This window comes from Panthera tigris, chromosome X (assembly GCF_018350195.1).
Source record: "Panthera tigris isolate Pti1 chromosome X, P.tigris_Pti1_mat1.1, whole genome shotgun sequence".
Lineage (NCBI taxonomy): Eukaryota > Metazoa > Chordata > Mammalia > Carnivora > Felidae > Panthera > Panthera tigris.
In genome coordinates, this window is record NC_056677.1 from 93,139,160 (window position 1) to 93,248,707 (window position 109,548).

The 109,548-nt window shown below is 38.9% G+C and overlaps 1 pseudogene; it reads left to right on the plus strand.

Annotated features, from left to right (window-relative positions):
• The first annotated feature begins 46,303 nt into the window (after positions 1–46,303).
• Positions 46,304–101,592, plus strand: LOC122235285 (annotated as a pseudogene).
• The last annotated feature ends 7,956 nt before the right edge of the window (positions 101,593–109,548 follow it).

Genomic DNA, 109,548 nt, shown 5'->3' on the forward strand with positions numbered 1-109,548 from the left:
TGATAGGGATATTATGGAGAGGAATCGGCATTAAATGATTTTATATTTCTTCCTTGCCTTGTGAGTTTCTGATTCCACAGTTCAAATTCAATGGTAAGTACAACCTATGCAGATGAACGTTCATTTCTCAGATGGTGTCTTTGTAAGTGGAGGGGAGGTCATGAACTCATCTCCTTTCTTCTCTTCAATAGCCCTTTCTTCCAGGGCCATCTGAGAAGACTTACCCAGTAAAAACAGTTCAGAAACTAACACCTTTAAAGTTCTCAAAGAATTTGAATAGATTGAAATTGCCTGAGGGAACGTGTTTTCTGAATGGTTTCTGATCACCCATTCAAAGAAAAGAGAAGGAATCCTTCAAATGACTATTATATGCAAAGGACCTGGAAGTCACCTTTGGGAACTGACAGGAGGGTCAGGTGTCCCATGGCCCCTGCTGGATCTCAGGAGTTTTTTTTTTTTTTTCCAACTAGTTAGAGAGTGTGAACAAAGCGCAAAATGTATCCATACAGAGGCAATATTTTTCATCGCTCTGCTTTATTGCATTTAATAACTTCTTGCCATGTAAAACAAGGAAACAAACAAAATCAGGGTTATTCCAGAGTTTGTAGGATACTTGCCTCCCTACGAAGAGAAAGGTCTACGTGCATTGAGAACCTGCTGGTTTGTTTGCCACACTGCTTCAGTCACTTTTGCAGCCTCTCCTTTTCCAAAAGCCAAATGTTAGGGTAGGAAGGCTGTCCTAGAGTTGTGTTTATGCTATACAACAGTTTCTAGTTCTCAGATTCTAAACCCCAACCCCCCCACCCCCGTCATTAAGCAGATTCCAAGGGCTGAGAAAATCAAGAAGTAAAAGACCTGAACAAAGGAAGCAAGCCTGACCACCAAGCCGAAAAGAGGGGGGGTGAGAGCAGTCTGCGGCATCTTAGGTATTTTCGGTCGTGCCCAATGCCCTTAGGAATCAGAATCGAATTAGGAAACTGTCCATAAAAAATGTGACGTCAGAATTGAGAAAACAATTATTTTAATGTTTATTGTTTTGAGAGTCAGAGTGTGAGCGGGGGAGGGGCAGAGAGAGAGAGAGGGAGACACAGAGTCCAAAGCAGGCGCCAGGCTCTGAGCTGTCAGCACAGAGCCTAAACGTGGGACTCGAACCCCTGAACTGGGACGTCACGCCCGAGAGCCGGAGTCGGAGGCTTCATCGACTGAGCCACCCAGGCGCCCCCAGGCCTGAAAATTTTTTAAACACGGGTGATGTGGGGGGCATGATTTTAGACTGTACACAACCAGACTTGGATGTCTGAATTGGATCACACACGGGGAAAATATAACGTACAAGGGGAAGTAAAATTTGTTTTGTACTTAAAGTTTTACAGGACATGAAACTGATTAGCTCTTTCTTTATGGAAAGTAGAAAATGAGAAAATCAAGGTAATGATCATTAGTGAAATGTGATACACAGGGTGTTCTGTCACCAGCCAAACTACAGGTGATTAATCATTAAGGCAATCACTTCTTCACTATTTTTAGGAATCTCAGATCTTTCCATTATAAATGCACAATAACGAAAGCATCTCTTTAGACGTAGCTGAATGTTAAATGGGTTATGAGCCAAAGGAAATACAAATCAGCTGACGTTTTAAGTTAACTGTCATTTCCACATAAAAAAACTATTGGCTATTAGATATGGAATATGGCAAATGAGAGAAAGCTGTGCAAATCTGTACGTAAATGACTTGTGTATGCTCAAAATTTAAACTCACGAAGTTTTTGTTTTTAAAAGGGAAGCTCTAAGGGGCACCTGGGTGGCTCAGTGGGCTAAGTGATTTCAGCTCAGGTCACAATCTCACAGCTCATGAGTTCAAGCCCCGCATCAGGCTCCTTGCCGACGGCTCAGAGCCTGGAGCCTGCTTGGCGTTCTGTGTCTCCCTCTCCCACTCTCTCTCTCTCTCAAAAATAAACGCTAAAAAAAAATTTTAAAATAAATAAATAAACGGGAAGATTTACTTAAAGTAGAGAAACGAAATACGTGGGAATCATCAGGGACTCCAAACCAAGAAGGAAAAAAATTTGTTATTGCTAGCCATCAGGGACAACGTTAGACAAAGAATTTTGATGTTGCCTAGACGTTAAACATTAAAACTTTTAATTCTTGAAATAGTTTCATAAAACCTTTGAAAATGTTACTGATAAAATGTAGGTGTTTCGCTAGTTCCACACATATGTTTTAAACATAAGTGGTAATCGAGGGCTCCTAATTTCTATATGTGACTATCCAGGCAAAAGGTAAAAAAAAAAAAAAAAAATCATACATTATCAGATATTTCTCTTGTTTCTTTCATGGTTTTGTTATAGTGGGGGGTGCGGAATATGGGGACCATCTAGTGGCCAATGCAATATTGTCCCCCCACCTTTGGCTTTGAAACAAATAATTGGTTTTCCAGAATTGTATTCTACATGGTTAGGGTTAGGATTTCTGTTACCACGGAAATCTCTCAGTGAGTTTTCTCTATTGAACTATTTGGATGTTTTGCTTTATTATTTGGTAACTAGTCTCAGGGGTGGGAATAATGACAAACACCTTAAATGTCAAAAGAGCTTTAGTTACTCAGTTCAGTATTTCAGCAATTTCATTAGCAAAGGTGGTTAGCTTTTACGGTTGTTTTTTTTTTTTTTTGAAAAATTTTTAATATTTATTTATTTTTGGGAGAGACAGAGAGAGCACGAGCTGGGGAGGGGCGGAGAGAGAGAGACACACAGAATCCGAAGCAGGCTCCACGCTCTGAGCTGTCCGCACGGAGCCCGACGCGGGCCTCGAGCTCATGAACCGTGAGATCATGGCCTGAGCTGAAGTGGGAGGCTTAACCGACTGAGCCACCCAGGCGCCCCATATTTTTAAGGAATCATTTTTGAGTAGGAGTTTAAAATTGCTTATACTACCAGTCCCGCTGACACAGTGAATCCATTGAGAAGCTAGACTGGGATTCAGCACTTACTCACCTGGACTGCTGATTTTTTACTGACGATATCTCCCTCTGATTGGTTAGTGCTCATTCTCTATCTCTTGACTATAATCTTGAGGAGTGGCTCTCAATTAACTCTGTGTTTAGGAATGTGCCTAATTTCTATAATCAATCAGGCAAATTGCCTCACTGGAATCCCGCTGTGAATTTAGAAAACATAGTTATTTTGGCCTTCCTTTCTAACCCCCAGAAATGACTAATGTTATCGGTCTCTTGTGTATCCTCCTTGAAATGGCAATGAGGATAAAAGCGTAATGTTTTATTACACAAAGAATGTTACTTTCTTCACTGAATATACATTTGAAGATACTTTCCCGCATACACATATGCAGTAGGATTCTTCTTTTTGAATTGCTGCAAAATACTCTGTTGCATTTCCAGTCTTCAGTTAGTACCCCCCAAATCACCGAAATGGCATTCTCTATGTTTTTCCGTGCTCCCTCCGGTCTGACAGTCATTCTTAGAAGTGGAAATACCACTGGGTAACTTCAAATGTTGACATTCAAATCCAATTTTCAAACTGACGGTACGAAAATATTTGAACGTAGTTGTGCTACCATGTGGACATCAGGTAGGTTCTGGAATGTGCCTGATATTGTGAATCACACACGTGGTAGGGTACTTAGAGACACGTAGAGATGGGAGGTTGATTGCGAACTGTCAAACCATCAAACTCTTAAGGAAGCCTGTATTTAAAGCTTAGTTAAGTGAGAATCTGGGGAAGGCAGTGAACCAGGCAGACTGGAGCTAATGTCCATGTTGATATTTTGTCCTGTGCTTTAATATTTTTAGGAAGCATACTGCCTGGGTATCTATGCTTTTTTAACATTTTTTTTCAACGTTTTTTATTTATTTTTGGGACAGAGAGAGACAGAGCATGAACGGGGGAGGGGCAGAGAGAGAGGGAGACACAGAATCGGAAACAGGCTCCAGGCTCCGGGCCATCAGCCCAGAGCCTGATGCGGGGCTCGAACTCACGGACCGCGAGATCGTGACCTGGCTGAAGTCGGACGCTTAACCGACTGTGCCACCCAGGCGCCCCTGGATATATATGCTTTAAAAATGTTTTTGGCAACATAACAATTTCCATGTAATCTTCAAGTGAGAATTCGTTCCTGATATTCCAATGTTATTTACAGTATTGAATTTCAGTGGAATGATAGTTTTAAATGACTAAATTTAATTTTCAGGATCTGTGAGCCAAAGATAACCTTTGAAAATACTAGTTTATTATTATTATTATATTATCATCCTCCTCCTCATCATCACCATCATTATATCATACTTTTCTAAGCTGGGAAAAGCCTTTTCATTTATTGCATACTAGCTTATACAGCCTTTTTTCAAAAGCACATGCAGAAGTCAACTATAAAAATTAACGATTTTACTATACTTTGCATTTTCCCTAGTGATCCATTCAAGTGAAATATGCTTGGGGGCACCCGGGTGGCTCAATCGGTTAATCATCTGACTTCGGCTCAGGTCATGATCTCACTGTTCGTGAGTTCAAGCCCGGCGTCGGGCTCTGTGGTGGCAGCTTGGAGCCCGGAGCCTGCTTCGGATTCTGTGCCTCCCTCTCTCTCTGTCCCTCCAAGCTCGCGCTCTGTCTCTCTTTCAAAAATAAGTAAACATTTAAAAGTTTTTTTTAAAAAGTGAAATATGCTTGATGTAGAACTTATAAACTAGTATGAAAGTAAGCATGTCTGTTTTAATCACTACTGTATACTAAGCACTAATTCAACACTTAGAATATATTTGAATTTAGTAAATAACTTGCTCAATTAATACTTCAGATCACATCATAGTAGCATTAATGGAATATCCAAATTCTTGTGTTTTAATTTCATTGTGAGAATATGCTTATTATATGTTCAAATCACGGACCATTTACACCCACCAGAACATCCACCAGCTCAATTTAAATATGATCAAATTAGTCCAATATGCAGTTGGCAGTACTTTTTAACTGATGGATAATGCAGAGGGAATTTTATCAAATTATTTTTCGATATCCCTTTTCCTGTCCAAATCAAGTGCTTCCTTTACTGTGTAATGTATAATAAATGTGTGCTGAGATACTACTATGAATAAGTTATCAGAAGATGGTTTAAAATGGCTATATTTAATATGAATGGTTATTATTTTTTTAATATGAAATTTATTGTCAAATTGGTTTCCATACAACACCCAGGGCTCATCCCAACAGGTGCCCTCCTCAATGCCTATCACCCACTTTCCCCTCTTCCCCACACCCCCATCAACCCTCAGTTTATTCTCAGTTTTTCAGAGTCTCTTATGATTTGCCTCCCTCCCTCTCTAACTTTTCTTTTCCCTTCCCCTCCCCCATGGTCTTTTGTTAAGTTTCTCAGGATCCACATAAGAGTGAAAACATATGCTATCTGTCTTTCTCTGTATGACTTATTTTATTTAGCATAACACTCTCCAGATCCATCCACGTTGCTACAAAAGGCCATATTTCATTCTTTCTCATTGCCATGTAGTACTCCATTGTGTATATAAACCACAATTTCTTTATCCATTCATCAGTTGATGGACATTGTGTATATAAACCACAATTTCTTTATCCATTCATCAGTTGATGGACATTTAGGCTCTTTCCATAATTTGGCTATTGTTGAAAGTGCTGCTATAAACCTTGGGGTACAAGTGCCCCTATGCAATAGCACTCCTGTGTCCCTTGGGTAAATTCCTCGCAGTGCTATTGCTGGGTCACAGGGTGATCTATTTTTATTTTTTTGAGGAACCTCCAAAGGCAAGGGAATTAAAAGCAAAAATGAACTAGTGGGACCTCATCAAGATAAAAAGCTTCTGCACAGCAAAGGAAACAATCAACAAAACTAAAAGGCAACTGACGGAGTGGGAAAAGATATTTGCAAATGACATATCAGACAAAGGGCTAGTATCCAAAATCTATAAAGAGCTCACCAAACTCCACACCCGAAAAACAAATAATCCAGTGAAGAAATGGGCAGAAGACATGAATAGACACTTCTCTAAAGAAGACATCCAGATGGCCAACAGGCACATGAAAAGATGCTCAACGTCCCTCCTCATCAGGGAAATATAAATCAAAACCACACTGAGATACCACCTCACGCCGGTCAGAGTGGCTAAAGTGAACAAATCGGGAGACTATAGATGCTGGAGAGGATGTGGAGAAACGGGAACCCTCTTGCACTGTTGGTGGGAATGCAAACTGGTGCAGCCACTCTGGAAAACAGTGTGGAGGTTCCTCAGAAAATTAAAAATGTTGATTATTTTTGAGCATTTGCTCTCTGCCACCCAGTAGGTAATTGATTTAAAACATATGCTGTTTTAGGGGCACCTGGGTGGCTCAGTCGGTTGAGCATCCAACTTCAGCTCAGGTCAAGATCTCGTGGTTCATGAGTTCGAGCCCCGCGTCGGGCTCTGTGCTGACAGCTCGGAGCCTGGCGCCCACTTCCGATTCTGTGTCTCCCTCTCTCTCGGCCCCTCCCCTGCTCATGCTCTGTATCTATCTCTCAAAAATAAGTAAACATTAAAAAAAAGATACGCTTTTTAACATGAAAATACCATTAGTCCTCATACCATTTAATACTCAACACAACTGTATGAGATGTGCTATTATCCCCATTTGTAAGGATGAAGTGACTGAGGCTTACAGAGGTTAAACATCATTGCCAATGTCAGACAGCACAGTAGTCAAAATTAAAACACAGGTCCGTCCATCTTTCAAAGACTGTTCCTAATTAGTATGCAATTCCATTTTACCTTATTACCACACACACACACACACACACACACACAGAAAGAGAGAGAGAGAGAAGCACAGAAACAGAGAATTTTGCTTTAAAGATTCAAACCACTATAGTAGGAAATCTTACAAATGTAAAGAACATAGGGGTTATTTAAAGCCTTTCTACTTTATTTGACAATAATAGTTATCATTTATTGAGCATTTACTATCAGTCTGACAGTATTTTAAGGTGTTTTTATATGTATTATTTAATTTTACTCTCATGAAAACTCTATAAAGTAGATATTATTATTTTTTTCTCCCAAGTTTAGGGTTGAGGAAACTGAGGACCAGAGGTTGAATACTTTGGCCAAGGTCACACAACTACTAATTGGCTGAGTCGCGACACTTAAACACTATTATTTGTCTTGATTTTGAAAAATTGTCTTAACAATGACCTCCTAAGACCTTCTGAAAGTGAGATTTATAATAGCTAGAAGTACCTGTCAAGTTAGAATGAGCTACCTCTGTACTGATTGGCAACACTCTTAAAAAGAAAGGAAGGAAATTAGCCTGGCACAGCAGAACGTGTGAAGGGAGAGGTACTATTGGACAGAAGCCAACATATTCCTCCTGTTAGAACCTTTGAGTGAGGAGAAATGAAGAGCCAGGTCAGCTATTTGTTCTCTGGTAAGGAAAAATAAAAATGGAAATAGCACGTGCTTGTCTCAGAAAGGGAGCTGAGGGCGGGTACAGTCGGTGAAGTGTCTGACTTCGGTTCAGATCGTGATCTCACAGCTCGTGAGTTCGAGCCCCGTGTTGGGCTCTGTGCTGACAGCTCAGAGCCTGGAGCCTGCTTCGGATTCTGTGTCTCCCTCTCTTTCTGCCCCTCCCCTGCTTGCGTGCTCTGTCTCTGTCTCTCTGTCTCTCTGTCTCTCTCTCTCAAAAATAAAGAAACATAAAAAAAAAAAGAAAGAAAGGTAGCTTAGGGATCTTAAATGATAAGAATGACTTGCTTTAATTTGCTGATCAGTAAATTATTTATTCATCCATTCTTTTGTCAAGTATTTATTGTGCCAGGCATTGTGGGGATACCATCCCATCCCATACTTAGTGAAAAAGTAATTCTGCTTACCACGTTACAACTTTCAAGGGTAGAACTCACTTTCAGATGAATTTGCCCTATTGTATTTTTAGAATTAGGCTATAAAGTAAGTTGAACAGTCTTTAAATCACCATTTCACAGAGGAAGAAACTGATGAAGAGAACTAATGAAGTTGAATGCCTGTCCCAGTTTACTAAGCTAATAAACATCAGAATCTGGCCTCAAATTTGCATCTTTTGTTTCCAGTTAGAGTATTTTCTCCACTACCCCAGGTCAAAACTTTTTAAAACATTAACTACGTCAGACAAAGGTACTCTGGTAGGTTTGGGGGATGCAAAGTAGTCTAAGACAGGGGATCTACTCCCATGAAATTTTCAATGTAACTGGAGAAACTAAATGTCCACTTGTAAAGGTAAAGCAACGTAATGGTTTATGATTTCTAACTAATGAGTGATACAAGGAATGTAGGATCAGAAGAATTTAGAGAAGGAAAAGGTCACTTGGGCTTGAAATGGTTTGGGGAAAGCGATAGGATTGAGCCCGGCTTTGAAGTAAAGGCAAAGATACAGGGAAAACAGGGAGACCGAGGGAAAACGGGGACATAACCAGACAGGAGGAACAATGGGAAGAAATATGGAAATGGAAAGGTGCATTGCATTTTTTTGTAGGATGCGATTTAGGTCCATTTAGGCTGATGACATATTAAGAGCAAAATTTAAGCAAAGGGGAAATCATGCTTCAAGAATTAAGAATTTTTTGCTACAAAATTGCTCTAAACCTAGTTCAGCAGACAACAAAGGAATTAACATTGAATCATAGCAACTCGAGCTTTCTTCCCCATGCAGATAGAATTTTAAATATTATTTTATGGTCATCTTTCCATGTTTAAAGGTGGTGTCTGGAATTACTTGGTGTTGGCACTTTGATCTGATAAATCCCCTTGAAGCTTACTCTAGGGGAGAGGCTACTAAGCCTTTTGCTCTATCACTCAGTCAATTATCTACCATACACTAGTTGGTAAACCTACCAAATTGAGTAAGTCATTGACCCTGTCCTTGAAGAGTAGAATCTTTATGTCTCACTTCCTTATTTACCTTCCATTCTCAACATATGGCAACCTGCAAAAAGCTAACGCAGGCATTGGAATCCAATTATAATATCACTCTCTCCCCTGGTCTCACTCCGTAGTTCGTGGAAAGCTTCTCATCTATTTTTTAAAAAATGAGAAATTTTCGGGCGTGGAGGAGGGCACCTGTTGCGATGAGCACTGGGTGTTGTATGAAAACCAATTTGACAATCAATTTCATATTAAATAAATAAATAAATAAATATAAAAAAACAAAAAAATGAGAATTTTTTTTTAAAAAGTCTCACTAAATTTGGAGTGTAGTTTTTGAGGCAAAGTGTGCTAAGGAATTCCAGGACTTAATTTGGTTGTCACACACAATATGGCACATCGAACAATAAAGAACATGACACAATTTGTGTCTGCTTTAGCAAAGGTTGACGCTAGTTTGGGTGAGAGAAGATTCAGTTGAAAATTATCAGTGGATTAAAACAATATGAGCGTATTTCTCACTTCCGTGAAATCCATTTGGTAGTGGTGAAAACATCTGCTTGGGATTCGGGCCCTCAAAAGCACTCTCGTTGTCAACGTGTGGCTCCTAGTGTCACCCTAGAACTCAAATCTAGTTCGTGGATCGGGGAGGAGAGTGTATTATTGCAGAGGAAGTTTTTATGAATCATGACTGTATCTAGAAATAACAAAAATTACTCAACTCTATTTCCATTAGCCAGAAGTTAGTCCCTTGCCCCTATCTAATTCCTTGGCAGCCTGAAAAATGTGGTCTCTGACTGGGTAGTCGCTATCCAGCCATTGGTCTACGGTATGGTGAGGGAGCCAGAATCTTTGGGGATAGCTAGCCATTGGGCCAGTGTCCAATTTCTTCTGGAACAATCTCTCCTATGGCATTCTAATTGGCGCTATTTATTTTCACTAGAACCATTTGCTTAGGAGTGATGAGGAGAGATGATGAAAGTTTACACAAACTTTCAAGAGACATGATTTCTGGTCATGGCCTTTATATGAAGTTTTCCAAATATGCCATATGTGGAACAGGCAATAAAACATGAGATTTACTCTATGACACAAGACATTCTCTATAAAAAGTTATATTCGAGGGGTAGATAATTTATTAGCGGCTCGTAAAAGGATTCCATTCAATGACTTTCTCCGTTGCTGCAAAAATCCATATCCACTTTAGAATAAGGTCAATTGTGTAATCTTTATAGCTTGAAGAGTTAGGTCATAGAGAACATCTCGTCAGAATATCCAGTGGAGAAGGCATGACATAACCTGAATGGAGGTTCACCACAATCACTTTTTATGGTTTCTTCAGATGTCTAGTCATTGACACTAAGCAAACTCCCACAGTGAAAAAATGAACTTCTTCATCAATCATGCTAGCCCATGCTGGAAATGATACTATTTTTGAATGAGAAGTAATTCATGCCTATGTGGGTTAGACTGTGTCCACCTAAAATTCCTATGTTGAAGTCCTAACCCCCCCAGTACCTCAGACTGTGACTTTATTTAGAAATATGGTTGTTGCAGACATAAGTAGTTAAAATGATGTCACTAGGGTGGGTCCTAATCCAGTGTAACTGGTGTCCTTATAAAATGGGAAAATTTGGACAGAGACATGCATATCGAATGACATACGAAAGCAGAGATAAAGTGTGATGCTTCCAAAAACTAAGAAATGCTAAAAATTGTGGGGTGCCTGGGTGGTTCAGTCAGTAAGCATCTGACTTCGGCTCGGGTCATGATCTCACAGTTTGTGAGTTCGAGCCCTGCATCGGCCTCTGTGCTGACAGCTCAGAGCCTGGAGCCTGCTTTGCATTCTGGGTTTCCCTCTCGCTCTGCCCTCCCCCGCTTACGCTCCACCTCTCTCTCTCTGGAAAATAAATAAACATTAAAAACATTAAAAAAAAAAGAAATGCCAAAAATTGCTAGCAAACCACCGGCAGCCAGGGGAGAGGCATAGAACAGATTTTCTCTCACAGCCTTCAGAAGGAACCAACCCACCCAATACCTTGATCTTGGACTTAGCCTCTAGAACTACCGATCAATACATTTCTGTTGTTTAAGCCACCAAGTTGGTGATACTTTGTTACAGCAGCCCCAGCAAACCAACGCAGGGCCTCAGTATTCTAAGATATTCTATGGCCAGTGGTCCTACAAGGCAATTACCTTAAAGTGTCAATGGTGAAGAGAGTGGTACATGGTTACTATAATTGGAAACTTAGCACGGACTGAAAGGCAATAGCTGCTGACATTCTTAAGGAAAAACTGTAGTCGTAGGAAGGCTTGAAGCTTTTGCTCTGTATGTATTGGAGGGTGAGATGGGATGGGGAAGTTGCTGGGTGGAGACAACACTACGGCAGGGGCAGCAGGGCCCTAGAACCGGATCTTGAATATGGCGGATCCCTCCTAAGATAGTGGCATTAGGTGTTCTGGCAGTAGAATTTTCCCATTGTTTGCTCAGAAACCAGATGCATTAATACAGCGCAGAGCCTCCTACGGCATCACCTGAGAAAATACACGCTCAGGTAGCATTTTAAAAGCAAGCAATTAACTTCCGTTCTTGAGTCTGTATATGAATATCAAGGAATATCAAGGAATATCCATATTACTTTCATTGTGTTTCTAGTGACATGATGGGATCAACTTAGTTTTTTCTATTGCATATTTGGAATGCTTTAAATTTGCTGGGCAGATGTGTTTTCAGTATGCTCCAATGATTTTTTTTGAAGCAGAAAACTAGCTGCGTATAGTTCTTGAATAATGTAATTCTTTGGGATGTGAAAAGAGATGTTTCTGTCTCATTCACTGTCAGCTATCAAATTGAAAGAATTTACAGGGGCACCTGGGCAGCTCAGTTGGTTGAGTATCCGACTCTTGATTTCGGCTCAGGTCATGATCTCGCGGTTCATGAGTTCAAGCCCCATGTCTGGCTCCAAGCTGACAGTGTGGAGCCTCCTTGGGATTCTCTCTCTCTCTCTCTCTCTCTCAAAATGAATAAATAAAACTTAAAGAATTTACAGAAAAAAGAATACTTGAGATTTTGTTTAAGACTTGTTGAAATTTGTAGGCTTTCAGTGAATACTTATGGCACTATAGTATCCCTGTCCTCTCAAGTTATTTTTCTCAACATTCAGTTTTTTGACAGTAGATTGCTAAAGACATGTACAAATTCTCCATTTGTGCCATCTGCTGGGGAATATACCCACACATGTTCTATATAAAGATACTTGCATTTCAGAAATTCAAAAATCTATTAATTTCCATTTGCTTTCACTGGTTCACACATTAGCAGTTGTACCTTAAAAGCTTGAGTGATCGTTAAAATTGTCTTTTTTCTTTTAACTTTTCCCTTTGAAATACAGTCAGAATTACCGAAATATAAAAAACAAATGATTTCTATATATTCTTCATTCGGATCCCCTACATGCTAAAATTTTACCTTACCACATTTGCTGTCTCTGTCTTTCTCTCCTCTGTCATATGTATATGAATTTTATCCAGGACTATTTAAGAAAAGGTTGGGGATACAACTCCATCTATCTCTAAATATGTCAATATGCATTTCCTTGAAATGTGTGTTCCATTCCATAAGCATAGATCCTTATCACAATGAGGAACTTAAAAATGATGAAATAATATTGTGTAATTTTCAGTCCCATGTAATTTTGCCTATTACCACAGTAATGTTCTTCACTGGGAAAGAAAAACAAATCTGGTCGAGGAATCTTTTCTGGATTCACACATTGCATTTCATTTTCATATCACTTTAATCTACATTCATCAGAGACTTTTAAAAAGTCTTTGTTTTTCTTTCTTGACATTTTTGGATAGTAGTGGCCACTTATTTTATCAAATGTCCCTCAGTTTAGGTTTGCCTGATGTTTCCTTTTTGATTAGATTCAATTTACACATTTTTGACGGGCATATCACACAATGAATATTGGTTCTTTTCATCACATAGGATGAGGTCCATGGTGGCGATTAGTCCCATTACTGGCGATGTTAACTTTGATCATTTGGTTAAAAGAGTGTCTTCCAGGTTCCTCCACCTATAAATTTACTAGTTTTCCCTTTGCAATTAATATGTATTTTTTGGAGAGATGCCTTGAGACTAATTAAATATCTTATTCCCCATCTTATTGCTGTTGTAGTTGCCACATGGTGATGTTCTAATTTGTTCCTTTCTTTTTTAATAGTTGGGATTCTAGTGTAAAGATGAGTTTTCCTTTCTCCCCTGTTTATTTTTATTCATTTACATATATAGTAATATAGACTTACGTTTTTACATTTTAATCTATGGATTATTGTCTGTTACTGCATTATTTATTGTGATTCTTAAATTCTTCCTGATTTGGCAAGTGTTACCCCTTCAAGCTGACTTCTGTGTCCTTTTAACATGTCTTAATCATTATTGGAGCATTTCCTCATTTTCTGTCATAAATTCTTATAGGCTTATCTTGTACTTTCCCTGCTTCAAGACTTCCTAAGGAACCCGCTTCCTGTTAGTGGAAAATTGTATTCAGAAACCGAGATCTGGGTGCTAGATGAACTCAATGATTACCACTATATAGGTTCTATATATACATATATACAAATATAGAATATAAATATAATATACTTATGTATATATTATATGTATTATATTTATATCTTTATTTATATTATAATTATGTATTATATTTATAATCTATGTATTATATTTATAATCTATATTTACATTATGCATGTATATATGTATATGATAATATAGGCATATTACAAATATATATGTATAAATATGTACATGTATTTAGATAAATATACATATGTCTTATATTATCTTTTCTAGGATATGTATGTATGTGTATATATATATATATAACCTAGATTATATATGTATATACATATATATATATATATATATAAATATATATTAAAGCTGATACTTTCAAATCCAGTACACAACACAGGGTTTATCCTTGCTTTCCTGTTTCCATATTTTTAATTCATCTCCAACAGCAGAAAACCTGATTCTAATTATCCACAATATATTTACTTATTTGATCAGTCCTGCAATATACATGCTGTAATTTCAAAATTGCTAACTCAATCCACTGGGAAAACAAGTTAACCGATTAAAGTGCACACCATTTGTTTATAGTTCTAATTATCTTTATTCCAAGGGCCTGTGATCAAAATCCTTTGCTCAAAAGTACTTTGAGTTAGCATCAATGCAATGTGATATTATTTAATTGAAATACATTTGGGTTCATTTGTTTTATTTGTATTTCATTTTTTTGCCACCTTCCTATCCATTGCCCTTTGTTAAGCTAAATATACTAAGATCTCTAACATATGGAGTGCCTGGAGGGCTCAGTTGGTGGAGCAGGTGCCTCTTGATCTTGGGGGTGTGAGTTCAAGCCCCATGTCGGGTATAGAGATTACTTAAAAAATAAAATCTTTTATTAAAAAATATGGTACTGACACAAAACAGGCACAGAGATCAATGGGCCAGAACAGAGAACCCAGAAATGGACCCACAAATGTATGGCCAACTAATTTTCAATAAAGCAGGAAAGAATACCCAATGGAAAAAAAAAAGAGTCTCTTCAGCAAATGGTTTTTGGAAAACTGGACAGCAACATGCAGCAGAATGAATCTGGATCACTTTTTACACTATACACAAAAATAAATTCAAAATAGATGAAACACCTAAACATAAGACAAGAAACCATCAAGATCCTAGAGGAGAAAACAAGCAGCAACCTCTTTGACCTCAGTCACAGCAACTTCTTACTAGACATGTTTCCAGAGGCAAGGGAAAAAAAGCAAAAATAAAAACTCCTGCACAGTAAAGGAAACAATGAACAAAACTAAAAGGCAACCGACCGAATGGGAGAAGATATTTGCAAATGATATATCAGATAAAGGGTTAGTATCCAAAATCTATAAAGAACTGATCAAACGCAACACCCAAAAAACAAATAATCCAGTAAAGAAATGAACAGAAGACATGAACAGACACTTTTCCAAAGAAGACATCCAGATGGCTAACAGACACGTAAAAAGATGCTCAACATCACTTATCATCAGGGAAAAACAAATTAAAATCACAATGAAATACCAACTCATGCCTCTCAGAATGGGTAAAATTAACAACTCCGGAAACAACAGACATTGGTGGGGATGCAGAGAAAGGGGAACCCTTTTGCACTGCTGGTGGCAATGCAAACTTTTGCAGCCACTGTGGAAAACAGTATGGAGGTTCCTCAAAAAACTAAAAATAGAACTACCCTACAACCCAGAAATTCCACTACTAGGTATTTTTCCAAAGGATACAAAAATGTTGATTCAAAGGGACACATGCATCCCAATGTTTATAGCAGTACTATTGACAATACCCAAAGTATGGAAAGAGCCCAAATGTTACCAACTGTGAATGGATAAAGAAGATGTGAGATACACACACACACACACACACACACACACACACATATATATGATGGAATATTACTCAGCAATCAAAAAGAAAGAAATCTTGCCTTTTGCAACAATGTGGAAGGGATGACAGTGTATTATGCTAAGAGAAATAGGTCAGAGAAAAGCAGATATCATATGATTTCACTCATATGTGGAATTTAAGATAGAAAACAGATGAACAAAAGGAAAGGGAAGCAAAAATAATACAAAAAGAGAGGGAGGGGCGCCTGGGTGGCTCAGTCAGTTGAGCGTCTGACTTCAGCTCAGGTCATGATCTCACAGCTCATGAGTTCGAGCCCCGTGTTGGTCTCTGTGCTGATAGCTCAGAGCCTGGAGCCTGCTTCATATTCTGTGTCTCCCTCTCTCTCTGCCCCAACCCACTTGCATTCTGTCTCTGTCTCTCTCAAAAATAAATAAACATTAAAAAAAAAAACAGAGAGAGACAAACCATAGGATACTCTTAAATACAGAGAACAAATTAAGGGCTGCTGGCAGGGTGTTGGGTTGGGGGAAGGGCTAAAGGAGTGATGGGCATTAAGGAGGGCACTTGTTGGGATGAGGCCCTGGTGTTATATGTGAGTGATGAATCACTACATTCTACTCCTGAAACCATTACTACACTATATGTTAACTAACTTGGATTTAAAATGAAAATTAGGGGCGCCTGGGTGGCTCAGTCGGTTAAGCATCCGACTTCGGCTCAGGTCATGATCTCGCGGTCCGTGAGTTCGAGCCCCGTGTCGGGCTCTGTGCTGACAGCTGTTTCAGATTCTGTGTCTCCCTCTCTCTATGACCCTCCCCCATTCATGCTCTGTCTCTCTCTGTCTCAAAAATAAATAAACGTTAAAAAAAATTAAAAAAAATAAATTAAAATTAAAATTAAAAAGTAATATACTAACTATATTAAAATAATCCAATAGTATTTACAAATTTTTACATTACTCAAAGTCATTTTACTCACCACATCTATTATAATTTTAATTATTTGCCTTTGGATTTGATCCCCTAAAATCTTTAGTAGTATTTTGTGTCATTGTATTTTGCATAGATGTTTAGCTCTAAATGTTATCAAATGTAGTGTTTATTTTTTTCCAAATGAATAAAACTTCCATTATTATGCTTGTAAAGTTTCCTGGATAACCTTAGTCTGAATGCTACGTATTGTTTTGCCAAATGTAGAAACCTGTATATTTTGCACTCAGCAAAAGTGTAGTAATATTTTTCACATCTCCCTATTTTTAATGGTCTTTAAAATTTTAGTTATTTCAACGTGAATTTAAATTTTGAGTGCCTAGGGCTATTATTAATATAGTTTTTACTTTCTTCGAGTTTAACAAACTTGACACAATGCTGCCAATCTTTGGTGCTCCTGTTTTGCAGGTGTTTTTATTGTTGTTGTTTTCTATCTTAAGATTTTGGAGCATTGAAAAAATTATGGAATTATTTCAGGTAAAATAAATAACCAGAGTCAAGTGATTTTTGTCATTAGAAACAGTGTGTGTAGACTAAGTATCATAAAACTTCAAACCATGTAGTTTTTCAACAAGAATATCCACCATTTAATATTTAAATTATATTCCTATGTGCCTGGATTGGCAGAAAATGCATTTAGTTAATAACTGAGAGTTATTTCTATTTTATAGTTTTACAAATATTATTTGGTTAACATGGGTATTGAAGATAAAGTAAATCCTCAGTCTACATTATTTGTGTTGTTTCTCCGCTATGTTCTCCTGTGGCTAGAAATTTCTAAATTTTATTTTTAATTTTTCCATCTATGTTTTTCAAAAATGGGGTTAATCATCCAAATAATTTTATTTAATATTCTTGTTTAATGGCTTTATATTTTGTGTTCTCTCATGCTGGTAATTTCATTGATTTTCTTTTTGACATCCGAGATAGATGATATGTTAGCTTATAATTCTCTATTATGTAATATTAAAAATGTATATAATTCTGCTAAATTTGAACACTAGTTTGTTTTCGTGCTGAGAAAATGTCCGTAACAATGAAATACATTTACTAAACGTAACTATAGGTCATTATAATTAATGATAAATTCATATTGCTTATATTTAATAATTCATGTCATAATGGAATTATTTGTGGAGTTTAATTGATAATGCAACATTACAGAAGAGCAAAAACAAACACAAAAGCTAAAACAGAACAAATAAAAACTCAACAGAGTATATGAACTATGCAACATGAAATGCCTAACCAGAATCAAATCTGGTTTTCTAAAATACTCACCAGTTTTTTTTATTAGATATCTTTAATAACACGTTAAACATTGAGTTACTTCTTATAAAAAAATCAGTATTTCTACTAAATAAAATCCATGTCATTAAGCAGAGAGAATTTAATCTAAAGAATTATTAATGAAATATCAACTTGTTAAATAGGTAACAGAGAAGGTAGACATGTTTGGTAATTCTTGAATTTCCCTTTAATACCATAAGCTCATCAAAGAGACCGTATTCCTTCTCTGCAATTATAGCATGGTACCTACACAAAGCAGTATTTGACCAATGCCAGCAGGGTTCTCCTTAATATCATTGCCCTTCCTCAGAGCCTACAATGAAACCTAATTTCTGATCACAAACGGAAGACATCTCTGTCATTACTTATTATACTTCTTTGCCAATGATCTGCAAACCTTCATTCCAATCCAGACCGCTCTAGATCTGTATGCCATTTTATGGTGATTTCCATCTGAATATTCTATAGGTACTACAAACTCACATTTTTTTTCTAATAAGAGAAGGCATGAGAATGGCATCTCCCCCTACCCCATCCTTTCTGCTTAAAGTCATGTATATTCTTTTCAAGTATATGTAGACAATTTAAGGATTCGTGGCAACATGTTAGCGTATAACATCAGTCTTTGGAGTGGGGGAGAGGGGAAAATGGGTGATGGGCATTGAGGAGGGCACTTGTTGGGATGAGCACTGGGTGTTGTATGTAAGCAATGAACCATGGGAATCTACCCCCAAAACCAAGAGCACGCTGTATACACTGTATGTTAGCCAACTTGACAATAAATTATATTAAAAAAAAAAAGAGTTACAGCATTAAAGTCCTTATGAGACCCTCAAACATTGCTTGTGGGAATTTTAAGTTTTGAGAGCCAATGGCTCTCAAGTGCTTTTAACTGTGATCTATAGTAATAAATCTTTTATATTGTCACTCAATGTACACGTATATGTATATGAAACAAACATTTTACAATATAATCCTTGCCCTAACTATGTATATTGTACACTATTTTCTAATCTAATTGATTTCATTTTTTAAAATGCTAGAAAACTAAAGGAAAGAAATTGTAAAAAAAAAAAAGAAAGAAAATCAATCTTAACAAATTTCAAGGAATTTGTATTACACCATGTTTTCTGAACATTCCAAGTAAAGTAGATATCAATACCAAAAATAAAATTCAACAGGATTTTCACATGAGCTGTTGTATGCGGTATTAAAAAGAGCTAGCAGTTCCCGATTTAATTTTTGCCTATTTTGGTTACTGTTTGCATGATCTATAGTTTTTTCACCTTTTGATTTTCAGTCTCTTCGTGTCTTTGAATCTAATGTGTGTCCCCTACAGGGGCACTTGGGTGGCTCAGTAGGTTGAGCATCCGGCTCCTGATTTCCGCTCAAGCCATGATCTCATAGTTCATGGGTTCAAGACCTGCATGGGGCTCTGCACTGGCAGCGTGAAGCCTGCTTGGGATTCTCTGTCTCCCTGTCTCTCTGTCTCAAAATACATAAATAACCTTAAATAAATCAAGTATGTCTCCTATAGACTACATACAGTCAGATTATATGTTTGATTTTTAAGATCTATTCTGTCAATTTCTGCCTTGCAATGTTTAATTCATTGTAACTTAATGTAATGTCTGATAAGATGGGATTTAAGTCCACCATTCTGCTGTTTTCTATTTGTCTTATGTCCTTCTTGCTGGTTTATTACTTCATTACTGTGTTCTTTTGTGCTAGATAGTTTCCATTACTTCATTACTGTGTTCTTTTGTGCTAGATAGTTTCCATTGTATCACTTACATTTTTTCTATATATTTTGAATGATTCGGTGATTGAAGGGTTATGCTGAGAATCACAATTAACAACTTAATCTCGGTCTAATACCAATTTACTCCTCATAGAAATTTGGTTACAACATATTTCCATTCTCTTGCCCTTCTCTGTATTGCTATTGTCATACACATTGTCTTTATACAGGATGAGCCCATCAACAAGGTTTTGGGTAAACCTTGGTAACCTCCCCCCTTTTTTTGCTGTTTTATTATCTTTTAATTCCAAAGGCTGTACGATGTCATATTTTCTTGTTTGTTGGTATAATAGCTTTATTAGTTGGAATCAAGGGAAGATCACGTATTCTAAACCATCATGATGATGTAATAGTTAGCTCTTGTATGTGGCTGGAAATCAGTAATTTGTTTCCTTTGTACCTGCTGGCTCTTTTCTAAGCTTTACAGCATCTGCCTCAAATCTGTTTGAAACTTTGTTAGGTATCCTGTTTTTCCATCTCTCACAGTTACATTCCCATGACTTGCGAGAGGCTCTCTTGGACCCCGATCCCTGCTGCCTGGCCATCGTACTTTCCCTTCAGGGCGTTTCATCCTGTCCTGTCACTTCGTATACCATAGGGATGCTCTCCTTTTCACCATGCTTTGACCTGTCTCTATTTCTGGTGGGCCAGACAGTAAGCTGGGGAAGGAGAGACCACTCAGGTGACATCGTCATTATCCTGCTGGCCTTGCAATAAATCCTTCCTTCGGAAGAAGTCACAGGGGCCAGTGGACTAACCTCTTCAAAGAGGCATTCTACCTCATACATTTCATCTTCAACTTCCTCTTCCAACTCACAGTCTTGTGAATCCTTGGGAAGTAAAGCGTTCAAGGCAGCATTTTTCTTCAGTAAACACACTCTATTACCACTTGAGGGTCTTCTCCCTGCCTTTCACAGTCCAATTATTGTTGCTATTATTGTCTGATGTACTTGCATTTTAAATCAGGAGAATTGCAAACAAAAATACATTTTTGCTGCATTTTGGAGTTCATCTTCCTTGGCATTCGTTGAGCTTAGTGGATATGTAGATTGGTTTTCCATCAAATCTGGGAAAGTTTCAACCATTATTTCTTCAAATATTAATTCTGCACTTTTCTGCCTCTCCTGTCCCTTTTTTTTTTTTTTTTTTTTTTTTGCATATGTAAGTACGACTGAAGATGGCTCCCAGGTCCCGGAGTCTCTGTTCAGTTCTCTCTGACTTTTTGTTGTTGTTCCTCAGACTGAAGATTCCCAATCGACCTGTCTTCAAACAGGCTGTTGCTTTCTTCTGTCCCTTCAAATATGCTGTTGAGCCCCACTAGTCAATATTTCATCTGAGTTACTGCAATTTAGCTTCCAGAATTTCTACTTGATACTTTTAAAAAATAATTTCTCAGTCTTTGTTGATATTTGGTGAGGGGTTGTGGTCATGCTTTCCTTTAGCTCTTTAGACATGCTTTCTTTTAATTCTTTCAGCCTATTTGTAATACCTGATTTCAAGTCTTTTCCTAGTCAGTCAGATGTCCTGACCACCTCAGGACTAGTTTCCACTGACAATTTTTTTCCGGCCTGGACCATACTTTCCTGTTTTGTTTTGTTTTGTTTGTATATCTTGCAACATTTTTGTTGTTGTTGAAAACTGAATTTCAGGTAATATAATGTGACAACTCTAGAAGTCAGTTACCTTTCTCCAGGGTTTGTTGTTACTACTGTTGTTACTGTTGTTGTTTGTTGTTACATCCCTGTTGCTGTTTGTCTGTTTAGTGACTTTTCTAGACCCATTTGTTACAGCATGCATTCCATCTCTTCTCCAGCCACTGAATTCTGCTTGTTTAGCTTTATGATCAGCTAATAATCACTCAGAGATCTGCAAATGCCTTGAAAAATTATTCTTTCAACTTTTCCTGAGGGGCTCTGTGTTTGTGTTTGTGTATAGGTCAGCCCAGATAAGAGATCGAGGCCTTCTCTCTCTTTTTTTTTAATTCTACAAGTTTTTATTTAAATTCCAGTTAGTTAACATACAGTGCAATATTAGTTTCAGGTGTAGAATGTCGTGATTTATCACTTGTATACAACACCTGGTGTTTATCACAAGTGCCCTCCTTGGTACCCATCACCTATTTAACCCATTCCCCCCACCTACTTCCCTACAGTAACCATCAGTTTGTTCTCTAGAGGAAGAGTCTGTCTCTTGATCTACCTCTCTTTCCCCCCACCATGTTCATTTGTTGTGTTTCTTAAATTCCACATATGAGCGAAATTAAATATTTGTCTTTCTCTGGCTTATTTTGCTTAGCACAATACTCTCTAGCTGCATCCATGTCATTGCATATGGCAGGATTTCATTCTTTTTTATGGCTGAGTGATATTCTATTGTGTATATATACCAATTCTTTATCCATTTATCAATAGTTGTGTATTTGGGCTCTTTCCATAATTTGGCTATTATTGATAACATTCCTATAAACATCAAGGTGCATGTGTCCCTTTGAATCAGTATTTTTGTATCATTTGGATAAATGCCTCGTAGTGCAATTGCTGGGTCATAGGGTAGTTCTAGTTTTAACTTTTTGAGGAACCTCCATACTGTTTTCCAGAGTGGCTGTACCAGTTTGCATTCCCGCCAACAGTTTCTTTACATCCTCATCAATACCTGTCGTTTCCTGTGTTGTTCATTTCAGCCATTCTGTCAGGTGTGACATGATATCTCATTGTAGTTTTGATTTGTATTTCCCTGATGATGAGTAATGTTGAGCATCTTTTCATGATTCTGTTAGCCATCTGGCTGTCTTCTTTGGAAAAATGTCTATTTATGTCTTCTGCCCACTTTTAAACTGGATTATTTGTTTTTTTGGGTGTTGAGTTTTATGAGTACTTTATGTATTTTGGATACTAACCTTTCATCTGGTATGTCATTTGCAAATGTCTTCTCCTATTCAGTAGGTTGTCTTTTAATTTTGTTGATTGTTTCCTTTCCTATGGGGACACTTTTTATCATGATGAAGTCCCAATAGTTTATTTTTGTTTTTGTTTCCCTTGCCTCAGGAGACAAATCTGGTAAGAAATTGCTAAGGGTGATGTCAAAGAGACTACTACCTGTATTTTCCTCTAGGACTTTAATGGTTCCTGAGATCTGGGCCTTCTTAATTCTTTCATGGGCATCCCCACCTCTCTGCATATGCACTTACACTTCTAATTCCCCAGTAATGTGCCACAGCTTTTTAAAGCTTCCTATGGACGTCTCTTCCCCAGATCTTCTTTTTAAATTTTTGGCCAGCCTAATCCCACTTGCATTTATATCTTAGGCAAATAAAATGGTAAATAGTTCCCTGGGGATAAATTTTTTTCCTATGGATTGAGCTGAAGCTGGGAGGTCACGTCGAATAATAACACCCAGTGAATGAGGTTTTTCCAGGGAGTTTCCAGTCAGGTCAAATAGGGAACATGGTCTGGAGATGAGACTTTTTGAAAAAATCCAAATCTAGTCTACTTCCTCACATGGATGTGGGCCTGCTGGTTCTCACAGCTGCCATATTTGTGAGGCTACCCATTTTCAAGGCTATCATAGAAATGCAAAGAAAGGGGTGGATAGATGTAGGTTAAGGTAAATACCCCAAACTCTGATGTACTTACCAAGATTCAGCCGTTTTTCTTTTTTCTTTCTAGCTTTATTTTTTGAATTTAAATCCAAGTTAGTTAACATGTAGCGTAATAGAAATTTCCGGAATAGGATTTAGTGATTCATCACTTACATATGACACCCAGTGCTCATCCCAACAAGTGTCCTCCTTAATGCCCCTCAATCCTTTATCCCTTCACCCAACCCAACACTCTGCCAGCAACCCTTAATTTGTTCTCTGTATTTAAGAGTCTCGTAAGGTTTGTCTCCCTCTCTGTTTTTATATTATTTTTGCTTCACTTCTGTTCATATGTTTTGTATCTTAAATTCCACATTGATTGCAATCATATGATATTTGTTTTTCTCTGACTGACTTATTTCACTTAGCGTAATACACTCGTGTCCCTTCCACGTTATTGCAAATGGCAAGATTTCATTCTTTTTGATCACTGAGTAATATTCCATTACACACACACACACACACACACACACACCATATTCTTTATCCATTCATCAGTTGGTGGACATTTGGGATCTTTCCATACCTTGGCTATTGTCGACAGTGCTGCTATAAACATCGGGGTGCATGTGCACCTTCAAATCAGCACTCCTGTATCCCTTGGATAAATACCTGGTAGTGCAATTGCTGGGTCATAGGGTAGTTCTATTTTTAATTTTTTGAGGAACCTCCATACTGTTTTCCAGAGCAGCTGCACCAGTTTGCATTCCCACTAACAGTGCAAAAGAGATCCTTTTTCTCCACATCCTTGTCAACATCTGTTGTTTCCTGAGTTGTTCATTTTAGCCATTGTGTCAGGTGTGAGGTAATATCTCCTTGTGGTTTTGATTTGTATTGCCCTGATGATGAGTGATGTTGAGCATCTTTTCATGTGTCTGTTAGCCATCTGGCTGTCTTCTTTGGAAAAGTGTCTATTCATGTCTTCTGCCCATTTCTTCATTAGATTATTTGTTTTTTGGCTGTTGAGTTTGATAAGTCCTTTATAAATTTTGTATACTAATCCCATATCTGATATGTCATTTGCAAATATCCTCTCTCATTCCATCGGTTACCTTTTAGTTTTGCTGATTGCTTCCTTCACTGTGAAGAAACTTTTTATATTGCTGAGGTCCCAATACTTCATTTTTGCTTTTGTTTCCCTCTCCTCCAGAGCCATGTCAAGTAAGAAGTTGCTGTGGTCAAGGTCAAAGAGATTATTGCCTGTTTTTCCTCTAGGATTTTGATGGCTTCCTGCCTTATGTTTAGGTCTTTTGTCTATTTTGAGTTTATTTTTGTGTATGGTGTAAGAAAGTGTCCAGGTTCATTCTTCTGCATGTCACTGTCCAGTTTCTGCAACACCATTTGCTGAAGGGACTGTCTTTTGTTCATAGGATGTTCTTTCCTGCTTTGTCAAAGATTAGTTGGCCATACATTTGTGGGTCCGTTTCAGGATTCTCTATTCTGTTCCAGCACCAGTAACATACTGTCTTCAGCAGTTTTTCTTTAATGCTCCTTGCATTTCTTGTATTTGGTTAGTTTCCAGAGTTTAGAAAAAGTTCATTTTGACCATTTTCCACTGTTTTTGTTACTTTTGTGGAAGGGTATATTAACTAAGGTCTTCTCTACCTTTCTCCAAAAGATGCATTTTTCACCACTTCCTTATACTTTTCTTTCTTTGGCTAACCCAGGGCTGTTGTTTAAGTTTTCTTTTAGAAACCACTTCTTCCAGGATGCCTAGAAGGAGCCTGGTCCCCTGTGCCCTATAGTAACATCCTATATCCAATTGTTCTTTAACAATAAGTAAACAGTCAGTTATAATACGATGTGATATTCCTTCCATGAGACTGTGACCTACCTTCTTGGGAATAGAACAGTATTTCTCTTGAACTCAAACATATAGAACATAAAGATAATGTGCAGTAAATGTAGGGGCACGGGATTTATTCTGAAGTTTTTAAAGTCAACAGGTAAAAGATGCAAAAGGAAACTTGAAAGTGGGAACAGATTGAATACACTTTCTAAAAACAGTTCCCTCAAGAAAAACTCCCATTTTCACTTATCCTTGTTACTAAATTAATTGCTGCTCTTAATCCTTTTCTAATCTATGCATAAGGTTCTCAACTGGCCCTAAGGCATTTGCTTCATTAGCATATGAGTCATTTTGGAGCATAATAAACATCCCCGAAGTCTTTTCTCTCATCTCTTGACAATTGTCACTTCTACACAGGCGTGTTTTTCCATAGACAAACACAATAAATTCGTCTCTAATTCACTTTGTTGAACCAAGACAGGCAAAGCAGAAAAGGAGGAGAAATCTGAAAGATGCAGCAGGACGGTTTCATTCTACAGCCTTCTCTATGACAACATAAAAAAGGTTAAAGAGAAATTCAAGTAAAATACTCCTACAACAATGTTTCAGAAACTCAACTTTGGGATGACAGCCCATCTCCGAGCTCATCTCTGGACCAGACAGCGAAGTAAAATGTAGTAATTGGTCTGCCCCATATCAGCATAGAAAGCAACCTCCCAGTTTTGTGTTCTCTGCCTTAAGATGCCGGTGCTGTTGGTCGTTACTGAGAATGAGACTTGGAACAACTACTTGACAAAAGGAAATTGAACAAATGTGCAGAGGAAAGGAGGAGGGATGACAAGGACTAGCCAAGGAAGATGGGAAATGATGATTCGAGAAGGCAAGTGGGGAGTGATAATTGGTCTATAAAGTTTATGAGGAAAGGCAGAAACACCAGCTACGTGTTGAATTAGAACAACAAAAATTTCTCGTCCATGTTTTGGCACAGACTGCGAGGTTCGGCAGAGTCTTTGAGCTGGGACGTGTGACTTATAAATCAAAGTAAATCCAACTGCTTTGGATTGTTTAGATTTTTTTTTTTGTCGTTGTTATTCTGGACTTCACTCTGCTTTTCTACTTTTATTTTCTTTTTATACGATTGTCTAAAACACCTGCGATTGAGAACATAGTTTTATATAGCATTTAGTTAAAAGTGAGACCAGTGGAGGCATCAAATACATAGAAAATAGTTTTCAAAATTTTTTTTAGAGTGTATTTCTTTATTTTGAGAGAGGGAGAGAGAGCGGAGAGAATGTGAGCGAGGAAGGGGCAGGCTGAGAGGGAGAGAGAGCATGAGGGGGTGGGTGGGGGGAGGCACAAAGAGAGAGGAAGAGAGAGAGAGTCCCAGGCAGGCTCCACATTCTCAGCACAGAGCATGATGCCGGGCTCGAACTCACGCGCTGCAAGATCACGATCTGAAGCCCAAATCAAGAGTCGGACACCTGACCGACTGAGCCACCCAGGCACCCCAGTTTGCGTAATTTAAGAAAACTGTGACCTACTGCAGCCAAAAGCGTTTCATTAGGGACCATCAAGGTTAGGTTCCCAGTCAGGATGCCGTGTAAATAGCCAGGTGGTACTGACTTAGCCAACAAGCCATGCCATGGCTCGGTGCTTACGCTTCTCTCTTTTTCTAGAATACCTTTCTCCAACCTTGAATACCTGACTGATTCCTAACACATTCCTTAATAGGGAGCCCAATACCTCATAGTCTGTTTTCTTCCTCTGAAGCGTGGAGGGTACGCTTACGTCTTCTGGAGCCAGACTGCCTGCCCACTCTACCAGTTCAAATCTTTGAGCTCTTGGGCAAATCACTAAAGCTCTCCGGGCCTCAGTCTCCTCATCTGGAAGATGAACATGATATTGGCCTCTACCACCTAATGTACTTGTGGAGATTTAATAAACAATTATGCAAAGCCTTTAGACATTGCTAATGCCATATCAGTTGTTCGAAGAGTGTATGATTTTATGACCTATCCCCCCACAGTTCATTGATGCTTTGTGTCCACGCTGTGCCTTCTTTGCAGTAGTTGCCGGAACGTCTGTTCTCTGGGACGAAAACTGGGAGCTTAAGGGCAGAGACCATATTTGGGGGATCGTTGTATCCCCAGCGTTTAGCACAGGACCAGGCACAGCGTGTGTATTTAAAATGCCATTTGATTGCTCTCTGTCTCTCTCCCTCTCTCTCTCTGATGACTCTACTTTCTCCTCCGGGCCTGTATTTCCCAGAATTCCTACAGGATGTGTTTTTATCTGCATTCATTTCCTACGTTTTGATTGTCCACACTCTGCTGATGACGCTCTAATTTACTCACCAGCCACATATTCCCACCCGCGCTCTATCCACATGCTGGCTTTCTGCTGTTGCCAGGATTAGCTGCCTTTGGAAACGCTGTCACCACCTCGAATACACCCTGTTCCCAAATTCAACTATGCATCTTCCCTCTCAAACTATCTCTCTTCCTGCCAACACTGTGATTGAATTGCCTGGGCAAAATCGCTTTCATCATAGTACATTATCTTGTGGTGGTTTTTCTTTTTTCTTTTTATGCTGTTGGAGTTCAAAATGCGAGAGATCAGAGCTTTATATTTCTGAATAACAAATGTGAACACAAATGAGCACAGTAAATTATAGATAATTATCCTACAGAATCCAAGAAAGAAAGGGAGTAGTATTGATTGAAAATATAATCACTCTCTGTGCCTACCTACGTTTGTTGCAGTCCACCTACAATGTTCCATTTCCGCATGTTCCGGCTCCTTTTCTCTTTTGTTGTTTTTGCCCTTTTCCTCTCATATTCTGTCACAGTCTTCGTCTCATCTCCTCAGTCTACCCTCTTTATGTATATATTTATTTATTCTGTGTAGCGAAGATAGTTGGGGTGCAGGTGTAGGGGTGCACTTTCAAAGAATACAGAGTAGGCAAAGGCCATCGCACAGTGCCTTCGCGGGGGTGCAGAATGTTCTGCCTCGAGGAAATAAGAAAGCTGGTGGCGATCGCGTATTGAAAATACTCTGACGCGATTTCTCATGCCCAGCTTCTTCCCCGACCATCACCTGTAGCCTATTCAGAAGGAGCAAAACTGATTTGCCAGATTCCTTTTCTGCAACACAATTCAGTAAGCTAAATAACATGGATGTAGTTACTGGTAAGAATGGTGTGGAGAGTAGTTATTCCATTGGATTCTGAAGGTTAGCAACAACACAGCACTATTTAACTGTAAATAGAATCCCGGAAAGTCTTAGGTATTTCCTATTTCTGTATTTATTTATTTACTTACTTATGTATTTATGTATTTAGCCGCGAGAGAGGGAGACACAGAATCCGAAGCAGGCTCCAGGCTCTGAGCTGTCAGCACAGAACCCGTTGCGGGGCTCAAACCCATGAACAATGAGATCATGACCTGAGCCGAAGTTGGAGGCTTAACCCGACGGGGCCACCCAGGCACACCAAGAGGAGGCAGTATTCAGTGTATCCGCCTTTCAGGAGACAGATGAAGACAGGGGAGAAGAGTTCCAGAAAAGTAAGATCAGGTATAGAAAATCAGCTGAGGCAAAACTCAAATGAAAGAGAGAAGCCTTTAACAAACCAATCAAGTAGCGTGGAAAATATGCGAAAATGGTTGATTTTTAAAGGCTTGCAAGCATAAAAATCTAGTACTGATGTAAAATAATCTAGATACTTCACGTGTCTAGAAATGTATGCTGAGGGTGTTAATGAACCTCATTAAATATACCCTGTTTCTTAGCATCGAAGAGAGTCTGATGTGCCTGGAGAAAGCATCAGAGAGCAGTGGGGTCCGATCGCCCCTATATAGTGTCTCTTTCCCCACCACTCCTCTTAATTTTTTTCTGCTTCCCCATGGCTCCACACTAAACTGACAAGCCTTTCTCTTTTCTCTTGTACACATTCAGCTAATCTCACTAGGTAACTTGCAGGGGGCTTTTGAGAGAGGTTTTTGCTCTGGATGGAAGGGGCCTGTGGCAGAGCACCGACTGTGAGTTGGAGAGAGGTCAGAAAACAACACTTGCCCACATCCTGTGGCCTTTACACCGTCACGGAACCTGGTGCAAATGTACACGCGCACGCTCGCATTTAAGAGCCAAAATACTTATAGAGCATGTACCCTCATTCTCCAATCATCTGACATCCTTCTTTTTCAGAAACAGTATGAAAACACAATTCATCAGAAGAAAAAAAATCTCTCTCTGTGAATAATGTTCAGCCCATGCAGGCATAGCACCTGTTGATGTAGTATTACGTGCTTTCTACTGATAGAGTTTTCCTAACTGTTGTCACGCCCTTGGGCACCCCAGATGCTTTCTTCTCTTTTTGGTGGTATGGGGGCCAGTTCAGAAACATGCTCAGCTGTGGGCACCATTTGATGTCCCTTTACACGTATCCTGTTGTGTATTTAGTGTGTGTTTCACATATGCACACGTGAATATATTTCCATGTTGACTAGGAGTTAGTAGGTGTTTTAGAGGTCAAGGTTATTTGACATTTAGACATTTTCCTAGCAATTCGAACAAAGTAACTTCCAGAGCATGTTCGTTATTTGAGATTACTTTGGTGTTACAGAAATACTATTGAGACCTTAGGGGGGTTTTCTTCCCCAAAGGTTATTAATTTATTTCATAGGATGAGAAGCAACCACCAGACAGATTAAAATCATAACCATTTTCCAAGACTGCATTTTTGACAGATGCTCTAATAAGAGGGACAGAACTGATAATGCAGGTGGTAAGGAATCATCCCCCTGAATGCTGGTAAGGTTATGAAGGCTGCAGTTTTCAAAGAGCTAGTCTGGAGGATAGATGTCAATTGTGTCTGCAACACAGAGCCCTTCTACATTGTAGATTAAAGACTCCTTTATCAGCGGTGACGTGGAGATCTGAAATGAAATATAGATCCAATTAATTTCATATTCCTGTGTCAGTGATGTTCTTTTCTCCTTTCATGAGGAAACTCGCCATTTGGGTTCTATAGAGTTTTATGTGAAGTTTCCGTGGCGATACCCTTATCTTCGTAAAACAAAGGCCTTGGCTGGGCCTTTAGTTGGATCAGCTGTGAAGGAGGATTTGAGGATTTGAAGCGTCTTGTGTCAGGCTGAAAATAGCACTCTTTTTCCACTTGTAAAGTGATCCCTGGACCAGCAGAATTTTTCAGCCAGAATTTTTCAGCCTTCTCTAATTCCGTTAGCCCATCCTGATAGGTGTGTTTCCACAGACTGAGAGGAATCTATTATGTGCCGGAAGTTTTCAGAGGAAAATTTCCTTTGTTTTCCTTTCTTATCCCTTAAAGGTTCTTTCAGTTCTGTTTCAGAGTTCAGCATGATCTTTTAAAATGAGGAACTATAGGTTCAATCTCTCGCTTTGCCATTAATTTGTGCGATTTTGAGCAAGTCAGTTAACCTCCCAGATTAAAACTGTCCGTGTTGCTACCTTAGGTTAATATTTCCTGTTGCTATTGAAAATGATGAGATGATGATGATGTTGATGATGATGCTTTGTTTTTGTGAGGGTGAACTATTAACAACAATTTTCCGAACGTCATTCCCTTGAGCACAGGAGTAGCTCCTTCCATGAGATCAAGAGGAAGGAGGAATGGCATGTAACCTGAGCCAGAAAAGAATCGATCATTCCTTGAGCTTGTGTTAATCATTTCTGCTTTGTACCTCTGCCAAGAGTAAAGGGGGTCCCTTCAGAAACCAGTATACAGTGGAAGGTGTAATGGGTGATAATTTGGGTAAGGACGATGTAGTGATCTTCAGTGTGGCTATGGAGCACAGATGCTCCCCAGGAGTTTAGGGTCAGATACTTAGGACCCAGAATATTGCAATCAGTTGTGCCCTATGCTCACATTATTACTAACTATGCTTAATCCAAAGTTTCTAAAAGGTTTACATTTAGAGGTAAGGTAAATTAGACAGAAGACGATCCCAGGGCGCCTGGGTGGCTCAGTCGGTTAAGCATCCATCCGACTCTTGATTTCAGCTCAGGTCATAATCTCACGGTTCATGGGATTGAATCCCACATTGGGTTCTGCACTGCATCAGCACAGAGCCTGCTTGGGATTCTCTCTCTCCCTCTCTCTCTCTGCCCCTATCCCACTCAGCTCGCTTGCTCTCTCTCTCTCTCTCTCTCTCTCTCCCTCTCTCAAAAATAAATAAATAAAAATTTAAAAAAAGAAGATAATCCCAACAGCAATGTCACTCAAGCCTGCACTATGATGTGTTCTTGTGATGGGAGAAAAAGATGTGTTATCTACCCAACATCACATGTATTTTCTGTTTATATTCTGTCTCTCCAACCCAAAGGTAAAATCCATGAACTCTAGTGAGATCCAGAATATGACACTCAAGATATGAGACTTTGGCATAAGGGTTATTTTGAGTTGAAGGTAACTGCGGGGAAAAAAAAAAAACAGACACATGAAGAACTTTCTGGCCTCCCCTATCTATCTAAAAGCAGGGCATAAATTTCCTTTGTGAAGATGTTGCCCTCTCCCATGCCAAGGAGAAGAGAGCAACTCTTAATACCAGCGATGGAGATAGCACTGAGATGAGCCTGAACAAATCTTACTAAATACCCCTCCCCTACCATTCATTTCCCCCCATATATTTACCTTCCCACACTGACTACTCCTAGAAGCTCAGACTAGCTTTTCTTTGTCTACTTACTTCTTCACGTTTTACTGCCCTTTGCTCAAAAGGTATGTCAACCCTGAAGTCTAACCACTTCTTTGGATCTTTTTTACTTTTGGGTGTATGTAAAGCCCCGGTGCAGGTGAAATAAAATTTTGCCTTTTTCTCTATTCATCTGTATTTTATAAGCTTAATTTGCAAGTCCCGACCATGAACCTAAGAGGGCAGAAAAAAAGTTTTCCATCCCCTAGGGTTCAAGGAGTAATTACCCAGATCCTGAAGGTTATCTTTTTTCTATGCCACAGCCTATGTAAACTACCGTTTCTCATGTAAACCAATGGGGAATTTCAAATAATGGGGGTACTTTATTCCTTGCCATTTGGAAAGAAGAAGGCATTATCAAAACCTGATTACCTCCTGGGGGTATAGCTCCCATACGGGTGCTGGTTGTCTCATATGAGTAAAGTTAGTATAGAATGATAAGTATAGAAAAATATGGTATTAGCTATCATTTAAGTACTTTATAGATACTTTTTGAATCTGTGGTGTTTCATCCTCAGTGGGGTAGATAAGATTACTAGATCCTATTTTACAAATGAGGGAACAGGCACAAAAGGTCACGTAACTCACCCTAGAGCCAAGATTAGCCTCTGAACTTGAACCTAAGAAGCCTGGCTACAGTATATATGTACTTTCCCACCACACTGCTACATACTGTGTGCAGACACTTAGCTATAGTAACATGATTGAGGCAAAAATTGGTTCAAAAAGGGAGTCAGGGAGGGGCACCTGGGTGGCTCAGTCAGCTAAGGACCGATTCTTGATTTTGGCTCAGGTCATGATCTCACAGTTAATGGGATCAAGCCCTGTGTCAGGCTCCACAGCAGGCAAGGAGCCTGTTGGGGATTCTCCCCCCCACCCCACCCCTCACCCCTGCTTGTAATCTCTCTCTCTCTCTCTCTCTCTCTCAAAATAAATAGATAAAAACTTAAAAACAAAGGGAGTCATTGAAGATGTCAGTTTCTGAGATCAAAAGCAAGTAAGAGTCCTTAAGGGCACTGTTAGAGAGTCGATCTTATCCCCCTGCTCTTCAGTAAACAATGGGGGCCCGATGGTAGAAAAAAGAAAACAAAACCAGTAAGAACTCACTACTCTCTAAATATTTTTAGAACAATTCTTTTATGCCATCTATACTTTCAGCAATGGCTAGATATGGGGTAAAGATGCATTATGTTTTATGGGCAGCTGGGGGAGAAGGATCTTCATGACAAGATAAATGGCGAACAACATAGAGGAAAAAAAGAGATGAATGAAAACCTGTAAATGAAGAAAAATAAGTGAATAGGCCCATGATGAGTAATTGGCCTATAGAAGTTTCCAGAGGAAACCGAATAGCAACGGAGAGGAAGCCCCCAGAGCTGCCCCAGTGGGCACTTACGGACTTTTAGTGTTGGTGGACATGAACGAATTTTCAACAGAACAAACTCACATTCAGCTTAACTTAATATCTTATAGCAATTTGATATGAAGGAATAGAACTGTCAGGTAGAACAGGACTCTGCTTCTCTCTCCCTTTTGTCTTCTCCCCTATATGGAATACCTAAATATTATCTAAATTTTAATTGATGAATCCGAATTTAGGATAAGAAGAGTTTATTAGGTTTTCTATTTAATTGCACTCCTATGATAAGGATGTACTTGCCAGAGGGACAAAATATTTTATCTTTGGACCAGGGCACTCCGAATACTGCTCGCTTGAGATTATCTTTGCTTGTCTTAGTGACGTTTTTGTTACGTTTTACAGGTCAACTCTCCTGATGTTTTTTTTTTTTTTTTCTGAAATTCCATTATATTTTAAAAGACATTTAAATAATAAGAAAATAATGGTATATATTTACCCAACATGGTTACCATTTCCAATGCTCTTTATTCTTTTTGTGTAAATGCGTATATCCACCTGGTAAGTTTGTTTCTGGCCTAAGACCTTCTTTTAACATTTCTTGTAGGAAGGGCCTGATGGCAATTAATTATTTCGTTGTTTTCCTTCTCAAAACGTCTTTATTTTGCCTTTCCTATTAAAAGATATTTCCACTGGGTTATAAAAGTCCAGGCCAACTTTTTTTTTTAGCACCTTAAAAAAGCTGCCCTACTGTCTTCTCGTTGTCTTGTTTCTAATGAGAGACCTGGTATCCTCCTTTTCTCTGCTGCTCTGTATATAGGTTGCTTGTAAGAGTTTCTCTTGGCCACTACTCTTAAGCAATTCGATTTGATATGATTTAGTGTGGCTTCCTCTATTTCTTTGCATTTTCATTGTTTCAAGTTTATTTACTTTGAGAGAGAGAGAGAAAGTGTGCATGCACAGGAGGGGCAGAGAGAAGGAGAGAGAGAATCCCAACAGGCTCTGCACCGTCAGCAGGGCTCAAACTCACAACACGTGAGATCATGACCTGAGCCGAAATCAAGAGCCGGACGCTGAACCAACCGAGCCACCCAGGCGCCGCGCTGTCATCTTTTATTGTGATAAGAACATGTCACACACAATCTGCTCTCTTGACAAATTTTGAAGTGCACAGTGTGGCAATCTTGACCAATTCCTTTCTTTAGGTGTAATACTAATTGCCCTCGAGCCCCTGTCCAGGCTTACAAATCCTGGCGCCATTCTCTTTTTTTCAGTGGCCCGAACGACTTTCTACTCTCCTTGTTTTAAAACTCCAATCCCAGGGCTCCTGGGTGGCTCAGTCGGTTGAGCGGCCGACTTCGGCTCAGGTCGTGATCTCGCCGGCCGTGAGTTCAAGCCCCGTGTCGGGCTCTGTGCTGACAGCTCAGAGCCTGGAGCCTGTTTCAGATTCTGTGTCTCCCTCTCTCTGGCCCTCCCCCCCCCCCATTCATGCTCTGTCTCTCTCTGTCTCAAAAATAAATAAACATTAAAAAGTTTTTTTTTAAATAAAAAATAAATAAAACTTCAATCTCAGAGGACAGTCATGTTTCCCTTGTTTCCACATATCCGGTGGTTAAGAGATACTGTAACTCTACCCACCTATGCAATCCTCATGTCAGTTGCTGTCTAGTTCATTTTGCTCTAGCAATAGCCTTCCTTTAGATACTCGAGGACAGTGAGCACTCTCCCATCTCAGAACTTTCACACACGTTGTGGCCTTTTCCTGGAACAATTTTCCTCCTATTCACCAAGAAACTAATTCCCGCTTCAGGCGCAGGATGCATCTTTTTTTGAAAAAAATGTTTTATCCATTTTTCAGAGAGAGTGTCTGTGCATGTGAGTGGGGGAGGGGCAGAGAGAAACGGGGACAGAGGAGGATCCGAAGTGCGCTCTGGGTTGGCAGCAGAGAGACCTACAGGGGGCTCGAACCCAAGAACCATGAGATCATGACCTGGGCCGAAGTCAGACACTCAACCGACTGAGCCACCCAGGCGCCCCAGCTCAGGATGCATCATAAAAATAACTTTCTTTGGGGAGTGATTCCTATACTACGTTAAGCCTCCCCGCTTCCTATTTCTCCTTATAAAATACTGGTTTCATAGACTTTGTCAGAATATGTAACTCTCTATTTATTCAAGTTTTTACTTAGTATTATCTTTCCCCACTTAATGGTGTAAGAGCAAATGCAAACATAAATGACTTAAATTTCTCCCTATTGAAAAGAAGGGAAGAGATTCTCCTTTGCCTTTTTCTTTCAGAATTTCTTTCCCAGTCCTCTTCAAATATATGTAAATCTTTTTAATGACTAAACAAAACTTTTGCCAATGTCATCCCTCAGGAATATTTCCTTGAGGACCCGAGAGTCATCTTGTTGAAATGTAATCATCAAATAATATAAGGCCCTATCTCCCAGTGTCCTAGGATGATGTAGACCTAAGTTTAGCTGTCACCTGACTCCAAAGGGCAAAACCTACCTTCAATCCTAAAGAGAGGAGAAAATTAGCAATGTGGTCATGAGAACATGAAATTCTTTTCAAGTTTATTTATTTTGAGAGAGAGAAAGAGAGCACCAGTGGTGCAGGGGCAGAGAGAGAGAGAGAGAGAGAGAGAGGGAATCCCAAGCAGGCTCTGTGCTGTCAGAGATGTGGGGCTTGAACCCACAAACTGTGAGATCATGACCTGAGCTGAGATCAAGGGTCATCTGCTTAAGGCGTACCTGGGTGGCTCAGCGGGTTAAGCATCAGGCTTGGGCTCAGGTCACGATCTCACAGTTCGTGGGTTTGGGCCCCACGTCGGGCTCTGTGCCGACAGCTCTGACCCTGAAGCCTGCTTCAGATTCTGTGTCTCCCTGTCCCTCTGCCCCTCACCTTATCATGCTCTGTGTCTCTGTCTCTCAAAAATAAACATTAAAAAAATTAAAAAAAAAAAGAATCAGACGCTTAACTGACAGAGCCACCCAGGTGCCCTGATATCATGAATCTAGTGTGTTGTATCTATTTAGCTATATAAAAGAGTGGTATTTCTTCTTGTCTTAACGACGTCTTTAGCGCATTACCTATAATGTGCATTGCATTCTTATTGTGCATTACTCTTATTCAATAATGAAGTCTTTTTCTTTGCTACTTTTGTAGAGAGGTTTTCCGGGCTGGGAAGAGATTTTGTTTATAATGATATTTCCCCAATAATGGTGAGCTCCACGAGAACAGTAATCAGGTCCGTTTTGTTTATCACTGTATTATTCTCAGTGCACACGCAGTGACCTGGATATAGGTCAAATAATTGTTTAATGAAAGAATGAATGAAGAACCTAGCAGGAGACTCCATTTTTCTACTCACTTTCCCTACAGGGCTATTATGTGGCCCAAATGGAGTCAGACCAACCTAACCGGGAGCTTTAATCCCATCAGTATTTTGTAGTGTGATAAAACACATGTTGCTTAAGCTCCCTGAACTTGAATTTTCTTACCTGTAGGATAGGGATAATAATAGCACCTATCTCAGAAGACCATCGTGAGCATAAACTGGCAGAAATATGCAACATGGTGCCTACCTGTAATAAGGAATGACAAATTCAGCCGGTAACAGTTCATTACGATCGTTTACCCCAAATATATAAACATTTTTGTTGGGACCCAAGCATCACAATGATAAGGACAACTGTGGTTCGGAAGAGGTATGAACAATTGCCTTTAACATCTTATCAGAAAATTTGGTAATTCTACCACCCCGTCCTCAGATTTATGTGGGCTTTTTTGTTAGGTTGACATTATGGGACTGCACCTGTTACCCCAAGCATTCTCCCTACCTTTCCTCGCTGATGCATAACTGATTCTTCACTCAGCCAGCAATTCAGAGTATATGTGTGAGATATGTCAGGGTGCCTGTAAGCCAGAGGTAAGCAAATTATAAACATAACATTCTAAGACTCTGGCATTTTTCCATTTTCTCTCCTGATCAGTTGGTATCTTCTCTCTGTGGATCATTTGTTCAAACAGGTGAGCCCAATCGGGTTACTTGTGGATTTGCAGTGTTTTTAAATTTTCTTTAAGAGACGTATCCTAATTCATGCTATGATTTCATTCTCTCTCCCTACATCTCACATCCCCATACTTCACTCTGAACCCCCTTAAAGAGATACAACGTGGTCAGCACAAAGACCATTAGCTGTCATGATTTTAAATATTTTAGAAAAGAGGGTTACAAACGATGTGTGTGCGCGCGTGTGTGCATGTGAGTGAGCACACACAGGAACGGCCACACACATGTAGAGTGAGAAATAGAAAAAAAGAGTTATTCATGAAAGATCACTGGGTCAAGATTAAGAAAGCTGGCTTTCTCTGCTGGGGCTGCCAATGTGTCATTATGTGAAGTCAGGCTAATGATTTAATTTCTTAGTTCATCTGCCCTTCATTATTAAAATTGGAACGGATGGTGCCTTTCTGCACTTGACCACAGTACTAGGCACAAATAGATCACTCGATTGTTATAGATCATGGATTCGTCCCTAGGAAAGTTATATGTGAAAATGAGGAGGGTATTTTCAATCCCTAGGATCAATGTTTTCAATGCATTTAATGTAATATGCTAATGTGATAATGTAATCCTAGACCTCATTATACTCCTGTTCTCAGAATTCAACCTTTTCAAACACTTTAGTAAGGAAACCACTAAGAATGGGAATCATGCTCTTTTTTACATTTAAGTACGTCAGTTTATTATGGAAACGCTGTACTCAGAAGTCAGCTTAGGAAACCTGTGCAGAGAAAATGGGATGCTGAGATGCTTTTATGCTCGGCTGTAGGAACATATCTCACAGTGAGATAAAGTAATAACAGTGATTTCCTTGTGTGACTCATAAGCTCATTCTGGTGGCAGTTGCCAGAAGAATTCCACACGTTGCTAGAATAACGACATCTTTTCTGTAACTATATTTGCCGAACTCCAAATCACAACACATGATTCAGCTGAGTATTTTTCTGATTTCTAAATATCTGTAAAACGTCTTAAAAATTATTCCGATTAAGTACTGTCACATTCTACCTTGAGTGAATCACCTTTATTGAGAAAAATCAAATTATGGGTCATCTGGATTACCTGCCCTGGACAGTTTGGAGCCCATAGTTATCAAGTATAAAGCCAAGATGATTACTTTGAAGAAGACAAAATTCACTGAAATGTAATAAGGCCGTGTGCCTATTTAAACACTAGTCGTACTCTTTTACACTCATACCTTGTCTTAATATACGTAAGATGCCCTAAAATGAGAATAATCACAAAATGACTGAATCTGTTGTTTTTCTTCTTTCTTGGCAGAGTTAATTGATTGCCACAGCAGGTAATAATTCCTTGTTCCTCTGTATTTAAAAAAAAAAAAGGTAGTTATTAATAGACTACGGTACAGTTGTTATTCAACCACACCTCTGTACTTGGGATAAAATGGCTTGGTGTACATCTATTATTGGGCATAATAGTGTTCTTTGTACTAAACTTGCACAAAGGATCAATCCAATATTTTCAGGAAATAGGTGTACTGACTTCCCCTTGACATTTACTTAGCGATAGGAGACCGTTATCCCTGTGACAATACTTTTTTTTAAAACTATCATTATCTTTAAAGAAAATAAAAACGTCTGCAGCCCTTTTAACTATCTTGTTGTAGAAATAACAGTTCAGCTTTTCTCTTGGTCCTATCAGCATATATAAGATAGTTTCCTTCTAAGTTCTAGCTTCTCCATATGTCCTTGAGGCCCCCCATGTGAACTCCTATAGATTTCTCATTTTCAACAAGTTAGAAGTCACCATTGCCAATTGTGTTTGTTCCTTTCTCTAACTATATACTAGCCTCAAGCCTGAGGAAGGGAGAGCGGGGATGGCCGACAACATTTTTTAAAAGTTTATTATTTATTTTTGAGAGAGCAAAAGAGAGAGAGAGAGGGAGGGAGAGCAGGGGAGGGGCCAAGAGAGAGGAAGACACAGAATCAGAAGTAGGTTCCAGGCTCCGAGCTGTCAACGCAGTGCCCGATGCAGGGCTCGAACTCACTTAGTGTGAGATCATGACCTTGGGCCCAAGTCGGATACCCAACCGACTGAGCCACCCAGGCATGCCAGATATTATCTTCTAGAGTCTTAAGGTTAAAGAAACTTAACATCCAAAGAAACTTTTATATCCAAAAGGGAAGTGCCTAAGAAAACAGTTGGCTATGGATAGTGGAGGGGGCAAAATCACATTAGCATTTAATTCTCTGTTATTACTTTCAGCCAAAATAGAATTGAGGCCTTGGAAGTATTACCAGAAGAATGAAATAGGAAACATCTCTTATTAGCATACAAACTTAATTTTATTCTGATATCACAACATTGTCAATCAAATTGGAAACTCAATTCTCACCTAGTGAGTAGAAATGAACATTAATATTTTTTTTTCTCAAAACACTTTCTTCTGTAACATTGGAAAACACCAAGTGGAACTCTTTTCAGTGCTTTTTGCTAAGTCATTCTGTCCTCTTCCAATGCTGTCCATCGAAGAGCATTGCCGAGAACCTCTCCAAAGACAAGGATGCATTGAGACAGGGTTGCCATTTTAGCCCAAGACCATTTGAAAATGCAAACCAAACAAAAGATGGGCTTGATGTGTTTGGTGGTCATTGGGGGCTTTCAGTGCAGTTCCTACCTGCACAATATCCACTAACTCCATCAGCTTTTTTGGTCCAAAGTATTGTTCTAGTATTTTTATGTTTATTTTTGAGAGAGAGAGCATGAATGGGGGAGAGGGAGAGACACAGAATCTGAAGCAGGCTCCAGGCTCTGAGCTGTCAGCACAGAACCCGACGTGGGGCTTGAACTCACAAACCTCGAGATCATGACCTGAGCTGAAGTTGGCCTCTCAACTGACTGAGCCACCCAGGGGCCCCATATTGTTCCAGCGTATTTAAACAATCACATGTATATGATAGTTTGTCTCCACCCCCCTGGAGCCTAATCTTCTGTGGTTGCTTCCCGGTTTGCAAGAAGCCAGAAATGGTTGATAGGTAACACTGAATAGAAGAAGACTATTCGTAAATAGAATTGATTGCTATATAAATACCGTACTTACACTAAATACTGTACTTAAACACTAAGTCCTTGATAGAAAAGATCCTCAGTTGGCTTAGCGTTTTTACCCCCGAGGCTGCGTACCTGAGTATAAAAATGTTTTTGTAAAGTCAAATAATTTTATAATCCTCCCTAGACACATCCAGAGAGTTCCAAATTAATGGGCAGATGACACTGTAGTGTCATCAAAAGAACATGGGCTTTTCATTCAGACAGATGGCCTTTGGGAAGTTTTTTTAACTTGCCCGGGCATCAGTTTCTTTAAGTGGAAAATGCACATCGCTGCTAATTCAACGGGTTGCAGAGAAGATTAAAATAAGAAGTGTTTGCAAAACATCCAACACGGTGCATGGAGTATACTAATTCAAGAAAGATGTTCATCGTATGAAAACCTAACTTCCAGAACATTTGAAAATGCACTTTAAAAAATTACATTCTTGGGGCGCCTGGGTGGCTCAGTCAGTTAAGTGTCCGACCTCAGCCCAGGTCATGATCTCGCAGTTCGTGAGTTTGAGCTTTGGGCTCTGTGCTGACAGTTCAGAGCCTGGAGCCCGCTTCGGATTCTGTGTCTGCCTCTCTCTCTGCCCCTCCCCAACTTGTGCTATGTCTCTCTCTCTCTCTCTCTCTCTCTCAAAGGTAAATAAACATTAAATTTCTTTTTGAATCACAATCTTTATTTTCTACATGTTTTCAAGCTAGAAACTGCACTTGATATTAATAATAACCTTGTTAGAAAGGACGTGTGCTTATTATATTCTCATCGTACAAAAGAAAAGTCACAGAACGCAAGAGGTATGCAACTCACCCTACGTTACCCAGTTAGCAGGTGGCAGACACGGGGTAAAATGTGGTTCTTTTTTTCTTTTTCTCTAAGTCTACTGCTGTCTCAATGATGCAGAATAGTCATGACTTTGGAGGAATTAAAATACAAGCGTAAAAGGGGGAAACATGTGACTGGGAAACATGTAAATAAGTTGTTATTTATAATCACCGTGTAATTTCTACAGCGAGTTGATCCTAAGGTCGGCCCTTTGTTACTGGAGTTACATTATAAGCTAAAAGAATAAGAAAGAGTGGAATTTCTCTACATAGGAAAAGGAGGGATCGTTGGAGGTGTGGAGTGCTTGATTTGGGAAGCCAAAGCCAGCAAAGTAGACGGGCTAAAAGCCAGGCCTGGGGGAAACGGGGGCACTGATGGTTGAAGGAGAACTTTAGAGGAACAACAGAGGTACTTCACCGATATTTTCTTATAATTTTCCTTCAGGGTGTGACGTAAACCTAACCCCCATTCCCAGAACAAAATCATCACCAAAATCTCATTGTTTTAATACTGCTAGTAGAGGGGCGCCTGGGTGCGTCAGTTGGTTAAGCATCTGACTCTTGATTTCAGGTCAGGCCATGATCTCATGGCCAGGAGATCGAGCCCCACATCAGACTCAACACTGGGCATGGAGCCTGCTTAAGATTCCCTCTCTCCCTCTCCCTCCGCCCCTTTCCTGCTCTCCCAGGTGTGCACTCTCTCCCTTTCTGAGAAAAACAAACAAACAAACAACACTGCTGGTAGAGTGGATTTTCTTTGTCAGGGAATAGAAAATGACAGGATGTATTACCGGTTAGCTTGAATCGTTTCTGTCTTCACCCAATGACAGTCATATCTGGGTTACAAAAGAGGAAATTGTCGTCTTTTAATCTTTACAGACAATTAAGGGCCCTTCTTAATGGTCTTTGTGTGTGTTATAGCAGACGCCATAAATTCCAATATGGCCGTGCAGATGGTATAAGGGAGGAAGGCAAGCTCAGTGGTGAGTGCGTGCCTCTTGTAAAGGGGACTGCCTCAGCTCAGACCCGACAGATGGCTGCAGTGCAGGAATGAGTATTGCCAGAACTTCTGATTTTGAAAAGAAAAAAAGATACAAAACAACTGCTGGTCTGAAATATTATGTGGACTTTTGTGACTTTAAAACATCTACCATATTTTAAAAACTAAATGAAATAAACAAGCAAACGGCAAACACTGTGTTGGCCAAACAAAGCGATCGACAAGCTGGATATGCCTCGGAACCACCTGTTTACAACTTCTGCCAATATTCTTATTCTTCCACATGCTACGAGTTAAATTTGACAAGCACTCTCACATATGCATCCCAAACACCTCAGGCTGGGGTTTTAATAAGTAATCGCATGACCTTGAGCGAGTGTGTTTTCTCTGTACTTCAGTTTCTTCATCTACAAAGTGGGAAAAATCATTGTCCTTACCTCAGAGGACCGTGGTAAGGGTTAAATGTATTAATGCAGTGTTCTCTTCATTCACTTCCCATCATCTTTTTAAAATTTTTTTATGTTTATTTATTTCTTTTGAGAGAGAGAGACAGAAAGGGAGAGAGAGAGAGAGAGAGGGAGTGAGCTAGGGAAGGGCAGAGAGGGAGAGAGAGAATCCCAAGCAGGCTCCACGCTGACATTGCAAAGCCTGACGCAGGGCTCTGTCTCAAGAACTATGAGATCATGACCTAAGCCGCAATCGAGAGTCGGATACTTAACTGACTGAGTCACCCAGGCGCCCCTCAATCATCTTCTTTTACAATCACTCAAAGTCTGTATTTAGGTCCAGTTAATCTCTAACCGATAGTGCCGTGGCTCACCAATGGCGACATTGCTCAAGAAGGAAGTCTTCTCCTCCTTGAGAAGGAACATATATATATGTTTTTTGTATTTTTGTTTTTATTGTTTTTTTTTTTTTTTTTTTTTTTTTTTAATTTTAGTCCCTAGCCCTAGTCAATAAGTTACATTTAGGGCCTATGTCACGTTTCTCCAAGTTGCCCTAAGACCACAGGTGCGTTTCTAACTGAACTCTCGTAGGATGTTCCTTGCGAACAGTCCTACTACATAATGCTGGCAAAGCAGGCTCTTTCTGAGCACTGTTTTAATCTCACTGCTTTTGTCCTAAAAATTTCTATATTCGTTCTTCATCTACTACTTAAGACCGTGCCACTTTTGTTGTTTTCAAATTTTTTTTAGCTTCCAAAAATAAATATTTATGAAAATTCAAGTAATATGAAAACTAGAAGATGATTTGTTTATATCAGTGAAATCCTGCCAACTAGATAAAGCTATCACATTTTTACATGCTGTTCCACAATCTGCTTTTTTTTCATGCATCATTGTGTTGTGGACATTTTCTCTAGTCAATGAATTTTATTCACTAAATAAAGTAGCATCATATGTAAACAGCTTTCTAACATTCTCTTATGTGGAAATATCATGATTTATTTAACCAAACCTCTATGGATGGGCATTTGCATTTGTATTTTTTTTTTCATTTATAAGCAATTCAAAGACTACTATTTTTATACATATTTTTCCTTTTTCCAATAATTTTATGAAGATATATTCTTAGTAGGGGTATTTCTTTAGTATATATACACATATAAAAATTTCTATACTCATTGACAGATAACTTTCTGGAAAATTGTACTATTTTGAAACTTTAAGAGACCAAGAATGAGTGTTCATTTTCCTACATGTTTACCAACATTGGGTATTTTAGTTTTCTTTTATTCTTTCATCTTTGCCAGGCTCAGAAAGATAAATGATGTCTCATTGTTGGTTCTTATATTTTTGTTTGTTTGTTTGTTTGTTTGCATTTCTTCTTTGGTCAAATTGCATTCATACATTTATTGACAGATTTTTGTTTTTGTTATGAATTGTCTGTTGCTGCTTTTTACAAACATTTCTATCAGAACATTCATTCCTATTATTAACTTACGATGACTCGTTTTAAAAATTTTTTAATGTCTATTTTTGAGAGAGAGAGAGAGACAGAGAGAGCGTGAGCAGGGGAGGGGCAGAGAGCAAGGGAGACACAGAATGTGAAGCAGGCTCTGGGCTCTGAGCTGTCAGCACAGAGCCCGATGCAGGGCTCGAACTCACAAGCCATGAGATCATGACCTGAACCAAAGTCAGACACTTAACCGACTGAGCCACCCAGGCGCCCCATGAGGACATTTTTTTAAAAGTCACTCTTTGACAGAAACATTACAAATATTTATGCAGATATTTCCCTCTATGTCAATTTTCCACCAATTTCTATGAAGCACGTTGCTGAGGAACAGTGATAGTAATTAGTAAAAGCATCACGTAGCCTTTACTATGTGCCAGGCTCTCTTCTAAGTTAATTACGTGGATTAGCTCACGTGATCCTGTCTACAAACCTATTATTATTATTATTATTATTCCTATTTTCAGATGTGGAAACTGAGATACATAGAAGTTATGTACTTGACCAAGCTGGTGGTTCTGCTGGGATTTGAAACACTGTAGCCTGGCTATGCTCTATGTCCTTAATTGCTGTGAAAGATAAATAAAGCCAGATACTACTTAAAGTGGTAAGGGTAGATTTTATTGAGTAATACTACCACAATAGGGGAAAGAGTTCAGCATGAACCAAATTCAACTTCAATTTGTGCAAAAGTGACTGAATAAAAGCCAAACACAACAGAGTACACATATTGTATTCTTCAATTTATAAAAAAAAAATTATTTGATTTTTATAGAAAATTTTTAGACAGGCAAAATTAATAAGAGATGTTGGAAGTTGAGATAATGCTTACATCTGGAGAGCTGATCGGTAAAAGAGGGAATTCTGGGATGCTAGTAATAGTCTTTCTTAATCTGGGTGACTTTATAACTATGTTCATTGTGTATAAAATTCAATAAATTATATAGACTTATGATTTGTGTACTTATATGTACATATACATGTGTAAACACATATATACATGTGTATGTATACCCGTGTGTGTGTGTATATATATATATATATATGATTTACAAAATTTTTCTGATATTATTTTTATTTTTAGCCTCTGTATTATTGAAAATCTAAGAAAAGCCCAATCATTTTTTCCCTTAGTAGATAACCACAGCACTTTTATTTATTTTTTCTCTTTTTTACATTTTAAATTTATTTACCTAAATTCAGATTAGTTAATGTGAGAAGTAAGGGAGATGATTCACTTTCAGCAATGCTAAATAAAACTGTGCTGTCCAGTTAACTGCAGGTTTACAACCTACTAGAAATATGTAACCCCCCCCCCCACACACACACACGGTGGAGTCCCAAACCCTTAGACACTTCACTTCCTGGTTCTTCTTCCCCTCTCCATTTCACAGGCTTTTTGTGGAGGGGCTTTGCAATGAGCATGTGCCATAGAGTAGAGAGGAGGGACTGGAAGTCTCTGCATCACCTCAGGAAGGTACATTTGTTCCAATCAGACTACTTTTTACCTTACATGGGTATAGGCGACATCCGGGTAAGGCTGTAACCTCTGTGGTACTCAGCCAATGAGGAATCAGGGGAGGGTCTTCATGCTAGGAGATAAATTGCCTGCTGTAACTGCCCCGGGTGTGCCTGTCCATCAGACATCTGCTCTTGCAAGAACGTTGACTAAAGCCTTGCTTCACTTTGCTCCCAGTCTCCGCGTCCCTCCTTTGATTGGGCCAGTGGACTTATTTCTCACAGGTAACATACAGTGTAGTATTGCTTTCAGGAATACAACCCGGTGATTCATCACTCACGTACAGCATCCGGTGCTCATCCCAATAAGTGCCCTCCTTAACGCCCATCTCCCATTTAACCCATCCCCCAACCCACCTCCCCTCTAGCAACCCTCGGTTCATTCTCTGTATTTAAGAGTCTCTTATGGTTTGCTTCCCTCTCTGTTTTTATCTTATTCTTCCTTCCTTCCCCTGTGTTCATCTGTTGTGTTTCTTAAATTCTACATGTGAGTCAAATCGTGTATCTGTATTTCTCTGCCTGACTTATTTTGCTTAGCATAATACACTCTAGCTCCATCCACGTTGTTGCAAATGGCAAGATTTCATTCTTTTTAATCGCCAAGTAGTATTCCATTGTGTGTGTGTGTGTGTGTGTGTGTGTGTGTGTGTGTATCACCTCTTCTTAATCCATTCATCAGTCGGTGAATTTAGTTGCCTACATGTTAGCCAATCCCCTTTTACTTCTTATTGGCCATCAGAGTCCACGGTTAATAGAGCATGGGAATGTCAGGTCCTCACTTCCCTAGACCCCCCTACAGCTTTGGTGTAGTGATATGTATGGCCTTGTTCTGGCTTAAAAGACGCGAGGAGAATTTTGCTAGATCTGTCACAGAGACCCCACCGGAACTGCTGCCACCATGGATGCTCAGGAGGATCTGGTGTCCAGGTGAAGCTGGCCAAACGGGCTTAATGATAGATTGAAATGGCAGAATGAATGAAGAAAGTCGCAGGGACGAATGTCGAGATGATAGTCAAAGGAAGAAGCCTCCTACCTACTGCATATAAAAATGTCATTGGAGTAGGCTAGAAGATCTTCCTGGAGAATCAGCAGCAGCACTGAGCAGATAGAAGAAAACATGGAAGGAGTAGATAAACTAAAAACAATTCAGGCATCTTGGCAAGTGGTTGCGACTGAGCTGGGGCCAATGTTTTCTGACAGTTTGGATGCACCCTGGGCAAACACTTCATTCCAGCAGCTAACACTGGCGAGTCCAAGGTTTTCTCACTATAAGATGAAAGGGGGCTATCACAGTGGCTTTAAGGCTGCTAAGGATACTGCAACGTTAGAACTTTGACCGTGGTCCCTCATCCGCTGAGATCTTGCTCTCAAAGTTTCCATACTCTACTGTGACTTTCTTAATTCCTCTGACCATGCCTGCAGGTTAGCCAAAGTGGCTTTTGATGATACAATTACAGAAATGGATACACAGAGTGAAAGAAGCTCTGGGGACTCTATCCTCAGGATGCGGTTGTTACATTCTAATCTGATACTATGGACTTCAGACGTGCAGGGTGATGGTTAAAGAGCAGAATAAGGAAGGTCTGCAGGGTCGCCTGCGTGGCTCCGTCGGTTAAGCGTCCGACTGCGGCGCTGGTCGTGATCTCGCGGTGCGTTGAGTTCGAGCCCTGTGTGGGCTCTGTGCTGACGGCGCGGAGCCTGGGGCCTGCTTCGGATTCTGGGTTTCCCTCGCTCTCTGCCCCTCCCCCACTCACGCTCTAGCTCAAAGATAAATAAAAACATAAAAAAAATTTAAAAAAAATTTCTGCAGGAGGTAGAAGACGGAAGGCAGTGAGACCTAAAAGCCATCAAGAGAAACCACCTCTGACCACCCTACTCCTTTCCATTACCCCACCCCGCCCTTGGCAATTCCTCCAGAGTCACTAAGGAACACCAAATCTGACTTTTATAGTTGGTCTCAGAATTGAGGTTTCTGCCCTGTTGGTTTTTGGGTTGTTTTTTTGTTTTTTTTTTTTTTTACATTGTTCAAAAGTTCTTGAAGGCAAGAATGCATTTCTTTTAGATTCATTTAAGACACTAACAGGACTGCACAGAAGCCTTGTCAGCATTACCATATTATCTCCTGCCAAATGTGGCAAGACCACCATTGGAAATAGAAATCACAGGGGTGAATGGGTGGCCCAGTTGGCCACGCACGCGAGTCTTGGTTTTGGCTCAGGCCATGGTCTCGCAGTCGGGGGGATCGAGCCCCCCCGCGTCCGGCTCTGTGCCGAGAGCACGGAGCCTGCTTGGGATTCTCTGTCTCCCTCTCTCTCTGCCCCTCCCCCCACTCCCTCCCGCAATAAATAAATAAACTTAAAAAAAGAAATAGAAATTAGGTCAAAAGCCATTAGACTTCTAAGTGATGCAAGCATCTACGAGACGGGTTCATCATATTATGGAGGTGTAGGTGGTATCCTTTTCCTGCCTCTCAAACAGGCTACCGTTGAAGGTGGTATGGAAAAGTCTTCATGGGCATTATATTATTTGTTTCTTCCCCTTCCCCTTCCCCCAGGGACCCTCCCCCACTTCACTCCCTCAACTTTTTTTTTCTTTTCATTATATGTAACTTGAAGCTCATTTGTACTTTTGGATATCCGTCTGGAGCCACAGATACAGAATCTGTACTGGTCTTATTTAACCACTGCGTGGGATTAACGTTAAAGTTAAATAAAGCAAATCTTAATTAAAAATGCCCAATGTTGGGATGCCTGGGTGGCTCAGTCGGTTAAGCGTTGGGCCCTTGGTTTCAGCTCAGGTCAAGATCTCACAGTTCTTGGGTTCGAGCCCCGCATTGGGCTCGGCACATTCGGTGCAGAGCCTGTTTGGGATTCTCTCTCTCTCCCTCTCTGTCTCTCTCTGTCTCTCTCTCTGCCCTTCCTCCACTTGCTCTCTCTCCCAAAGTAAATAAATACACTTTAAAGAAATAAATTATTTTAAAAATGCCAAATATTATTACACCTCCTTCCATTGTACTTCTAAATCAAAACTTCTAGTCAAATAAACTGGATAGATAGATGATAGATGATAGATAGACAGACAGACAATCAGGAGAAAGCATCTACCCTCTATTTCTGCTTTTGGGTGTAGCTGTGTAAGGGCTTGATGAGATATGACACAATAGCCGTGTGACCAGGAGAGAAAAAACTGGAGAGAAAAGCCTTCATGCGAAGGATGGCGATGTGAAAAGATACAAAGGTCCCAGATCCTTGTGGACATCACTGAGCCACTGTGCCAACTCTGGAAGAACCTCCTTCGGATCTCTTCTGATGTGGGGAAAGTAAAAACGAAACAAAGTAAAACAAACCAACACAAATTGAAGCACCTATTTTTAACCCAGTTTAAACCACTCATCCTTGGACTTGTTGCCAAGAATGTCTTCAGGAGACAGTGATCTTCTTCTTCTAGCTGGGTATCTACACTAGTCCTTCTCCACCTCCAAAGTGAAATAATGAGGAATCCCTCTGTATTGTGTCGTCATTATATACTCTTCTTGGAAGAGTGAAACCTTCGCTTATGCAGACTTAGGACTTCTGTCGTTTCTGGCAGATTTTCTTTTCTATTTGTCAGTATTTTGTCAATATTTTGTTGTCCCTTTTATCAGGCATTGCAGCTATCCTGATTTGGAATCCCCATTTTATGAGTATCTATCCATAAGGGGTTTTCTTCTATATCCTTCTTTGGCATTCACCAGTTTTTTGGCCCATAAAAAAATCAGCAATCTTCTACTTTAATTACATTTTAACATTAGATGACATTATTATATTTCCCCTATTTCCTGGCTGACATAATATTTTTAACTGCCCATCCAATTTGAGAAACAGCAGTGAGGTTTTTTTGTTCTTTCTTATCCTTGCAGTCCCATCAAATTACACTGTTCTCTCTATAGTTGGTACTTAGTGTATATTTTTTCATTTATTCAAAATAATTTATATCTGCATGATATTCCTCCAAGCTGTGTTATATGATTAGAATGCGGTCTTAATTTCAATGATACTTTAATTTTTTACCCTTTTTATGACCCCCCCCCCTCCCGGGAAGGGGTGATAGTATAAACCTGAATTTATGCCACTTTCTCTCTTAAAGCCTATATCACTCTCTTCTTTGGTTATTTTATGGTCATAATTTGCCTTTTGTCCATAAAGAAAGTAGTTTTCTTGGCTACCACCTCAAATAGGTATTCCCGTCTTTGTTTTACCATCTTTACTTTAGCTCTAAGAAGGAAAAAAAACTAAAGATGTAACCTAAAAAAAGGAATATGAATTATTTAGTCGTGTGATATATCTTTCTTGTGAAACTTCCCCAATACTCTCTACGACGTTGAAATTGCTAGTTTTACAATTTCATATGAGAATAGAAACTTGTGTTCTGGTCCGTTTGTGTGTTTCTGTCTTTGGGCACATCACTGAACGATTTATGGGGTGATATTCAGTAAGCCAATATGATTGAAACTCATAACCAAAATGAACATGTTGTTTATTTCACACAGGCACCTTATGAGACCATACACTTACTCTAACTTTATTGATATTCCTGTAAGTCTGGCTGCACTACAATTTTGGTAGCTGCCATTGGAGTCAGTTGATGTCTCACACAAGAAAATAACTTTCATTATCTTATAATTAGACTTCACTTTCGATCCTAAACAGGAATGTGAAATTTGTTTTGTAACCTCTTTTTCTAGACTTGACTTCTGAAGGCAATTTACACCTTCATGTTCTGTACTCCTACTTCTGCTAGTTTTTTCCCCCCTGCCATCTAGGGCAGTGTTTTTTAAAAAGATAAGTGCTTTAATCATAACAGCAAACAATTACTGTAAATCACAAATATAAATTTTTAATGTTAAAAAACGTTTATTTCTGCATTAATGGTGTCTTGATGCAGCATAATAAGTGTGTTCCTTGAACAGTTGGAGAACGGTGTTTTTTGTCTCGTTTTGTTTTGTTTTGTTTTGCATTCCAGCTGACAAATACCGAAGAAAGTTTGCATCAAGGGAGAAGTTTTCACATTTGTGTCATAAATTGCACATTTTTATGTTCCTTCTGAAATATACTTGAAATGTAAGCCAACATCCAGAATACTGAATTTTTCACTGTGCTTAATGAAGTCTGCCTGCCTTCTTCTTTTCTTCCTTCCTTCCTTCCCTCCTTCCTTCCCTCCTTCCTTCCTTCCCTCCTTCCTTCCTTCCCTCCTTCCTTCCTTCCCTCCTTCCCTCCTTCCTTCCTTCCTTTCTTCCTTCCTTCCCTCCTTCCTTCCTTCCTTCTTTCCCTCCTTCCTTCCTTCCCTCCTTCCCTCCTCCTCTCCTTCCTTCCTTCCTTTCTTCCTTCCCTCTTTCTTTCCTTCCTTCTCACCTTTTCTAGGATGTCAGTAAATACATTGTGGATATTTCTTGGAAATAACAAGAAATTGTTATTTCCAAGCAATAACAATTCCTTCCTTCCCTCCCTCCTTCCTTCATTCCCTCCCTCCTTCCTTCCCTCCTTCCTTTCCTCCTTCCTTCCCTCCTTCCTTTCCTCCTTCCTTCCCTCCTTTCTTCCTTCCTTCCTTCCTTCCTTCCTTCCTTCCTTCCCTCTTTCCTTCCTTCCTTCTCACCTTTTTTAGGATGTCAGTAAATACATTGTGGATATTTCTTGGAAACAACAGATGGTTATGCGGTCATAAATTAATCTTCTGATTTGCAGATGAGAAGAAAATAAAAATAATTTGTACTTTGGGATTGTAAGAGCACACAGGACACAGTAGAACATGTGTACATATATTTTGACAATGATCAGGAAAATGATTAACTACAAAGGTGACTGCAATACCCAAGTAGGCTAAATTTCAAAGCTAGTGGGAAAAGGATAAGTGAACAGGTAGAATGGGGATGATTTGCTGACATGACTTTAAAACTAATTCCTGAGAGGGATGGTCAATAGTTTAAATTCGAGTATTCAATCAGATGTGGTTAACTTGTGCTTTATCTTGGCAGGCAATGGAGTCCTAAGGAATCTGATCTAGTGTGTAAAGTCACAGAAACAGGAGGCTTCAGAAAGTGGTGGTTGGCCATTTCAGATTTATTGCAGCACTATGTGTTTATAGGTGTTATATGAAATTTTGAGCAAGACTCCGGAGGAAATACAGAAAAAGATAATTGGCAACATGTGGAAAGTTTTTCAAGGCCCCAGACATACTCTAGGATCCAGTCTTCAGGATCCAGACAAGGCTTCGGTTCCAGTGAACCAGATAACCCCCAGAAACCCAGACCTAGCACTGAGGGATCTCAGACATTTGACTTCAGGTATGGCTTCAGATCCTGCAGTAGGGAGAGGATTATAAAACGTGTTGGTTCTTGGAGATGAAAGATCCCCCTTTTCTTTTCCAACTTGTATATACCTTGCAGATTTTATCACAGTGCCCAAGCAGTAAATAGGTGGCTTCTGAACTGAAGAATATCTAGCTTCACCCAGAGCATGACAAGGTAACGTTTTCGTTTTGATGTGGCCTCTCTGTTTTCAGATTTATCTCAAAGCGGTCAAGGATTTCAAGTTGATCCTCTGTTCATCCCATCTCTCCATCCCTTCTGTTGTCCTCAAGCTGTCCCCTGGAGTCCCTCCTCTCTCCCTCTGCTTCCTTTACATTTCACTAGAGCAAGATAGAACATTGTTGTAGAGCTTTTTCTCCATGTTTTCACTTGTTCCATTGCTTCCTGGACATTGACGTTGAATTGCCAACAAAATAAATCCCTACAGCATGGTTCCTACTATATTTCTCCTCTGGTGTAAGAGAACACCCTAGTCTGGTCAAAATCTTCCTAGGAAAACTCATACAAGTTGATTCAAATGGTCTCGACCTGTTTAGGAATGTAGAAGTATGATCAGAGAAGGAAGAACCTTTTGCACTTTTGGAAGTATGACATATAGGCAGCTACCTAGCCTACAGAATTGGTCGTGACAGGGTATTCAAGTACAATTGAAAAACATCAAGAAGACGTATCTGCTAGACTTCTAAATATAAATGTAAAATACAAATGTAGAGAGTTGGAGACGGAGAACTAGTGAGCAGCTTACTGCAGCTCTATAAATAACAGCATCAGCTTCTCCACTGACGAACAAATTTCTTTCACTTTGGCATTTATGAGAAAATGAACGACTTCTATAGATGCTGATAGATCTTTGTGTCCTACCTTCTGCCATCCCCTGATGTCTCATTAGACTGTGGTCGCTAATGCTTTTACGGTTGGCTCCAATGTTACTACGCCTTCTGATTAAAAATCAAGTCAAGGGAAAAATATTAATAACCGCAGTCTATATTAGGGTAGTGCTTTTAAATTTTTCAGGGCCTGTCTTCGTCTAGCAACGTCATTCTCTTTTTCAAAACAGCTCTGCTAGTTATGAAGAATGGGTATGATCCACGCTATACAGATAATGAAATTGCAGAGCGGGATTGAGGGCATCCTGTATTTCTGTCGGATACCATGCTGTATCTGCTACAAACGAATAAACCTGGAGGGAAAATGAAGGAAAACTATGAGTTTTCCTTCTCTCTTTCCATCTGAAATAGGCGCAGTCATCATAACAAAAGCAGCAATCAGTGTTTTGGGACTTTCTTGTCTATCCAAAGTAAGTTGACATTAAACACCTGCTATTTACCTAACATGGCTCATGAGTTCCTAAAGGTTAATGTGCTGGGTAACTGGTGACCAGAAGGAGTTAGTCAGCTTTTTCTGCTGGTTTATTTGTTTGTTTACTTTTTTTGTTTATTTGTTTCTGGTATACTTTCACAGAATCATTAGGGACAGAAAAAAATTGGTGCTTATCCAATAATAAGGTAATTGCATTTTCCCTTAAACTGTTTCCAGTTGTTACAACAAAGGTTCTACCTCGATTTATTAGACTGTAAATAATAGCTAACATTACTGAGTTGTTATATGGTGATGGTGGAGTGTTTTACTTTGAAACCACCTCAGGAACTACAGTGCGATATAAATGTGTGGGCAAATTAAGACAGCCTCACTGCAGGGGCAGTTAACGGGCATTTGAAGTAATTTGAGTTGGAATCCACAAAAGAGAAATAGTTATTTAGCATTTCCAATACTATTATCAAAATCGACACCAGAGGCTCTGTAATTAAAATAAAAGACGTTACTACATTTCGTCACTAGAGAGTTGAAGAGATGGCTGGTTAGAAAGATTGTACAGGTCCAGCTACCCTTAGGAGAATCAGGTATAAGAATCTGATAATCCCAGCAACCTATGACCCTCTGCACAGCGCTCACAATCTGCGTCCCCATTGATTCTGCGTCCCTCCGCTTCACAGGGGACACGGCCAGCTGATGAGACTACCACTTGGGCTGCTTCTGCTGGAAGAGTATCACTGTCTCTGCCCTAGAGTAAATCGTTTCCGCAAATTTCAGTTTGTGTGTTTCAGTGCAGAGTGGAAATTCACTTGAGCTACGCGCAGTCATGAATGATTTTGTGCTTATAAATATTGGTACATATGACAGAATCTGGTCAAAGACCTATTTTCAATGAAGCATACCACTGAGTGGTGGGGTTTTGGAGTAGGGAAGTGTTCAACCTCTGCCCATTTCTCACCACGAAAACTCCCTGTACTTACCAGAAGAACCTGACAATTGTTAAATGATGAAATTGCCATAGGATTTTTGCACAGTTCTCTGCTAAGTATATTACCTACTTTCTCTTCATCTTTATAGCAGTCCTTTGGTTTTTATTTTTTATTGTGTTTTCATTGTCCTCATTTTTTTTTCTCATAAGGAAACTGAAGCCTAAAGGAACTAGGTAAGTTGGCCAAGATTTCACAGCCGATAAATGGTAGAGCTGAGAGGTTTATGTAGATCTATTTACTTCACAATGTAAATATGGTCTACTGTTTGCCAAAATGTAAGACATGGACATCTGTGCTGTACGTGGGTTATTTTAGGTGACACGCAGACATGGCCTTTATAAATAATAACTGAGCGAGAAAGCTATTTTCTTAGCAATCTTCATATTATTCCAATTGCCCAATCAAAAGTGACTCTCATCCCATTCCTTCTCTTTCATATTCCTCCGTTTGATTTTCTTCGGTGAATTTGTTCCAACTCTGATTAACTTGTGTGCTTATTTGTATTGATTGTTGTTTTGTCCCAGTTAGGGTCCCAATGAGGCCAGATACCTTGAGTATCCAGGCACCAGGTACAGGGACAACAAATATCACTTATATGAATGAGTGGATTATGTTAAGGAGAAAGTCTCTATCTGGGGCTAATGAGTCTTTAACAACTTTCTACCATTTGGCAGTATCCCAGTGTCATGAACAGGAAATAGATTTGGGATTAGAGCATTTGGCAGAAGCTAGAAATCATAGCTATTCTATATGACTAGCAATCCTGATTTTCCATTTAAGCTGTTTCCTTTTTAATTATATATATATATATATGTATATAAATATATATAGGTATATATATAATATTTATATACACACATACATACACACACATACATTTTTAAATAAGTGTGTTGAGAGAGGCGCCTGGGGGGCTCAATTGGTTGAGCATCCAACTCTTGATATCGGCTCAGGTCATGATCTCACGGTTTGTGAGCTCAGGCTCAGGTCATGATCTCACGGTTCGTGGGATCGAGCCCCGCGTTGAGCTCTGGACTGACCGTGTGGAGCCTGCTTGGGATACTCTCTCTCTCTCTCCTTCTCTCTCTGCCCCTCCCTGGCTTGCTCTCTCTCTCTCTCTCTCTCTCCCTCTTTAAAATAAATAAAATGAAAAAAATTAAATAAATGTGTTAAAAGACTATATATATTTAATTATATATATATATATATATATATATATATATATACACACCTGTTTTTTAAATGAGTGTGTTGAGGGACAATAATAAATAAATGAGTGTACAGGTGTTGGAAAGTTATCACTGTGGTTGTGAATGTTATATTCCATTGTCAATGAAAATAAAGAGAAGAATATTTTGTAGTGGAGAAATAAATGTGCTTTAAAATGCAGCTAATGGAACAGCAAGGCTCTAAGAGAGTTCCCAAGGAAATCCATGTCATGGTTCCTACTCTCAACTCAAATGGGAAGACAGTATATATTAATTGATGTTGTTACATGATAAATGATCAAGACACAGAACGTAATGCAAAAGGAAATTTTTAAAAAGGGAGAAATCGATTTGGGCTTGGGTAGACAGGACAAAATAGCTTCATAGGGGTGGAATTCAGTTGTGTTCTAAAAATGGGCTCCCGCTACAGACCCACCTACTGATTCAACCAACATCAGTTGAAAGCCTACAGTGAGGAAAACAACGTATCAGGCACTCTGGCAGAAACTACCCTAAAGAAGCTTCCTCCTGCTCTGAGAACAATCACAATCCAGTGAGGGATTAACTTATAGTACTTGACTCCTATGTAAGTTAACACAAAGGGAAAGCTGATTCAGAGAAAAGGGTGACCAGATTGCCTCTGAGGGGGAAGGATCAAATCAAGAAAAATCTCCCACAGGTGATGGCTCTTGAGTTAACTCTTTAAGGAGGAAGAAGAACGTATGCATAGTTGGGCAAGTGAAAGATGAAAGACAAACTCAACTGAAGAAAAGTACAGGCATCTGTCAACATGGATGGCCAGGAAACTGGCTGGATCAGCAGGAATGGAAGCTGGCACCATGAATGTAGAGGGTTCATATTGGGAAGCAGTGGGAGACAATTTTACCGAGGTAATGAGTGGTCAGATTGGGGGGCACATCTAGAAGTGGCGGGTTCTAAATCTTGTCTAATTCAGGGCCCTCTGTAAGAGAAATAGCACAAAATTTTGAAGGCAGTTTTAGTTGTGAACAAAAATAATTATAGAAAAGCAAACTCAACAAACTTCAAGTTTTAGAAAGCTGGCAAACATTTGTTTTAAATAACATTTTCTTATTCAATCACGGCTTGACCACCTCTACAATACTTTATACAAGTTTTTTTTAATGTTTATTTATTTTTGAGACAGAGAGAGACAGAGCATGAGTGGGGAGGGGTAGAGAGAGAGAGGGAGACATAGAATCTGAAGCAAACTCCAGGCTCTGAGCTGTCAGCACAGAGCCTGACGCGGGACTCGAACTCACGTGCTGTGAGATCATGACCTGAGCCGAAGTCAGACGCTCAGGTCCACTGACTGAGCCACCCAGGCGCCCCTTCTTTATACAAGTTTTGCCTGGAACTTATTGATTGCCTCTTCTTAAAACAATGGTTTTGTAATATAAATGGCTGTGGAAAGAATAGAGACGATGGCTTTTAACCTGTAGTGCAACAGATAGGAATTTTGTTCACTGTAAGTTTAAAAATTGTTCTTTCAGCTTCACAACTCATTATAAATAATGTCATGTAAATTTTTAGGATTGTCAACTTAGATAAAACTGCTATCAAATTCCTTTCATATGTAAGCTGAAAGATTCTTTGACATTTCATATTTTCTTGGGCAATGACTAATCTTAGACACTCTTTGAATTGATGGCACTCATTAACGAATTTTTCATCAGTGTACACATTATAATGGCAACTTGTGAATTTGATGTTATCTTTGTCAGTTTCAGATAACTTGTCAACTTGTCTTCTGTCAGATGTAAAAAGGCCTACGACTATGATCCCTCCAACGCCATCTGACGTGAGGCAAAATCAGAGTGGAATGGAACAGTGGTCGTAAAAGAATCTAGTTAAAGCATGGTATTTTTGCAAACTTTTCAGAAATGCTTGCCCATATGAAGACATTGCTAAGGCCCTGCCGGAGCCTCGAAAGGGACCGATGCAAGTGAGGTACCTGCAGGTTAAGTTCAATTGGCTTCACAGCAATTCCACCTCTGGGTGAAATTTTTGAGAATTTTGAATGCCAGGATGAGGAGAATAATCCCAAAAGATATAGTTGATGAAGAAATAAGACACCTTGAAGAAGAGATGTAAACTGAGGGAACACAAAATGCTAGCGTGGATTTTTAAAATGTAAATTCTAGGGGCACCTGGGTGGCTCAGTCGGTTGAGTGTCGGACTTGGCCTCAGGTCATGATCTCACGGTTTGTGGGTTCGAGCCCCGCGTCGGGCTCTGTGCTGACAGCTCGGAGCCTGGACCCTGCTTCGGATTCTGTGTCTCCCTTTCTCTCTGCCCCTCCCCCGCGCACACTCTTTCTCTCTCTGTCAAAAATAAATAGTAAACATTAAAAATTTTCAAATAAACAAATAAAATGTAAATTCTAGAATAAATTTCGGTGCAATGTGATATGCTAGTGGTCCAAGAACATCTGCTCTTTTAGGGGTGAAACTGTGCTTACCTCAAAGTGGCTGTTCCTATAACGGAGCTATCAATTCACTGACTATTACTTTATTTTGCAGCAAACTGCATGAGTCAGATGAATGCCCTCCAGGACACTGCCAAGCCTAGAGAAGCTGAAGAGCAATAAAGAATGGTTAAGGAAAATGTTCTAATACGTTAAACAGCGCAAAGTACAGATCATGTTAGGGTTTATCAGCTAAATTCACCTTGAAGCTAAAAGTTTCATGGAAGAGCTTGAAGCTAAATCTCTCCAGAGGGCAGTTCTGGGGGAAAGACATTAACCGAAGAGTGTGTGTGTGTGCGTGCGTGCGTGCGTGCGTGTGTGTGTTTTATCATTAGTATAGTGACCATTTCAATGGCGTGCCCTGCATGACTGTAGAGAATCTCCTTTACCTTCTGAAAAGGGAAGTGTAACAGTAAACCACCTGATGATACACAGAAGTTAAGGTTAAGCAACAAAAACAAGATGGCTGTCGTTTGGTTTTCTGTTCTTTTGTTTTAAAGAGTAACTTCTCTTCCCATTCAGCAGGTGTACTCAGACTATTTTTAGCGTCTGTTAGTGTTCACTGAATAATTCAACTAATAACGGTCACCATATCTGAGTATCTACAATGAGCCATTCTAACTTACTCTCTGCGCTCCCAGTGCCAGGCAAAATCTCTGCATGAGGGTCCCAATTTGCCCATATTACAACCCAGATTGGCAAAGAAAGGGGAATGACTCTTGCAGAATAAAATACACGTAAGAGAAGGAACAGCTAAAGATAATGTGTAGACTGTGTTGGAATCCCGATGGGAACCAAATCAACTATACAAGTGTTTTGAGAAAGTCAGATCAATTTCATTACGGGCGGACTATGGGGGGAGGGTATGGTGTGATAAGGGCACGGCGTGGTGTTTAGGTTAATAAAAAGTCTGTATCAGGCATCCTGAAGTATTTGTGGGTGGAATGGAATGATGTCTGGTGTTGTATTTAAAATAGTCCAATACCCACACAGAGTTAGGACCCGACAGAGGAAACAAAGGCGGAACGTTTGATGATTGTTGAAACTGGTAATGTGGACTTCAGAGTTGTCTGCTTGATTTTCTCTGCTTTTGTGTATGTTTGGAAAGATAGTGTTCTCAGCCCCAGTGTTTCCCTTTTCTCCTTGCTGTGGCCCCAGTCTTTCTCTCTCTCTCTCTCTCCATTGCTCTCTGCCTGTCTCAAGAAAGAAATAAAAAAACATAATTTTAAAAAATATATATATAGTCAGGCAATATTATCTCTTAGTGATAATTTTAGAACTGACGAATATATGAAAAATTGAGTTCATATTAAAGAACTTAGGTTGAATAAAACATTCCAATAATAAATGTCATGTATTGAGTGTCTAGTCTGAACTGGGCACTGCAGTAATTGCTTGACTTACATTATTATTCTCAATCTCCCCATTAGCTTTGTGAGGATAATAATATTATCTTCATTGTATAAATAATGAATTGCTGTAAAGTAACTTGTTCTACATAATGCCATGGCACGATTTTTTGCTTGTTTGCTTTCTGCTCGGGTCGTCCAGGTCATTTCTATCATTATTTGATTCTAATTAGGAGAAATAAAACAGGAAGAGAGAAGAGCGGGTGAACACTTATTGCTTCTGTCCACTGTGCAAAGCAGGAAACGTGCTAGATATTTCACAAATGTTATCTCCTTTCTCGGCAAGCTTGTGAGGCAGTTAAAATCACTGATGTTTTCTCTCTGTATTGCAGGTGAGAAACTGTCAGCCCTTGTCAGGGAATTTCTGCAAGGCCACATAGCTGGTAAATTTGTATCGTCCTATCCAAGATTCTCTCTCTCTGAAGCCTGTGTCCTTCAAAAAAAAAAAAAACACTATATAACTATTATCTTAGAGATAAGTAATAAATCCGTTCATTCTAGAACTAGATATGGAACACTGACTCCTATACTTCCTACACTTACAGGAGTGATTCACGTCACCGAGGAGAGAAGAAGCCTAAGCATACACAGCAACAAATAATACGAGAATATGTGCATTAGACTAACACATTTCAAGAGACTAAGTTTGGCTCCTTATTAAGACTCAACTAGCACTGAACGAGTTTTGCACTTAAACCCTAATAGTATATATTGGAAAATATTTGGTGGCCAGGTACTCAAAAAACAATATTTTTCTTTTTTTCTGAGATATGCCTTTGACAAATAATGCATTTAAATTTTTTTCCTATTTTTAGAATGTAATATTGTGGTTCCTGGGAGTTCATGGCCAAAGTGCTTTGAAATAGAAATGAATTATCCCATTAAGAAAACTTGAATCAATAGGTGAATAATGGGAAACACTTTAATACTAAATATCAAGGTTTGCTCAACTCAATAATTCTAGAGTATGAAAATAGAGCGGTCAAAGAAAACCATTAGAGAAAAAATGTGGTTCTCTTTAGTCTTAAAATATGCACTCTTGGGCCGCCTGGGTGGCTCAGTCGGTCAAGCGTGCGACTCTTGATCTCGGCTCAGGTCTTGATATCAGGGTTGTGAGTTCAAGCCCTGCATTGGGCTCTGTGCTGGGCATGAATCCTTCCTAAGAAATAAATAAAATAGGGGTGCCTGGGTGGCTCAGTCAGTTAAGTGTCTATCTCTTGATTTCAGCTCAGGTTTGTGGGTTCAAGCCCTGTGTTGGACTCCTCACTGTCAATGTGGTACCTGTTTTGGATTCTCTCTCTCTCTCTCTCTCTCCCCTCTCTCTCTCTCAAAAAGAAATAAACTTAAAAAATAAAAATAAATAAAATCATAAAGTAAAACAGAATATGCAGTCTTTTATCTTCAAGAGAAAGATGGCATATACCATAAACATAAGTTTGTATTATGGATCGTGTTGAAGTAATCATCCCCAGCATTGGGAGGGAAACTGGGAAACCCTCTCGTTATGTGGGATATCTTGCCAGACTAGTAATCACGAGATATGGGATCCAGTCCTGGATCTACCACTAACTGGCAGAGTGCTGTTGTATAATTCCCCATATGCCTCAGTTTCTCCACCTGTAAGGAATGTGATCATTGAACTAGGCGATCTCCAAGATTCCTTCCAATTGTGACATCCCAAGTTTTTATATGATACGTGACGTACGACTGGTAAGATGCTTCCGTGTGGCCTTTCACATGCACAGGGAGTGTATCAATCCTCACCGTTGAAGTACAGCTTTCCTCACGTGCATTATCAGAGCCACCACATTTGTAGCTAAAAGAAGGGTGGAACTAGTCAGCGTGTGTCCATTCGTCTTGCTCAGATATGGAGAGAGGAGTATAGTATGACCTTGTGAGGTTATCAGATCTCTTGCCCAAGGATATATATACCTGGACCTCCAAATTGGACAGATGCCACGGTTGTAGTTTGATTTTTTGTTTTTGGCTTATTTCTTTGATCCCCAGTTAAAGGATTGATAGCTTTGAGATAGATAGTAACGTTTTAGGCTTCATCATCGGGTGATATCTCATATTCATTTCTTTGACAGCATGAGGAGAGTGAAAAATGGTAATGGGAAAAAGGACCAAAAGGCGTCACCTCCTGTCTCACTCCAGGAAAACTTGCACAATTGTAACAAGTGGTAAGGGAATTTTTTTTTTGTCCCTAAAAGGATACTTTATCTCTGGCAACCAGGAGACCCTCAGTGGCTCTTTGAGAAAGAGTGTGGAGGGCAATTCTGGAAGCACATGAATTTATCTTGCTTCCTTAACGTTAAAAGAGAAATTCAAGCTCACAGTTTATTGCAAATATCGTAGATATATAGAAAACCTCCATTATAAAGAACCTCAGTATTCCATACATTATTACCCTGTAGGTCAAATGCAGTCCACAGCTACTCAACTCGTTGTCTACTATGTTTCTCTCTCTCTCTCCCTCCCTCTCTGTGCCATGTGGAGTTTCTTTAATGTAACTCCTTTTTTTCTCTAGACACAGGCTTTCTACCAGGCTTGCCTCCATATTTTATGTGTTTGGCTGGGAATGAATTTTATGAGTTCACTTTGTGTTTTTATCATAACCCCGTGACATAACTAAGATTCTTTAAAATTACTCACTTAGAACAGATTTTTTCCCATAATTTATTGGAATGGATTTTCACATCTGTGGCCCTTCACCTGAAGTGAATATTACTTGTGGCAGTCAGACATATCACCTTGAATATTCTTTCTTTTCGCCATCTCGAAAACAATGACAGCAGGTCTATTGAGGCTTGCTGCTTAATAACTTCATCCTGCAAAAATGAAAATTATTCGTGGAGGGACCATTTATTCCCTTGTTATGTGTTCAAAACATTATAATACTGGAGTTAGGGTAAAATTACGAGAGTGTTCTGGTTAAAAAGTGACACTTGGAAGGCGAAATACAACACTTTAATAAGTTTAGGAAAGATGCCGGGAATTTAGTCCCCTTTGAAAAACATTTTTTTTTCTCAAACAACCCTAGAACTGCAATGTAAGGACAGTATTTTCTTTGTATTTCCCTACACAGTCTTAAGCTTTCTGAGAAAAAGAGGACGTTAAAATTATTTCTAATTTTCCACAGCTATCGGCCAGGTTCTTTTCATCTAGCATATTCTTTAAAAAAAAATTTTATTAATTTATTTTGAGAGAGAGAGAGAAAGTGCGAGTGTGGGAGGGGTAGAGAGAGAGGGAGCCAGAATCCCAAGCAGGCTCCGCACTGGCAGCCCGGAGCCCTGTGCGGGGCTCAAACCCACCAAACCGTGAGATCATGACCTGAGCCAAAACCAAGAGTCGGACGTTTAACCGACTGAGCCACCCAGGTAACCCAATCTAGCGTATTCTTTTAGTTTAGCATACCGCGTTGAAACAGTCTTAACTCTCTCCTTGGCATTGCTGCCATGGAAATTAGCCTGGCTCTGGCTCTAATTAAATGGCAAATATTTTGCCTCTAGAATATTCCACAGAAAGAAATTCTGGACCATTTTATGGCTTAGACTTTTCCAACTCTAGGAATACAGGCAACCCTACTTATACCTATACATTAGGCTATAGGTTTCCCCAAATAGATACTTGCTTCTTCTTCTCGTTTTTATTGAAGTAATGCTCTCTCTTTTCCCATGTCTTTTGATTTTTTTTTCAAACGTTATGTCTGAAAGCCTACATGGACATTAACTAATACCCATTTTAATAAGGAGAGTCTTCCCAGGCTGCCGCAGAAGCAATGCAAAAACAAAAACAAAAACAAAAACAAAAACAAAAACAAAAACAAAAAAAACAGAAGGCATAGGAAGCAATTGGGGCAGGAAGGGAATATCAGAACTGAAACTTCTAAATCCGACTCCAAAATTTGGCAAACAGGAAGATTTTCTGTACCTGCGGATGAGATAGTCAAAAATGCTCCTAATACATTTTCTTCACCGGCAGAGAAACATGAGTGCATGAGAAGGTGTTCTAGAAGCTGTTCCTCATACGAGTGTGGGCTGAATGCAACTCCACATCTACGTGTTGAGGAGTCTCTATTACTGTCAGCTGAATGTATTAGTCACTGTCAAGTGCCGTGCAGCTTCATGAGCCTTCGGGAGAATTCTCTATCAGCCTCGCTTGATGTGGGACTCATACTTAAAGCACAGAGGGCAGGTAATTTATCATTTTGACTTGAAATACGGAGAGAAACAGAAAAGCCATATTTAACCGGCATATAGTTTTGGAACTTTGATTCCCATTCTTTGAACTTCAGGATAGCTAAAGGTTAGCAGAAAATGCAGTTTATTTATTTTTTACATGTACTGGGTTTTTTTAGAGCAGTTTTAGGTGCACAGCAAAACTAAGCAAAAGGTCATGATCTCGCGGTGCGTGAGTTCGAGCCCCGCGTCAGACTCTGTGCTGACAGCCCAGAGCCTGGAGCCTGCTTCGGTTTCTGTGTCTCTCCCTCTCCCCCACCTATTTTAATATTTGACTAGCACATGCCCCCCCCCCTCCTCACTTCCCATGGAATGTGCCAAATTGCCTGACTTTATAATTAAGGAAGGTTTCAAGGCTACCGTCTCGATTGAAGATCCATTCTCATTATTCAGAACATTATATGCAGATGCAATAGATTTAGGAAATTGGGGTGAATGTATGCTCACTCCAGGTTGACGACTCCGGATTAATTTTTCTTTTTTTTTCCCCATTTTAAAAATTAAAACTCTGATCTCTTCTGGTGGAATGCAGGTAAGACACATCGTAACTTGAGCATATGGGTTACTTGAGTTTTGGTTAATAGATGTGTGTTTTGATTTATAAGTAAAAGCTGGAACTAGGGCAAAGTCACTTTGTCTCAGGACATTAAAATTGAAGGGAAGCAAATAATGATAATACTGCTCATTGTAAAATTATAGTGACCAGTATAAATATGAATTTGCCACAAAGTGGGCCAACACATCTCTTTGAATTTTACATCATGAATTGTAATTCAATTTTATTGCATTATCTTTAGTAATGTTTACCTTCTGAATAAAATATCTGCCCCCCCCAATCCTAATTTGACATCAAAGAAATGCACATCAATTCTTACTTATTTACATACCAGTTTTCCTTTCAAAATTTTCTTGTTAAACACCAATTCTATCCACTTGAGTTTATTGCTGATATAGATTTTATCTCAGAGGCACCTGAGCTAATTTGAGATCACCAAATTAAAATAAGAGTTTGTCAGCAAAATTCTATTAAAATTAACACTGCATACAATTATTTAAAAAATTATAAACAAAGGGGCACCTAGGTGGCTCAGTTAAGCGTCTGTGCTAACATGTGGAGCTTGCTTGGGAGTCTCCCTCTCCCCCCCCTCCCCGCCCCTCCTCAGTCATGCTCTCTCTCTTTTGCTCTCAAAATAAATAAAGTCAGAAAAATAAAAATAATAAACATAGTAGTATTTCAGTACTTGTTCATTTCATCTGACTCTTGTAGATGACGTAGATTGAGAAAGAGTGCCAACTCTTTTCTGTACAGGGATTTTTAAGACTAGTGTGTATCCCATCTTGGCATCAGGAAGTTTATAAGAACAGTTCAGTGGAGATATGAAAAATCTAGTGAATAGTATATCTCCCCTATGCGATTTTTAATGTGGCACTAATCCAGTTGGGAAAGAAAAGCCTAATAAGCAACCAGGTTTACTAGGTTAAAAATACTCTCGCTAACCCCATACCACCCCAAATACAGAAAATGTGATCTGCTAATTTTCGAGGAGGGAATGGTGGTGATCAATGGCCAGCTTTTTGGACTAATACACCCAAATTCATCTCATCGGATTCTGATACCCTCCAAAGGGAGAATGCCTCTCAACAAAGAACTCAAACATAAATACAATAAATTTGAACCACACGCCCCCTTTGCAATACTTCATTGTCCAGCAAGTACGAGCTGGCTTGTCATAAGTTTGGATGGGTACCTAGAGACAATTTGAGATGTATGGAAGAGACAACTATTAGCGATGTGTGTGTGTGTATATATATATATACATATATATATGTATAAATTTTCTCTCTGCAAAGAAGACTTCTAATGAGAACATCTGAGAAGAAATATGATTCCCGCTGTTGGCATAGAACATCTTTGAGAAGAGTAAACGTGAAGAAAGTCTGCAGTATTTGTAGTTACAATAATATCTAATGACTGGATACAAAGCACATTTTTATATTTGGAAAGAAACTCGTAGTTACTAGCTGCATTTTTCACAAGAGAGAAAGATTGGCCTCTGTACCTATTTTTACTATGAGTTCTTATCTCTAAACTTTAATGTTTCCGAAGCCCTTTTCTGCAGAGATGTGCAGATGGCATCAGGATAACCTTCGATACTACAAATGGGTCAAAATGAAGGAGGAGAGAGAGACAGAATTTTCAATTTAGGCATACTGTGTTGGATACACAAAGCCTTATCTAGTGTTATTACTTGATTTTGAGCCTCAGAATTAAATAAGAGAAAAATTTAAAAAGCATTGAATAGTCTGTAAAAGAGAGGGGGAGAGAGAGAGAGAGAGAAAGAGAGAGAGAAAATCATTATAAGTCCCCAATTCACAAAGTTTTAGTGTAAACCTAAAGCAAAAAACTATTCATGCTGAATGATTATGTGGAAAGTCTTGAGGAATGAATATATATCTATATCTATCTCTATCTCTCTCTCTCGATAGAGATAGATATAGATAGATAATTATTTTAAAAAACATCTTCTGGAATCAACAAGGGAATTTGGCAATTGAAAAGATACAGGATTGTCCCATAAAAATAAATCCTAGGTTTATATACTAGCAAGAAACAAATCAAGTTTTAGCATTGGAAATCAAAATTTAAAGTACAGAACCATTTACAATATCCCCAAAGTGAAATATATAGGTATATGTCTGGCAAATCATGTATGAAGAAAGTAATGAGACTGAAATAAATGGAGAGGCATACTGTGTTCATGGATTGGGAGACCGAGAGTAGCAAAAATGTCAGTTCTTCCCAAATTGAGGTACAGGTTTAATGCACTCCTCATCAAAATTCCAACAGGATTTTTTTATAGATATGAGCAAGCTGATATTCAAATTTATATGGGAAACTAGAGAATGTAGAATATATAAAACAATTTTGAAAGAAGATTAAGGTTGATAGAATCACACTACCTGATTTTAAGACTCACCAGATAGCCACAATAATCAAGATAACGTGGTCTTGGTAGGTGGATAGACACAAAACTCAATGGAACAGAGTAGAGTCCAGAAGAGACCAAAAATGTATGGCCAACTGATTTTTTAAAAAATTTTAAATGTTTACTTTTTTTTTTTAAATACTTATTTATTTTTGAGACAGAGAGAGACAGAGCATGAACAGGGAAGGGCCAGAGAGAGAGGGAGACACAGAATCTGAAACAGGTTCCAGGTTCTGAGCTGTCAGCAAAGAGCCCGACGCGGGGCTCGAACTCACGGACTGTGAGATCATGACCTGAGCCGAAGTCGGACGCTTAACCGACTGAGCCACCCAGGCGCCCCTAAATGTTTACTTTTAAGAGACAGAGAGACAGTGTGCAAGCAGGGAGGGGCAGAAAGAGGGAGACACAGAATCCAAAGTAGGCTCCAGGCTCTGAGCTGTCAGCACAGAGCCTGATGTGGGGCATGCATCTAAGAACCATGAGACATGACTTGAGCCGAAGTTGGATGCTCAACCGACTGAGCCACCCAGGAGCCCCATGGCCAACTGATTTTTGACAAAGATGCAAAAGCAACTCAAAGAAGGAAAGATAGACAGTCTTTTTGAACAATTGGATATCCATAGGTTAATGAAAAAAGAAAAAGAAAAAGCTCAACCTAAACCTCATACCTCATATAAAAATTAACTCAAAATTGATCACACTTCTAAATGTAAAGTGTAAAACTATAAAACTTTTAGAAAAAAGACAAAACTTTCATTGTTTCAGATTGGGCAAAGTGTTCTCAGCCTCAACACCAAGAGCATGAGCTATAAAAAGACAAATTGAAAATTAGATTTCATTAAAATTTAAAACTTTTGACTGAGAAAACCCCCTTAAGGGAGTGAAAAGGCAAGCCAGACTGGGAGAAAATATTTGCAAATCAACTCTCCAGAAAAAGGATTTATATCCGGATAAATTTAAGAACTCTCTAAAACCAGCAGTAAAAAGTCAATTTGAAATGGGCAAACATCAGGAACAGGACATTTCACCAAAGAGAATATACAGATGCCAAGTAAGCCAGTGAAGGGAGGTTCAACTTTCTTAGCCACTAAGGAGGTTCAAATTAAAGCACTACTATAGTATTAGATTAAAATTGTAGCACTATTATAGTACTACAATAAGGTAGTACCATATACCTAAAAGAATGGCTAAAATAGAAATTAGCCACAACATGAAATTCTGACAAGAATATTGAAAGAGTGGATTACTCCTACATTGCGAGTGGGGATGAAAATGGCAGTTTGAAACAGTCACTCTGAAAAATACGTTGGCAGTTTCAATAAAATTAAAGTTACACTTACTAGATGATGTAGTGATTCTACTCCTAGGTATTTTTGCAAGAGAAATGAAAGCATATATTCACACAACATTCTGTATGGAAATGTTATTCCCAGCATTATTTGTAATGCCCTAAACTGGAGTCAAAATGTCGAGCTGGTGAATGGATTGCCATGCAATACTACTTGGCAATAAAATGAAACGTTATTGATACATGTATGGACCTCAACAGCAAGATGCTGAATTTTAAAATGCCAGGGTCTGTTCTTTCTCAAGATTTCTCTGGCTATATGGGGTATTCTGTGGTTCCATATAAATTTTGGGATTGTTTGTTCTAGTTCTGTGAAAAATGCTCTTGGGGGGCACCTGGGTGGCTCAGTTGGTTAAATGTCAGACTCTTGATTTCAGCTCAGGTCATGATCTCATGGTTCATAGGACTGAACCCCACATCAGTTTCTGCACTGACAGCAGGGACCTTGCTTGGGATCTCCCTCTCTTTCTGCCCCTCCCCCTCTTGAGAATGCTTGCTTGCACGCTCTCTCTGTCTCTTTCTCTCTGTCTCTCTCTCAAAATAAATAAACATTTAAAAAATGCTGCTGGTGGGGCACCTGGGTGGTTCAGTTGGTTGGGTGTCTGACTTCGGCTCAGGTCATGATCTCACAGCTCGTGAGTTCAAGCCCCACATTGGGTTCTGTGCTGACAGCTCAGAGCCTGGAGCCTACTTCAGATTCTGTGTCTCCCTCTCTCTCTCTGTCCCTCCTCCGCTCATGCTCTGTCTCCCTGTCTCTCTTAAAAATAAATATTTAAGAAAATTAAAGAAAAAAAGAAGTGCCCTCGTTATGATGAGCACCGGATAATGTATGGAGTTGTTGAATCACTGTATCATACACTTGAAACTAATACAGAAAACTGTTTGTTAACTATACTGGAAATAAATACATAAAAAAATAAATAGCTAGTTTCTAAAAATTACCTCGTTTAGGATTCCATTTACATAACATACTCAAAATAACAAAACTGCAGCGATGGAAAACTAACTGATCAGTGTTTGTCAGGGGTTAGAGTTGTCAGAAGAGTGTAGTTATAAAGGGACAGGGTGAAGGAATCTCTTTAGGATGATGCCGTAGTTTTGTGTGCTGATCGTGGGGGTGGTTACACAGATCTATACATGTGATATTATTTCACAGAATCATTCACCAAAAACAAAAAGCGTGCATGTCAACGCTGTCGCGATCTCAACAAACTCGGTGTTGTGGTGATGTCAGTTTCCTGGTGAGGTCATTGTACAGTATTTTGTTAGATGTTGTCACTGGGGGAAGCCAGGTGAAGGACACAGGCGATCTTTCTGTACCGTCCTTGCAATTACTAAGCTAATTTCAACTTGTTTCAAAATAAAGATGTTAAGAAATGAATGCATGAGTGAGGAAAGTAAGGAAGTAAGGTAGTAAGCAAAATAAACAGATGCCAGCTACTATGCCGAACCGTTAATTGATGACAAGAAAAAAAAAAGAAATTAAAATTTAAAACATGGTTTGTTTTATATATATTTTTTCCTTTATGTAGAAGATGCTATGTTATAGTCAAAGCTTAGTGACCTGGTATCATTAGGAATCCAGAAGCATTGAAAGATAATTGTAAAATATTTTACAGATCATTTCTAAGACTACATCCTCAGCAGCCACATGACCTAGGAGTCATTTGTTTCATTCCAGCTGAAATATCTGGAAAGCAGGAGTGGTCCCTTGGGACATGAGGAGAAAGAAAGGACTAGAGTGAAATTTTACCTGAGGAGTCACTATTTGACTTTTGTCTTCTGTTGCCATTTAGTACAAAGGAAATAGCATACAAATAAAATTTATTTATTCTAGTCCTTTTATATAAGAATCAAAATGGCACGTGATTAAGGGAAACATTTATTTAATGCCCAAGAATTCCTTTAAAAATAGAATACTGTAGGGGCACCTGGTGGCTCAGTGGGTTGAGCAACCGACTCTTGATTTGGGCTCAGGTCACGATCTCACAGTTTGCAAGATCGAGCCCTGCGTCGGGCTCTGCACTGACAGCGTGGGACTTGGGATTCTCTCTCTCTCTCTCTCTCTCTCTCAAAATAAATAAACTTTAAAAAATAGCATACTGTATAGATACTGCAGTTAATATATCCTTCCCATTAGTGGTGACTCCATTCGCTTGCCCAACAGATGAACATTTGTCAGGAGGAGCTGTTATCTCCCAAAGTTTGTGTGAAATCAGAGAAGTGGGTACTGACAGTAAAGACAAAAATGGGTGGTGGCTACCCGTGAGCTGTTAGGGACGGAGGACTTTCTAGTACGCTTCGGATAGGGAGCACAGGTCAAAAATTAGTCATATGATCTCAAAATATTTGATACAAGTAATGATTATTCTCTCAAAATAAAGGCTTCGTCACTGCTTGCCCTCAGAAAGTAGTGCTCTTTCTTTTATCAAGAGAATATTGATACTTTTGATAAAAAAATACGGAACCAAACAATTCAATAAACACTTATTAAATGGCTCCTAGCTGTCAGTGACTATAATAAGCATTGTGCATAGGCCAATAGACACAACGTACAAAGTCTTTGCCTTCATGAGTTTTATCAGGGAAAAACAAACATCAGGGAAAGCAAACATTAAAATAGATACTTTGGGGCACCTGGGTGGCTCAGTCAGTTAAGCGTCGGACTTTAGCTCAGGTCATGATCTCACAGTTCGTGAGTTCGAGCCCCGCGTCGGGCTCTGGGCTGACAGCTCAGGGCCTGGAGCCTGCTTTAGATTCTGTGTCTCCCTTACTCTCTGCCCCTCTCCCACTCGCACTCTGTCTCTCTCTCACTCTCTCTCTCTTAAAAATAAATAAGCATTAAAAATTTTTTAAATAAAAAAATAAAAAAAGACCCTTCAGTTGGTATTTTTAAAATAAAGATTATAAAGACTATGACATTTTTTTAAACGGAGAAAAATGAGAGAAAATACCATGATATATATCACATACCCAGATGACCTTTCTGAAGAACTGACATTTAATCTGAGATCTAAAATATGAAGAGTCATTAGCCAGGTGAAGGAAGCAAGGTCATTTTGCACAGAGGCACTAGCATCTACCAACGCTCTGGGATTGGAAAAAGCTTGGAGAATTCAAGGAAATAAAATAGTATCTGAAGGGTAGGGAAGCAAATGGGAAGAATAGCAAATAGAGGTTGGTAAGATAGGCCTGAGCCGGATCAGGCCTTGTGTTGTAGATCATGCATGGAACAGAATGTCGACATTTTTTTTTTTTAATTTTTAGTGCGTTGGGAAGTCATAAGACGGTTTTAGGCAGAGGAATGACATGTTCAAATTTTTCATGTTTTCAGGGCACCTGGGTGGCTCAGTCGGTTGAGCGTCCCACTTCAGCTCAGGTCACAATCTCACGGTTCGTGGGGTCGAGCCCCGCGTCGGGCTCTGTGCCGACAGCTCGGAGCCCGGAGCCTGCTTCGGATTCTGTGTCTCCCTCTCTCTCTGCCCCTCCCCCGCTCGTGAATTGTCTCACTCTGTCTCTCAAAAGTAAATAAATGTAAAACAAAATTAAAAAAATATGTTCATGTTTTCAAAGCTTTCTCAGGCTACGGTAGCTCCAGCACGAAATCAGGAAACACAGGAGGACATTTGAAAAAGACATGTGCAGGGCTTCCCAGATCTTCATATGTACAAAAGCACTACCATCCATGAGGGTTGGTTTGTCCTACTAACTGCATCCCTGATGAAATGTACAGCTGTCAGTAAGTGAATAAGACTCCCCGCCCCCATTCGTCTAGGGCTGATACTATTGCAAAGTGTTTTGTCTGCATTTTAAGTCACAACAACCCCAACAGGTACATAGCACAGATTTTATTATTTCAAAGGAGACATAAACAGGTAAACAACTATAAAAAGTCATACAGCCAATTAGTTATCTGCTGGGGAGCCAGGGCATGTGTTTTCTCCTCGTTTCAGTTATTTTCCGACGGTACCCTGCTAACTTCCGTAGTATTTCCTTATCTCCATTTCTCCATATATCTGATAGAAATAATAATCTTTCTCTTGTCCAATCATCATAGGAGTTGGGTGGTTTGATATAAAGAACATGCAACATCTTGAAACCATGCAAAGTACTATCCAAATAGAGCGTCTTGTGATTCTAGAAGCCAGCACGACTATAAACGCTGGTCGGAATTAAGGGAGATGTACGCTTGTGTTCATAAAGAAACAGGACGAACAATTTAGCCTCAGGGAGATATTACCCCTAGGTATGCTTCCAGGTAAAAAAAAAAAAATGTTGCTCTACCGTTTTAGCCCTGAATAAGATGAATTTTTGCATAATTGAGAGCTACCCATGCCTGTGAGCAACTCTAGAGGACGGCCCGAATCTTATGATGTTCATCTCTCCTCTACCCATTGTACAGAGGGGAACACATGAGTCATACGGTGAATAACTGTTGAACAGAGGATGCTTCTCCCTCCCCTCTGGAGAGAGGTAATGTGCTCAGTGCATTTGGCCACACGGCATCCCTTGTATCCCTCTGAATGTATTTCTCAGACCGGGTTCTAATAATCACTGCTTCCAAAAAGATGTTACCAGGTAGTCTGAGAAAATAGTTTCATGTTCAGGAAGTTTGGGAAATTATAAGGTCTGCCTCGCTAGCATCGGACGTCATAAAATATTAAATGACCCAATGATTCTTATGGTAAAGAAACCTGCCATAATCTTCTTTAGGCTCTCATTTTCCACAAATCTCGAGCACCTGTGTTCTCAGGTTACTAATACTTTACATTTGCTGGAACATAGTTGGGAAAATGCCTTATTCCTTTTACTATACATGCTTATATGACCCTAAGGCAACCAGAAGAAGTACCTCTTACTATGATACCACACACCTCCTTCTCTTCTATTCAGAGACGAAAGACGAGACAGACCCTTGGGCGAGAATTACTGGCGTTGTAAGTTTTGCTCGCTGAATTTTCCTAGGTAAGAGAATGGAAGTGAAGAGGCATTCATGGTAATATTATGGTCCTTTGGGATGTAAAGCATGTCTGGAGTTGTAAAATTTGAGAGCCCTAGGCGAGTGGTAAGTAATAAAAGAAAGGAACCAACATTATCTTCATCATCATGTTAAATATGGCTTATACCGGAAAACAATCTGGCTAACACATTATGAGGCAGTCAGGCCTAGTATATGTCATGAAGACAGAGTCACCTAGTGAATGATTGTTGATTCTCTCACTCATTATAGGTTTAGAGTCATATCTTGAAGAATATTTGTCCTTGGGAGGTTTGTGTGTGTGTGTGTGTGTGTGTGTGTGTGTGTGTCTGTGCGTGTGTGTACATTCACATCTGTGTGTTCATTTCTGCTACCCAGGAATTCCACTTTAGGGCATACACACAAAAGAAAAAAGTGCACGTTTGTGCCAAGATACATGTACAAAGCTTTCTAAAATGTACTTGTAACTCGCAAAGCTGAAAATAACACAAATGTCCAACTATATCGTGTTTACATTAATTGCTGTCGATCCATGTGCGGGAACGCCAATGAAAAGAACAAACTGCTACTTTGCCAAACCATAAGATTGCATCTTGTTTACGTTAATGTTAAAGCAAGACGTACATATACTATATCATATTGATCTGAAATGTATCACAGCCAATACGATGGTAGAAATTGGAGTAGTGGTTATTTCAGGCTCTTGACTGGGAAGTAGAATGAAGGCTTTGAGTATGTTTCTATCTAGTGTTGGTGGCAGTTACACCAATGGAGCAGAAATTGCCACCGGCTTGCACAAAAGGGGAATAACAGCTCATGAGGCAACTGTGTCCAGAATTTCTAAAGGGTGATCAGTGATGAAAAATGGTCTAGAGTTGAATCAGGAGGACTAAGCAACACTGCCAAGGGACCGACTCCAGGGAGAGGAAAGGGAGAACAGGATAAGGGACCGATGCTGTGGTTACGTGTAGCACGGTCACCTATTTTCTTTTTCTATGAAAGAAATAAGTCGTATATTAAGTGGAATGAATTTTATGCTATAACACTTGGTGAGAAAGCTAATCTGGAATATTTTCTATTTTGCTTAGTGGCAGTGTTTCTTGATTTAGGGATTTTTAATTTTTTTTTTAATGTTTATTTATTCTTGAGAGAGAGAGAAAGACAGAGCGCGAGCGGGGGTGGGGCAGAGAGGGAAGGAGTCACAGAATCCGAAGCAGGCTCCAGGCTTTGAGCTGTCAGCACAGAGCCAGATGTGGGGCTCAAACTCACGAGCTTAGCCGTGAGATCCTGACCTGAGGTGAAGTCAGACATTCAACGGACTGAGCCACCCAGGCCCCCTATTGATATAAGGATCGTTTCCATAGCCTGTCATCACGCCCAGAACTCAAATAAATTCACTAGCTAATCAATTTCTTAATCAGTATTGAAATCTCACACGATTTAGCTAGACAAAAAAATGTGACAAGGAAGAAGGAACAGGATGCGAAATGGTGTAGAAGCTGAAACAGCACACTTCCTTTGGATAACGATCAGTATTTCATTATGGCTGGAATCAGAGGTATTTTAGAGATTGGTGGGAGAGGGCAAGAAAAAAGTGGCAGGCACCAGGTTATGGAGGGAGGTAAATGCTCTCATTCATCCATTCTTATTCTACTGACATTTAAAACACTTTGCTTAGGGTCACGGGGTGGCTCAGTCAATTAAATGTCCTACTCTTGATTTTGGCTCAGGTCACGATCACACAGTTTGTGAGACTGAGCCCCATGTCGGGCTCTGTGCTGATAGCACAGACCCTACTTGGGATTCTAAATAAATAAATAAATAAATAAATAAATAAAACTTTATTAAAAACACTTTGTAGAAAGACACTGAGTCGATAGATAGGCAGTTCCTTGGCTTTATCAAGTGAGGTACACATAGACAACATACACAGACGGTCCCTGACTTACGATGGCTCGACCTAACATTTTTTGACTTTATAGTGGTGCAAAAGCTCTATGTATTCAGTAGAAACTTCACTTCGAATTTTGATCCTTTCCCAGGCTAGAGATGTGCAGTTCAGTCCTCTCTCCTGATGCCAGGCAGCCACGGCTCCCCACCAGCTACCAATCATGAAGGTCAACAACCGACACGCTGACAACAGTTGTGTCCCCATGCAAGTATTCTGTTGTATTGGTCACTTTCAGCACAGTACAGTATTTAATAAATTATTCGAGATATTCAACACATTGTTGTAATATAGGCTTTGTGTTAGATGACTTTGCCCAACTGTAGGCTAATGGACGTGTTCTGAGCACATTTAACGTAGGCTAGACTAAGCTATGCTACTCAGTAGGTCAGGTGTATTAAATGCATTTTTGACTTAAGATAATTTATTTTTTTTTCGTTTTACTTTATTTTTTATTTGAGAGAGAGATTGAGAGCTGGGGAAAGGGGCAGAGGGAGAAAGAGAGAATCTCAAACAGGCTCTGTGCTCAGCACCGAGACTGACCCAGGGACCATGACCCCAGCAGAAATCAAGAGTTGGATGCTCAACCGACTGAGCCTCCCAGGAGCCCTCTGGTTTATGATATTGTCAATTTACAATGAGTTCACTGGGATGCAACCTCATCATAAGTCAAGGAAGTCTGTATTAAAACTCAGCACATCTCTAGGGAAATTTAGCTGTAACATAACCTTTGTCAGAAAAGAAGGAAATTTCATCTAATCTTATTTATTTGCTATGTGCCAAGCATTGGTCTAATAATTTTACAAACATTAGTAAATTCTCATTGCAATTCCATAAAGTGGGTTCCAATGTCATTATCCTTGTTTAACAGATCAGAAAGTTGAGGCCCAGAGAAGTTACTCGATATACCCAAGGTGGTGCAAATTGTAAATGGTAGAACCAGGATCTAACTCAGGCAGTCTGGTTATAGAGTTCATGCCCTCACCCATTACACGATGCTGCCTCTTAACTGTCTTATTGATTCAGAAACTCTTATGTATACATGTTTAACAAGCATTCATGAATTTAGATTTCACTAAGAGAGTAATGGAGTATTGGGGACTCAGTAGGGACTCCTGTAGAGTATATTTGCTGGAAAATCGTGCATCTAAGGATGATTGGATGATCCTGAGATTTAGATTCCAGCCTATTCATGTTTAAACTACAAGGACAGTAAAAGGTTCATGAGCTTAAAATTAGTTTTTAAATGATGTCAATGCATTCAAGTCAATTTGAGAGGATTAAGGGATAATATGGATTTGCCAAAGTACTTTGAGATACCAAGGAACCATGAGGGCACTTGTACGATTACACAGGATATTTAACAGCCTCAAGTCTAGCTCTGAGATTCTAATTATTTGCCTTAACTTTTCAAACTAACTTTACTGAATTAAATGGTGACTATACTAGTTACCGAAACAGAAGTTGCAAGTCTGAACAATTATAGGGTTTTTCGCTTGTATATTTTATTTATTTTTTATGATGATTATTATTTTTTATTTCAGGAGTAGAATTTAGTGATCCATCACTTACCTATAACACCCAGTGCTCATCCCAACAAGTGCCCCTCCTTAATGCCCATCACCCATTGAGCCCATCCCTACCCAAAATGTTTATTTTGGGAGAGAGAGAGAGAGAGAGAGAGAGGCAGAGAGAATACAAGTTGGGGAGGGACAGAGAGAGGCAAGAGAAAGAATATCAAGCAGTCTCCACACTGTGAATGTGGAGCCTGATCTAGGGCTTGATCTCATGAACTGTGAGATCATGACCTGAGCTGAAATCAAGAGTAAGATGCTTAACCAACTGAGCCACCCAAGTGCCCATGAACAATTATAGATTTGACGTGGTGCTATTTTGAGCCATTTGACTGTTGACTGCTTTAGACTGTCTCTTTAGGATACCACAGGGAGAAGAACAAGGCTGGGAGCCTAGAAATTTGACAGAGCAATATTGCCCCCATCCTCACTTCAAATAGAATGGCCATATTGTTATCTCTTTCACAGAGTAAGCTTTTACATACAGTTTGTTTGAACAAAGGGGCTCTGGGGCTTAAAATCTCTTAAAAAAAAATATCGGGCGTCACTTAATTAAGTTTTCATTCATTTCATTTAGTCAATGTTCACTAGGTTATATAATCACACCCATTAGAGCGGCTATTATTTAAAAAAAAAAAGAAAATAGCGAGTATTGTTGACGATATGGAGAAATTGGAACACTTCTGCATTTCTGGTGGGAATATAAAATGGTGCAGCCACTCTGGAAAACAAGTATGGTGATTCCTAAATAAATTAAATGTAGAATTACCATATGAACGAGCAATTTCACTTCTGAGTATATACCCAAAAGAAGTGAAGGCAGGGACTCAAATGGATATTCGTATACCCATGTTCAGGGCAGCAATTATTCACAACAGCCAAAAGGTAGAAGCAAGCCAAATGTACAGACTGGTGGTTGTCAGAGGTGGGGGTGGGGGAGGTCCAAAATGGGTGAAGTGAGTCAAAAGGCATGAACCTCCAATTATACAATAAAGAAGTCATGGGGATGTAATGTCTCGCCTGTTGACTATAGTTAATAATACTGTAGAGCATGTTTAAAAGTGGCTAAGAGGATAGATCTTAAAAATTCTCACTACAGGAAAAAAATTGTTACTATGTATGGTGATAGATGTTAATTAGACTTATTATGGTGATCGTTTCACAATATATGCAAATATCAAATCATTATCTTGTGCACCTGAAACTAACATAATGTTATAGGTCAATTATACCTCAATTTTAAAGAGTTACACATACCTACCTACCATGATTCAGCATTGCATGCTTATGCAGTTATGCATGAGAAGCGAAAGCCTATTCCCATACAGATTTGTATATAATTGTTCATCACACCTTTGTATGTAATAACCAATCTAAAGCAACCCAATGTCCATCCCCTGGTGAATGAATAAACAGATTGTAGTATATCTATGCAATGGAATACTAGTTAGCTATAAAAAAAAATTAACTACAACATGGCTACATCTCAAATAATTATACTTAGTGAGGGTCACCTGGGTGGCTCAGTCGGTTAAGCATCTGACTTCGGCTAGGGTCATGATCTCGCAGTTCGTGAGTTCAAGCCCTGCGTCAGGCTCCTGGAGCCTGCTTTGGATTCTGTGTCTCCCTCTCTCTCTGCCCCTCTGGTGCTCCTGCTATGTCTCTCTCTCTCTTAAAAATAAATACATTTAAAAAAAGTTATGCTTAGTGATAGAAGATAGACAAAAGAGTATACACACTTATTTTTTTAAGGTTATTTATTTATTTTGAGAGAGAGAGAGAGAGAGAGAGCACACATGAGCGCACGAGCTGGGAAGGAGCACAGAGAGAGAATCCCAAGCAGGTTCCATGCTGCTAGCACAGAGCCTGATGCAGGGCTTGATCTCACGAAACCTCGATCTCACCAACTGGTGAGTTCATGACCTGAGCAGAGATCAAGAGTTGGACACTTAATCCACTGAGCCACCTACATGCCCCCACGTATGATTCTCTTTATATAAGTTTCTAGTAAAATGAATATGTATTGGTAAACGGTAAATGAATGCTTGCTTGGAGAGAAGGGAGCAGGAAGGGCAAAAGTGGCTGATAGCTCAAAACTTACCAAATTGTCCCCTTTGAATATGTGCAGCTTATCATATGTCAGTTATACCTCATTAAAGCTACTAAAAATAAAAATAAACGAAAAACAGCATGGCAGGACTTAAACCTGCACATTAAAAATAAAACGTGTTCCCAAAGACTATCAGGTGACAGCTTCTACTCTACATGAAAGACACTGAAGAGTACAAGATAGTTTTTTAGAAAGTGCTTGTTCTGGATAAGAATTTTGGCTTTTGCTTACTAAACAGATTAGTAAATATAAGGGAAATGCAAAAAGAAACAAAAAAGATTAATTGAAGTTATACAGAGCGAACATTTTGCCCATTCTAAAATAATTGGGCATGGGGAGCCTTGGCGGTGCAGTAGGTTTAGTGTCTAACTCTTGATCTCAGCTCAGGTCATGATCTCACAGTTTGTGAGTTCAAGCCTGACATCAGGTACTGCGCTAATTCCGTGGGGCCTGCTTGGAATTCTGTCTCTCCTTCTCTCTGCCCCTCCTCTGTCTGTGTGCATGCTCGCTCTCTCTCTCTCCTCTTTCTCTCTCTCAAAATAAATAAACTTAATTTTTTTTTTTAATAATTGGTCCTTAATCATTCCTTAGGCAGTTAGCACTAAATTGTGAGTCGTGTGATGAACTTCACGGTCTTAACATACCCATTTACACGATACAGTTCAAGTTAGCTCCTGTCATTGGATATAGCTCAAACGATTCCTGATAGGCTAAAAACTGTTCTTGCACTTTTACTTTCTTTTCAGCAGGTTAAATCACTTTAATTTGTATTGTTAGAGCCTAAGGGATTGTTTCTGAACTCGAGACTATCCATTACTTAAACGTGATTTTGTTAAGAACATTACAGAGATGGCTTTAAGCCATTGATTTTATCAACCCAATTTGGAAAGATTCAGACTTGGACATCAAAACATTATGAGTCATCCAATGTTATAGAGGCTGTTTCCAGGCTGTTTACAGTCTTGGAAATAAAAAACAGACCTTGCAAACCCTAAAAAAAAAAAATATCTTTCCAATGATTAAATGACATCCATGTCACCTATCAGCAAACATAGCAACTTAGATTACAAATTGCCTTACCTTTCTGAAGAAAAAAAAATAATAAAGTACAAGAACTGACTTTTCTTACTGATATGTTAATGAAATATCAAGAAAGCTTGGGATTTACCAAACCCTGTTCCACTTCTTACAAGTTCTCCCCTGCTTCCGCGAAGCTGACTATAATTGAGGTGGAAAGGTCTTTAGAACTCTTTCATTTCGGTAGCACACAGGAACCGTAGCTGAAAGTTTCCAGACAGGAGAGGAGTTATTAAACCTGAATTAAGATTCACCTGTTCCTTAGTTAATGCTGCAAATTGGGATGTCAATAGTGACGACATTTTGCTTCGTAGTCAAAAAATTGTGTCTTTTTTGTGAGTTACATGTTGAAATTGGTTTTATTCGTAATGACTTCCGGTCACTTCCCAAGATTTGTTTTGAATTTTAACAACGCATTCCTTTTTTTTTTTTTTTTTCGTTTTTCTTTGACACTGAAGGACAAGGTGACTCAATGAAAAAAAAAAAAAACAGGCTCCTCCAGTTTTGCTTTGGGTGTATTTTAAGAGGTAGGGATGAGGCTTTAGAGCTCAAATACCTAAAGCAACCCTGAATTTTCAGTTCCTTTCTTGATAAAGGATTTGTGTGTGTGTGTGTGTGTGTGTACGTGTGTGTGGTGTTTCTTTTCCTTTATTATTTTTAAAAATTAAATTATACTTATTTTTATGGGGCACATGGGTGGCTCAGTCAGTTAAGCATCTTACTTCGGCTCAGGTCATGATCTCGCGGTTCACAAGTTCGAGCCCCGCGTTGGGCTCTATGCTGACAGCTCAGAGGCTGGAGCCTGCTTCGGATTCTGTCTCCCTCTCTCTCTCTCTCTGCCCTTCCCCCTCTCGTACTTTCTCTCTCTCTCTCTTTCTCTCTCTAAAAAATAAAACATTAAAAAAGTTTACATTATAGTTACGTTTAAATAAGTAACGTTGTCATGATTCAAAATTCAAAATGTAAAAAAGAATGTAAAATGAAAAAAATCTTTCTTACTTTTGTCCCCTAAGTACCTAGTTTTACTGCATAGAATCTAGCTATGTTATTAGTTTCTTGTCATACTCACAGAAAGCTTTTATGCACGTATATGTTTATGCATACACGTACATCCACATACAAAATCAAATACGGTGATGTTTTTTAGCCTTTGCTAATGTGCTATACTCTCGTTTGTGTACCAGTTTTTATTTCCAGTTTACAACATATCTTGGAGATTGTCCATTATAACACGGAAAGCTTCCATATGTTTGTTATTCTTTGTTTTTTCAGCTGCATACTATTCTATATTGTTATACTGTCATTCATTTTAAGCAATTCTGCACAGATGAACTTTAGGTTCATTTTTTTGCTATTACACATAATCCTTCAGGAAATAACCTTGTGCATACATCACTTCTCCTAAACACAAATTTATCTGCAAGTTAAAAAAGCAAAAAGTAGAAATGTTGTAAAGCTGTTGTCCCCTAATGCTTGCTTAGGATGAATTTGCTGTGTCTTCTTGGGTGACTTTTGGTATCTTTTTCTAAAATACTATTTCATTGTCATATTCAAATTTATTTGCACAGTATTGAACAAAGAAGTCTCTTACTATTTTCTGCTATGTCTTTATCTGTGCTTATTTTATTCTTCATTTTAACGCCCCTCATGCGTTTTTTTAAATCAGGTCAGGTGATTGCTGATGAATTTTATGGTTATTCAAAAAGCCAACTATTTTTAAAAATTTATTAATTTTTCTTTTATCTTTTTAGCTGGTGACTTTTGATTTCATTTCACTTATTTTCTATTTGTCTTTTTTCCCTGTTCTGGCTTGATGATTCAGATATTTTTAGTTTTTAATATTCTTGTTAATATAAGTACTTAAAACTGTGGAATTTTATTAGGGCCCCGCTCTAGAAACTTCACTTATGTTCTGATATGTAGTGTTTCTATTATCATCATTTATTAGATATTCTGATGTAAGGCTTTATTTTCTTTTTTAATTGTTTAAGATAAAGTGTCTAAAACATGATTTTTTTATCTCCTGCTTTTGTTAACAAGTTCCACATTTATTGAGTTTTAATGAATGAATATTTTTGGAATTGTTCTCCTTTCCATCTATTTTGAAAAAAAACATGATGTTTTTCTTCTAGCAAAATATAGTCATTTTTTTGAAAGTATTCCAAGGTATCCTTTAGAACAAAATGTATTCTGTATTTCATGGTATAAAATACAATACATATGAAATACCTACACCTTACAAATTGTGTTATTCAGGTCTTCTGTATTTAGTCCTCGTCCAGTTGGCCTGAAATGGGCTGAGTGAATAAATAAATCTACTGCCAATAATGTATTCCTACTCTTTCTTTGGTATCTTGTAGTTTTGACTCTATAAATGTTGCTTCCATGGTATTGGATGCAGAGATATTTATAATTATTATAACTTTATTGCGGCTGTAACTTTCAGTACATTCAATGCTACATTTTTGTTTCATTTAAAACTTTTGCCTCAGATTCAACCTTGTCTGGTATTAAGGTTATGGACTCTGCTAATTTTATGTACACCTTTTCACGTTCGTTTATTTTCAATCTTTCTAAATCACTTTGTTGCCCTTATCTGTTCTTTTTGTACTGTAATACAATTGATGTGCAATATTATATTATTTTCAGGTGTACAATATAGTGATTCAACATTTGTATACATTGCAAAATGGTCACCCTAAGTGTAGTTACAATTGGCTGCCTTACAAAATTAATACAACATTATTGACTATATTCCCCATGCTTTACATTAAAATCCTATGACTTATTTATTTAATAACTAGATTTTTGTTAATTCCTAATCTCCTTCACCCATGTCACGCCCCGCCCCCCTCCCCTCCCCTCTGGCAATCACCAATCTGTTCTCTGTATCTGAGTCTGGGTTTTGTTGTGTTTGCCTGTTTTGGTTTTTGTATTGTCCACATATAAGTGAAATCATGCAATATTTGTCTTTCTCTGACTTATTTCACATAGCGTAATATCCTCAAGGTCCGTCCATGTTGCCTGAAATGGTAACATTTAATTCTTTTTGTATGGCTGAGTAGTGTTACCTTGTGGACGTTTACCGCCTCTTCTTTATGCATTCATCTATGCACGGACGCTTAGGTTGTTTCCTTATTTTGGCTATATAAATGTGAATATAAGGGAGCATATATCTTTTCAAATTTGTGTTTGAGTATCTACAGTAGTGGAGTTACTGGATCATATGATAGTTATACTTTTATTTTTTAAGGAACCTCCATATTGTTTTCCACAGTGGCTATCCCAGTTTGCATTCCCACCAACAGTGCATGAGGGTTCCCTTTTCTCCACCTCCTGGCCAACACTTATTTCTTGTGTTTTCTTTAACACTTTCCTTTTTGTTTGTTCGTTTATTTTGAGAGAGATGGCACACAAGCAGGGGAAGGGCAGAGAGAGAGGGAGAGACAATCCCAAGAGGGCTTGATCCCACACCCATGGGATCATGACCTGAACCGAAACTAAGAACCAGGTGCTTAACTGACTGAGCCACCCAGGCACCCCTATGTCTTGTTTTTGATACTAGCTGTTCTGATTGGGAGGAAGTGATATCTCATTGTGGTTTTATTTTGCATTTCCCTGATGATGAATGATGTTGAGCACCTTTTCATGTGCCTGTGGGCCATCTAGATGTCTTCTGTGGAAAAAGGTCTATTGAGATCCTCTGCCTATTTTGATCTGATTATTTTTTGTTATTGAGTTATATGAGATCTTTATGTATTTTGTATATTAAACCATTATCAGATATATGACTTGGAAATATAAATGTAATACATCACATCAGTAAAATGAAAGATAAAAATTACATGATCATCACTGTAAAACAATGAAATTAAACCCCTTTCTCATACCTCTCACAAAAAATTAACTCAAAACATACCAAAGACTTGAACATAAGACCTAGAAGAAAATGTAGGAAAGAGGCACATCAATATTGGTCTTGGCAATAATTTTTGGAGCAGGATGCCAAAAGCATAAACAACAAAAGAAAAAAAATCAACAAATGAGACTACATCAAACTCAAAAGCTTCTGCACAGGAAAAGGAACAATTAACAAAATGAAAAGACAACCTAAAGAACAAGAGAAAATTTTTGCAAACTATTTATTAAATAGGGGAATAATACCCAGAATATATGAACTCAGTCAACCCAATAGCAAAAAAGAAAGAAAAAACTAATTAAAAAATGAGCAGCAGGGGTGCCTGGGTGGCTTAGTTGATGAAGTGTCTGACTCTTGATTTTGGCTCAGGTCATGAAATCAAGCCCTGAGTCATACTCTGTGCTGCCAGAGTGGAGCCTGCTTGGTATTCTCTCTCTCTCTCCTCTCTCTCTGCCCCTCCCACACACACACACTCTCTCTCTCTCTCTCTCTCTCCTTCTCTCAAAATAAGTAAAAATTAAAAAAAAAAAAACGAGCAACAGAACTAAATAGGCATTTCTTCAAAGAAGACATCCAGATGACCAACAGACACATGAAAAAATATTCAACGTCACTAACCGTCAGGGAAATGAAAATCAAAACCCCAGTGAGATATCACCTCACACTTGTTAGAATGGCTACCATCAAGAAGACAGGAGTCAACAGGTGCTGGTAAGGATATGGTGGAAAGGGAACCCTTACACACTGTTGGTAGGAATGTAAATTGGTCCAACCACTATAGAAAACACTGTGGAGGTTCTTCAAAAAACTATAGATAGATCTCCCATATGACCCAGCAATTCCACTTCTGAGTATACGCCCAAAGAAATGAAAATAGGATTCTGGTGATATATACGCACTCCCATGTTTATCACAGCGTTATTCACAATAGTCAAGGTATGGAAAACAACCCAAATGCCCATCAACAGATGAATGGAGAAAAAGACATGACACATACAGAGAATGAAATATTATTTGGCTATGATAAAAGAAGATATTCTCCCCTTGGCAACAACATGGGTGGACCCGGACCACATTACGGTAAATGACATAAGTCAGAGAAAGACAAGGACTCTATGATACCACTTACATGTGGACTCTAATATAGTCAAATTTGTAAAACCTAGAGTAAAATTATGGTTATAAGGGGATGTGGGTGGATAAGAGTTATGGTGTTTAAGGCTACAAACATGTAATGAGTAGTAAATAAGCCATAGAAATCTAATGCATGGTATAATGAATTAGACAAAAATATTATTGCTATAATTACATAATGTGATCAATATCACCATATTAGCAATCATATTACAATATATACATATCAAACTAACACAATGTATGCCTTAAACTTACACAATGATACACATCAAATATATTCAATAAAAAATAGGAGTGCCTGTGTGGCTCAGTCGGTTAAGCATCTGACTTCGGCTCAGGTCACGATCTCTCGGTTCTTGAGTTTGAGCCCCGCATCGGGCTCTGTGCTGACAGCTCAGAGCCTGGAGCTTGCTTTGGATTCTGTGTCTCCCTCTATCTCTGCCCCTTCCCTGCTCTTTCTCTCTCTCTCTCACTCAAAAATAAACATTAAAAAATTTTAAAAAAACCTCTTCAACACACCAAATATACTCTATATTTTTATATGTGGTATATATATGTATAACACAAAAATGGGTAGAACTACAAATGTGATATTGGAAAAAAAGCTTATTTCCATCACTAATAAATCACACCAAATATAATAAAAATAGAGAAGACTTGAACTATGCTATTAATAAGGTTTATCTCACAGGCTATTTTATGTATATTCTCCACATATTTACTTTCCGAAAGTAAGTTTGTGTTTGATGAATGACTGCTTTTTTGTTTTTATTTTCACTAACTCCCCCTCACCATCCATACATGGCCAGTACATTGTTATTAGTCTTTTACAGTCACTTGGATTTTTCTGGAGGAACGCCAGAGACACTGAAAGGATATGAAAGTAAAATATGTTCAAAGTGTTTTTTAAATACCTGGACTTCTCTGTGATGCGGACCTTAGGAACAAACAAAAAGCATACCTTTCTTTTCCTTTTCAATCAATGCTGCCAAAATCCCAAGAATTAGGAATGCATTTGTAACATTTGAGAGTTGAGCCTCATGTGGACATTAATGAAAAGATTGTTTGGCATTTAACTCCTATAAATAAAGCTTCTGAATAGAACTACTTCAGAGAGCAATATTGTCCAATTCAGAACAATCAATCAGTCTTCTGAATTGGAAAGAACAAGGGAGAATCACTCAATCAAGAAAATGTTCTAACTTTGTTGTCAGAAGTCTCAAGTTCGCTTTCGAAAAAAAGTGCTATTTATCCTCTTATTCTCTACCAGCTCTTATAATGCAGTGAAATAAACACATTTTAAAAACAGCAGTATGTCAATCCTTCAACAGAAATAACTATTATGGGTATCAGCAAGGCAGGATGTGTCTTTATGCAAATTATTCTCATCAAGTCATATTCATATAAAATTTATTACTGTTCAGATAATTAGTACAGTAATGATTTGCTTCATTTTTATAGTTTAGAACAGGCTCAAGACTCTCCATGATGATGGCATTCTCACTCATGAGTATTCTGACATATTTTGAGAGGAGGAAACATGAAAGTTCTATACGGTTGTTTGAATTTTCCTTATAACCAGCTACATTTTGTGGCTTAAAGTGAACTCAACACTATATACAAAAAAGGATGGCTGTTTATTCTCAGTTGTGGAACCATCATGTGGAGCTATAGCTTTTCTTCCTATTTAAAAATCAGAACTTTCTTTTTTTAAGTTTATTAATTTATTTTGAGAGAGAGAGAAAAAAGGAGAGAGGCAGAGAGGGAGAGAGAAACCATCATGTGGAACTGTAGAATTTCCCCCTATTTAAAAAAAGCAGAACTTTCTTTTTTAAGTTTATTAATTTATTACGAGAGAGAGAGAGAGAGAGAGAGAGAGAGAGAGAGAGAGAATCCCAAGCAGGCTCTGCGCTGACAGCATGAACTAGATCCCATGAACCGTGAGATCACGACCTGAGCCGAAATCAAGAGTTGGATGCTTAACCAACTGAGCCACTCAGGTGCCCCCAGAACAATCAGAACTTTCTACTCGACCCAATATAAATAGCTGCTATTATGAATCATAGTAGTTCTTCATTTCCCCACGAAATTTTGGGAATATCATAGCATTTTGGAATACACATTTGAATGAGGCTATTGTCAGGTGACTTATCAATGCTTTGCACAAAAATTTGTCTTTTCTTTCTTGTTGATTTCAGAGTGACCTGTTTTCTTCACTGTTCTACAATTTTACTACACTGCATCTAAGTATGTGTTTTTTTCTGGGGGTCTCACTGTGTTTCTTGAATCCTAAGATACATCTATTTCTTCATTATGAAAAATTTTCTGTCATCTCTTTGAATACTGACTCTACCTGAAACGGTCTATTCTCTTCTTCGAGATCTCCTACAAGAGGTATGCATTTATTCTGTTTGATATTCTCTGAGCTTCCTCAATCTATGGTTTGGTGCCTAACATTAGTTTGGGGGAAATTCTCTCATTATTTAATGTTTCTTCTTTTCCTTTCTCTCTTCCTCATCTGGAATTCCCATTATGTATATGTTCTATCTTTTGTTGTTGTCCCACAGTTCTTGAACATTCTCTTCTGATCCCCTCTCCCAGGCTTTTTTCTCTTTGTTTCTCAGTTTTATTGGTTTCTACTGAAATATCCTCAAGTTCAGAGATTCTTTTCTCAGCTGTGTCCAGTCTGCTCATAAGCCCATCAAAGACATTCTTCATTTCTATTGTGTTTTGGATCTCTAGCATTTTTTTTTGTTTCTCTTGGGATTTCCATCTAATTGCTTATATTTCCCATATGTTCTTGCAGACTATATACTTTATATGTTAGAGCTTCTTAATCATAGTTGTTTTAAATCACCAGGAGGTGATCATTCCAACATCCCTGCTATATCTAACTTTGGTCCTGATGTTTTCTCTCTCTTCAAACTGTGTGTGTGTGTGTGTGTGTGTGTGAAAGAGAAACACCCACTGCCCTTGTGCAGTCAAAAATTCATGTACAACTTTTGACTCCCAAGAAAGTTAACTGCTAACATCCTCCTGTTGCCTGGAAGCCTTACCAAGAGCCTAAATAGTTGAGTAATACATATTTTGTATGTTATGTGTATTATAGACTGTATTCTTACAATAAAGGAAGCTAGAGAAAAGCAAATGTTATTAAGAAAGTCATAAGGAAGAGAAACTACATTCACAGTACTGGACTGTAAAAACTCACCATGTAAATGGGCCCATGCACTTGAAACCCATGTTGTTCGAGGGTCAACTATACTTCTCAGTCCCCACCCCTTCCTTCAGTGGACAGGGTGACCAGAGTGGGCTGGAGTTTTGTATTCCCCTCTTCCCTGCTAGAAGACTCTGCTAAAACCCCAGGAGTTTAGACTCTGGTTAGTTTCTCCTGAAGGTAGACTTTGTTAAGAAGAACAGAATGGTCTGCCATATTTCAAAATGATTCCTTTTCCCCTCCACCTGCCAGAAGTTATCAGGTGACTTTTCTCTGATATTCACTGTGAGAACCTGGTCAAGCTCCTAGAGGTAAAATTCATAAAAGTCTTTGGGCCCCTGATAACTGGCTCTCCCTGGAGAACTTTCTTATTTTCTTCTTTCCATAGATATGTGCCACTTACCCTCTGTGGCCCAGCAGAATTCCCAAATATTCCTGCCCACTGCTTTTGTGGTCCCATTTCACACAATTCGATGCTGTTCTAATCTGGCCAACTTTTGCCCGGGTGGTCTTTGAAGACAGGAAATGGGAGCCTTTGATAATGCTACCTGAGCAGAATCACAATCTGTGTCTTCTAAGCAGCCTGGAACTTTCTTCGGATAACGTTCAGTTACATAGATAGTGTTCCTGTCTGTGCCAGGAAGCCAAAGCAGACAGCAAAACCTCTCATGGTCCCTGCACAGCCAATCACAGGCACAGAAAGGAGAAAGAGAATAAGTTCTCAGAGCAACAGCACAGCAAGGAGAAAGAAGCCATTCTCGACAGAGAGCCATTTAACATTCCCAAGAAAATGTGTGGCAGTTCCAGGACTTTAAGAGATCTGTCCAGCAGTAAAGCAAGAAGAAGGATTTCTATGGCCATGCAAATGTAGCTGTTGAAGGCTGTACAGAAAGTGTGAAGTTTCAGGCATTGCAGATAGGAAGATAGAATCTTCTGGGATTAATATGTCTGATACAAGAAATACAAATGCAGACTGGTAACAGTCACAGAAGAGTACCAGCTCCAGAATGAAGGCAGTGGAAGAAGATATGGATTCTATCCCAATAGAGACAGTCCTTTCAAGCCGCACCTTGATAATGGCTTCACCAATTTAGCAACAAACAATGGATATTAATAGTTGAAACCCAAAGCATAACATCTGTAATTTTTATACAATTGTGCTTAAGTTGATTGTTGTAAACTGTATAACTCATATGATACGTGATCTTGATTATAATCAATTAATTTTTTTTCTGTTGTCAATCTAAAGTCCTGGGTAAAATAATTCATCCTAATGTTACAAATATGTCTGGACTGAAAATTATAGGCATGATCCTGGTGTCTGGGACAGGCAGCTGAAGAAAGCTGCCCCCTTAGGAGACATGAATAAGGTCTTTTTTTGAGAACGTGTGTCCCTCCGTGCATTAAAATCTGTGGGTCCAGGGCTCATGGACATTTAAAACAAAGGCATGCCTTTTGGATTGTGAGGCTTCTCCCTACACTACTGATCACATGCTTTGAGGTTTCTTGTATGGCATGTGATGATTCTTAAATAAATTAGAATCTCAATAAAAATTTGATATATAGTAGACTATTTTGCATTGGAGACAGGCAGCTAGAAAGAGTGGGAGAAAAAGAGAAGGGAAGTATTCACAGGGGACATGAAAACAGTTTATTATCAAAAATGATCAATATTTCTAGTTCATTCTAAAGTACATATATATACATATCCAAATATACATATCTTGATAACATGCAAGGGAGTTTTAGATGACTCATTTGAAAATATGCCTTAAAGTGTGTGTGTGTGTGTGTGTGTGTGCATGTGCGTTTTCCCCTATAGATTACAATTTTCTCAAGGTCGAGGACCCCATTCTTTTCTATCTACAGAAATACACACGTGCATATGTGTACTATATTTTTCTCAAAGTGAGAAAATAAATATTTAAATATCCTACAGTCCAATAGCAAACCATCATAAGAACATGAAGATGTGTGATGAGTTAAAACAAACAAACAAACTGGTTTTAGTGCTGGTCATTTCATCATGCCATAGTATAGGCACTAAGGGAAATAAAGTCAGAAAGTTGTAACCAAGGAATTTGATAACCAGAGCATAAACAGGGTCTATTGATGTTGTGACAGGGGAGGACTTGGGAAATTATAGAGTAGTGGCAGTAGACTTAGTCATGTTTTGAATGTGCGGGAATGTGTGAGAAATGACCCTGACACTGTATGCTTGATTTCAGGAGAATGACTATTGCTTTTCCAGAGAAAAAGACATAAAGCCTACAGAAAACATCAGTGCTGATTTCACCCCCATTGACTTTCAACAGAAGAACTGTAGTAATTAGATGGGTTTGAAGCTATGATTTCATCCATAAATCACGCACACTCATACACATACACATGAAACTTGGAAAACAAATCAGTGAAACCAGTTATGATGATATTGAATAGTCTTAAAATGGAGGTGTTTTACTTCATTTACGTGTTTACTTATTAAGCACGGGTTGGATACTCATTTATCAGGCATTGTTCTGAACACCGAGGATGCAAAGGTGAATGATACATATTCCCTGAGCTCAACAAGTCGTAAAAGATTCTGCTCACGAAACTGTCCAATGCCTTGTTTTCTCTATTGCTGGTTTATGTGTTTAGACATAATAGACATGATCAACTATGCAGTAAGAACATAAGCAGTATTTCAACAACACACAGAAAAATCCCCTTTAATGAGAGGACTCACTAGCCCTTAGGTTTGATAGGTCAGCGTTAAGACACATAATTTTATACAGGCAAAAGTGGAATATAATAGGTTAGATGACAGGAAGTGAACCGATTGGTTTCTCGGTAGGAGCACAGTAACAGAACTCCGCTGTAAAGGTTTCCCCTTAGAATCCTTGATACTGGGAACATAAAAAAATTCACAAGAGAATACTAAGCCTCCAAGCCCAGACTGGGACTGCAATATCCATTTGCTTAAGCGTAAGTCAAACAGCGGCCCCGGTTTCTCAGCCTTTGGAGTCTTTATGTAGTTTTGCAGTAATAATCCATTTGTCACCCTCTAAGGAGAAGCAGGGTAATATATGAAATTCCCTTCACAATTCACTTCTAAAATGGCATTGACTACTAAGCTCTCAGGTCAAATTCTTGCTCATGGGAAAGCGAGGAGACACTATTTTCCTCAGCAGTTTTCATTGATAGAGTTTAACGTGGTAATGTGATTCCTGAATGGCCCAATGACAGAAGGTAAGCCTTCTGCAAAATGGAGACTATAAATGATGAGTGCACACTTTCTCCAGGCAAAATGATTTGGAGGATAAATTCCTCTTGAAGATGAAAATACGTTCATCGGGCTCATATCCTGATGGCTACCATCTAAATCCGAAACATCACAGCAGTACTAATTGGGCGCTTCTGTGATAATGCTCACTTGATAGAAAGTCAGTACGTGGTCCAAACACACGCCAGATTTCCAGGGGCGTACGTGAAGAGTTACTAGATACTTTCTCAAAATAGGAGGCTCAAAGTACCGACAAGTACTATTCCTTGGAAAACTGAAGCAAGATTTCAGGGAATTGCTTTGCACTGCAGTGAGTAATTTATTTTGCACAGCGGCATTCCCAGCCGCATATGCTTAATCACACACGTGCAGAAAGTTGGAAAGCAAGATTTTTATTTGGAAGGGAATCAGAATTTTGATTTTATGCACTGTGCATAGGTCCCCAAGTTTCCACATCTTCTAATCTTGATGTAATAAAAGGAAAGAGCTTTGCTTAAGAGGGAATTAGCTCTCACTTCAAGACCAAAGGCATTGTTAATTACCTGATTTGCATCTAAAAACAAAAGAAAGGCCTCTATCCACTAATTCTTTATTTCTCTCTGTGAAGTTTTGGGCTTTTGGTGAAAAGATTTTGCATTTTTTTTGTCAAATTGATGACTACTTTATTTTATGCCATTTTAACTTTTTACTTTTACATTTATATTACCATTGTTTGTTGGTAGTTATAGAAATGCAATTAGACTTTTTATATTGACCTTATATCCAAAGCAGTTGCTAAAATCTCTAATTAACACTAAGAATTTTGGAGGGCAGCTTCCTTACGCTATTCTACATGGCCAATCATGCCATGAAAATAAACACACGTTTGCTGCTTCTTCTCTAATTTATTTATGTGGCTGGAATTTTCAGTACAGTGTTGATTAAAAGCGGCAAGGGTGAACATCCTTGCATTGGTCCCAATCTTAGGTGGAAAACATTAAATGTTTCAGCATTAAGTTTAGGGTTACTTTTAGGTTTAGCATAAATGTACTTTATCATCTTCAATGTTTTCTGTGCTAAAAGCTTATGTTTTAAAAAAAATCATGACTGGTCTTTGATATTTGTCTCATGTATTTTCTGCATCCATTGAGATGATCATGTGTTTTATCTCTTTTGTATTATTAATGTAGTCAATTACATTGATTGACTTTCCAATGTTGAGCTAGCTTGCAATCATGAGATAAAACCCACCTGCATATAATGAATTGTCGCTTTTATATATTGCTGAGTTTGATGTGTTAATATTTTAAATGAATTTTTATATTTATATTCATGGAGGATATTGATCGATAATTTTCTCTCCTTGTAATATCTTTTTCAGCTTTTAGTCTCTGTATTGTATTTGCCTCATAAAAAAGGTTGTGGAATATTCTTCTGGGTCTGAAGTTTCCTTTATGACAAGATTTTAACGACAAATGTAGATTGCCAGCTACTTTGAGGCAATTTGGTAAGTTGTATCTTTAAAGGGAATTGTCCCTTTTGTCAGTGTTCTCCAATTATTGGCATAAAGTTGTTCATAATACTCCATTATTATTTTTAACGTCTCTAGTATCCAGATTCATGGTTCCCCTTTCACTTCTGATTTGGCTCATTGACAGTCATTTATTTTCTGGATTGTTCTTGCTAGCTATTTATAAATCTTAAGAGCCATTTTAAGGAATCAACATTTTACTTTGTTGGTTTCCTCTATTATGTCCAGTCTTATTATTAATATATCTCCCCTTCAAATCACTTTGGTTTTGAGTTAGTATATTTTAGCTTGAAAAGATGGAAATACCCTGTGTTATTTTAATCCTTTGATATTTTCAGAAATCATTTGTATTACGGTCCAGTATATGGTCCATCTTGACCATGATAGTCACCCTAGCATTATCATGATACTGTTTGTTTACATTCTTTTCCTTTCCACCTGTTTCTGTCATTATATGTAACGTGAATCTCTTATAAGCAGCATATGATTGGGTTTTCCTTCATATCTTTTATGACGGTCTCTGCCTGTTAACTACAGGGCTTATTCATCTACTTTTATTGTAATTACTGACATTATAGGATCTAGGATTTGTTTTCTATCTCACCCATCTGTTCTTGGTACCTCTTTTCCATTTTCTTCAACACGGGCTATTTGCTTAGTGCTTTACATTCTTATTGTGTATCTTAAAATTGAAATACAATTTAAAAACCATGAAATTCAGCTTTTTAAAGTATACAACTCGGTGATTTTAGTATCTTCACAAAGCTGCATAAAATTGCCACTATTTACTTTCACAACATCTCACCCTCAAAAGAAACCCCACACATATTAACAGTTTCTCCCCATTTATCCAATCCCTCCAGCCCTAGGTACAGCTAATTATTTTCTGTCTCCGTAGATTTGCCTCTTCTGGACATTTCCTATAAATTGAATTATTTGATAAGTGGTTTTGTTTTAAGTAGACATTTTCCAGTGTACCATTTTCATTCCCTTGCCATTTCTTTACTGTATTTTCTTGGTGCATGTCCAGAGTATTAAAATTAAATAACACAACACTCTATTTTAAATTAGTACCAAGTCAATGTCATTAATACAGAAAACCTTGCTTCTATATTACCTCGATTGCCTTGCAAGGATTGCTAATTGTAGCAGGGATTTGTAGCTAGGGGTTTAGTGATAGCTGAGGAAGTCTCAGATTTTGGTTGAGCACGTGCACACAGCCCTACACATTCACATCATCTTCTAGATTCCCAGTAATATGTCAGAGCTTTCCAAAGCTCCCATGGACCTCTTATTCCTTAGGCTTTCCTTTGAAGGTTTTTGGCTACCCTCTTTTGCCCCAACTGATATGCTCCAGGCTAGGCATCTGTTATTTTAAACATTTTTTTTTAAATGTGCTGACAAATACCCCAAGGAACGGCTTTGTTTTTCAATTTACTTTCAGGTCGTGTCAAATAGAATGCCTCACAAGTAGGGTCTTCCAGGGAACCACCAGGCCAAAAAAATAACAATATTGGGGAGTGCCTGGGTGGCTCAGTTGGTGGAGCATCCACCTCTTGATTGCCTTTCGGGTCATGATCCCAGGGTTGTGGGTTCGAGCCCCGTGTCAGGCTCTGTGCTGAGCATGGAGGCTGCTTAAGATTCTCTCTTTCTCTCCTTCTCCCTCACTTGCTCGTGTTCTCTTTCTAAAAAATACAAAATGAATTAAAAAAAGAAAAGAAAAGCAACAATTTCTGGGAGTGAGGACTGGAAAGGGGCCCCAGCTCTGTTTTGTCCCCTCCAGTGGCTGTCAAAGCACAGCTTTCCATCATGATTGTGGGTTGCTGATGTTCAAGGCTACCGTGAACCTCAGTGAGGGCAAGAGAGCAGGAACTGAGCAAGTTAAAAAGTCACAGAGCTCACTGTTCTTACTGAGGTTCAGCTTATATTCTAGAATAAATGCTGTCTGGATTGTTGCGAGCATTTGGTGAATTTCCAGCATCCAGAAAATGCTGATTCTGGCCATTTTTTTGCCATTGTTATTCTTGATTTTCAGATGTCTTCATTCTGCCGGTTTTATCGGCACTTCATAGAATTGAGAATATTTTACTAATTACATTATATATCCTTTACTTATCCTCTTCCTTGAATTAGTAGTATATAGTTTTACATACAGCCTAAGCACTTTATAGCAGTATATTTTTATTTAACCCCTGTTCCTTTTGTTATTGCCATCATGTGTTTTATGTCTCCATATGTCTAAACCCAGAATACCCTATGATATTTGCTTTAAATCATCGATAGCTTTTTACATGAATTAAGAAGAGCAAAACGAAGTCTATTATATTTATTGACATATTCAACTTTTTGTTATTATTATCCTTTTTTTTCTAGATTTGATTTCCTCTCAAGTATAATTTTCCTTTGGCCTGATGAAATTCTTTTGGCGTTTCTTTTAGTGTAGGTTTGCTGGTGAAAATTTTTCCCATTTTTTAAAAAAATTTAGTTGAGTATTTCGATTCTGTCTTCATTTCTGAAGTGTATTTTCATCAAGTAAATTTCCGGATTCCTTCCTCTGGGTAGCTCTGCCTTCTCAGGACTCTGCCCACTCAGCTTCCCTAATGTCTGTGTCTTGAGTTCAGGGAAACCATCCTGTTCTAGACTGAGTTCTAGAACTGCTGCTGCTTTGTCATACAGATTATGCCTTCAGGTAAACAATGTTATCACCAGGCTCGCCTCGATTATTTCCGTTCTGGTGCCCGTTGTCCAATGTCTGAAAATAGTTACTTCGCATATATGGTCAAATCTTCTAGTTGTTTTCAGTGGGAGGATAAACCTGTTATTTCATCCTAGCCAGAAACAAGAAGTACATTTCATCTACTTTTTTTTTTTTTTTATTGCCCACAGGACGAGCACATCTCTCTGTTGGGGTAAGAGCTGTCAGCACAGAGCCCGACGCGGGGCTCGAACTCACAAACCGCGAGATCATGACCTGAGCCAAAGTCGGTCGCCCAACCACATAAGCCACCCAGACGCCCCTAGGACTTATCTTTTAATTTCAGTGCGATTCTGACTCAGCCGCCTGACGTCAGGTGGCAATAGGTAGTTAATTGGGCAAGAGATTAGTGTTTAGACTTTATTTCCTGTTTTGGCACTAAAATTTATATGTGGTGGAAATACAAATTATATTTGGATGATGAAGTCATATCAAGAAGGGCCCTTCTAACCATAAAATTTTCCTTGGGGAGTCATGTGTGACTCACACATGATTTCCCACTCCGTTGCTTATGTCTGGCAACTGTTTACTTCCAATCAATAAGAACACCCTTTCCCACGTTTATAGTGAGATAAAACCTTGATTAACCAAAACCTAACTAACTGAAGCCTGTAATTGACTTGTTTTCTTCTGATATTATCGTTCCATTCAGCTTTGTTTATTTGTTTAAAGGAAACTAATGACAAGAAACGATCTGTTGTAGCAATTCAAAAGTAATGAAGGAAATGGAGAATTAGGGGGATTTCTCTAGAAAACTTAACACTTCCCAAAGCATTACAGGCAAAAGGGAAGGAGGGAGGCGAAAGGGAATGTATGACTCATGTGCATACTGTCAGCTTGCAACCAGACCTCACCATACAAAACCCAGTATTACTTTGTATCCCCTTCCATATACATGAATCTGGCTGCTTTCGAATAACTTAGTTTCTTTCTCTATTTTATCCTCAAGCTTCTTTTGAAGAGATACGTCCCCTTAACATATTTTATGAGGTAAAGAAAAGACTGTGACTTTGCGGGGTTCCACGTTCTCTTTAAAATCACCAAATTTTTGTGATTCCATACGAATCTTAAGATTGCTTGTTCTGGCTTCGAGAAGAATGCTGGTGCAATTTGGATTGGGATTGCACTGAATGTGTAGATAGCTTTGGGGAGTATTGACATTTTAACACTATTTTTTCTTCCAACCCATGAGCACGGAATGTTTTTCCATTTCTTTATATCTTCTTCAATTTCCTTCATAAGCTTTCTATAGTTGTCAGCATACAGATCTTTTACGTCTTTGGTTAGGTTTATTCCCAGGTATTTTATGATTATTGGTGCAACTGTGAATGGGATCAGTTTCTTTATTTGTCTTTCTGTTGCTTCATTATTAGGGTATAAGAATGCAAATGATTTCTGTACATTGATTTTGTATCCTGCAACTTTGCTGAATTCATGTATCAGTTCTAGCAGACTTTTGGTGGAGTCCATCGGGTTTTCCATGTATAGTATCATGTTGTCTGCAAAAAGTGAAAGCTTGACTTCATCTTTGCCGATTTTGATGCCTTTGATTTCCTTTTGTTGTCTGATTGCTGATGCTAGCACTTCCAGCACTATGTTAAACAACAGCGGTGAGAGTGGACATCCCTGTCGTGTTCCTGATCTCAGGGAAAAAGCTCTCAGTTTTTCCCCATTGAGGATGATATTAGCTGTGGGCTTTTCATAAATGGCTTCTATGATGTTTAAGTATGTTCCTTCTATCCCGAACAGCCCAAGTAATATTGAAGAAGAAGACCAAAGTGGGAGGCATCACAATCCCAGATGTTAGCCTCTACTACAAAGCTGTAATCAAGACAGCATGGTATTGGCACAAAAACAGACACATAGACCAATGGAATAGAATAGAAACCCCAGAGCTAGACCCACAAACGTATGGCCAACTCATCTTTGACAAAGCAGGAAAGAACATCCAATGGAAAAAAGACAGTCTCTTTAACAAATGGTGCTGGGAGAACTGGACAGCAACATGCAGAAGGTTGAAACTAGACCACTCTCTCACACCATTCACAAAAATAAACTCAACATGGATGAGGGACCTGAATGTGAAACAGGAAACCATCAAAACCCTAGAGGAAAGAGGAGAAAGTGGAAAAAAAAACCTCTCCAACCTCTGCTGCAGCAATTTCTTCCTTGACACATCTCCAAAGGCAAGGGAATTAAAAGCAAAAATGAACTATTGGGACCTCATCAAGATAAAAAGCTTCTGCACAGCAAAGGAAACAATCAACAAAACTAAAAGGCAAGCGACAGAATGGGAAAAGATATTTGCAAATGACATACCGGACAAAGGGTTAGTATCCAAAATCTATAAAGAACTCACCAAACTCCACACCCGAAAAACAAATAATCCAGTGAAGAAATCGGCAGAAAACATGAATAGACACTTCTTTAAGGAAGACATCCCGATGGACAACAGGTACTTGAAAAGATGTCACTCCTCATCAGGGAAATACAAATCAAAACCACACTGAGATACCACCTCATGTCGGTCAGAGTGGCCAAAATGAACAAATCAGAAGACGATAGATGCTGGAGAGGATGTGGAGAAACGGGAACCCTCTTGCACTTTTGGTGGGAATGCAAACTGGTGCAGCCACTCTGGAAAACAGTGTGGAGGCTCCTCAAAAAATTAAAAATAGATCTACCCTATGACCCAGCAATAGCACTGCTAGGAATTTACCCAAGGGATACAGGAGTGCTGATGCATAGGGGCACTTGTACCCCAATGTTTATAGCAGCACTTTCAACAATAGCCAAATTATGGAAAGAGCCTAAATGTCCATCAACTGATGAATGGATAAAGAAATTGTGGTTTATATATACAACAGAATACTACGTGGCAATGAGAAAGAATGACATATGGCCTCTGGTAGCAACATGGATGGAACTGGAGAGTGTTATGCTAGGTGAAATAAGTCATACAGAGAAAGACAAGATAACATATGTTTTCACTCTTAATGTGGATCCTGAGAAACATAACAGAAGACCATGGGGTAGGGGAAGGGAAAAAAAAGAAGAGAGGAAGGGAGGCAAACCATAAGAGACTCTTAAAAACTGAGAATAAACTGAGGGTTGATGGGGGGTGGGAGGGAGGGGAAAGTGGGTGATGGGCATTGAGGAGGGCACCTGTTGGGATGAGCCCTGGGTGTTGTATGGAAACCAATTTGACAATAAATTTCATATTTTAAAAAAAATCACAAAATTTTTGAGTTGGGTGACTTTAGAAAGAAATGATGTCTGTCACCCATTTGATGTTTTTGTTTATATAATACATTCCTACTGAACACCTACTATGTGCTCAGCATGTGCTACGTTACCAGGGAGTCAAAGATGGAAAACCTCAAATGACTCCTGAAATCATCCATTTCTTTTTCAGACTTCCTAATAATTATGCCCTTCTTTCTTATTTTAAGTCAAAATTAACTTACCTTCCCTTTCATCCAATGACGCTGAACAATGCATATTAAGTCTGTCTTCGTGATAATTTTGAAAAGGCCCAACATGGCATAAAGCACATATCAGGCACTCGATAATGATTTAATGAGCTAATGAAATTGTTATTAGGCTTTTATCCTCATGCTCCAATTCTCTTTTCTAAGCAAGTTCATTCTTTATTTCTTGACTAAACAACCCCAGTTGGGTCAAATGTCACTAATATGACGTTGTTCAGTCCTCAACAACCATTCTAATTGCCTTCCCCTGACATTCTTTAGCTTGTTACTGTCACCTTAAAGTATGAGAAAGGAACCACACACTTTCAGGATGATTTGGAGGTAGAAGAAATGGCCCAGAGCAGATATTCTGGTTTTCAGATACATTCATTCCAGCCATCCCTATCGTCTACCTTTCAGTTTGTCAAGTGTTGATGCTGAAACGGAAATTAGAGTTTGTTAATTCCAACCTCTTCTCCATGGCTTAGGAAAGTGAGATGATTGATTGCCCCAGGTTACAAAGTTAGTAAACAGTTGAATCGACCTGTGCCCCTCAACTAGTGATGTTATCGATTTCGTAGGGAATATTTGGAAAAGTTTGTCAGGATGCTTACTGGCATTTAGTAGGTGAAAGCCAGCAATGCTAAAATCTGACATCCGGGAAGGATTGCCCCATGCAAAACGTCAATAGAACTTCCAGTGGGAAACACTCAGGTGTCCTGACTCCTACCTACATGCAGCGTTATTCAAAATGATAAACCTGGGAACTCTGGTTGATTGAGTCACTAAGCCAAATTCTTCCTCGCACTCCATACCCTCACCCTTTTTCATGTCACTTTGCAATCCCTCCACAGAAAGGGTCCTATACATCCCAGGTCCTTAAGTTTGGACTTGGCCATATAACTTGTTTTGGTCAATGAGACATGTATAGACATAATACAAAGCAGGTATTTGAATTTTGGTAACAAAATGTGTTGTGTTCTCAGCCATCCTAGAGTAGGTGATATACAGATGTGAAAGAAATACATATTTATTAGTACATACCACTGTGGTTTTCTAATTCCATAACAATAGATGATTGATAAAAAATTGACAAGCGTCTAGTAATTCAAACAGTTTCCTAATGTACGTTACATGATAGTAGCCTCCTAAGTTGATCTCAGGGTTGGCAGAAGTGGGGAATGGCATGATCAAAGAACTTTAGGAAAGACTGAGTAATTTTTCCTTTAACACATTTAAGTAATAAGTTCTGGGGCAGCTGGATGGCTCAGTCAGTTGAGCCTCTGACTCTTGAATTTTGGCTCAGGTCATGATCCCAGGGTCATGGGATCAAGCCCTGAATTGGGCTCATGCTGAAAGTGAGGGCTACTTGGGATTCTCTCTCTCTCTCTCTCTCGCTTTCGCTCTCCTTCTGCCCCTCATCCCTGCTCATGCTCTCTTTCTAAAACTAAGTAAATAAAGTAATAAAGTAATAAGTTCTACTAAAAAAATGCCTTGTAAACTGTGTTTAAAATATTTACTTAAACACAAATCCCATTTTCTGCACATCTATTATCATCCAGATATATTCGAAACTTCTTCACCAGAATTTATTTACTAAGGCACAAAGATGATTTGGAACTTTAAAATGAATTTTCAACCAAATGAGATGAAACAAAAGAGTCTAACAGCCAATTGTTAAGATCGTGCTTATAGTGCAAACACCCTGGTTGGTTGAAAAAAGAATATATTCTCATCTCTCTTCTGTATCTTCAACATCTTTCTGTTCACAATCCCTGCACTTTGATATGTAAATACGATCAAGGTTATGTCATCTTTAAAATTTTTTAATGTTTATTTATCAACGTTAGAGACAGAGAGACGCAGAGAGAGAGGGGGACACAGAATCCTAAGTAGGCTCCAGGTTCCGAGCTGTCAGCACAGAGTCCAGCGTGGGGGCTTGAACCCACAAACCGCGAGATCATGACCTGAGCCGACATCAGCCTCTTAACCAGCTGAGCCACCCAGGTGCCCCATAGCTATTCTGTCTTTAAAAACAAATCAAAAGAAACCAGACAAAACATCTCTTGATCCTAGTTTTCCTCTTATAATGTATTTGTTTCCTTTTCTCATCAGCCATTTTTTTAAAATATAATTTATTGTCAAGTTAGCTAACAATACAGAGGGTAAAGTGTGCTCTTGGTTTTGGGGGTAGATTCCCGTGATTCATCGCTTCCATACAATGGAGCCCAGGGCTCATCCCAACAAGTGCCCCCCTCAATGTCTATCACCCATTTTCCCCTCTCCCTTGCCCTCCCTCATCAACCCTCAGTTTGTTCTCAGTATCCAAGAGTCTCTTATGGTTTGCCCCCCTCCCTCTCTGTAACTTTTTCTCCCTTCCCATGGTCTTCTGTTAAGTTTCTCAAGATCCACATATGAGTGAAAACATATGATATCTGTGTTTCTCTGACTGACTTATTTCACTTAGCGTAATACCATCCAGTTCCACCCACATCGTTGCATATGGCAGGATTTGATTCTTTCTCATTGCCAAGTAGCATTCCATTGTGTATATAAACCACATTTTCTTTATCCATTTGTCAGCTGATGGACATTTAGGCTCTTTCCATAATCTGTCATCAGCCATACTTCTAAGAGAATAGTCTCTGGTAGTTGTCTGCTTCCCACATAACCATTCACTCATTTAAAGAAGGTATTATTCACATTTTTAGCAATACATATTGCTCTCAAAAACGTATCATTTTAACCTGTAGAAGTGTATAAAATACAAAACGTGCGGATGCGCGTGCACGTGCACACGTGTCTTGAAAGGTGGATTCGGAACCGATGTGCTGCCATAGCCGAGAAAATGCTCCTGACGCTTTCAAATTCTATCAAAGAAGGGAGTTTCGTTCTTCGAGAATGACACTTCACTCTCCCTGACACTGGGCAAGAGCCAAGGGACCACCAGAAGAGTCAAAGGCTTACGTCTTGTTGAAAAAAAAGAGAAGGCTAGCTTTCACGGTCGTCTGAGGGATCCCACCTGGCAGAAATGCATCAGACAGAGGAATACCCGCTGTGTTGATGGAATGGTAACTTGACCTATTTCTAGTCGCTGTAGCTGGAAGAGAAATGGGGACACTTGAGAGCAGAAAGACATTCTCCATGCGTTGTGGCAGAGGGGGGAGAACAGCAGACACTTCGGGGTCAATCATGTCTTGCTGGTTTACTGCATGGCAGGGAACTGGAATGATGTCACATGCATGATTCTCTGGAAGCTCCACATTCCGAGGAGACAGAAAAACATAAAACCCTGTTAAAGGACTGGGTGAAGTGAAGGAACAATTTTATCCCCAATGATTTCATGAACTGTATTTTATCCCCTTGCAATAGAGATCAAGGTCATAAAAGATAAAAGAAAAAAATAGGAGAGTTCTCAGTGAAAATCTAGTTAGAACTATATAAAATAGTTTCTGAAACTATTTTTAAGCCCTGATTTTTTTTTCTTTTTGAAATGCAGTCAATAATCACTACTGGAAACATTATTTATTTTTTTATTTCAAGGAAATGATTTTTATTTTATTATTTTTAAATTTTTTCCATTTTGAGAGAGAGAGAAAGAGAGAACACGAGCAGGAGAGGGGCAGAGAGAGAAGGAGATAGAGAATCCCAAGCAGGCTTTGCACTGTCAGCCCACAGCCCGACACAGGGCTCAAACCCACGAACTATGACATCATGACCTGAGCCGAGATCGAGAGTCGGATGCTTGACCGAGTAAGCCACCCGGGTGCCCCTAAAGATATGAGATTTAGCTAACATTTACTGAGCACTTGAAAGTTGGGAGGCCTTCTTCCTAAGGAATAGATATGTATCAAGCCTCAAGTAGATATGTATTAAGCCTTATTTAAGCTTCAAAACACCACACAAACCAAAATACCATATGGAGTGGACACTGTCATTATCATAATCTTTATTTTATAGATAAGAAAACTAAAGCAATGGAAAGTTAAGGAAAATCCCCAGGGTTACAGAGGTTTTAAGTGACAAAGCTAGGATTTGAATAGCACCAGTTTATACAATAAGAACTATACTGCATTGTTTTATACAAGAGAAAAATGCACAGATGGAATTATAGCAATAATAAAATACATGTTATATATAGAAATAGTTAACTTTAGAGACTGAAAAGTCTACTAGGCAGGATTGATGAAAACAGGTGCACTACTAGACAAAACCCCTGGTGAAATCCCTTAATTTCAAAGTCAAAGAAAAAATACAAAAAGCTTTCACTCAGGAAGATCGGTTTAATTACAAAGGCAAAGATTCAGACTAGAATCAGGCTTGTCATCACAAAAGGGGAAAACTAGAGCAGTGCTCCTCAAATTATAATGTACACAGCAATGCCCTAAAGGTCTTTTCAAAAAGTGAGTTCTGATTCAGTAGGTCTGGAATAGAGTTATAAAGTCTGCAAATTTACCAGACGTTCAGGTGATGACAGAGCTATCGGTCCACAGACTACCTTAACAGAAGCAAGAAGTTAGGATGCGGGGGGGCGGGGGGGGGGGAATATCAGACTGTTTTGAAAAAGCAATAAAATCTGAGTTTACTATGCCAATCAAGATAGCATTCCCCTGTCAGAAACAAAAGCAATTACCAGAGAGGTATTTTTTTTTAATTTTATTTATTTATTTTGAGAGAGAAAGAGAGAGCATGAGCAGGGGAGGGGTAGAGAGACAGAGGGAGAGAGCAAGTCCCAAGCAGGCTCTGCACTGTCAGCACAAAGCCTAATGCGGGCTCGAACTCATGAGCCGTGAGATCATGACCTGAGCCGAAGTCACGAGTCAGACCTTAACCAACTGAGCTACCCAGGCACCCGAGACATGCAAGTATTTTAAACATATGATACTGGAAAGAAAACAAAAAAGGAAAGAAAAGTGGTGGTAAACAATGCATCTTAGAAAAATTTAAATCTAAACGGAAATTATAAATGTGATTGAGAATTTATAATACAATATTAAGTCGGGGTATTGATAAAGAAAATACATACTGTGAGGACATATTTAATAGTAAGTAATAACCTGACTTCTATGTCCAGGTTCGATGTAGAAATTTATGAGACCACCCCCACTGGTAGCCCGACAAAGAGAAAGAATGGAATACACTCTCTCTCCCTGGCTCTCTCTCTTTCTCTTTCTGTGTGTGTGTGTGTGTGTGTGTGTATCACACAGAGAGCTAACAAATAAACTAAAAGCGCTAATTTCCAATAAAGGGCAACCCTTTCCTAGGAGAGGACAGATGTGTGTGTGACTGCCACGCTCATAACTTTGGTGGCACTATACGAAGAGGAGGAAATTCACGACAGTTGGGGTAAAGGAGACACTGGCCAATCTTAACAAATGTTTAATGGCTAGCTGGCTGTGGCTTTGAGCAAGAGATAAGAATCCAGAGGAGCTGTGATCACAAAACCGATTTCCACTTACCTGCCTAAGTTTTCCATGGGGCCTTCCTTGAATGCATGGGTGCAGCATGCTGAGAGCTAGACATAAGGTTAAGAGGACTGAGAGAGACTCCAATCAAGGCCAATGGGGGTCTTGCTGAGTACAGCACTAATGGTCCGCAGAAGGCTGGTGTCGGAGAAGCAGAGTGGAAAGCTCTCCTAAGGCACAGAGAGCCAAGGTGGATATGAAGATAAAACAGAACTCCTGATTGTCTTGTAAAGATGGTGAAATGAGCTTAAAAACAAGGTATATGTGCCTGCATTTCCGAAAGCAGGAAGCTGGGATTAAAGCAAACAGTAATGCCCAAGCAATACTGAAGATGAAGTCATAAAATCCTCAAAATATTTTAATTCCGTGGAGAACTGAATTTGCAACAAATCCCAGACCCAGCTCCGTCACAGCTTAGACGGACTCAAACCGCTACCTTATTGTCTCGCACAGGAAGACGTGTGCCCTTTTCTCAGGGTTAGTATAATATAGTCCAGTGTCTACTGTTGTTTTACAAAGAGTACCTGCCATCCAATCAAAATAATATGAAAAATGTACAGAAGTGGGAATACATGACTCATAATAAAGAGGGAAATCAATCGATCGTAGGCGACAAATATTCACCAAGATACAGGAATTAACAGAGAAAGATTTTAAGATAGGTATGATCAATAGTGTGGAAGAGTCTAGAGAAAAGGTAACCTACATGTTTGAATAGAGGTGCAATGTACACAGAAGAACGCAAAATGTATAAAACGATTACGTGGAAGCACTGAAATGAAGAAGAAAGCATTGGAATTGAAAATTCATTCAGCAGGCTTAATAGAAGAACAGACCTGGTGGAATAAATGGTCAGGGACTTCGAAGATAGTCAACAGAAATATAGCCAAACTGAAACAAAGAGAAAGAAAACAAAATGCCTGACTGGGACATCTGAAAGATGTTGGCAATGCCAAATGGTCTAGCATGCACGTAATGGCAGCTGGACAAAGGAAAGAGAGTAAGAATGGAGGAAGAAAAAAACAATTGAAGGGACGACTAGGAATTTTTCATGATCGACAAAACAGCCCACAGATCCAACCAAGATCAATGAGTTTCAAGTTACTCAGAGTTCTCTTGACTGATAGCCTTCAGCTTTCAGCCCTCATCAAAAATGGCCCTTATTGGCGATAACTAACTCTTTCCAAGATCACAGCTTCTTTCTGGGAACCGTGCATCCAATTATCGGTGTCAGTATGAGAATATATCTTAGTTCCCTTGCTGCATCACAGGACCAATTTGAAGGTTCATCCCAGTTTGACAGCCCCCAGTGGGATAGGCGAAGGCCTTTGTTGAGATAGCTTTGTATCCCAACTTCTCGGCCAAATCCTATTTCCTTCTCGTCTACAGTTATTAATATGGAGAATATCCCCAATAAAATTTCTTAATGGGAATCTTCATCTAAGAGGCTGCTTCCCAACAAACTGCCTTGCACGTGCAACAGTATGTGTATACATGCATGTGAATTACTGACACGATTATTAATATTGAAAATCAAAACCAACAATGTGTTGTGGGTATATAACATATATAGAACAAAATCTATGAAAAAAATGGATATATTAAATTAAATTGTTTGAAGATTTTTCGTCTGGTAAAAATGTTTATGTCTGGTACTTGAAGATAGATGAAGGTAAATTAAAGATACATATTCTAATTTTTAGAGTAACTGTTGAAAATATCTTAGACCTAAAAAGTCACCACCAGGAGCAATAAGATTGAGTACTAAGAATATTACGTCAATCCAAAGGAACTGGGGAAAGAAGGAACATAATTTAAAAAAGAACAGATGAGACAACCACCGAGGCATGTTCTAACCAATAATTACAGTAAATATAAACAGTCCACTTACCAGGAGGTGATTGTCAGACAGGATAAAAAGGCAAGACCCAACTCTATGCTGTTTATTTAAAAAAAATACTGATCATATAAAAAGTCACAGAAATTCTGAAAGTAACATAGAGGGGTGATAAAATGCATGCAGACACTAAGCATAAGAAAACCTGTGTGGCTATGTAATATCAGATAACGTAGAATTAATTCCAGGTGTATTACTAGTGATAAATGTGGAAGTGCCTACCATAAATGCGTAGGCACCTAACAACAGAGCTTCAGACACAATAAACTGAAATAGTCTGAAGGAAAGTGACCAACAGAAAAATCAACAATCATGCTTGGAAACTTCCACAACCCCGTCTTAGAAACTGATGGAACAAATAGCCAAAAATTCGGTAATAATAGAGCTTATTTGAACAATACTCTCAACAAACATGATCTAAATGACATTCATACAATACAATATACACCCAATAGCTACAGAAATATATATCCTTTGTTAGTGCTCACGAGCGTTCATCAACATAGGTCTTACGTTAGGCGATAAAACATGTCTCGCTGTATTGCAAATGATCTACCTCAGAGATAATATATTCCCTGGCCACAACATAACTAAATTAGAAATGATTAACAGTAAGCTATCTAGGAAATTACTAAATATTTGGAAATTCAGAAATACATTTCTAAATAAAGGTCAAATGTGAAATTCTGATGGAAGTTGGGAACTACCTAGAACTGAATAATAATGAAATAATAATGAAACCAGAACATATCAAAAACTGTGGGAGGCAGGTAAAGTGGCAATAAGGTAGTTTTATCTTAATTTGTTGTTATTTTTTAAAAAAATTGTAATGTTTTATTTATTTTTGAGAGAGAGAGAGAGACAGAGTCCAAGCAGGGGAGGGGCAGAGAGCAATGGAGACACAGAATCCGAAGCAGGCTCCAGGCTCTGGGCTGTCAGCACAGAGCTCCACACGGAGCTCGAACCCACGAACCTCAAGGTCATGACCTGAGCCAAAGTCAGACACTTTACCGACTGAGCCACCCAAGCTCCCCGATAATCTTATCTTTAAATGCACGCATCAGAGAATAAGGATGGTTTAAAAGTAGGGATTTATGCGTCCATCCTTGAAAGTGCAAGAAAGAAAAAAAAAAAAAAAACAAGACTCAAACAAAAAGTCACTGTAACACAATAATGAAAGTAAGAGCAATCATTAAGGAGGCAGAAAATGAACCACCGTGCCTTGAAAATCTTTGTCAGATTTATGAACAATTACGAAGAATGTAGAAGAAAGACAATGGGAAAAAACACAGGTAGTAACAACAATGAAGAAGCAAATATTGGGAGATGATTCTTCATGAATCTCTCATTTTTCTATGAAGTTAGGTGCTCGGTATCCATCTAGGCTCACTCCACATCACCCCCATGGGACTTGGAGGGGGAGGAGAACTGATCAGTGAGCATAAAGTTCATACCGCCCGCTATGCTATGAGTCAGAGATTTTTATAATTTCTTTCCACTTATTTTCTTATGGGCCAAATATACGGAACTATGTCCAAGTACTCTATGATAATAATTCAACAGATTCCAAGAAATACACAATTTCCTCAAAAGACACAATTTAACAAAACACAACAATAAAAAATGGACATTACAGTGTATCCCATAAAGAAATTGAATTCGAAATAAAAAAGATTTCCGCGATGAAAACTTTTGGCCCGGAAGGCTTCACTCTTGACTCCCATCAACTGTTTAAGGAAAAAAATTAATATCAGGTTTATGCAAAAGCTCTCAGAAAATAAAAGAGGAGGGAAAACTTTGTAACTCATTTTATGAGACCAACGTAACCTGATTGTAAAACCTGATGAGCACATAACAAGTAAAGAATATCCCATATGTGCACTGATATAAAATCCTTCATGAAATATTAACAAATCAAATACTTCAAAATATGGCAAGGATCATGCATTAAGAATAAGTGGTAGTTAACAAAAGAAGGCGCAGTTATTTATGTCCGAGTGCTAAGGAATCCACTAGAAGAACAACAACAACACGACTAGAACCATAATTAATACAAAACTGACTGTGTTTTTACATAATAGCAACAAAAAACTGGGAAATAAAATGTAAAGCCTACGTAAATAACATAAAATGCCAATCACTAGGAATAAACTAATAAGAAGCCAAAATCTTGCTGGGGGTATTAAAAAGAGGTATCACGCCCCAGTAGCCTAATGGATAAGGCATTGGCCTCCTAAAAAGAGGTATCACTACCTAAGTTTCACCCATAGAGATTCCGAATTAATCGATCTACGGTAGTGTTTTTTAAAAAAACTCCCAGATGAGGAAATACACATCAAAACCACAATGAGATACCACCTCACACCGGTCAGAGTGGCTAAAATTAACAACTCAGGCAACAACAGATATTGGCGAGGATGAGGAGAAAGAGGGTCTCTTCTGCACTGCTGGTGGGAATGCAAACTGGTGCAGCCATTCTGGAAAACAGTATGGAGGTTCCTCAAAAAGTTAAAACTAGAACTACCCTGCGGCCCAGCAATAGCACTACTGGGAATTTATCCACAGGATACAAAAATGCTGATTCGAAGGGACACATGCGCCCCCATGTTTATAGCAGCGCTATCAGCAATAGCCAAAGTATGGAAAGAGCTCAATGTCCATCAACTGATGAATGGATTATGAAGATGCATATATATACAATGGAATACTACTTGGCGATGAAAGAGAATGGAATCTTTCCATTTGCAACAACAGGGATGGAACGAGCATGTGTTACGCTAAGCGAGATAAGTCAGAGAAAGATAAGCATCATATGATGTCACTCAGAGGTGGAATTTGAGAAACTGGACAGATGACCGTAGGAGAAGGGAAGGAAAAAGAAGATAAAAACAGAGAGGGAGGCAAACCAAAAGAGAGTCTTAAATACAGAGAACAAACTGAAGGTTGACAGGGGTGGGGAAAATGGGTGATGGGCATTAAAGAGGGCACCTGTTGGGATGAACACTGGGTGTCATATGTAAGTGATGAAACACTGGGTTCTGCTCCTGAAACCAAAACGACACAGTAGGTTAACTAACTTGAGAATAGATAAAAAAATAAAAGAAAATAAAAGATAAATAACAAATAAGAAAGCTCCCCAGCTGATTACAATGTAAGCACAGCATTAAAAATAACTGGTCTAATACGGATTTTTAATTTAGCCATGAATGGTGACAGGAGAAATTTTGGAAAATGTGGTAGAAAGCCTGTGATTTCAACTGTCATTCTCCAGAGTAGATGTCTTGTCCACATCTTTATTTTTTTAATTAATTTATTTAAATTCAAGTTAGTTAACATACAGTGTAGTATTGGTTTCAGGAGTAGAATTTAGTGATCCATCACTTACATATGACATCCAGTGCTCATCCCAACAAGTGCCCTCTTTAATGTCAATCACCTATTTAGCCCATCCCCCCTCCCCCACACCCGCCAGCAACCCCCAGTTTGTTCTCTGTATTTA